The sequence below is a fragment of the Myxine glutinosa genome, chromosome 6, assembly GCF_964187855.1.
Source record: "Myxine glutinosa chromosome 6, kmMyxGlut1.1, whole genome shotgun sequence".
Lineage (NCBI taxonomy): Eukaryota > Metazoa > Chordata > Myxini > Myxiniformes > Myxinidae > Myxine > Myxine glutinosa.
Genome location: NC_136266.1, coordinates 143,072,127 through 143,215,870, shown reverse-complemented (window position 1 = coordinate 143,215,870; position 143,744 = coordinate 143,072,127). Strand labels below are relative to the sequence as shown.

Below are 143,744 nucleotides of genomic sequence, written 5' to 3'. Positions count from 1 at the left end.
ACAATTTGGAATGTTTGCCCCGATTTCGAACGTTTTGGGATACATGGTCAAATTAATATGGGGATCTCAATCATAAGGATACATCTGACCTTGACATTGATTGCATTCTGCATCTGACACTGTTTGAGTGATGGAAGGAGTCCATGACACTGATGTACTTATTTTTGCCACGTATTGGGTTATAGATGATCTAATAGAGCACAAAATGTTATTTCACTGATTCCATGAATGCTCAATCATGATGATCTTGAAAATAATAGAGATGGACATTACCCTTCTTTGCACTGGTAAGGAGATTGAACATCCGTGACCTTTGACCATAAGTTGCATTCTGACTTGTGATGCAACGTTTTTAATAGAAACATTGCCATATTTTGTGCAGAGTCACTGTTTTGCTTATTTCTGGATTATGTGGTAGTCTCGTCTGCATTGCCTGCTGGGTTTTTCACTTCTGTGATTTTTTTTTTTTAAGTTTGTCTGTGCGGCTACGTATTAATTTGGGGAACTGGCTGTCAAGATGCTCCTCGAGAAATCACTGGGGCTTGCTCTCTTAAAACTCTTCAGAAAAGAAAAACGCACTCTGCAGCTAGCTTTTTATTGGTCTAACAGACGATGTGGCATGTCACCTGACGAGGTATGTGATCACAAATATTTGCGTACATTTAAGAAATTTAAATATTTTATTTGTTTGTTTTTTACTCGAGTATTATCCACACATTATGCTGGAGTCAAAAGAGAGGTAAAATACTGCACTAAGAGATCTGTTTGTTTGATTCTGGATGTCGTGATCGATATGTTTTGTCCCGTCTGTTTGTGTAATCTCGAAGACTGGGTGTTTGCGTGTGGCGAAGCTCGTAGTATGGTCTCCGTTTGTATTTGAAAATCGTGTTTTCATTTATTTCATATTTTGGTCATTTTTGTGTGTCCTTTAGATGTCATTCGTATAAATTTTGTTTTGAGGCTATTTTCAAAGTTGTCTTTGATCCATGGGTGGCTTTTAGATCAAGTTTAATTGGTTGTTGTTGCGATGTTTCCAGGTATCTGTTTTAACATTACTCTTTGATCAATTTCATCATTCCTGTTGGAATTTACTTAAAGTTTCATGATATTTTCATATATATATACACATACGTACGACAATAAAGTTCCAGGATTAAAGCAATAGAAAATCTTATTGTAAACTTATCAATTATGTTAAGTGGTCACAGAAGAGATCCAGAGAGCCGTTACCAATGAGCTAAAAAAGTAATCTCCTTGGGAGTCTATACACGCTTGCCGACGTCAATGCCATGCTTCAAAGCACCCTTTGAAGTCGTTAGCGGAAAGGCCATTTAGCTCATTGGTCACGGCTCTCTGGATTTCTTCTATTGATGTAGAATTACCTATTTTCATTGAAGTCTCAGACGTTCAGATCGGACCAACACTCTCACCCTTTTCACATTTTCGTCCGTTTTGGCAATCAATGGGCATCCCGATCACACATCGCCATCCATGTTGATTATCCCTTCTGCAAACCTCTTGGCCCACACATGTGATCTGGACATTGTGTCTTCCCCATACACCAGCTTCAACTTATCAAAAATGTATGTGCCACTTTTGTTTCGTTTTACAAAAACCTGATGATGATTCTCCATTAAATAATTTTTTTTGTTCATCTTCAGAACTCCATTGCAACACTTATAATTTCAACAAAACTGTAGAACGCCTACAAAATACAACCATCAATACAACTGCTAACATAGTACTGACAGGAACATTATGGTGCACATCAGATTATGAAACCCAAGACTGTAGCCACCTGTCGATAAAAACCATCAGTCCTGGAACTTTTGTGTCAGACCTGGTGTGTGTATATACACACACACACACACACACACACACACACACACACACACACACACACGCACGCACACACATATATATATATATATATGTATATATATATATATATATATATACATACATATACATGCATACATACAGCCTACAGGCACTTTGTCATTTATTTTCTCTCTGCTCTGATTATATACCAAAGTTTGCAGTCCATGTTATGTGAAAATTTGTTGTCTTGTTGTATGTTTTACCTCCAAATAATTTGGCTGGATTTTCATCATAAAAGGCATGGTGTTGTCAATGATGCGGTATACCACAACTCACTTGTGTAGACTGCTCATCAAAGTATACTTGTGGGTCATGAGTGCCAGAACATCCACCATTGATGTTCGAATTCCATTTTCATTCAGAATGTCCTGTCTATTTTAAAAAGGCACACAATTCACAAACCTCCAAGCAGGGTTAGGAAGAAGACTATTAGATTTTGAGCACAGCCAAAGGGTGTGTTTATTAAGTCTCTATGTTATACATTGCGTGACAGTCGTTCTTTGGATTCAGGTTTTTTGATTGTTTTGTGATGTGTGTGGAGGCAATGGTTGAACCAAACATTTTACTCTGAAGTTTATTCAGTCTGCTATCAAAGCTTATCTGTTCGTTTTGCTTTGGAAAACAGAAGTAAACATTTTCACATTATGTTCTTATAAAGAAAAATATGGTCAATTATAGAGTCTTTTCAGATCTAGAACAGTCTTTTGTCTGGCTACACTACAGCTAGCCGTGGTTTTTCTGTTGTATCTTCACTGCGGTAGGGCAAAGTCTGTGCAGTGGTGTGTTGCATTGTGCCATTCACAAAAGTACAATTAAGTTTATTTTGTTATGGTTGTTTCAAATAAATATCCTAACTGAATTTGCCTTTTGTTCATTCATTTCATTTCGTATGCCGCTGATGCAGTGCCCTTCTGTAGGTTAGGGAAGGAATTTATCATTTGTTCAAGGTGCCGGCGATAACTCGCCTACTCTTTAGAAAGGACATTATGGGATCTTTAACGTCCACTTGCTAATGCCGACAGACAGGACGGCCAGTTTTACCTGCTTCCAAGGAACTGCCGATGAGACACCAGGATGGAGGTTTATAGCTGGGTCACAATTCAAATCCAGGCTAGATGGTTGAGACAGTGCGAGAGTGCAAAGCTCAAGATTTAGTCCAACCCTTCATCTTTTATCACTTGCATGGAAATATAATTTCAGTATTCCTTTGAACGAACTACCTCCATAAGGCTACATTTACTCATCTTACTATAATTCACCAAATGTCCGTCTGTCCGTTCGAAGGTACCGCAAAAACGGCTGAACCGATCGCAATGGGTGGGTATTCCTGGGACCCCTTGGAGTAAAATAGGCTATATTGTTTTTCCAATTTTCCAGTTTTTCCAAACACAATGGAATAATATTTACCGATATTAACAGTGATGTGGCTTTTGTTGAAATTCTACAAATACTGTTTATTCTACGTACCAGGAGAGAGTAGCTAGACTCCTGAAGAACTCTTCCTCTATAAATGTGTGGCTCCGAAGTAACATGGCAGCGTGTGCAAAGCGACTGAGAAACAGGTGCAGCGGCCGCTTCCGTGTTACAGATTCGGCGTGCAATCTTCACACATAAATGTGCGACTACACCGATCGTAACGATTTTTTGTGAGTATTCCTGAAACCCCTGCAGTAAAATAGGCATAATGCATCATCCGTGTTTTACATTACCTCAGTGTAATTAAAACCGTGAACACAGCGAATGTTGGGGAGTCCATTGATCGTGTACCCGCCCGCCCACTGGCAACGGTACCCGCCCGCCCACTGGCAACGGTACCCGCCCTAAGAGCGGGGCTTCAATTGGGAGGCGTAAATGATTATTGAAACGATTTATATAAACATCCGTTAAATCATATCACACTCAAATCATCAAAATCTAAACAGTATTTTTAGAATTTCAATAAAAAAACCACATCACTGTTCATATCGGTAAATATTATTCCATCGTGTTTCAAATCGTGATATCAACTGTACGCTTTTCTTTAGGAAAATTATTTAGGAAAAAAAATGGAATGATGTACCTCTTCTTCAGCTTAGACTCTTGGGAAACCTGATCTGTTTGTGACGTTTACCTGCAACCAGACTCGGCGTCAGAACAAATCTAATCGGGGGGCATGAGGGTAACCACGGGGGGAGGGCACTAACTGCCGTTCGAGAACTCAATCTATGATGTACAGTCACGTGAAAAAGTAAGTACACCCCATGTAAAGTTTTACCTTTTTCAACATATTTCAACATACAGCTATTTGATGTTCATTTCAACAATATTGATAGATAAAGGTGATATAATATAACAAATATCATGAAACATTTACATTTTGTAGTCCATTGTATAATTTAAATAAACATAAATGCAAATTTCACATGTGGAAAAAGTAAGTACACCCCAACATTTATTACTACTTCAAATACCTAAAATTAGAATCAGGTGCACCAGCTCAGTCTATCTATCAATATTGTTGAAATGACGATCAAATAGCTGTATGTTGAAATATGTTGAAAAAGTCAAAACTTTACATGGGGTGTACTTACTTTTTCACGTGACTGTAAATGCTTGATAATAAGAGTTTGCCGTCAACAACCAACACACCAACCCAGTTCCAATTTAGAAACATACTGCAAAGTCTCTCTCTTACACACACACACACACACACACACACACACACACACACACACACACACACACACACACACAAACACACACACACACACACACACACACACACACACAGCACTGTGCACCCACACTGCACAAAATATGGCCTACATACAAGCCATGTCTTTTTTTTCTCTCTCTCTCTCTCTCTCTCTCTCTCTCTCTCTCTCTCTCTCTCTCTCTCTCTCTCTCTCTCTCTCTCTCTCTCTCTCTCACTCTCACTCTCACTCTCACTCTCACTCTCACTCTCACTCTCACACACACACACACACACACACTGCACTGTGCCCCCACACTGCACAAAATATAGCCTACGTGCAAGCCACGTCTCTGTCTCTCACTCTTTCACTCTTTCACTCTTTCACTCACTGCACTGTGCACGTCATTGGACCATCATTTGAAATCGACTATTTTTCTCCACTCTTACCGAATAAATGCAGACAGACCCAAAAATCCATCAGCATTTTGCGTGATAAGCATGAAAGCCAAGGCTGGCATCATAAAGTGAATTAAACGCATGGCTTACCTTCAGAAGAGTTGCAGGCGGTGAGTGTTGGTGCTGAACCTCCTAAGAATGGTGTCCTTCCACTCAGTTGTGCATTTTCGGGTTAAGTCCCTCTCAAACGCTAGCTGAACCAACTGGGCCTTTCTTTTGTGGAGCATTGCGTGTCTGTGGTCCGAAAATACGTTTCTCAGAGTGGAGAATGAATTCTCGCACATTGCTGTGGAGGCGCCAAATGTTGAGGCATGTTTGAAAGCAGTCAGTACACTGGGCATTCCGATCAGATGTGTGTGATACTCTGAGAGGATGTGCTGTGTAGTCCAATCCCCCTCGATTGGCTGTGATTGTTTTTGTGAGCTGAAAAACTGTTTAGCAACTTCGTAATCTGCCTCAATTATAGGCGACCGTGACAGGTCCATAATATGCTTCACAGCCTTTACATCAAGAAATGTATCACTTTCTGGATTCAGTGCAACAAGTGCACTAGCCAAGTGTGAGTTCCGCTCGCTGAATCTGTGATCCATCTCTCCAAGCACTGAATCAATAGTGTTGTCGTTCAGTCTCTGAAGTTCTATTTTTTCATCATCATCCTTGTGTCCTGCAGTTCCCATAACGACATACTCATCCATATTTGTGTTTGCTTGCGTCTCCGTTTGGGGATCGTGGGTCTCAGTGATGCGCTGACAGCCGTGGCCATGTCCCACACCTGATTAAACTCCTCGTCACAACGGAGTTTCCATACACAAGCTGTTGCACTCGCCACGATATTTAAACCTGTCATCAAGTCAGTGTCCTCTCTCTGTAGACGCTTGTTTTGTGGGTCCAACAGGGCAAGAACTGTATGCACTACCTTGGCAATTAATGAGAAACTGGGCTCGGTCATCTCGCGCAGCAGGCCCAAAGCCTCCATTCGTATTTCTGTGCCATAGGCCAGCACAGAGTCAATCTCAGTCAAAAGAGATGTTGTCATTAAAGGATTTTACAATGACTGACACAGTGGCAAGATGTCCCGTCTATCTCTGTTCCGGAAGGCATTTAATATGCACACCCTTATAGTGCACAGCAATTGTGGGCTTCTTGCAGAATTTGTAGAGGGCATTACACACATGAAAAAAGTCCACTACAGCTGTCTCTGCTGGCATTGCGTGTACTACCACGAAGTGTAGCTGGTGGTTAAGACAGTGTACATAAGGTATCTCACGACCTAGTTTCTCTTGCAGTAGCTTCTGGATGCCACCATGACATGATTTCTTCCCAGACATCAGAGCAGCCCCATCAAATACCTGGCTTAGAATCTTTGATGTGTCCAGTCCAACTTCATTTAGCTCTGCCAAAATAGTGTCTGTTAATGTCTGTGCGTCACCTTTGCCAGCTGTTGATATGGTTAGCAGGTGCTCTGTGACCTCATATGACTCATTTACAAATGGAATGACAATCGATATAGTATTTTCACACCCGGTGGAGTCACGGGTTCCATCTACTATCAAAGTGTAATAGGAGTCGCCTACTTCCTCCAATATAGCCTCTGTCACCACACTGCTGAGTGTACTTATGAGTTCATTTTGCATGTCGTGACGGGTGTACGTGGCGTTGCGAGGGATCGTTTTCACAACATCAGCCAATTCAGGGTCCTTTTTAATTGTATAGTCCAGTAAGGAGAGGAAAAGTCCACTCCCCCCCCTCCGACATGTTGTCAAAAGCCTCTATCTTCCCTCGTAAAGGCAACTGGTTTTCCACCAAAAATCCGACAACATTGATGAGAGAGGAAACATAATACCTGTTCTTTCGTAGTTGGTCTGCGTTGACAAGTGTTGAAATCTCCTTTCCAGTATTGACACGCCTCTCCCGCTCCTTCCACAGTGTATAGCAAGAGATATGCTCCTTTGAAGACTCGTGTTTATGAAATCCCCGATCTCTCTCCACAGCATTTTTCCAGTTACGAAAGCCCACACTCACAAAGGCATCCAGTGTCCGAGACCTCCGAGTGGCGCTAGACAGCCGACAACAAAAACAAAATGCTGCATCAGCCTTGACACTGTATTCAAGCCAGTCTCGGTTGTGATACCAAGCGGAGACAAATGAACGCTTCCTACCACTGAAAATGCTGGCAGGGTACTGTTGTAAGACGATTTGGTTGGGCTGGTCAGTCCCTAGGTCATCTATGACGATGGATTGTCTTCCACAGCTAGCGCTTACATGGTGCATCATGGCTGCTCGCAGAAAGAGGCTCTTGTTCTTCAGAGGTGGCCGTGCTGGGCGCATTTGCTCCCTTTTCCGTTGGTGGAGTTGGAGGAGGCCTTGAAGAAGCAGCACCGTGTAGCCATTTTCTTATATCCATTTCTGTTTGAAGTGCAGTCTGATAGTTGCTTGCTCTCTCTGAAACATATTGGCGCCAAGCGCCGTCTGACTTGCTAATGCTAACTGTACGTTATGTGCGTGCTTATCTTGATGTAATGACAACAAATCAAACCAATAGGGAGGGCATTGGTCAAGCACCAGACCAATGAGCATACTACTTCCCCAAATGAGACCTTATGCAAATATGACCAACAGGGTGTGTTTTTTTCTTTTCTTATTTTTGTTTTGTTTTCATTTCATTTAGCGAAAAGGTTTTCACTTTTAATATGATAAATATAAATTAATTAATTAAACGCAAAGTTTGGCACCAAAGGCTTGGCCTGCGGGTGGGTGGGGGGGGCGGGGGCACAATAACTCATTTGGGGGGAATGACCCACGAATCCCCCCCCCCCCCCCCCCATGACGCCAACCCTGCCTGCAACCCACAATGGCCAGAGATCACAAATTCACTTTTCCCAGAAGAGCAGCCCTGCGACTGACCTGACCTAACTGCACGCGTCTTCAGTATCGAGCTTAAATCTCTCATGGCGGATCTGAAGAGCGGAATGCTTGGAGAAGTGGTGGGCTACTTCGGCATGAAGGAGGATCAGAAACGTGGACTCCCACACTGCCACATCCTGCTGATACTTGCCGATGAAGGCAAGCCACGTGAGCCCAAGGACATTGATCGCATCGTGTCAGCCGAGATTCCTGATCCTCATATCAACCAAAAACTACATGATATAATCACACCCAACAACATCCATGGGCCATGCGGTGCTCTAAACCAAAGTTCACCATGCATGTCTCCACAACGGGAATGCGAGAAAAACTTCCCAAAACGCTTTGTATAGCATACCATGGTGACGGACTCTACGTACCCAATCTATCGGCGCCATTCACCAGCCCAAGGTGGTCAGACACACAAGAAGAAGGTGCGAGGACAGGATGTCGAGATCAACAACCAATGGATTGTGCCCTTCAACCCACTGCTGTCTTTGAAATACAACGCCCACAAAAACGTCGAGGTTGTGAATTCAGTATCCAGTGTCAAATACATATACAGTCCCTCGAAAAAGTAAGTACACCCCATGTAAAGTTTTGATTTATTTCAACATATTTCAACATACAGCTATTTGATCTTCATTTCAACAATATTGATAGATAAAGGTGATATAATATAACAAATATAATGAAACATTTACATTTTGTAGTCCATTGTATAATTTAAATAAACATAAATGCAAATTTCGCATGTGGAAAAAGTAAGTACACCCTACATTTATCACGACTTCAAACACCTAAAATTAGAATCAGGTGCACCAGCTCAGGTGCAAATGATTAGAACATCGTTAGAGAGGATCTTGGAGGAACCTGTCTTATTTAAACCTCAGACATTTAGTTTGGTTTGCTCTTTTTTGTTGAAGTGTGCGGCGTCACCATGCCTAGATCAAAAGAGCTCTCTGAGGCCTTCAGAAAGAAGGTTATAGATGCCTACGAGTCTGGGAAGTGATTTAAAGAGATCTCCAAACAATTTGAAATCAATCATTCGACTGTCCGGAAGATCATCTACAAGTGGAGAAGATTCCAAACAACTGCCAACTTGTTCAGGCCAGGCCGCCCCAGCAAGTTCAGCCCGAGAGCAGACCGCCAGATGCTGAAAGAAGTCTCTAAGAACCCCAGAATGTCATCACGGGGCCTACAGGTAGCCCTTGCCACTGTTGATGTCAAAGTGCACGAGTCTACCAATAGAAAGAGGCTGCACAAATTTGATCTACATGGGAGGTGTGCCAGGAGGAAACCTTTGCTGTCCAGAAAGAACATCAGGGTAAGACTAAAGTTTGCCAATGAACACCTAGGCAAAGACCAGCACTTCTGGAACAATGTGCTCTCGACAGATGAGTCAAAGGTAGAGCTATTTGGCCACAGTACCAGAAGACGTGTTTGGCAAAAACCAAAGACAGCATTTGACCAAAAGAACCTGATACCAACTGTAAAGCATGGTGGTGGAAATATTGTTACGGTTTTCCGCCGCCCTTCCTACCCTTACCAAGGGGAGATTAAACCCCTTGTTCTTCCTGGGCCGGCGTAACCGAGACTTGAAACGCCCCTTCCGGGCAAACGCAAGGTAGGGTTTCAGGACCAAGTCTCGCACGTACCTAAATACCTGCGCCGCCACGGAAGCGGGGAAGCAAGCCTCGCACGAGCCACGTGTAATTTGAGTACACTGAGCGGATTGCGTACCACGTCGTCCGTGCAGTTTTCTAGTATTGGAACCCGATTCGAGTGGTTCTATTCGTACCACGCTTAGTCAATGATGGAAAACACGAGACGGTCGAATAAAAGGAATAACACAATTTAATTATTATTTACACTTATGTACAAGTCGGTAGAAAGCAGACACAGAGCAGAACTTAATCAGTCTTATACTTAAAAGCCCAGACTCGGGCCTGATCACACTCACACAGGGGAATTGCAGGCAGAATGGTGTCCACGCGCTGCCTTGGTCGTCCAGGAACGGCGGCCCGGCGTGCTCTCCACGGTCCCAGCACATCCCGCGAAGATGGCAAGCAGGCGGTGGAAAAGGATCCTCGCAGCGCGTCTCTCAAACAAAAGGCAGCAGATGAGGCAGGAAGGCGGGAAGGAATGTACGCGTCTCTCGGCACGGCTGGGCGGTTCCACACCGCGTTTAGTAAACAGCGCGCTATCACTCGCGTAACCCAATGCAATAGAGGCTCAGCCTCATGCGCAACCGAGCGTCACTTTAATACGAGCGCTTATACCTGGTTCATGCGCGTCTCTCCGATCTCGTAACTCTCATAAATACGCGCCTCTTCAATAGCTCATAACTCACCAAACTCACCGCACTCAACTGCTCGTAACTCAATGCTACCGAACTGCTTCTATGCTTCTCGTGGGGGCTTTGCGCAACGGGTTATATGGACACCCCCTGAGCCCTCTCGAACATGCCAGTCACGCCCTGCCGCAGCCACTCCCCTTGAGCCCTGATTGGCGGCTTGCGCTTACCGTCAGCTTCTTCGCCGCCCTCATTCGGTCCCGACCCGACCTGCCAGGCCTGCCTCGTGTTACTTCGCGCCAAAAAGCCAAAGGCAGCACAAAGAGGCGTAAGAGGCATAAGGCAATGGAGGCAGCATAAGGCAATTAAACCATGAAAAGGACCTAACTCTCATTATTCTACTCAACGCAAAACTAACACAGAAAAAAGACTATTCTCACACATACTATGAAATAACTGAACTATCGCGAGGCTACATGTTGTGTGACTAAACTATGAGTGGGAAATTTAACCTTTATTGTACAAAACTCAAAACCGCAACAATATTATGGTTTGGGGCAGCTTTGCTGCATCAGGGCCTGGGCAGCTCACCATCATAGAATCCACTATGAATTCTTCATTGTACCAGGGGGTGCTTGAGGAAAATGTGAGGCCATCTGTCGGAAAGTTGAAGCTCAACCGAAGGTGGACCTTGCAACCTGACAATGACCCTAAACATACCAGTAAATCCACCAAGGAATAGCTGAAAAGAAAGAAATGGAGGGTTCTGGAATGGCCAAGTCAAAGCCCGGATCTAAATCCCATCGAGATGTTGTGGGGGGATTTGAAACGAGCTGTGCATGCAAGAAACTCCTCAAACATCGCACAGCTGAAAGAATTCTGCATGGAGGAGTGGGCAAAAATTTCTCCCAGTCGATGTCAGAGACTGGTAGACAGTTATAAGAAACGCCTACTTGAGGTTGTTTCTGCCAAAGGGGGCAATACCACCTATTAGAGACAAGGGTGTACTTACTTTTTCCACAGAAGGAAATGGCATCTGTTAATTTTTTGTTGAATAAATTATTGCAAAGTCAATTTTTCATTGTTTTTTGTTCAATTAGATCACCTTTATCTCTAGATACTGTTTAAATGAAGATCAAATATTGATATGTCCACATATGTTAAAAAGATTTTTTTTAAACATTTAATGGGGTGTACTTACCTTTTCACGTGACTGTAGTGATGGATGTATGTGACTAAGGGCAGCGACCGTGTTACCATAAAGCTGGCCATCGGAGAAGAAGGAGATATCACCAATGACGAAATACAGTGCTTTGTGGATGCGAGATAATCAGTGCCTCTGCAGCTTACTGGCGCCTGTACGAGTTCCCTATCCAGCAGATGAAGCCTCCCGTGCAAAAGCTTCAAATCCACTTGGAAGATGAGCTACTCATCCTGTTCCAACCAGAAGATCTGCATGACATCGTCAACTGTGGTCCACCGAAAACAAAGCTCACAGAATTCTTCAAGCTGAACCAGAACACTGAAGTGAAGATCACCTACCCTGATGTATTTAAGCAATTCAGGTGGGTGCAGAATACCTCATTTTGGAACCGAGGATTCCAATCATTCCATCCGAAAACCTGTTCTCCTTCCAGATGCAGCGAAAACAATTCCCTGTCCGAGTCTGCTTTGCAATGACCAGTAACAAGGCTCAAGGTCAGACATTAGAAAAGGTAGGCATCTACCTAAAGACAGATTTCTTCAGCCATGGAGAGCTTTATGTCGCCATGAGTCGCGTTGGCAGCAGCGACAATATAAAAATGTTTGCCAATAACTTCAAAGAGAGAAAAGGAACTTTTATCAGCAATGTCGTCTATCCTGAAGTTCTAAGCTGAAGAAGAGGTACAAAATCATTCCATTTTTTTTCCTTAAAGAAAAGCGCACAGTTGATATCACGATTTGAAACATGATGGAATAATATTTACGGATATGAACAGTGATGTGGTTTTTATTGAAATTCCAAAGATACTGTTTAGATTTTGATGACTTGCGTGTGATATGATTTAACGGATGTTGAAATAAATCGTTTAAAATAAAAAAAAGCCTTCAATTTCTGATATTTTACCTTTTCATTTGGGCCTCCCAATTGAAGCCCCCGCCCGTAGGGCGGGCACCGTTGCTAGTTACTTAAACACAGCAGCCAAGTTTTTTTTATCCTCCTACACAACTTTCTATTTACATATTTTCTCCTTCCTCCCCAAACCAGATACCCTCTCTATTTTCAATTGCCCTTTCTCGTTTTCCCACTTTTGATGCATTGCATAATTTGCATGTAACCCTAAACTATAACTGGCTGCAAACTGCGATTAGAATGTGTTGTACTTACATCGATAACTTCATATTAATAACTCATTTTTCAGTTAACAACTAGGGTTCAAGCCAGCTTTTGACAGCTTTAGACTTGGACATGTGTTTTTTTATGCCTGACTAGTGACTATAAACTGTCAGATTGGTGCTCGACACGCAGTGGGTGGGCATCACCAAGTCCGCTACCCTCAGACATTCAGCTCATGCCCCATCTGTGAGAATTACTTGATACGTAGATGTAAAAGATGCCACGGTGTATTTCATGAAGAGTAGGCAAGTTCTATTGTCGGCACGATGTTCAAATTAAAAATTCTTGCCAAAATCAACTCCAGTTGTGTATGTCATGCCTGGCCAACCAGTTCGTGTAAGACTTTGGCCAAGAGTACATGCCCTGTGAGCGACAAACTCCAAGTTAATGGGAAAATAGCATAAAGAGGAGAGAGTATTGGTTCGACATGTGTTTCTCAATTGAGGTTTTAAAACATCAAGAATCCCATCTGAACTAATGCTGGAAACCCCTGTTCAAATCCCATGTGCTATATATTATTTGTGACATATTTACTTATGTCCTTGCGATTGACGTCTACAAAGAAAAAGCACCGAGATGTATCTTGGTTACAAGGCCAAATTCATGGCCATATAAGCTACGCATACTGTTTCTTCCATATACATTTTCTTTATTTTTTATTTATTTATATAAAAACACCTTTTTATAGCATAGCCCAATGGGAAAGTCCATCTAGAACAGTGTTTGTCTCTCCATATGTATGTATGTATGAATATATGTATGTATGTATGCATGTATGCATGTCCCCTCAAACGTGCACCAATCAGAGCAGAGGATTCAGTCACGTGACAGAGGTGATGTGATTACGGCATACGACGGCTCACTCCACACACCGTCATTCTGATTTCTATGCCGTACAGGCCGAACATATAGGCCACAGGCTTCATGCTTTACTTTCAGGCCGCTTCGGGCAAATTAGACCAGGTTTCTTAATACAGCAACATCTTCTTCGTAAAAATAATAATAATGTTAATAATAATAACATAGTAAATGTAATCGTGACACTGCAATCCCTTTGTTGTGACTGCAAAGTTACTGGATTGAAGCAGTGTATGGTTGGTTCATTGTTGACTTGACTCATATGGAATAAACCAGTGTCTCAATGCAATCTCTTCATTTCCATGGTGACAGACAGTTTGTAGACTTACAGTACTTCAAAAAAAATACTTACATTATTTGCTAACTGGTATCCCCACCCACGTCATACTATCCTCTTCAACAAAAGTATCAAACCCGGCTATGCCGCTGTTAGACTTTCGTTCTTGTTTATATACAAAGTCGAGGCTCGTGTAAGAGCTAACACATAAAACACATAAAAACTAACAGTTACACACATAAAACATATAATAAAGGGAGCGGGAGACGAGAGGGAACCACAAAAACAGTAGAAAACAGGGTCATCGGTAGATCTGTGAAAGGGAGAGCGCTGGGGTGGGGTACACGGGATAAACAAGCTGGACACGCCTCGGACTTTCAAGAAAGAAAATGGAATTTGAAAGAGGTGGATTTGGGGTGTATAAGGGGGTAGAAAATATCAAGGTTTTAGATGGGGGAAGACAAGAGATGGTGGTGAACAGCTGTTTTAAAGACCTGGAGGGAGGAGTGGGATTGAAGAAAGCGTGGGAGTTTGTTCCAGGGGCGGAAGTGAAGAGGATTGAAAGAGTGAAGGTGAGCAGAGAGTCTTGATTTTGGCAGTTTCACCAGAAGATGATTGCTGGCAGATCTTGTGTGACCTGTAGGAATATTTGGTGGACAGAGCACAGACAGAGCAGGGGGAGCAAGGTCGGAGAGGAGTCAGTAGAAGACAGAAAGACCACCTACCTGCCTGCGGTGAGAGAGTAAAAGGCCCTCAGAATCAGTTTCATCGTGGGAGATTCCAATGATTCTGAAAGCTTTGGTTTCTACAGCGTGAAGTCGAGCTAGGTGTGAGGGAGGAGCACCGGCCCAGAAGGGAGAGCAGTATTCCATTGAGCTGTGGATGAAAGCCTTGTATGTGATGAGAAGCTCAGTCGTGTCAAGGAAGGACTTCGCACGACGGAGGATGCCCAGTCGGCGAATGGCTTTGGAGGCCAGATTGGAAATGTGGTTTCCCAGGACAGATCATGGCAGATAGTGAGACCCAAAAGCGTGAGTGACAGAACTTCTTCAAGAGGATTGTTGAGAAAGTAGATGGGAGGGTTGTCCAGACGGTCTTTTCGGAGAGACATAGTAAGAGTGTGAGATTTGTCAGGATTGAAAGACATGTTCCACTTGTTTGACCAGTTTGTGATATTGTCCAGGTCTGTAGAGAGTGACGAGGATGCTGCCTGCCGATCTGAGGGTTGAGATATGCAGTGGCAGAGTGTGGAGTCATCAGCAAAGAGATAGAGAGGATTTTCCAGAGTCAGAGAGATCATTGATGAAGACCAGAAAAAGCACAGGGCCCAGAATACTGCCTTGAGGAACTCCAGCCTGGACAGGAAAGGGAGATGAGAGAATTCCATTTAGAGCCACATGTTGACTTCGACAGTAGAGGAAGTCCGTGAGCCATGCGTGGAGATTTCCATGGATACCATAAGAGGAGAGTTTGGAGAGCAGGGTGCGGTGCCAGTCCGTATCGAAGGCACGTGATATGTCAAGGGAGACAGCTCTGATTTCCCGTTGAGGATTGAGGACCTCCATCCCTTGTTGAGACAGCAGAAGCAGTATGTCCAGAGTGGAGTGGCCTGGTCTGAATCCAAATTGATGATCTGAGATGAAGCCCTTTTTTCTTTTTTCTTTTTTTTGCGTACAGAGTCGAGGCTCGTGAAAGAGCTAACATTTATCAAACAAACAAATCAAACAAACAAGCAAACAAAGTATATAAAAAGGCGAGCGGTCGACAAGATGAGGAGAGAAGGGGAGGAAGCACACAAACACAACATTTGAGAGCAGGGACATCGGGAGATGTTTTTGGAGGGAGAGGGCCTGGGGGGAGGCAGGATAGGTATAAAACGCAAGGACACCAAGGACTTCCAGGAAAGAAGTCAAAAGTCATCTCAAAAAAGTGGATTTGGGGTGAAATTAGCGGGGGTAGAAAAGATCAAGGTTTTGGATTGGGGAATATAAGAGATGGTGGTGAACAGCCGTTTTAAAGACCTGGAGGGAGGAGTGGGATTGAAGAGAGTGAGGGAGTTTGTTCCAGAGGCGGGAGAAAAGAGGAATGAAGGAGAGAAGGTGAGCAGAGAGTCTTGATTTTGGCAGTTTAACCATAAGAGGGTTGCAGGCAGATCTTGTGCGACCTGCAGGAATATTTGGGGGACAGAGCCCAGAGAGAGCTGGGGGAGGAAGGCCCGGAGAGGAGTCGGTAGGAGACGGAAAGACCACCAACCTGCCTGCGGTGATTAAGTGAAAGGCCCTCGGAGATAGCGTCATCGCGGGAGATTCCAATGATTCTGAATGCTTTGGTTTCAACAGCGTGAAGACGAGCTAGGTGTGAGGCAGGAGCACCAGCCCAGAGGGGAGAGCAGTACTCCATTGAGCTGCGGATGAAAGCCTTGTATGTGGTGAGGAGCTCACGTGTGCCAAGGAAGGACTTCGCACGACGGAGGATGCCCAGTCGGCGACTGGCTTTGGAAGCCAGCTTGGAAATGTGGTTTTCCCAGGAAAGATCATGGCAGATAGTGAGACCCAAAAGCTTGAGTGACAGAACTTCTTGGAGAGGATTATTCAGAAAGTAGATGGGAGGGTTGTCCAGTCGGTCTTTTCAGAGAGACATCGTAAGAGTGTGAGATTTGTCAGGATAGAAAGACATATTCCACTTGTTTGCCCAGTCTGTGATTTTGTCCAGGTCTGCAGAAAGTGAGGAGGCTGCAGACTGCCGATCTGAGGGATGAGGAATGGAGCGGCAGAGAGTGGAGTCATCAGCAAAGAGATAGAGAGGATTTTCAAGAGAGTCAGAGAGATCATTGATGAAGACCAGAAAAAGCACAGAGCCCAGAACACTGCCTTGGGGAACTCCAGCCTGAACAGGAAGAGGAGATGAGAGAAACCCATTCAGGGCCACACGTTGACGACGACTAGAGAGGAAGTCCACCAGCCATGCGTGGAGATTTCCATGGATACCAAAGGAGGAGTGTTTGGTGAGCAGAGCGGGGTGCCAGACCGTATCGAAGGCACATGATATGTCGAGGGAGACAGCTGTAATTTCCTCTTTGGCATTGAGGACCTCCATCCATTGTTGAGACAGCAGAAGCAGCATGTCCAGAGTAGAGTGACCTGGTCTGAAACCAAATTGATGATCAGAGATCAAGCCATTGGAGAAGAGGAAAGATTTCATATCCGAAGCAATGATGGATTCCATGACTTTGCTGATAATTGGGAGAAGGCTGATTGGTCTGTAGTTGCTAGGATCTGTTTTTGCACCTTTTTTTGCAAAGCGGTGATGTTGGCTGATTTCCAAGCAGATGGCAGTTGACCTTGAGCAAAAGAGAGGGTGAAGAGAACAGAGAGAGGGAGTGAAAGAGCGGAAGAACAGGATTTTAGGACCCGTGGGCTGATGCCGTCAGGTCCAGTTGCAGAATCAGAGTCGAGAGGTTGACAGAAACTTTTCCACCTTGTCAGGAGGAAAGGACACGGAGTCCAGGAGCAGCTGGGTACGACTGGGTATGGTGGGTACAGAGAGGGATGGGTTTGGGACACAAGATTTAGAGGCAAACACAGAGTTGAGGCATTCAGCTTTTTCACGTGCGGAGTCAGCTGTGTAGCCGTTTGAGGTAAGGGAGGGGATGGAGGGGAAACAAACACCAGAAACAGATTTGACCAGACGCCACCAGGATTTGGAAGAGGGAGACAGATAAGAGAGTTCGGTCTTGAGAACGGAGAGATATTGTTTCCTGGCTCTCCTGAGGGTGGACACACACTTGTTTCGGGCTTTGTGAAAGGAAATGAGATTTCCTTCCGTTGGATTTGCTTTCCAGGAGACGAAGGCAATTTGTTTCTGGGCAACAGCCTCACCACAAGATTCCGTGTACCATGGACGGGAGGAAGGGTATGACAACTGAAGACGAGATGGGATAAATCTGTGCATGAGATAGAGCAATTTACTTTGGAAGAATTCCCAGGATGAGTTGATGTCAGAGGTGGTAGAGATGGGAGACCAGTCCAGATGATTGATGGCTGCTTGAAGACCGTGCCAGTTGGCCTGAAAAATGCCAGACTCGTCGATGCTGAGCAGGCTCCCTGAGAATGGTCAGAGAGATGTCCACTTTAACAAGGACATGATCAGATGATCCGATTGGAGCAGATGAAGAGCAGCAGACATTTTCAGGGAAGTTCGTCATAACCAAGTAAGCCATTGCTGTGCGTTGTGCCATTGTTTTGCGGAAGTAAGCCTTTGGAGAAGAGGAAGGATTTGATATCAGAAGCGATGATGGATTCCATGACTTTGCTGATGATTGGGAGCAGGCTGATTTGTCTGTTGTTGCAGGGATCTGTTTATCTGTAGTTGTTTTTGTTTTGTTTGACCTTTTTATACAAATAGAATGGTAAATAAGAATAATGAACAACCTGAAAACAAAATTGAAATATTGGGACAAAACTCAACACACGTACTTTAACTCAAAGACCAAAGTACATGATCGTTCAAACTTCAAAAGCTTATTCACATACACCGTGGTTGTGCGAACATACAGCAAACATATAGGAACCATACAAAGAACAAACAGTGAACAGATGCAGAACACAACAAACATATAGAAAATACGCAGCAAACATACAGAAAGCATACAGCAAATATACAGCAAACAGAGAACATACAGCCAAACATACAGCAAATATGCAGTGAGCATACAGACAACATATGCAGCAAACATGCAGCAAACATACAGAGAACATCCGCTGAACATGCAGAGAACATCCGCTGAACATGCAGAGAACATCCGCTGAACATGCAGAGAACATACGATGAACAGACAACATGTTGAGAACATACAGAGAACAAACTGAGAACATACAGCAAACATACGCACGCTTGTCCAAAGACAAAAAAATTACAGGTATACAACAAGCACGTTCTATGTCTACGTTCTGTCATTAACGAGGTTTTTTTCAAACCTTTAAAATACAAGACCAGGCCTGTATTCCATGCATGAGGTACCGTACTTTGAGCAAATAATTGATTTGTATTCTGTAACCCAACATGCCACCAGTGACGTTAGATTCGATTGACCAAACAAGGAAAAGAGCCGCCAGATAGGAGAAATCCTCAAGTAACTAGACTCGCTGGATGGTGGTGTCAGGGTTAGAGTCCGCTCTGAGTCTGGGAAGACGGTGAAATATCAAAGACTTTAAAAATGGTACCTGCTGCTTCCTTGTATTGATGCTCACCATTTAAAAAGGATACATTACAAACAACCATAGGTTGGTAACCATTGCACAGTCTTGAGGGGCTTTATGACCATCTCATTGAAATTCCTTGGAAGGGAAAACAAATTATATAATTACTAGTAAAAGTGTCAGGTGTCCTTATATCTTTATTTATTAGACATCCTACGGACATAAATGAACACTCATTTTACTCTGTGTGCGTTGCACATCATGTGCAGCGAATTTCACCTCCCTACGCCTTGTATTTATTGTTATTTAAAATAAAACGCTTCTGTACACCACCCTTGAGGCTCGGTTTGGTTTGAAGGTATCCTTTGGGCCTTAATGATAGGGTACAAGGTACTGGGTCAGTTTCTCGAGGTAATGTTTTCGGTAACGAATATTTCGCTAATCTAATCAGAAGGAGACCCAGAGGTCATGGGTGTCATAGTCGGGGTTGTATAGCTCCAAAAATGGAAATTTCAGAGATAATTGATAGACTTAAAGGTTTTTATGAAGGAAAGGCTTTTCATGGTTTTTAGCTCACCTGGAACGAAGTTCAGGGGAGTTTTATGCGATGGCGCGCCGTCAGTCAGTCTGTCCGTCCGTAAACACTTGCAACTTCTTCTCCGAAACCGCTGATGGGATTGTGACCAAATTAAGCACAAATGATATGTGTTGCGTTGTGACTAAAGTTTGTTCGCGACATTTAAAAAAGTCGGCGTCTAAGGGGGTTTACTGGGGTCAAAGTGGATCCAGGTTTGACCCCCTAAAATAGAAATTTGCTTTTTCCTCTGAAACTACACACACTATTTCGATGAAACTTTACCCCAACCTTCATCACCAGTAATGTACCAAAGTTTGTTCACGGCATTTTAAAAAATCTGCCCCTTTGGGAGTGTGGGGGTATTGCCCCCCAAAATAGTTATTTTTTTGTTTGTTTGCTTAAAGTTTTATGATTATGTGAGTGTTACGTGCTCCTCCCCAACCCCCGGTCACGGTGTACCTCCGAGCCCCGAGAGGAGTCACGGCAGAAAGATGTGTTATTCTGGGTCAAATATCAATGGTGAAACCACACCAATTGTTACCAACAAACAAATATTGTATTAAGGTCACACAAGAATAACAACACCAAAAACAATAGTAATCAATTGTACAACCAATATATATTTCCTATGATGGTACCATCAGGTTCATACACTATAACTCACTGTGCTCCAAGTGAGCGAAAAGAAGAATATTCCCCAATGTCTCTATTCCGGCATCAAGCCCAGGTCGATCCGCTCCAGCGATCGTCAGAACGATGTCCAATCGAGACCAGAATCCCATTCGGATGACAGTCACAGTCACGCGGCCAAAGCTGCGCAAAGGCGCCCTCCAGGCGACTGGGAAATCCAAAGGCGCCCTCCAGGCGACTGGGAAATCACACCCTCGGGTATGGACATTCCACGGCTCACAGTCGGCGAACCGCAAATTAACCTTCAAAAACCACGTTGCACACACACACACACACACACACCAGATTAACGTCTAAATGCGGTGAAAATGGTTGAAGCGAGATGAAACCTTGAGCGAAGCGCAAGTCCTGCGTGAGTCAAAATGGCCGACGGCCCGTTCTCGTGGCGTAACAGCACGATGATAATTCTCCTCGGAATCAACTGCCAAAACCTGACACGCAGGTTGATCTGTCACATCGATAACAACTCTGTCGCAAGAATCCCTTTCCCGGGAAACCCGAAGTTCGCTAGTGACCTCCGTTCGTCAACGTTTGCTCCAGATCTCGAAGCAGCTAGGCTTCTTCCCCGACTCACTCGCTCCGCCTTTTTCTCCTCCTCTTCCTCTTTGTCGTCGTCCGGTTCCGGTTTCATTTAAAACATTGACTTTTTTACCTTTTGAAAATAGTAACCTCTATCTCCCTTAAACGACAACAATAATAGTACATGGAATCAAAAATGTTTACAGTGGATGAAAACCACAACAACGGAAGTGACGAATCCGTAACAGTTAGTATGATTCTCCATGCTGCCCTGTCTTCTAGAAACCAGTGAAATTAGTTTAAAATACTTTTAGTCAGTGCAGTGTACTGTTTATTTTACCAGGTGAGCGCCAAGTGTATTGCCCCTATGTTTATGTTCTGCTGAGGTCATGTTCCAAACAAGTCTTAGCTAATATTCTCTGGAGTTTATCGTGTTCGTATGACATGTGTTCATTTTTGATTGAAGCTTTTTGTAGCAGGGTTCTTACAAAGAAGTCTCATCCTAAAGTTGATCTGATTCACGAGTTCTTAATTTGTGAATATTCTCGCAAACAGGTAGATTAAACCTTCGACTTCACTCTATTTTTAGCTCACCGAGAACGAAATTCAGGGGAGCTTATGCGATGACGCGTCGTCAGTCCGTCAGTCAGTCAGTCAGTCAGTCTGTAAACACTTTAAGCCTTTTCTCCGAAACCGCTTATGGGATTGCGACCAAATTTGGCACAAATGATATATGTTGTGTTCTGACTAAAGTTTGTTCAGGGCATTAAAACAAATCGGGGTATAAGGGGGTCTACCGGGGATCAAATTGGATCCAGGTTTGACCCCCCCCCCCCCCCCCCCCAAATAGGAATTTGCCTTTTTCTTCTGAAACTATGCACACTATTTCGATGAGACTTGACCACAACCTTGATCATCCATGATGTACCAAAGCTTGTTCACGGCATTTAAAAAATCGGGGTCTAAGCTGGTCTTTGGGGGAGGGAGGGGGGGCTTATTAGAGATACTACTGTAGAGAGTTTATGACCAGATAAAGTTAGGGAGCGAACCTCATTGAAAGTTTATTTCACCTTCACTGACCATAAGACAATCTTTATTCAATTATAGTAAAAAAAATTAAAGTTTTTGTTTAGATGTGTATGGTAAAGGACATTTTGAAGACTGACTGTGCATGTTCATCTTCCCCTTTTTGTATGGTCCTTGTGGACACGAAGTTTCTGGGTATTTGAATATCATTAGTAATCGTGAAATTAGGGATCTGATGAAAATGGGAGCAAAATATAGGGATCCAGTAACTCAACCTTGGAGCTGCATTAGGTCTTCAATTGTAGATTCTATCAATTTTCAGCCGATTAACTTAAAATTTGAAGAGGTTTTACATATCAGGTCACTGAATTCACAATGATTTTTGAGGACAAAAGGATGATCTACCGAGTGCCATTCTACTTTGTTCTATTTTGCCAAGTGAACCTCTGCGTGATTTTTCATTTATTTATTTAATTATTTTTTCCTAGCATTTCTCCACGTACCGGCGGTTAAGAATGTCCAATTTATGTGACCTTGACCTTTGAACGTTTGACTTCAAACACAATATGCTACCAGCTTATAACTACCACGACTGTGCTCTCTCAGGTGGTGAGGTTTTCGTGAAGATCAGAGTAAAAATGTGTCCTGTAGGCCAAAAATGTGACGGGACATTATGAGAGGCGAGTGGAACTCCAACAGAACATGCTGGGAAGGGTTGTGATGTTCCCTCGTTCACTACTCGGTCAATCAAAGGGGTTGAGTGTAACTCCAACCTTCGTGTCAGTCGATGATTGAAGAACTAGATGGTATTCATAGAATACTTACCATGCGCAGTCAACTTGGTGCAAGCCCACTCTTCTATTTTATAAGGGTTTTTTTTCTGGGATCCAATATGGCTGCCATACCATGTGAGTGATGACATCATAAATGTATATTAACTAACGTAATTGTTGCATAGATCATGCTCAATAAATTTCAAAATGATCAGACGAAGCATGTTCGCTGTCAAATTATGACGTGATAATGAAGGCACCAATGACGTAATCGTTAACAACACTTATTCGCATGCGGAGTTCTTTACAATAAGTCACATTTCTATTTTTTTCCATGGAGCAGTTTCGCAGATAAAGAGGCGCAACGTATTTCGGTATTTTCCAAAATGGTGCCTGTACCACGTGACCTATGATGTCATAATTATCATTAACCTATTCTACAGGAGGAGGCGCTCATATGGTGAAAATTTTGTGTCCATCAGACCAATAGTTGCAGCGAAAAAAAATTCATACTGATCAGATGAAGCGTTGTAGGCCTACTTGTCGAATTATGACATCATAACAATGGCAACGATGACATCATCATTAACATGTTATACCCCATGGGGAGTACTTGACAACACACCATGCTTCAATTTTTTCCATGGAGTGCTTTCGAAGATATAGAGGTGCGAAGTTTTTCGATTATTCCAAGATGCGCCTGTACCACGTGACCTATGACGTCATAATTATCATTACAAAATTCCACAGGAGGAGGCGCTCCGATGGTCAAAATATCGTGTCCATTGGACTAACAGTTGCAGAGAACATTTTTTTTCATACTATTTTTCATACTATTTTTCATACTATTTTTTCATACTTATCAGATCAAGTCTGATACCTCCAAAGGCAGTCGCCGACTGGGCATCCTCCGTTGTGCGAAGTCCTTCCTCGGCACACGTGAGCTCCTCACCACATACAAGGCTTTCATCCGCAGCTCAATGGAATACTGTTCTCCCCTATGGGCTGGTGCTCCTGCCTCACACCTCGCTCGGCTTCACGCTGTTGAAACCAAAGCTTTCAGAATCATTGGAATCTCCCGTGATGAAGCTAACTCCGAGGGCCTTTCACTCACTCACCGCAGGCAGGTAGGTGGTCTTTCTGTCTTCTACCGACTCCGCTCCGGCCTTGCACCCCCAGCTCTCTCTGTGCTCTGTCCCCCAAATATTCCTACAGGTCGCACAAGATCTGCCAGCAACCCTCTGATGGTCAAACTGCCGAAATCTCGGCTCTCTGCTCACCTTCACTCTTTCATTCCTCTTTTCTCCCGCCTCTGGAACAAACTCCCACACTCCCTTCAATCCCACACCTCCCTCCAGGTCTTTAAAACAGCTGTTCACCACCATCTCTTATCTTTCCCCATCCAAAACCTTGATCTTTTCTACCCCCACTAATTCACCCCAGATCCACCTTGTTTGAAATTCCAACTTCTTTCCTGGAAGTCCCGGCAGTGTCCATATGTTTTATACCTCTCCCACCCCCCCCCCTTCCCATGCCTCCCCCCCCCAAAGCCCTCTCCCTCCCACAGATCTCTCGATGTCCCTGCTCTCAGATGTTGTGTTTGTGTTCCTCCCCCTCTCGCCCCATCTTGTCTACCGCTCCCCATGTTATATGTTTTATGTGTCAGTTTGTCTTTCTGTGTGATTAATGTTAGCTTTCACGAGCCTCGATCTTGTATAAAAAAAAAAGAAAATAAAAAGTGTTGTACTTGTCGAATTATGACGTCATAATGAAGGCATGGATGACATCATCATGAACATATATTCCCCTTGGGGAGTGCTTGACAATGAATCATGTTTCAATTTTTTCACTGAGCATTTGTGAGATATGGAGGTGCAACGTTCTCCAAGATGGCGTCCGTACCATGTGACCTATGACGCCACAATTATGAATAAAAATATTCGGCAGGTGGAGGCGCTCCCGAATCCTCTGGTAAAGTTTAGTGACAGTCGGACCAACGGTTGCTGAGAAAATGAATTTTCAAAATGCAGACTCGTACGCAGGTATGGACCTGATCGCGAACCCTGCTTTTCGCTTCGCGAGCACAAGCAAACAACTCAACGAAAGGACATTACTCTCGTGGACCGTGAATGGGAGTGGTAAAATGGCCGATCTGTGGCTTCAATCGTTCACATCACAACCATTGGCCAATGAGCCGTAAACTACGATCGTGACGTCTTCGCAAAGCAAAGCAAAAAAATCAAAAGCCTTTTCGTCCAATGCAATGAACCATAAGTAGAATGAGTTGAGACACCACAGACAATAAAAGTGTTTTTTGACAATGAGGAAGAAGAAGAAGCATGTGCGCTAAGGCCTAAGAGGAAGGATGTAGAATAATTTCCGGGTGATCTTGTGAACCTCGTCATATTGTAACTGTAACGAAGGCCACGTGATCATGTCGGCTCCGATCTCAAGTAAAGAGGTTTCTTCGGAGATTCTCATTTTATTATCAATAATGAGAAAGATCTGTAAAAACGTTCATTAAAAGATAAAAACATCTTCTGTTCGTTGATGACGGGAATGAAGGTAAGTTAAACGAGTTTTTATTAAATGTTTGTTGAGGTATTTGATTGTTCATTTAATGGTGTTTTTCGCTCCTTTTGTTGTACTAGGGCATGCCCGTACTATATATATATCTAAAATTATATCCCCCCCCCTCTATTTACATGAAATGGTTTGGTCCAAAGCGAACGGCTTGCGAGTACGGTGACAATCCCCCCCCCTCTATTTACATGAAATGGTTTGGTCCAAAGCGAACGGCTTGCGGAGTTTGGTAAAGAAATCGCCATAGCGTGCACGTAATTAGTTTTAAAACATAGTTTAACGGCAACATAGTTTGCCAACGTGAAATAAATGAATACGCTCTCAAATGTGCCGTCCGAGGCAGAGTCTGTTCGCCACGTTCGGCACACGTGATAGCTCGCTGCTCTCTGATTGGTTGAATCGTTTTTTGGACATAGCTCGGTAACTACTTCTCCGATTAATATGTCGCAAATTAGTTTTAATTAGTTTTACAACATAGTTTAACGGCAACATAGTTTGCCAACGTGAAATAAATGAATACGCTCTCAAATGTGCCGTCCGAGGCAGAGTCTGTTCGCCACGTTCGGCACACGTGATAGCTCGCTGCTCTCTGATTGGTTGAATCGTTTTTTGGACATAGCTCGGTAACTACTTCTCCGATTAATATGAAACCTTGAAAAGGCACATCCTCGGGTCCCCAGCAATATACCTGGCAAGTTTAAAGTATATCGGACCCGTGGTTGTCGAGAAACAGCGGTCACAGACATACATACATACATACATACATACATACATACATACATACATACACACAGAGATTACTGGAATTATAGATAGATTCATTAAATTATTTAATATCACGTCATCACTAAACTTCCCAAAATGATCGTTAAACCTCATTCTTCCTTTTAACTGCAAAAATTCCAGATACATTTTATTATAATCAACTTGTATATCCAGTGACCAATGTCACCTTTAAATGAGAGTACGATGTACAATTACCTACTTTACCTGTTCTGGTGGATATTTTGCGTTCACAACCAAAATGTAGGTGGAAAACCTGATTCATAATCCAAAAATCTCAAAAATATGCTGTGGGTTTAAAATGTGACATTCCTGATTGACATTCCATACTTGGTGATATTGAATTCCACAAGAATATTTGATTTTGGAATTCCCTGCTGCGCCGAGGATAAGGTGCTGTCCCTGCCGCGCTGTCCCTGCCGCGCTGTCCCTGCCGCGCTGTCCCTGCCGCTACCTCACACTATCAGAGACTCCTCCTCTCTCACCACATTCAAAACATCACTAAAGACCCACCTGTTCAACACTGCATTCAACATTCAACCCACAGCATTTAACCCCTGACTATCACTTCTCCTTCTCCCTCCTTTTGCTTTAAATATTTCCCTATTGATTCTTGTCTTTTTGCAATTGTTGTTTTCATGTATTGTTATGCATTATGTTTTCCACTCTGTCAAAGCGCCTTTGGGCTTCTGGAAAAGCGCTATACAAAATAAATGAATTATTATTATTATTATTATTAGACCTCACCGTCTCCTCATCCAAGTTTCAGCTTCCGAGCTCAAAGGATGGCAGAGATATCGCCCGGACAAACAAACAAAGAAATGGGGCGAAAACTGAGTACTTTCGGCACGCCGCGCATCATCGCCGGGCCCTCTTCGGCTCGCCGCGATGACGTCATGTAGCACCTGGAGATTGAATAGGAAAGGAGCAGTGTGCAATTCTCAAGGAAATTTGGTGCATGAGGCCATTCGGATTTGGTCCATCATGCCTGTGCTACATGAACACCACTCTCAGATTCATTAAATCTGGCAAGCAGAATCATTAAACAAGTACAGATACATTCAAAGTACACCGTCCCCATGCCAAATAATTAAATATCCTCCAGCGTGGGGGGGGGGGCGGGGGGGGGTTCCCTGGCAATACCGACGTGCAGCTCATAGAGACTGTATTGGGAGGGAGAGGTGTACAGTAATTGATTGATTAATTGCATTATTAAAAGCAATAAATAATGATCATAAAATATTTTCTTAATCAATTGGCTAATACTTAGCATACCGAAACCACCAGTGCTTCATCTGAAGCTGTAACTTTTTGAAAATTAATTAAATAAGTCAATCGAAAAAATCAAATAATTTATTGATTAATAAATAATTAATTAATCGATTAATTGATTAATCAAACAATCAAAAATATCCTTTATAGCCACATCACTTGGTCACTGTCATGTCCAAATATTAGCTTCCTAGCTCAAAAAGTGCCTGAGATATTGCCCAGATGAGAAAGAAAATAAATAAATAATTAATAAAGAAAATAAATAAATAACAAATACAGATACATTCAAAGTACACCACCCACATGCCAAATAATTAAATATCCTCCAGCGCGGGGGGGGGGGGGGGGGGAAGGGGGGGGGTGCCCTGGCAATACCGCCGTGCAGCTCATAGAGACTGTATTGGGAGGGAGAGGTGTACAATAATTGATTGATTAATTGCTTAATTAAAATCAATAAATAATGATCATAAAATATTTTCTTAATCAATTGGCTAATACTTATAGCATACCGAAACCACCAGTGCTATCCGAAGCTGTAACTTTTCGAAAATTAATTAAATAAGTCATTAATCGGAAAAATTAAATAATTAATCTCTTAATCAATAAATAATTAATCGATTAATTGATTAATCAATAAATCCCCAAAAAACCTTTATAGCCACATCACTTGGTCACTGTCGTGTCCAAATATTAGCTTACGAGCTCAAAAGGTGCCTGAGATATTGCCCAGATGAGAAAGAAAATAAATAAATGATTAATAATGAAAATAAATAAAGAATAACCATAAAAAATTAAATAATCAATCAATTCGCTAATGGAATACATAAACCACCACCATTTCATCCGAATCTGTAACTTAAATTTTTTTTATTAATAAGGACATTAATTTTCACTCTACTCTGGACATGCTGCTTCTGCTGTCTCAACAATGGATGGAGGTCCTCAATGTCAAACAGGAAATTAGAGCTGTCTCCCTTGACATATCACGTGCCTTCGATGCAGTCTGGCACCCCGCTCTACTCACCAAACTCTCCTCCTATGGTATCCATGGAAATCTCCACGCATGGCTTGCGGACTTCCTCTCTCGTCGTAGTCAAGTGTGGCCCTGAATGGGTTTCTCTCATCTCCCCCTTCCTGTTCAGGCTGGAGTTCCCCAAGGCAGTGTTCTGGGCCCTGTGCTTTTTCTGGTCTTCATCAATGATCTCTCTGACTCTCTGGAAAATCCTCTCTATCTCTTTGCTGATGACTCCACTCTCTGCCGCTCCATTCCTTATCCCTCAGATCGACAGTCTGCAGCCTCCTCACTCTCTGCAGACCTGGACAAAATCACAGACTGGTCAAACAATTGGAACTATGTCACTATGTCTCTCCGAAAAGACCGACTGGACAACCCTCCCATTTACTTTCTGAACAATCCTCTCCAAGAAGTTCTGTCACTCAAGCTTTTGGGTCTCACTATCTGCCATGATCTTTCCTGAGAAAACCACATTTCCAAGGTGGCCTCCAAAGCCAGTCACCGACTGGGCATCCTCCGTCGTGCGAAGTCCTTCCTTGGCACACCTGAGCTCCTCACCACATACAAGACTTTCATCCGCAGCTCAATGGAATACTGTTCTCCCCTCTGGGCCAGTGCTCCTGCCTCACACCGAGCTCGGCTTCACGCTGTTGAAACCAAAGCTTTCAGAATCATTGGAATCTCCTGCGATGAGTTAACTCCGAGGGCCTTTCACTCACTCACCACAGGCAGGTAGGTGGTCTTTCTGTCTTCTACCGACTCCTATTCGGCCTTGCTCCCCCAGCTCTATCTGTGCTCTGTCCCCCAAATACTCCTACAGGTCGCACAATATCTGCCAGCAACCCTCTTCTGGTGAAATTGCCAAAATCAAGACTTCTGCTCACCTTCACTCTTTCGTTCCTCTTTTCTCCTGCCTCTGGAACAAACTCCCTCACTCTCTTCAATCCCACTCCTCCCTCCAGGTCTTTGAAACAGCTGTTCACCACCATCTCTTATCTCCCCCCATCCAAAACCTTGATCTCTTCTACCCCTGTTAATTCACCCCAGATCCACTTTTTTTTTGAAATACCGACTTCTTTCCTGGAAGTCCTAGCAATGTCAATGTGTTTTATACCTCACCCACCCCGCCCCCTTCCCGTGCCTCTTCCCCCCAAGCCCTCGCTCTCCCACAGATCTCCCGAAGTTCCTGCTCTCAAATGTTGTACTTCTGTGCTTCCCTCTCTCTCCCCATATTGTCTCCCGCTCCCTTTATTATATGTTTTATGTGTCAGTTTGTCTTTTTGTGATTAATGTTAGCTCTTACAAGAGCCTCGATCTTTTATACAAAAAAAAAAAAAAAATGTTGCTTTTCACCCGATCTCTCAATGGTGAAAAATCACTTAAAAATTAAATAATTCTCCTATCTGAATCCATTTTCAGATCTTCACCAAAATCGAATCTATTTGTCTTGGTCACACACACAACCTGTCCACCAAGTTTCATCCAAATCAATCCATAACATCTTGAGATATCCTGTTTGGGTTCGCTACCCCATATCACCGCATGCACCCCCTCCACCCTCACCACTGCCTAAGGGGGTGTTCAAAAGTTAAACAAACGTAGAGGGGGGACGAAGATTAATCTTTCCTGAAGCGTCATTTCATTTCGGGCCGGCCCTGGGTGGTGCAGCAGCGGATTGGTGGCATTAAGCCGGAGTTATGCTTGTGCGTCTGCGAGTCTGCTAACATGCACGGGTGTCGCTCGCAGACGTCCGCACGGTTGTTTGCGAACATACTAGCACGTAACGCTAATGCGTGAACTAGGGGGAGTGTCGCATTTACTAAAACTAAAGAATGTACAGAAAACGAAGAAGAACCCAGAAACGGAAAGCCGTAAACAAAGTGACGTTCTCGTTGCATTGAAGTGGATCAATTAGTGTAGCCTACAGAAATGGATAGCAGAAGGATATTGAATGCCTTGAGGAATAATTTAGTTTATGTTTCTGGTGAAATGCCACGCTGGGGGATATTTAATTATTTGGCATGGGGACGGTGTACTTTGAATGGATCTGTACTTGTTTTCTGCTTGTTTTCTCTTTGTTTTGTTCACCCATGGCGTTGCTGGCGATGCATTGAAATTTTATCCTCTGTCCATTTTTGGCTCTGGACATTGATTATATGCTTATTAATGAAACACAATAATGAGGGAGCAAGTAGGAGGGGTGAAGGGGTAGGGCAGGATGTAGAGGAGGAAGAGGAGTAGGAGGAGTGGTGATGATAGAGGGGGCGGATGACGTGGTGGGTCTGGGTGGCAGAAGTGGTTCTTTCATTATGTTTGCAGTGGCTGCTGTTTGCATCATTGCTCAGAGTGTGGCTGTGCCGCTGATGTAGTGCCCCCTTTAGGTTAGAGAAGAAATTTGGAATTTGGCCAGCGTGCCAGCGATAGCCCACTTACTCTTCGATTAAGATGCCATGGAATCTTTAACGCCCACCAGGTACCATCTAATGCTGACAGATGGATGCCCAGTTTCAAGTCCATCCGAAGGACAGCACACTCACCTTGCCCTATCTGTGAAACACCAGGATGACAGTTTATAGCTGCGCTGGGATTCAAACAAACCCAAACTAGACAGCTCAGAGGTGAATGTGTCTACCTCAAGGCCATACTGCCAGCCCCCACATGAAGAACAAACTAGATGCAAAACCCCACATTGATTGGGTAAAATAATAAGGAAAACAGAGTAAAGAAAATAACATTTATAATCTTTCCTTGATTAACATGAGCATTGTGTCCCTGGCAGGTCATGGGTGAAATGGAGAGCTTCTTGGAATGGCTCCAATCACAAGGCCTGAGAGCAGAAACAGCCCAAGCAGTGATCGATAAGCTTGGAATTGAGCATCAGAAGGTTATTCGAGTTTGTACAGAGTCAGATGCATTGCGAACCGAGCTCCTCTCTCTCGCCAAAGAGAAATTTCAATTTGCAATGTATGCTGACCTCTGTAAATTTATGAATTCTTTCTTGAAGCCACAAGTTGTCCAGTTTGCAGGATCTTCTCTGTTGGGAGGTCTGTTCGTAAACTTGGAGAATGTTATTCGGGAACTTTCCAGTTTTTGTAAAAAATTTGATGGATTCCAAAATGTGCAGCTGGAAAACGTTCCTGGTTTCTGTGGAATCGGGTTCAGTGATGTCTGCAACCTCCAACTTCAGGGTGATGGATTCACACCCAAGTCTGGTACGTCATTATTTTATACACCCGAGCATGTCGAGAAATACCTTGATGCTCCACCATAAATACTTTTTTTCTTGTAACGTATGGAATGTCTTTTAGAGAAATTTTGCGTTGTTAGCATGTTTGGATTTATGATATCCAAACTCCTTTTTTCTTAATCAAAATCCAAAGTGTTCCCTGTTTAACAAACATTGCAATTATTCACAAGCAGGAAGCAGTTTGTTCACCTCACATTTAGGCAAGGACAGCTTTGGGTCTAAAATGAAAGGTTAATTTTTACAGGTAATTTAATTACAGTCCAAGGGTCCAAAATTTTGCCCAATCAATCCACAAATAGACCAATTACAATTGAAAGAAGATTTAAAGGATTTCTGTCGGCAAATTACATTCAAAGTATACTTTGCTATAGTACACCCAGCACCATCAGCCCTACAACAGACAACACCAACAGACACACATACAATCAATTACATACACCGATAGTTTACATACACCTAATACACCACAACTCACCTTACCGAAACCAAAAAGCACCTGGACACCACGTGTTGACAATCCCGATCTGCATGTCTGTATGGAACAAGTGAACAATGAAATTGAAAATGCAGCACAAAAATACAATTATTCAAGACATAAGGACAATTTTACAAAGGCAGAACAAAGAGCACTCTACAATATCCGACATAATAAAGACTTAGTAATAAAGCCAGCAGATGAAGGTTCCACTGTTGTCATTATGTCGACTACCGATGAAATTGCAGAAGGTAATCTCCAACTACATAGTGATACCTACAAAGAGCTCCCATCCGGCCCCACCCTTCCACATCTCAGAGGTTAAAACGATCGTAGATTCTATTCAGGTAGATGAAGCCATCAAATCTCGCTTTGTTCCAAAATACCCTCCTTGTCCTTATCTTTATTTTCTTCCTAAAAGACACAAGGTAAACAATCCAGGTAGGCCAATTGTGTCTGGCTGCGCATGTCCAACTGTTTTGATGTGAAAATTTGTTGACTGTTATGTATTTCGTCTTGTACTGAATCTCCCCTCATATCTCAAGGGCACAACCAGTTTTCTGACACGTCCGAGGATTGAATGAAACATACTCGCCTTTTGACTCCCGATAAATTTTAGTCACGGCAGATGTTACATCCCCATACGCTACTATTCCACATTCAGAAGGCCTGTCTGCATGCCGCAAAGCACTGGATACACTTCAAGTCCCAATACCACCCACCTTATGCGCCCATTGGAACTGACGCTCAAATTGAATAATTTCAAATTTTCCTCGTCGATCTTTTGTTTATTCACATTTGTTCTTTCGCTGTTTGCCTTTTTTTTTTTTTCACCCATACTTCTCCCGAACCTCTTACCTTTGTTTTAATGTCTTAAACAACCCAAAAAACCATGTTAATAATACCGTGTACCCTCCCTCCCACCCCCGCCCTCTCCCTTCCACAGATCTACCGACGTTCCTGTTCTCTACTTGTGTGCTTTCCTCTCTCTCCCCCTCTTATCTCCCGCTCCCTTTATTACATGTTTTATGTGTCCGTTTTTGTTTTTGTGTTTAATGTGTTAAGCTGCTGTCACATCTTGACGTTTTAGCCAGCGTATGCCGACGTATTAAAAATTTGGCGAATACGCTGGCACACGTCGAATACGTTATGGGTAAGTTTTGTATACGTTAAGAGCACGCTGAAGCACGCTGGCATACGTCGTAGTACGCCGAGCTCGTCGACAAATTTCGTGCATGCACAAAATTTGTCGACGTATGCCAGCGTATGACTCACTCACACCAGCACTCAATTTTGATACGTCGGCAAACGCTGGCTAAATCGTCAAGGTGTGACAGGGGCTTTAGCTCTTACACGAGCCTCGATTTTGTATACAAAAAAATAAATAAATGTAAACGGACGACATTACATTCAAACTCAGGGTACCACTATGGGCACCCGTGTTGCACCATCATACGCCAACATCTTCATGGGAATGATAGAGGCTAAAATCTATGCACAACCTCATCACGGCATCTTGGAAAAATCCTGGGTACGTTATATTGATGACATTGAGTTTATCTCGTCAAAATCCCCCCATAGTCTCATACAGTTCCAAAATGAATTAAATTTGATTCATCCGACCATCAAGTTTACATTCAACAGCTCAAAGTCCATACTTCACTTTCTAGACACATCACTCACACTTCAAAACAACAGACTCGAAACAGAACTATACACCAAACCAAGAAACACTCACTCTTACCTTCTCCTATCTTCATCTGACCCTAAACATACAATTTATTGTAAACATACCATACATACAGCCAAGCAATCAGAGGAAGACGCATCTGCTCAACATAAATGGCAGAAGAAACTTCTCTCTCCCAACTAGAAAGACATTTCCTTGCAAGACACTATGTCTCTCACTCTGTGAAAGAAGCGATAAACCGAGCAAAACGCATACCTAGACCAGACCTTCTGACTTACAAACCCAAACCTGCAACTAACCGTGACCCACTGGTAACAACCTACTTCCCCACCCCATACCAATTGCCAAGTATTTTGAATAAGGCCCTTCCTCTCTCTCCCCTCCGCCCCCCAGTCAGAAACACTCAGCACCACATTTCCTCAACCTCCACTAACATCATTTTGACGTGGTCGGACACTCGGGGTCCTTTTAGTAAAAGCAAAGCACCCACAGCCCCACAACAAAGAAACAAGGATCTCTGGCTTATATAAATGCACAACAAACAACTGTATCATTCACAAACAGGTATTATAGACCAGGAGCCAGCGGTCGTTGTTTTGCACGAAATGACCATTTGTTATTAAAGGGTGCCCATTGTGGATTAATGTATCAGGCCCAAATATGTGTTAATTACAGTGGTGCTGGGTTCTGAGAAGTTCAACATCACATTGTATGCTCTCCTGACTATATACATCATTCAAATCTTACAATATTAGGAATTGAGTTACTGTAGTGGTACCACCATCCACTTGTGAAACCAAATTGGATGCGTAGCTCGTAATTTTGAAACTGTATGGATTTCATTTTCCGAAAATGTGAAAAACGACTTTCACCAGGGTCACTTCCTTCATGTTTGAGTGAGTGACACATACAAGATACTAGTCTAAACTTAGTGTAATTGATTCAGAAACCTGGGCTATTTCCTCACAAACAAAATGAGTGGTATATGAGGTCTATATCTGCAAAATGAGTGAGTTACAGGCCCACAAGTAAACACTTACCTTAAAGTGGAAATGTGCATGTAATTCGGTCAAATTTGGCAAAATTACTTATCACAACTAGTACACCCGCTCACTACGGGAGCGGCAAGAAGGGTCAATCCTCTTTGGGGTATATAGATTACAGTCGATTTATGGTCGGGTCTCAAGAACATTGGGTGTGTGTTCATTTGCCAAGTTTCTTGTGAAGAGATCGCCAAGTGGTTTAAGCATTTGAGCAATCACTCCATTCTAAACCGTTAAGGAACGGCTGGCTTGGCAAGCCCAAGCTAGCTGCTTGGTAAATGAGCACACCCCGGTCTTCCTCCCTTTCAGTTTCGTATTAAACAGCAGGAGCAAGTTTCAAATGTTCGCTACCAAAAATGCTATGGTAGTGGTAGAAAGGGCCATGTTATTAACCCAACATTTGTGGGTTATATAGAGTACAGTTGATCTTCGCTCAGATCTGTAAGTAAACCTTACTTCACGGATGTCGGGATTCCTCCAAATTTCTTCATTTAGTGTTATAAAGAGCATTAGCGACTGTTTAAAAAGCTAAGCATACGTGTTTGTGGTTTATAATATTTTTACTTCCTGTAGAATCCGTTGCTCCCATGGAAACACCATTATAACTATAAGCTGTTTATACACGTTATCACTGCAGGAAAAACGCCATGGGGAAGTGGGACATTATTAGTATTAATATTGTTTTGTCATAACATTAACAATATGCGATTATCATTAATTTTGTTATTAAAAGCGTCTTTGGAAAAACGCCGCGATAAATCTTCTTCTTTGGAAAAACGCCACAATAAAGCTAATTTAACATTGATATACACCTCAACACGCAACCTCATTGACGGCAATCGCGGGGAAAACCCGCTCGGGGGAGAAAACCCCTTTGGGGAGGGGGGGGAAATAAATGCGCTACAACCTTCATAACCCTTCGTCCTCCTGTCAAGTTTGGTTGAGATTGGATAAGTAATGACGGAATGTATTGGCGTCAAAAATTCATCAGACAGACAGACAGACACCAAATGGTGTATTTTGGTATGATCGATTATTTTGATATGAAGGTTTCATATGCAGTTAATAATTTGTATCGATGCAATGCAGTCTGTAAACATATGAGTAATGGCAGTCAGGTATGATATTTGCTACAAACACATATTTAGTCAATAATGCACTTGACACCTGACAAAATAAAAATGAAATTATTATATTCACATTGAACGTGTATGTACAGTACATTTTTATATAACCCATATCACTACGACTTAAACATCATAACACTCATCCACATCACTGTTGTCTGTATCCGACCATTCATCATCAATCTCCTCATCTGAGTCATAACTTGAACTGAGGTCACGACCATTTAATACGTAGATTGTCATTGTCATCCATATTCCAGCCATGTTGCGTTGAATTCCATGTGATCGGGGTTGGTAGTTGGGCGTGCCTCCACAGGTATGCCACATTGTTGGAACCTGAGGATGTCCCAGTGGAAGGTGCTTTGCTAGCCAATGTGGAACCTGAGGAAGTCCCAGTGGAAGGTGCTGTGCTAGCCAATATGGAACCTGAGGATGTCCCAGTGGAAGGTGCTGTGCTAGCCAATATGGAACCTGAGGAAGTCCCAGTGGAAGGTGCTGTGCTAGCCAATATGGAAACTGAGGAAGTCTCAACGAAGAGACGACGTCACTCATATTTTACTCCAAAAAGAGATCGCCATATCAACGCAGACCTCTGGCAGGAAAATTCAAATATGCCTAGTACACTGTAGTTGAGGCAGATAATCTTGTACTTTCAAAAAGGAAAGACTCTTTGTGGTATCTCTAATGTTCCATACAATCAAAAACTCTCGTGTTGAGAGGGTGGAATTCCCTCTTCACACAGGATGCGCACTTCCTTTATAAGAAATGGGGTATAGGAAAAATATTGAGTTACCCCCTACCAGGCTAAATGTAGTTCAACAAACTCTACTCAATGTTCAGAAAGTGGCAGATGAGTGTGGTGAGAAGTACATGGCAGTTCATTATGATCTGGCAATAGCTAAAACAGCTATGCGTATTCAAGACCAAAGGTCACCTAAGTTTGACAACCTTTTCATCTGCTTTGGGACATTTAAATGGAATCGTCATATTTTGCTGGACACAACACCTGGTGTTGGGCTAGCGGCTAGGGTGCCGACTTAGGATCCTAGGATCCTGGGTTCGAATCCCGGTCGATTGCTGAATTAACGCCAGGGGGGGTTGACTCAGCCTGTCATCCTTCCGAGGTCGGCTAATTGAGTACCAGTTCACTGGTAATTCCCTGTTTGTCGTTAAAGGCGGCAAAAAGGGTTGGCGTCAGGAAGGGCATCCGGCCGTAAAACATTGCTTCAAAAAGGGGACCGAAAAACAACAACAACCACGGTTCCCGAAAAAGGCCAACCCCCGCTTTGCGGGGAAAAATGGCCTCTAAAAAAAACAAAAAAAAACCACCTTTAGAGGCCATTTTTCCCCGCAAAGCGGGGGTTGGCCTTTTTCGGGAACCGTGGTTGTTGTTGTTTTTTGGTCCCCTTTTTGAAGCAATGTTTTACGGCCGGATGCCCTTCCTGCCGCCAACCCTTTTTGCCGCCTTTAACGACAAACAGGGAATTACCAGTGAACTGGTACTCAATTAGCCGACCTCGGAAGGATGACAGGCTGAGTCAACCCCCCTGGCGTTAATTCAGCGATCGACCGGGATTCGAACCCAGGATCCTAGGATCCTAAGCCGGCACCCTAGCCGCTAGCCCAACACCAGGGTCTAGCCCAACACCAGGGTCTAAAGGTGGTTATTTTTTTTTGTTTTTTAGTCATATTTTGCTGGACTGAGATATATAATAAACTCATCTGGAATGCCTGATCTGCTATGTGATGCAGAATTGCTTAGCTCTGGCTCACTGCAAGACTTCCTGAATGGAAAGCATTACAATCGCTGTGTCCGTCTGCACCCAATTATTATGAGCGCCCTGGAAAGCTTCTCAACCAGTTTATCAAGGAAAATGCGGATCTTCCAGACTGTGAGCTTTCAGCACGAAACGTCTTCAGCGAGAAACCTTCACCCAAGTCTCTCACAGCATTACTCGCTGATCCAGGCCTTAAACTGGTCTTCACGCAGTGGGACAAGTATCGGGATAACATATGAGAGGCGAATCGTGGAAAGACAGCCAAATACTGGATCAGTTTCATGGATATGCTCAGTCACGATATGGTACTTGAATGTGTATCGCATACTAATGGCGTTGACCTCTATGTGTATGCACTGAAGAAGATCTTACCAGTCTTGTGGGCTGCAGACAGACCAAACTACAAGCGATGGATGGTAAAATACTATCTTGATCTTCTAAATATGGAGAAGATACACCCAGGGATAAAAGCCTACTTTGAAGATGGTGCACTATCAGTACAAGGAACATCCAAAACATTTTCTTTGCACTGCCGTAGACATCACAGGCAAGCAAACCATTAACCATGATGCTGCTTCTCGACAGTCAGTCACTGGAATATCCGCATGCACCCAATGTGGTCAGTCACAGAAGAGGTGGTCAGTGACACGATCAGCAAGAAGCGCTGTTGTTACATGCCTTCTTGAGATGGCTGGACTGTCATCGGAGGAAGAAATATTCAAGGAACTTCGACCATATCGTGAAGAACATGACAATGCAGATGGGGAAGCACTTGCAAAGCAGATAGAGGAAACCTGCAACTCGTACAGTGACATACACAGAGATGACAAACTGTACTGCCTGTCGACTGGGTGCACTGATTCCTCTGAAGTTGCTGAAGATCTCAACAATCTGTATAAAACTGAGAACAAGTTGAAAAATAAATTCATCACCGAATGTGAAGCCGGACCTGATTGTTTCAAAGAATCTATCAGAAGACACAAGGTCAAGAATTCTGCAATTAATGGGATCACTGTGACATTAACCACCAGATATCTCAACGTGTTGGAATTACGCTTCACGCGAGATTTATTTGGACGACTTATTTATTTAGCAATGCAGACATTCATAAGTGTCGAGGCCATAGTATCATATCCCCTGTCACCAGCACCTCTGTCAATGGCGCACATTAACGGAGCGATTTGCTCAACCAACAAAACAGTTCTCGGCAAGAAGGTAGAGAAGAATCTGATCCATATACCAGTTGATGTCCGACCTCAAGTGGCTTTTGTAGACTTCGTATTCTTCATCAGGAGCAGGAAACCTGAAAGAAAGCTGATGATACCGATATCTTAGTACTGTTTCTGTACCACGAGCTGATTACTCTTACTGACCAGGTGACTGTCTATCTGGATATGGGGCTCAACGGTAAGAACAATCAGTGGCTGATCAATGTAGCCAGACATCTTAGGCCCAAACGTGTGCACCACCTTGCCCTCATACCGTACCTTCATTGGTGGTGACTTCTCAGCAGCTTTCAGTCACAAGGGTAAAGCACGACCATTTGATTTGATGGACCGGCACAGACCACATGCTTCATCTTTGGCTGTTCTTGGCCAATCAGCAACACTCACACCAGACACCTTTCTTGGCATAGAGAAGTATGTTTGTGCTATACAGTGCATTCAGAAAGTATTCAGACCCCTTCACTTTTTATCTTGCCAAAACGAAGTTTTTGCAAGATGTATCAGTCAGCTTGTATGTTTGTTTGTTTGTTTGTTTGTTTTTTTGTTTGTTTTTTTGTTTGTGGTTAATCATTTTTTTTTCACGTTTAGATCACTCTGTAGACCACAGTTATTATTGGAAACTCCTGTAACTTCGCATATCAGAGTCCTATAGAGATACCCTTCAGCACACAAAATTTTGAAGGTCAAGGTCAAAGGTCAAGGTCACTTTGCGGTCAATCATGGAGGTCAACGAAACCCTTATTTTTTGAGTAACTTTGATCGGATCGTCTCCAAACTTCATGGGAATCTAGTATATGGTCCGGCGCTCAGCTGATTAGTTTTTGGTGGCGATCGGCCTTGACCTTCATGGTTAGCGCTGGAGGTCGAAAATTATTGACCCCAAGGTCAAATTACAAAACCCTTATTTTTTGAGTAACTTTGATCTTATGATCTCCAAACTTGGTGGGTATATAGGGTGTGGTATGGCGCTCAGTTGATTAGTTTTTGGTGTCGATCGGCCTTGACCTTCAAGGTCATTTTGAAGGTCATTCAATTTTGACCAAAAGGTAAAATTTTCAAGTTTCAGTTACCATATCGAGTAGTACCTCAAATTGAAGCCCTTGTTGAGTGCTTTCCAAACATATAACTAGTTTGACAATGTGACGTCATTTGACGGCGTTATGACGAAAAAACTGCACTTTTCATGTATATTGTATTGCTTTAGTTCGCATTGTTTAGGTCACTCTGTAGAGCACAGTTCCCTTTGGAAACTCTTGTAAGTTCGCATATCAGAGTCTTTTAGAGATACCCTTTAGCACACAAAATTATGAAGGTCAAGGTCAAAGGTCAAGGTCACTTTGCGGCCAATCATGGAGGTCGACGAAACACTAATTTTTTGAGTAACTTTGATCGGATCGTCTCCAAACTTCATGGGAACCTAGTATATGGTCCGGCGCTCAGCTGATTAGTTTTTGGTGGCGATCGGCCTTGACCTTCATGGTTAGCGCTGGAGGTCGAAAATTATTGACCCCAAGGTCAAATTTTGAAATCGTAGGTACCATATCGAGTAATACCTCATATGAATGCCCTTGATGAGTGCTTCCCAGATCTGTAAACAGTTTGACGCTATGACGTCATTTGATGACGTCATGACGAAAAAACGGAATTTTCACATTTTGGCAAGATACGGTTCACCCTGTGGGTGACATATGTTTATTTACATTTTGTTATGTTGCAGCCTTATGCTGAAATCGTTTAAATTAATTTTTTCCCTCATCAATCTACACTCAATACCCCATAATGACAAAGAGAAAACAGGAATTTAGAAAGTTTTGCAAATTTATTAAAAAGAAACAACTGAAATATCACATTGACATAAGTATTCATACCCTTTGCTATGACACTTGAAATTTAGCTCAGGTGCCTCCCATTTCTCTTGATCATCTTTGAGATGTTTCTACACCTTGATTGGAGTCCACCTGTGGTAAATTCAATTGATTGGACATGATTTGGAAAGGCACACACCTGTCTACATAAGGTCTCACAGCTGACAATGCATATCAGAGTAAAAACCAAGCCATGAGGTCGAAGGAACTGCCTGCAGAGCACAGAGACAGGATTGTGTCGAGGCACAGATCTGGGGAACCCTACAAAAAAATCTCTGCTGCATTGAAGGTTCCCAAGAGCACAGTGGTCTCCATAATTCTTAAATGGAAGAAGTTTGGAACAACCAGGACTCTTCCTAGAGCTGGCCGCCCGGCTAAACTGAGCAATCGGGGGAGAATGGCCTTGGTAAGAGAGGTGACCAAGAACCCGATGGTCACTCTGGCTTACGTCCAGAGATCCTGTGTGGAGATGGGAGAAACTTCCAGAAGGACAACCATCACTGCAACACTCCACCGATCTGGGCTTTATGGCAGAGTGGCCAGACGGAAACCTCTCCTCAGTGAAAGACACATGAAAGCCCACTTGGAGTTTGCAAATAAGCACCTAAAGGACTCTGAGACTGTGAGAAACAAGATTCTGTGGTCTGATGAAACCAAGATTGAACTGTTTGGCTTCCGTCTGGCCACTCTGTGGCCTATGATGTCATTATCTATATACAGTGAAACCTTGACTTACGAGTTTATTTCGTTCTGTGACCGAGCTCGTAACTCAATTTGCTCGTTTCTCAAATTAAATTTCCCCATTAAAATGCATTGAAATGCTATTAATCCGTTCCAGCCCGCCAAAAACCACACCAATTTTTTTTGTTACGTGTTTTTAAATAAGAAAAATGTACTTTATAAATAACAAATAATGTATAAACAAGCACGACCTCGTATATACTGTACGTAATAACTAATAAGCGGCGTTACGCGCGCTGCTTGTAAACAAGGAGGAAGCGGACAACGCGGTAATTTGTAAGAGTCTTTATTCAAGAGCTCACTGTAACACTGGCGCGCTCCGGGCTGCGCGCCCGGTGTATATCCTGAGGCCACGCCTACCCCTCGGCGTGGCCCCCGCCCACTTGGTGCGCGGAATGATGTCACCACGCCAGTGAGCTTCCGTGTCCGCCACAATGTAAAGAAATAAACTGGTTTTATTAAGGGTATTTACCTTGAAGATCAGACGAAGATGCTGGCGGAGGTGGAGGAGATAACTTTTGCCTTTTTCGCCACACTTTCCTCGCTTTCACTTGCAGGGCGTTTCAATAAAAACCTGTCCAACGAGGTTTGTTTCTTCCTCCCTTTCAAAATGTTTTGATCGTACTGCTACGATCGTACTGCCTCGCCAAGTCGACAACACGCACACCTCGCTCATGTTTTTCGACGATTGCCTGTTTTATATCCAAGCACATCATCCTCTTCTTCTTCTCAGTACTGCCCTTGGCACTCAATTTCTTAGGACCCATGGTTAAAACTAAGAAATTTTCCAAAATAACCAAAATGCGAAAACAAAGCAGCAGCGATATACGGCAGAGATGCTTGCACGGCAAGATAACCACGTGACCGGAACCCACCTGGTGGCGGGTGGCGTAAGCTCCAAAATAACCAACATGCGAAAACAAAGCAGCAGCGATATACGGCAGAAATGCTTGCACGGCAAGATAACCACGTGACCGGAACCCACCTGGTGGCGGGTGGCGTCAGCTCCAAAATAACCAAAATGCGAAAACAAAGCAGCAGCGATATACGGCAGAAATGCTTGCACGGCAAGATAACCACGTGACCGGAACCCACCTGGTGGCGGGTGGCGTAAGCTCGTAACTCAGATCTCGGCTCGCATCTCAAAGCAATAAACCGCCCGAGCGACGGCTCGTATCTCGGAAAACTCGTAAGTTGGTGCACTCGTAAGTCAAGGTTTCACTGTATATATAAAACACAGTTTGTGTGTGTGTAATGTTACCGATAGACTCCTAAACGGAGAGGCTCACGTACTTGATATTTGGCACAGACATGGCCATTGAGCCTGGGAAGGAAATGGCCGACCTAAAAATATTTGACGAGATCCATATTTTTTATTCATATTTACCTCAGCGCATTTCAGCGAGGAATATTATACACGGAATCTGAGCGGTGGCAGAGCAGCGCGCTGATTCGCTCAGAGCGATCACGTGATGTTCCATTCCCGCCGCCAGACCATTGAACATAAAATACAGTTTGTGTGTGTGTAATGTTACCGATAGACTCTGAAACGGAGAGGCTCACGTACTTGATATTTGGCACAGACATGGCCATTGAGCCTGGGAAGGACATGGCCAACCTAAAAATATTTGACGAGATCCATATTTTTTATTCATATTTACCTCAGCGCATTTCAGCGAGGAATATTATACACGGAATCTGACCTGGTGGCAGAGCAGTGCGCTGATTCGCTCAGAGCGATCACGTGATGTTCCATCCCCACCGCCAGACCATTGAACATAAAACACAGTTTGTGTGTGTGTAATGTTGTAATGTGTGTAATGTACGGGTCTCCCTTCCCCCGCCCGGCAACGCCGGTACTGGAGGGCGTCACAGGATCGGTGAGTCTCCAAAATCCGCTTCGTGCTGTTGCGAAGATGCAGGACGATGTCGCGATTGTTGTGCTGCTCTCCGACCATGAGAACTGCAACGTCATTGTTGACTGGCCCTCCCCCTTCCCCCTCCCCCCTCCCTTCCCCCTCACCCTCCCCCTCCCTTTCCCCCTCCCCCTCCCTTTCCCCCTCCCCCTCCCTTTCCCCCTCCCCCTCCCTTTCCCCCTCCCCCTCCCTTTCCCCCTCCCTTTTCCCCCTCCCCCTCCCTTTTCCCCCTCCCCCTCCCTTTTCCCCCTCCCCCTCCCTTTTCCCCCTCCCCCTCCATTTTCCCCCTCCCCCTCCATTTTCCCCCTCCCCCTCCATTTTCCCCCTCCCCTCCCTTTTCACCCTCCCTCTCCCCTTACCCCTTCCCCCCTCCCCCTGCCCCTCCCCCTCCCCCCTCCCCCTCGCCCTCCCCCTCCCCCAGTCCTCCCCCTCCCCCTCCCCCAGTCCTCCCCCTCCCCCTCCCCCAGTCCTCCCCTCCCCCCTCCCCCTCCCCCCTCTTCTCCCCTCCCCCCCCCCTCTTCTCCCCTCCCCCCCCCCCTCTCCTCCCCTCCCCCCCGTTCCCCTCCCCTTCCCCCTCCCCTCCCCCGCCCAGCAATGCTGGGTACTTCTGCTAGTTCATAATAATCAAACAAGATTGACATATGACGTCATAATTATCATTTAAAAATTCTAGAGGTGGAAGCGCTCCGATGGTGAAAATTTCGTGTCTATCACCCTAACAGTTGCACATCAATTTTTTTTCATACTGATCAGATCAAGCATTGTACTTGTCAGATTATGACGTCATAATGAAGGCACCAATGACATCATCATTTACATATATTATTCCCCATGGGGAGTACTTCACAATGAGAATTGTTTAAATTTTTTCCATTGAGCGGCTTCGGAGATATAGAAGTGTAACGTTTTTCCATACCACGTGACCGATAACGACATAGTTATGAATAAAACAAAATCTACAGGTGGAGGCGCTCCTATGGTAAAATTTGGTGCCAATCGGACCAACGGTTGCCGAGAGAATTAATTTTTAAAATGCAGACAAGCATGCATGCGACTCGTACGCACGTATGCCACACGTACGCAAACAAATGCCGAACCCTGCTTTTCGCTTCGTGAGCGCAGGGTAATATCCTTGATACAAGGGTTAGAAAAGCAGCAACCACCTTTCAGGACAGGACACTGTTGGTTAAATTCGGAACTACAAAAGCACTCCGTGGAGAGCATACCTGCGCCAGGCTGAACAGTTTGTTTTGTATCCCACTGATGGGCCAGATCTGGATTCGGACCTGAAACAAAATCTCATCACCTTGTTCTTGTCACCTAACCAACTTGTCCACAACTTGTCCACAAAGCGCAGGCCATTGGATGCTGGTACACATGACAAAATCTGTAACCGTTTGGATAGGTGTGGCATTTCCGACAACTGACAAAGTTTACATTAGGAAAAACTAGAACAGCAATCGGAAGAGCACATTCCTCCGTCAGGCTGAACAGTTTGTTTTGTATCCCACTGATAGGTCTGGCTCCAAATCCGGCCTGAACCAAAATCTAATCGGCTTGTTCTTGTCACCTTACCAACTCATCCACCTAGTTTTGTCATAATTAATCCAAAACTATTTGAAACATCATGCTGCAAATCGTTTTTGACCGTATCTCTCAATGGAGATGAATCACTTCAAATTTAAACATTCTCGGATTCTGATTCCGATCCTCACCAAAATGGAATTGATTAGTCCTCGTCACCCAACCAACCTGCCCACCAAATTTCGTCCAAGTCCATCCATAACTTTTTGAGATATCGTGCCTATCACTCGTGCCTTATATCGTGACATATATCGGTTTTAGCTGATCACTAAATGGTGAAAAATCATGTAAAGAGTTATCTGATCTGGATCCGGATTTGAATCTTCACTAATATTTAATAATTTCGTCCTTGTCACATACTCAAACTCTCCACCAATGTCTTCCAAATTAGTCCACAACTTTTTGAGATATTGTTATGAAAATTAGGGGTAGAGGAATATCTAGATCCAGGTAGATCTGCATCGGTAGGTGTCTGGCTGTCGTGATAGCGAATCTAGATGTAATAAGTTCTGTAGCCCGAATGTCGGATTAAGCTTTTATCTTTGTCCCTGTTACGAGGGGGCGGGGCATGCTAATTAGTACAGGGATTATGGGTAAAATTCCCTTTTGTGTCGTTCCCTCTGTGAGCATCCCAGTGTCCCTTATGGCAATACATCCTATTGACACTTAGATAGGCCTTTAGTGCACACACTAATTAAATTCCCCCCCTTACAATGACTGACCGAAAAAAACCAACAGGCAGTGGCCGCGCAGTACACCACCATGGCAACAAACATCATGCCAGGCAGGCTGGGAGCCACGCCCAGGAGAACGTGTGATTGGTCGGGGAAGGGACAAAAAGCTTCCCCGTGATTGGGGGGGTAAGAAAGGTAAAGGAGTGGCACACTGATTGGCCACCGACCGTTGACACCTTGGCCAATCAGTGCGGAAGGCGCAAAACCACTACTTAGAAGCAGGTTGCTGATTGAAGGACAAGCGCTGGTGATGTCAGAAGGCACGAAAGACCACCAAGAAACGAGGCACTGGTTGGGAGAGAGGAGGGCTGACATCACACAGCGAGTGACAAAACGACTCGCTCGCCGGCATTTTGTTTCTCTCTTCCCTTGGCCTCTTGCTCCTGACTGTCCTGCTTCGGACCTGGTGGAGGATCGAGCAGTTCGAAAGACGGTGGAGAGAAGGAATGCCGTCGATTCTCTTCCTTGTGTTGGTGTGCGAATGATGAGCGAAGCTTGCGTTGGAGCGCTGACGAGCGGGCGCGCCAAGGGCCGCTCCGTGCCAAAGACCAGGCAGTTTGCGCCAACCGGAGCTGCGTCGGACGACGCGCTCGAGCCATACGATCCCTGACACTGCCAGATGGAGATAAGCTCGCATCCACAAACACACGACGCGACATTTATTTTATTCTTTCTCCCTTTGTCTCGTATTTGAAATCTGTGTGGGGATGTCCCAATTTAGAATGAGTTTCTTCCGTCGTGTTTCCTTTGTATCGGGTTCCGTGTAATAAACCTGTTTATTTTCGTACATTTTACCTCCATGTTCGTTTGAGTTATTAATTTGCAGGTTGAAGACGCTGGCGTGCGCGGGCCATGAGGTAAGAGCTCGCCGCTTCTTCCTCTTCCTTCTTCCTCCCATGCTTGCATAGTCAAATCCGCAATTGATCGTCGCCTCGGAGTTAAAGCTCGTTCAGGCTATCCGCGATCCCACGGTCTTAACCGAGGGTATTCGCACGACAATATTCTGTTCACAAACAGATGAAGGCAGGCAAACAGGGAGGAAAACAACCTCCGCCCACCTTTGGTGGCAGAGGTAAAGATATGTCATAAAAAAACATGACAAATCCGGTTTGGAAAACTTGGCAATAATCAGGTAGCAATGGCTACAGCAGATTCGACCGACACTTGGAAAAATCCGGAAGTCAACTGGAAAAGTCACAAAATAACGGTGCAGATTATACACAACAGTTTACGGTAATACAGAGTGTAATACATGGGGAAAAACTTACCATTGATGAAATGGTTGCTACACACACCAGCTCATACATACTTCTCGTTGTAAACACCTCGGTTCTTCTCCAGTAATGGTGGCAGCATTACGGAGCCTTGTTCTTGCACAGGAAGTGACATCATTGCATACGACCTATTAACATGGTTTATATTTGGCAGGTTTTAAACTCCATGTCCTGCAAAAGACTGACACTGAATTGTATACAGGTGATGTTTATCCTGCAAATATGGAATCTAAACGACACAATGATTCATTTGTCTCAGAAGCTTCAACACATGCTTCTAGAAAGGAAGATTCATATGTTCATGTGACAAATGCCAGTCCTAACTGTTCTGCAACTGGTGAGCAGAAACCTATAAAATGAATATTTAATCTTTTGAATTCAGAATATATAAAATTTTCGAAATCTTTAAATATTTAGCATTTTCAGTTTGATAAAAAATGAAAAATGACTTGTTTTTCATTGTTTTGTAGAACAATCAAGAAGTCCAATTGGACAAATAAGGTCCAGGTGCAGTGTGGCAGTGAAGCTGTCTTGTTTGAAGAAACAATCCCAAGTACAAGTCTCACGACCTTTAACATCGAAGTGCATGTCTGGTCCTTGCAACACAAAGATTAATACGGAATTAAACAAACACAGAACAGTTCTCGAAAGCCAAATGCGTTTTAAGTGTAACATTTGCAGTGTAGATTTTACTTCTTCGAGTAACGTCAAAATACACATGACTTCCCACACTGGAGAGCGCCCGCACAAGTGCTCGATATGTGATAAGGATTTCTCTAAAAAAGCCACATTGAACATGCATATGAGGATCCATATAGGACAGTGTCCTTATACATGCTCCAGATGTAATAAGGGTTTCTTTCAAAAGTGTGATTTGAACAGGCATATGAGGATCCATACAGGAGAGCGTCCTTACAAATGCTCCATATGTAATAAGAGTTTCCCTCGAAAGGGCAATTTGAAATTGCATATGAGGATCCATACAGGAGAGCGTCCTCACAAATGCTCCAGATGTAATAAGGGTTTCTTTCAAAAGTGCGATTTGAACAGGCATATGAGGATCCATACAGGAGAGCGTCCTTACAAATGCTCCATATGTAATAAGAGTTTCCCTCGAAAGGGCAATTTGAAATTGCATATGAGGATCCATACAGGAGAGCGTCCTCACAAATGCTCCAGATGTAATAAGGGTTTCTTTCAAAAGTGTGATTTGAACAGGCATATGAGGATCCATACAGGAAAGCGTCCTTACAAATGTTCCAGATGTAATGAGAGTTTCCCTCGAAAGGATACTTTGAAATTGCATATGATGATCCATACAGGAGAGCGTCCTTACAAATGCTCCAGATGTAATAAGGGTGTCTTTCAAAAGTGTGATTTGAACAAGCATATGAGGATCCATAATGGAGAGCGCCTGCACAAGTGCTCTAGATGTAATAAGAGTTTCTCTAAAAAAGGCAATTTGAATCGGCATATGAGAATGCATGCAGGAGAGCATCCTTACAAATGCTCCATATGTGATTAAGGTTTCTCTCAAAAGGACAATTTGAAATTGCATGTGAGGATCCATACAGGAGAGCGTCCTTACAAATGCTCCAGATGTAATAAGAGTTTCTTTCAAAAGGGTGATTTGAACAGGCATATGAGGATCCATACAGGAGAGCGTCCTTACAATTGCTCTGTTTGTGATAAAGGCTTCTTTCAAAAGTGTGATTTGAACCAGCATATGAGGATCCATACAGGAGAGCGCCCACACAAGTGCTCTCGATGTAATAAGAGTTTCTCTAAAAAAGGCAATTTGAACAGGCATATGAGAATCCATACAGGAGAGTGTCCTTAGAAATGCTTCAGATGTAATAAGGGTTTCTCTCAAAAGGACAATTTGAAATTGCTGTGAGGATCCATACAGGAGAGCATTAAAAAATTCAAACACAGTAAATGACAGAAAAGACCAGCTGTTAAAAAATTTACTGGCAAGATTGTATTGTGAACTAAAGAAACAGAAACAGAATGTCACAAAACTCCTCCCTAGAAAAAGATGAACTAGAAAATTTGTGGAAGGATGCTTATTCTGAAAAGAGAAAATGAAAAAAAAAAAACAACAAGGAGGAATGGATCCAAAACTTGGAAAATAAGAAGCAACCTCGTGAGGATATTTCCCCCAGAATGATAATTCTCAAACAGAAAATTAGACAACACCTTCTAGAAATGCCGAGATTCAAAATCCCTGATGTGGATGGCATTCTAAATATCTGTGTGAAGCAACGAGATGCTCCCCACAATCATTACGCTTGAGCATTGGATGAGCTTATCCAAGGTGAAAAGGCAACGGATGAGTGGAACTCCAATCCTAATCTTCCCTCCTGAGTTTTGAGCAGGCATTTCACCATCTCAAGTTATCCCTCACCCATGTTAGTTATCCCTAACCCATCCCTAACCAGTTATCCCTAACCAAGGTTAGTTATCCCTAACCCAAGTCCCATGAGATGAGACATCCCTGCGCAGTCTTTCAATGTTCACTCATTAACCTGAAGCAACCCAATCATTGTACATATTTGTTCTCTTTCTCTTTCTCTTTCTCTTTCTCTTTCTCTTTCTTGTCCAATTGGACAAGGAGGTTGGGTTAATAATGTATTAACCCAACCCAACCAAGGAGGTTGGGTTGGGTTAATAACAATGATTGGGTTAATAATAATAATGCTAAGTTTTATGGGGCATGATAATAATGCATTTATATCGTTTTATGGCACATTTATATCCTCGACACACCTTTCAAATAAAATCCATTAAAATGAACAATATTCACACGAACCAACTTTTATTTCAAATAGGCAAACTAGAATAGTGACATGGAATTTTAATCTCGTGTTTGTGTTTTGAGCAATGCTTCAAAAATTTGTCGACTGGTTGCTTGGCGGATGTTTAGAGGGAGTGAATTCCAGGGAGTTGGAGCAGCTACTTCAAATGCGCAGTCACCTTAACAAGGAGTCAAGACTTTTGGGATAATGAGGAGGGATTGGGCTGTAGATCTCGAGGTGTGTGCTCGTAAATAAGTGGTGACCAGGTCCATGATGTAGGCCGGGTTCATGTTGTTTCGTCCAAAATAATTGAGTGGAAGGATCTTAAAAACGATTCTATTTTCAATGGAAAGCCAGTGGAGATTATTTTTTAGCGTTTTGAGTAAGACATGAGCAGTTATGATATCAAAATGCAATAATATCAAAAAATGAGCATTTTTGATATCAAAATGCAATAATATCAAAAAATGAGCAGTGATGATATCAAAATGCATTATATCAAAAAATGAGCAGCTATGATATCAAAATGCAATACTATCAAAAAAATGAGCATTTATGAAATCAAAATGCAATAATATCAAAAAATGAGCAGTTATGATATCAAAATGCAATAATATCAAAAAATGAGCAGTATATATATTGTAACGAATTTGAGAAGTGTAACGGTTTTGAAAAGTGTAACAATTTTGGAGGAAGTGTAACGAATGTGAAAAGTATGGTTTTGTTGTGTGTAACACCCTCGTAATGTAAATAATGGTCGCAGCCGTCCTAGTTAATTCCATGAAACTTACACACAGGCCACGATATATCTTTTTAAATAGTTTATTTCCTTATTCTATGTAGGGTAAATATGTGTTTCCCACTAGATTGACTGCATTGCATGAAACGAAATAAGCGTAGGCCCCTCCGATGATCCATGGCAGCTCAAGTGCCAGGGATTCCCCCACTTGAGCTTTCACAGCAACCGGTTATTGCAGTACTGAACTGCTGTGCAACGTGACGGCGCAGTACCTGCAGCTGCTGACCGGTTTTCGCCATTTGCGGCCATTACGAACAAGGGGAGTGGCTAGAGAAGACGGGTCGCCCCCCTCGTCATAGGGGGGAGGAGTAAGGCGGCCCCGCTCATCCAACCCAGAACAAGGGGTTTGGCTAAGAGAGGGCGGAGCGGGAACCCCCGAGAAATTGCGCGAAGGTTCGGTGAGAAAACCAATATAAGTCGCCGCGGGACGCACTCCACTCTCTTGCTCCTCTTGCTCCTCTTGCTCTTGCGTCCTCCAAGCTCTTGCTTTGACCCCGTCCTCTTGCTTGCTGTCCCTCGTTGTTGCTGGGGAGAAGGAAGACGCCTGAACGAGCAGGTGTGTGCGAGCCATCGTGCGACCAGCTGCGCTGCAGCTAAGGGGGTAGCTAAGGGGCCGCAGGCCACGAACAGGACGCGCCAGGCAGCAATCGACGCTGGACCCTCCATTGCCTCCCAAAAAAACAACCATCCATCCTCAAGCCATACCTGCCTGCAATATCCCCCGTGTAAGTGTGAACGTCGTCTGTCCTAATCGTTGTCCTGGGGTTAAGTAAATAGACTAGTATAAGCTAACGATGCACTGTGTATCTGCTCCTTCCATTCGCTGAATATAACCGATTGCTCTCGTTGCTCTGGCTTGTGAAAATACATAATAAATCCTGTTATTCCTCCGTACTCTGTCTTCTTCTCTCTTCCTTCTCTTTCGGTCGCTTTAGAGGTTTCCCGATTGACTATCTGTGGTGCGATCTGGTCAACGTTGGGGGAGTCGGGCCAATTGGGGATCCTGTAACGGTCGCGGTGGACCATCCGCTCGGCCCAAAGTAACATCTAAACCGCGTCCGTAACAATATATACCACCTTTAGAGGCCATTTTTCCCCGCAAGCGGGGGTTGGCCTTTTTCGGGAACCGTGGTTGTTGTTGTTTTTGGGTCCCCTTTTTGAAGCAATGTTTTACGGCCGGATGCCCTTCCTTACGCCAACCCTTTTTGCCGCCTTTAACGACAAACAGGGAATTACCAGTGAACTGGTCCTCAATTAGCCGACCTCGGAAGGATGACAGGCTGAGTCAACCCCCCTGGCGTTAATTCAGCGATCGACCGGGATTCGAACCCAGGATCCTCGGATCCTAAGCTGACACCCTAGCCGCTAGCCCAACACCAGCCCAACACCAACAAAAAATGAGCAGTGATGATATCAAAATGCAATGATATCAAAAAATGAGCAGTGATGATATCAAAATGCAATAATATACAAAAATGAGCATTTATGATATCAAAATGCAATAATATCAAAAAATGAGCAGTTGTGATATCAAAATGCAATAATATCAAAAAATGAACAGTTATGATATCAAAATGCATTATATCAAAAAATGAGCAGTGATGATATCAAAATTGCCAAATGCAATTTCAAGGTTGAGCTTGAAAGTGGTTGGATGTCAATGAAAGCTAGTCTGTTGGGAGCCGTTGGTGAGGTATGTGGATGGACAAAAGGACCACCGAGGCACTCGGAAACATGGTGGTGGGATGATGAAGTTGGAAAGAGGATTGACGAGAAGAGGAAGAAGTTCAAGGAGTGGCAGAAGGCAAAGGGTACGGGAGCAGAAACAGCAGAGCATGAAAGTTATAAGGCAGCCAGGAAGGCTGCAAAGAAAGAGGTAGCAAAGGCGCAGGAGGCATGTAGGAAAATGTTCGGAGAACGCTTGGATTCGGAAGAGGGTCAGAAAGCAGTATTCAGGATTGCAAAGCAGATAGCGAAAGAGAGGTGTGATGTGATGGGGGTGAGTTGCTTGAAGGATGAAGTGGGACAAATCGTTGTCGACCCAGATGGAATTAAAGGAAGATGGAAAAGATATATGGAAATGCTGTTGAATACAGAGAATGAATGGGATGGCAACATAGAGAGTAACCCAGTTTTAGGACCGGCAGAGAAGATAACTGAGAAGGAAGTTGAGGAAGCGATAAAAGCAATGAAGGGTAGAAAAGTGGGAGGGCCGACGGGAGTTGTGGGAGATATGTTGAAGGCAGCAGGAAATTGGGGTGTGAAGAGAATGACAGAGATCTGTAATCTGGTGGTGAAAGAAGGCCGCATTCCAGTGGATTGGGAACTGAGTACCCTCGTCCCTCTATACAAGGGGAAAGGTGACCCCCTGGAGTGTGGCTCGTACAGAGCGATAAAGTTATTGGAGCATGGAATGAAGGTATTGGAAAGGGTGTTGGAGAGGAGGATAAGGGAGAAAGTGAAGATCGATGAAATGCAGTTTGGATTCATGCCAGGAAGAGGAACGACAGACGCGCTTTTCATTGTGAGGCAGTTGCAGGAGAAGTACATGGAGAAGAGGAAGAAGTTGTTTCTTGGGTTTGTTGATCTGGAGAAAGCATTCGATCGGGTTCCACGCAAAGTATTGACATGGGCATTGAGGAAGTTAGGAGTGGAGCAATGGTTGATCAGAGTAGTGATGGCAATGTACAAAAGAGCACGCACAGCTGTAAGGACGAAGGACGGAAACAGTGGTGAGTTTGAGGTGAAGGTGGGAGTGCATCAGGGGTCGGTACTAAGTCCACTACTATTTGTAGCTGTGATGGAGGTGCTGGCTCAGAACGCAAAGGAGGGTTTACCGTGGGAGTTGTATGCAGATGATCTGGTGTTGATTGCGGAAAGTATGGATGGACTGAAGGAAAAGATGAACACGTGGAAGGAATGTATGGAGACAAAAGGTCTGAAGGTGAATATCGGAAAGACGAAGGTGATGGCAAGTGGTAAAGCATGTGGTGAGGTGGAAAGAACTGGGAAGTGGCCCTGTGCTGTGTGTCGGAAGGGTGTCGGAGTGAACTCCATTCAGTGTACAATGTGCGCTGAGTGGGTTCATCAAAAATGTAGTGGTCTGAGAGGGTCATTCACCAGTGTGGCAGCTACATTCAAATGTAAGGTGTGCACAGAGGGAGCTGCAGATGGAGGAAATGTTGAGTTGGATCTTGGAGACGGCGTGAAGCTGGAAGGTGTGAAAACATTTTGCTACCTCGGAGACATGCTGAATGGAGAAGGTGGATCAGACTCGGCAACGGTTGCTCGAGTGAGATGTGCATGGAAGAAGTTTCGGGAACTGAGTGGCGTGCTGATGATGAGGGGAGTGTCGTTGAAGCTGAACGGAAAGGTGTATGCTGCATGTGTGAGAAGTGTTATGATTTTTGGGAGCGAGACATGGGTAATGAACGTAGAGCAGCAACGAAGGTTGGAAAGGGTGGAAATGCGAATGGTTCGACGGATGTGCGGAGTATCGTTGAGAGAGAGGAAGACAAATGATGAATTGCGAAAGATGATGGGAATAGAGCCTGTGATTGATGCCGTGAAGAGGAACAGGTTGAGATGGTTTGGTCATGTATTGAGGAAGGATGAAAGTGACTGGTTGAGAAGAGTGATGGAAATGAATGTAGAAAGAAGTAGAAGACGGGGAAGACCGAGAAAGACTTGGCTGAAGATGGTGGAAGAAGAAATGCGGGCAAGGGGATTAACAAGGAGAGATGCAGAAAATAGGGCAAAATGGAGAAGATTGTCATGGGGACCGCAAGGCTAACCCCCGTTCTAGCAGGGAAAATGGCCTTTAAAATGCATGTTGTTGTTGTTTGTTGATGATATCAAAATGCAATAATATAAAAAAATGAGCAGTTATGATATCAAAATGCAATAATATCAAAAAATGAACAGTTATGATATCAAAATGCAATAATGTAAAAAAAATGAACAGTTATGATTTCAAAATGCAATAATATCTTAAAATGAACAGTTATGATATATCAAAATGCAATAATATAAAAAAATGAGCAGTGACAATATCAAAATGCAATAATATCAAAAAATGAAGTTATGATACATCAAAATGCAATAATATCAAAAAATGAGCAGTTATGATATCAAAATGCAATAATATCAAAAAATGAACAGTTATGATATCGAAATGCAATAAAATCAAAAAATGAACAGTTATGATATCAAAATGCAATAATATCAAAAAATGAACACTTATGATATCAAAATGCAATAATATCAAAAAATGAACAGTTATGATATCAAAATGCAATAATATCAAAAAATGAGCACTTATGATATCAAAATGCAATTACATAAAAAAAATGAACAGTTATGATATCAAAATGCAATAATATCCAAAAATGAGCAGTAATGATATCAAAATGCAATAATATTTTTAAAATGAGCAGTTATGACATCAAAATGCAATAATATAAAAAAATATGAACAGTTATGATATCAAAATGCAATAAAATCAAAAAATGAATAGTTATGATATTAAAATACAATTATATCAAAAAATGAACAGTTATGATCTCAAAATGCAATGATATCAAAAAATGTACAGTTATGATGTCAAAATGCAATAATATCAAAAAATGAACAGTTATGATATCAAAATGCAATAATATCAAAAAATGAACAGTTTTGATATCAAAATGCAATAACATCAAAAAATGAGCAGTTATGATATCAAAATGCAATAATATTAAAAAATGAATAGTTATGATATTAAAATGCAATAATATCAAAAAATGAGCAGTGATGATATTGTTGCGGTTTTCTCGCCGGCCTTCTCCCCTTATCAAGGGGGGATTAATCCACTTGTCTTTACTGGCCTGGCGCGAACCGAGACTTGCAACGTCCCTTCCGGACAGCGCAAAATAGGGTTTCGGGACCAAATTATCGCTCGTACCTAAGTAGTTGCGCTGCCCCTGCCCTGGAAGCGAGGAAACAAGCCTCGCACAAACCACGTGAGGTTGGAGTACGCCGGGCGGTTTGCGTACAGGTGATCCGCGCAGTTATAATTAATGGACCCCGATTTAAGCGATCTTATTCGTGCCACGCTTAGTCAATGATGAAACCACAAAGACGATCGAATCAAGAAGAAAGAACAGATTGGTTTAATTAGTACTATGCGTATATACAGCTCAAGGATGAAGAGACACAGAGAAATCCTTATACAGTCTTAATTATCCCAAAGACAACGGGCCCGTCTCACACTCACACGGGGTATTGCAGATGGGCAGGTGTTCCCCAGCGCGTCCAAAGATGGTCCTCGTCCAGCTCTCCACGGTCCCCGGCACGTCCGCGAACTTTTCACACTGTGCCTTTGCACAATTTCGGGGCTGGGTCGTGTGGCTCCACTAGCAGGTCTACCTAGCTGTGCCCCTCTGCCACTGAAGTCGCCACCCGAGCTTACCTTGCTCCTTGCGACTACCTAAATTGGGGAAGGCCCCTCCTGGCTCTCTCACCCCCTGATGCCCTCCTCAGCATTGGGCTACCCGGGTCCTTCTCCTGGATCCTCGGGCCCCGTTGAACACGACTCACGACTCTAACTGGCTCTCAGAGCCTACCTGCGGCCTCACCTGGCCGACAGACTACCAGTGGCAGAGTGCCCCAATAACCATACGCACCAACAAAGCCCACACGCCCAGCCATTCCACATACTCATGCACCCAACCAAGCACTTCTTGCTACTTCCCGCACCACAGGTGTCAATATCCAAACAATTTACCTAGGCCCTCTACCTGACTTTAAACTACCCACCCCGGGTATTCGTGAAGGGGTCCATCTCCCCCCCCCCCCCCCCATTCACTCCTTCGCACCATGCATTCCACACCTTTTACTTCACACCAATTATTCCTCTCACACACCAACTCTCTTGCACACCTCTTGTGCTCACACACCTGTTCCCCACTTGCACACCATGCAGGTCAATTCACACCCCTCAAACACAATTCCATTTGACCTCAATACACCACTTCTGGTTAGTCCCAACCAATTCCTCATTTGCTCAAGCTCAATACACACAGTGATTCTCATCCAATTCCTCATTTGCTCAAGCTCAATACACATAGTGATTCTCATTCACACAGCATCATCTAACTTGCTGCTTTTCCCCTAAAACTCGTGCTTCTCTGTCTTCCCTTACACTAAGTGCTTCCCTCGTCATTAACATCCACCTAAACGAACTACGTCCCCTCTACCTGTACAAATGTCCCTACTTAAATCTCATGTCCTCTACTGTCATTTACTAAATCCCTATCAATTAACCTAGCCCGCCCTTGGCTAGCTTCGGTGCCCCATGGAGGTAACCATTGCTGGCACCGCCATGAGCATGTCACTGCCATCCCCCTAATCTAATGCTCATGAGCCCCAACATGTGAGGAATGGCGAAACCACCACTCCACCACGCCGGGTACCATTTCCCAACACTATCACTATCCGTCCACTGCACTCGAGCCTCTCGGTGCGGAAATACATCTTCACAGCTCGGCTTCGAAAAGCCGAGTGATGCATGCGGGTGGTTGGTTGCCTGTAGGTTGGGTCCGTCCGGCATTTTTGATTCAGGGGAGGAGGCATGCTTGGGCCAAGGTTCAAGGCGCCATCCCTGCGTGGAGCCTTTCGGTCCCATGCACGATGGCCAAAACCGCCCACGGTCGGAGCACCGCAGCCGCCAGGGGGCGTGGCCCCGACCTCTCCTTCCTCCCCTCGAACCGTGCCGATCGCCTTTACCGCCAAGGCACGGCACCGACCATACAGGGCAGGGGCCGGCACGAATCGTGCACGGCGCTCCTTGCGAGACCGCAGCGGCATCGATCCCCGCCGGTCCCCACAGCACACAAAGCACCACCACGCAATGAGGGCTCGCGTCGGCTATACGTCGCGCTAAATGCTACCCCGGTCTGCGTCGATGCTCGGGCCGCGTTCTCACCCCACGCGACCCGTTCCTCACTCGCACAACGCGGCGCTCCAGCGCCTCTCATACACTCCCTTACCACACACTTTTCCTTCACACACTCCCTTACCGCACACTTCCCTGTTACACACTCCGTAACACAATCGGCCATCGCACACCCTCGCATACACCCCTCCGTTACGTACTCCGTAACGTCCACGGGTGTGCACTCTCCTGGTACACACCCAATCACATGCTCTAGTGTGCACTCCTGCACACTCTCTACAACACGCTCCGGTGTGCACTCGCTCTCACTCTTGGCCATCGCATACTCTGTTTCACACTTTTCTCCAACACACTCTTCCCACTCACATTCGCGCTCCGGCGCACACTTCTCTCTCACACGCGCGCCACTCGCTCGCGTACACTGCACAAAGGACCTTCCACGAGCGCCCGGGCTACGCCTCGATCCCAAGCGCGCCAACGATCCTTTCCCGCCATACACACTCCTGCTCACCTTAAGGACCTTCTTCCGTGGCAGCACCACCTGCAAACCTTCATTGGGGTTAGCAAGCCCGACATCACGGTGCAAACACAGACTTTGCACGGATTCCATTTTTTCCCTCGATGCTATTTCCTCTATTTCTGCCGTCTCTTCGGCCCCAATTGTTCCTTCAATTTGAATTATTTCTTTTTCTTCATCTAGCTCGACGACCGCCGGCACCCAAAATTTCATCTTCCAATTCGACCTTCCCCGGCGCTCCCGACATTTCTTTATCCAATTTGACGGCCGTCGGCTTTTCTACACCCCGAGTCGTGATTTCTACACCCTCGGTCCATGTAGCCGCGCCCTGCTCCACCTCGCTCTCCCCGCGTTCCAAGCACCGCGTTACCTCGTCGCGTACCACCGCGACCTTATCGCTCGACCTGCGCCCAATGTCCTCCCCTGCCTTATTCCTATTCCTATCCATTCGATCCAACGTTTGTTAATTTCCTGTCTTGACACTCCCACGATCGCTAAGAGTTGCATTATGAATGATTGCATGTCCAAACTCACTTGCGCAGCGGGCGCGGCCCTCGTCGCCACGTGCGAGGTGCCGCCATTTTCTTTTCCAACTGCCGCACCCTTTTCAGCTTCCACTACTACCAACTGTCCCACTCGTTCCTGGGTCGTTAATTTTTCATTTTCTACCCTCACTGGCATTCGATCGCTTTGGCTAGCCATGGCATGAATTTAATTTTTGGATCTTAAAAACTAAATTTCGGTCGCTCGTAATTTGAGTGCGTTAAGCGCACTTCGGGTCCAATCCCAAACTCCTGACACCAAATGTTGCAGCCAATATGTAAAATTGGTGTTCAAAATTTTGTCGAAATTTTTTGGTCCCAGGTTCCAAATCCCACTCCTGACACCAAATGTTGCGGTTCTCTCGCCGGCCTTCTCCCCTTATCAAGGGGGGATTAATCCCCTTGTCTTTACTGGCCTGGCACGAACTGAGACTTGCAACGTCCCTTCCGGACAGCGACAAAGAGGGTTTTGGGACCAAATTCTCGCTCGTACCTAAGTACTCGCGCTGCCCTGGAAGCGAGGAAACAAGCCTCGCACTAACCACGTGAGGTTGGAGTACGCCGAGCGGTTTGCGTACACGTGATCCGTGCAATTATAATTAATGGACCCCGATTTAAGCGATCTTATTCGTGCCACGCTTAGTCAATGATGAAACCACAAAGACGATTGAATCAAGAAGAAAGAACAGATTGGTTTAATTAGTACTACACGTATATACAGCTCAAGGTTGAAGAGACACAGAGAAATCCTTATACAGTCTTAATTATCCCAAAGACGACGGGCCCGTCTGACACACTCACACGGGGATTGCAGATGTGCAGGATGATGTTCAGGCCAAATGCGTCGGCTTGGTCGTCCAGGAACGGCACCGTCCGGCTCTCCTCGGTCACAGCATGTCCCGCGATGATGGAGGTAGGCGAAGACAAGGCCACGCCGCGCGTCTCTCAAGCAAGGGTGATATATCGGGGCGAACGGCAGGGACGGCGTTTATGGCAAAGGGCGGTTACGCAGCTTTGTTCACTCGCTTGGCTGAACCACGCAAGTTGTTTATAAACGCCCTGGCTGCGCCCACGTATCTCCAGCGATAGTCAAGTTCATACGGTGCGAGTGATGCAGATCCTCTTCAAGTCCTCTTTGCCGCACGTCCCCTCTGCCAGTCCTTCCCTCTGCAAGTCCTGTTGAGGGCTTTGCGCATCGGTTTTATTGCCAACCCTCTTAGCCCGATCGAATGTTCCAACCATGCTCTGTGACGCAGTGCTGCAGCCACACGCTGTGAGCCCTGATTGGTGGCTCATTCTTACCGTCGCGGGGACCTGCACCCCCGCGACGGTAAGACCTTGCTCGCCCAGCTCTCTCTGGGCTCTGTCCCCCAAATATTCCTACAGGTCGCACAAGATCAGCCTGCAACCCTCTTATGGTTAAACTGCCAAAATCAAGACTCTCTGCTCACCTTCACTCCTTCATTCCTCTTTTCTCCCGCCTCTGGAACAAACTCCCTCACTCCCTTCAATCCCACTCCTCCCTCCAGGTCTTTAAAACGGCTGTTCACCACCATCTCTTATCTTCCCCAATCCAAAACCTTGATCTTTTCTACCCCCGCTAATTTCACCCCAAAGCCACTTTTTAGGTGACTTTTGACTTCTTTCCTGGAAGTCCTTGGTGGCCTTACGTTTTGTACCTATCCTGCCTCCCCCCAGGCCCTCTCCCTCCCACACATCTCCCGATGTCCCTGCTCTCAAATGTTGTGTTTGTGTGCTTCCTCCCCTTCTCTCCCCATCTTGTCGACCGCTCCCCATTTTATATAGTTTGTTTGCTTGTTTGTCTGATTTGTTTGTTTGATAAATGTTAGCTCTTTCACGAGCCTCGACTCTGTATACAAAAAAAAAAAAAAACCGTCATCGCCTCTGACACTCTGCCTCGACTCCGCCCCGACCTCAACGCCGGCCCCACCCTTTTAGGCCTACCTCGTGTTAACTCGACTAGTGAGCGAGCAAAGGGCAGCAAAATGGATTGCGCCTACCAAGGTAGGATGGTTTGCCGGAGTAGGACCTATTCTCCTGTCTTTACACAACGCAGGATTAACATTGGAACGGGCCTACTCTCACATATACTAAGACGTAACTACACTACAAATGAGGCTACATGTTGCTTGTGTGACTATCTATGAGGGGCAAACCTTTTTGTTGTATGTTTTACCTCCAAATAATTTGGCTGGATTTTCATCATAAAAGGCATGGTGTTGTCAATGATGCGGTACACCACAACTCACTTGTGTAGACTGCTCATCAAAGTATACTTGTGGGTCATGAGTGCCAGAACATCCACCACTGATGTTCGAATTCCATTTTCATTCAGAATGTCCTGTCTATTTTAAAAAGGCACACAATTCACAAACCTCCAAGCAGGGTTAGGAAGAAGACTATTAGATTTTGAGCACAGCCAAAGGGTGTGTTTATTAAGTCTCTATGTTATACATTGCGTGACGGTCGTTCTTTGGATTCAGGTTTTTTGATTGTTTTGTGATGTGTGTGGAGGCAATGGTTGAACCAAACATTTTACTCTGAAGTTTATTCAGTCTGCTATCAAAGCTTATCTGTTCGTTTTGCTTTTGAAAACAGAAGTAAACATTTTCACATTATGTTCTTATAAAGAAAAATATGGTCAATTATAGAGTCTTTTCAGATCTAGAACAGTCTTTTGTCTGGCTACACTACAGCTAGCCGTGGTTTTCTGTTGTATCTTCACTGCGGTAGGGCAAAGTCTGTGCAGTGGTGTGTTGCATTGTGCCATTCACAAAAGTACAATTAAGTTTCTTTGGTTATGGTTGTTTCAAATAAATATCCTAACTGAGTTTGCCTTTTGTTCATTCATTTCATTTCGTATGCCGCTGATGCAGTGCCCTTCTGTAGGTTAGGGAAGGAATTTATCATTTGTTCAAGGTGCCGGCGATAACTCGCCTACTCTTTAGAAAGGACATTATGGGATCTTTAACGTCCACTTGCTAATGCCGACAGACAGGACGGCCAGTTTTACCTGCTTCCAAGGAACTGCCGATGAGACACCAGGATGGAGGTTTATAGCTGGGTCACAATTCAAATCCAGGCTAGATGGTTGAGACAGGGCGAGAGTGCAAAGCTCAAGATTTAGTCCAACCCTTCATCTTTTATCACTTGCATGGAAATATAATTTCAGTATTCCTTTGAACGAACTACCTCCATAAGGCTACATTTACTCATCTTACTATAATTCACCAAATGTCCGTCTGTCCGTTCAAAGGTACCGCAAAAACGGCTGAACCGATCGCAACGATATTTTGGGTGGGTATTCCTGGGACCCCTTGGAGTAAAATAGGCTCTATTGTTTTTCCAATTTTCCAGTTTTTCCAAACACAATGGAATAATATTGTTATGAATTTTGGTAGAGCAACATCTAGAGCGAGGTAGATCTGATAGGTAGGTATTCGACTGTCGTGACAGGGACTCTACATGTAATAAGTTCTTGATGTTTAGGCGTTTGTCGGGGTAATATGTATGATTGTGGATCTACCTGGAGATTCGGGTGTTAAATAGTGAGGGATTAAAGGTAACGCCCCTGTGAGTTTCACCTAGTAGTCAAACCTTTGTCCATTATGGCACTCCAAACCACATAAACATTAGTTAGGTCCTTAGCACAACATTAAATAATTCCTTTCCCTGACAATGACTTCGGAACAAACGGACAGGAAACCAGGCCAAAACCACCGCCACAATTGGCCGCCACCGTTTACACCTCCAAGGCCTACAAACCTCGCCTGGCACGTGTTATAACACAAGGACCGCGGGGGTCGGGGACGGGAGAGTGGAGTGATGCCGCAGAGGGCATGACCTGGGCGAGCCGGTGAGTTGGGAGGCTTTTTATTGGCTGAGGAGTGCGCCAATGTGACGTCATCGGCCAGAGATATTAGCGACGGTCGGACGCCTTTTGGCACGGAGAGTTGGCACAAAGAGTTGGCACGGAGAGTTGGCACAAAGAGTTGGCACTCAGCAGTCGGCAGTCAGGAGTTGGCACTGAGAGTTGGCACTGAGGAGTTGGCACTGAGGAGTTGGCAGCTGGCACTTGGCAGTTGGCTGCCAGCACTCCCGCGCCAGCACTCCCGCAGAGAGTCGAGTCAAGTGGAGTCGTTTGCTTTGTGCAGCCCTGCGTGGGACCTTTGGAGCAAGGGAGCTCGTGGTGTGGGTGTGCCGTTGAACCGACGAGGCCTGGTGGTGCTCGGGGCCGTGGAACTTGGAGCGAGGCGTGCCGCGGGACGAAAGGAGCCGGGTGTTGGACGGCGGCCATCAAGACGACAAGGACGAGATAAGGCCGTACCCGCGAATACACTTTGCATAAAACTAAAAGACGTGTTATTTTCGTATTCATCTCCCTCGTATTGTGTTTGGAATCTGTTGTGCGTGGGATCCCAATTTAGGCTTATTAGAGTTATTAGTATTACCAGCGCGTGCTTTTTTCACTGTTATTACTTTTCAATAATAAATCCTTATATTATTTTCTGTATATATCTGAACGCAGTTTCCTGGGTGTTTCATTTTAATAGATAAGGCTGTGGAGCTTGCTGTGTCCGCCATTCCGCGCGTTTAACTTTGTGTTGATTTGGAATCCGCCATTGAGTTTTCGCCTCGGGAGTGTAAAGCCTCGTAATCGGCCATCCGCAACTGTGGTGTTAATCGCGGTTGCGTAACAAGTGGTGTCAGGAGTGGGATTCGAACCCACGCCTCCAAAGGAGACTGCGAGACATCGACACGGTCGGTCGTGCATTGCGCCCGACGTTCGAACGCAAAATTTTTATAGTCGAGGCGGAGAAATTTAATAATCAATTGGGCATACGGAGCGCGATATCGCGTCTTCGTCAAATTTAAATTGTGTTACTGGAATTAAAAGAAATACGCGCATGGGAAACAATCTTCCGGAAGGCGGATGTCGGAGATGGATGAAATGGAGGTACGCAGCGAGGCCTCCGTCAGCGTCGGGCGTGAGCCGGAAATAGGGGAATTAGATGTCGAGGTGAGCCTTGGAACCTCCCCCGTCCCGAGCACCAACTTATCCCCCTCCCCCACCGGGGAGTCGGGAGCAGTAGGAACGGCCCCGACAACCGACCAGATGTTGGGTCAATTGCTTCGAAAAATGGAAGGGATGGAAAATAACATTAAAAAAAATATGGGAGACATGAACGCACAGAGTGAGCGAGCCAGTCGGGAATTGAATGACAAAATTGAAGGGATGGAAAAGAACAGTGAGCGATTGGGAAAGCAGATGGGAGACATGAACGCACAGGGTGAGCGAAACCTTGTATAAATTCGGGGAATAAATGATAAAATTGACGGGCTGGAAAATAAAATGGAGTCGCAGGGGAAGGAATGGAGGGAAGGACTGAAGGACATGAGTGACCAAATTAATGGATTGAAAGGGGAAATGAATGCTCAGAACGAGCAATTGGAGAACAAAATTAATGCCCAAACAAAAAACATGGAGGGGCAAATGGGTAGATTAGAGGAGGGTTTGAAAGAACAGATCAAAGGGATGGACAGCAAAATTGAGGGATTGGAGGGAAAAGTGAATGAACAAATGAAAGAGAGGAATGAAAAATTGGAAGGAAATTTGGAATGTGAGAGTTGGAATGGGGAATGTTTCCCACATTCTGGCCTGGTTGTTTATCGGGACCGTGTGGATGTCACAACACCCCAACCGGGGGATGAATTTGGAATTGTGCAGCACCAGGGCGGTGGTGCGGAGCAAGAGGGGGTAGAGTTTTTGGGGGTCTGTGCAATGGAGCCGGACCAGGTATTTATTGGGGATATTGATCAAAGCCTGGTGGGGCCAGGAATGATTTGTGGAAATGATGAGGATGAGGATGATTCGATCCAGCGGCTGGAGACCTGTGACAGTCCCATGGAGGTAGAGCTTGTCCAGGCCCAAAGGAGTCTGGGGGAAGAGGTGAGTTGGTCCAAGGAGGTGGTTGGAATGACCGAGGGGACGCTCACCGTACACTGCTATTTGGAAACAGAGGCTCCAAAATTGGACAACCATTTGGGGGAGTGTGTTGGCTCCGGGCTGGATTTGGATCTTGGAGGATCGGGAGATAGAGCTTCTGGAGATTTGGTCCCTGTAGGGAATTTGGATCAACTGCAGGGAGGGGCAGAACAACCGGTGGTAGAGGTTGTTCCCTGCAGCTGCGGTTTGGCAGTGGGAATGAAAATTTGTAAAATAAAATTTAAAATAAAATTACAATGGGAACTTGATTTGGAGCAGCCATGGTTGGGATTGGTCCCCGGGCTGCGGGATCTGGACATGGAGAGGTCATGGGTGATGGCCTCGGGCAAAAGTTGCCCCTTTCAAAATTTGGGTATGCCAGCCAGCTGGGGGGCTGTGATGGCGAGATTTGGACGTGGGGTCCAGCCTTGGGTGTCGAGGTACGACCTGGGTCCCACGGGGGGTCTGGTGGAGTGTGGCGTCCCTTGTCCGTCGGGGCGCCGTCCGAGCTGGTGGCTCGGGCCGGCAGGGTCACCGGACCCTGGTGGGGGTTAAGACCCCCAGAGGGGTCCGAGGTGGTTTCTCAAGCCTGGGTTGGCATTTATTGAGGACCACTAGGGGGAGGTGTTGTGGGTCGCGCTTTGGTGGTGGCACCGCAGATGGCCAGCTTGGGCCTGATGTAGTGATCACCCGGGCATGCGACCTGACACCCTCTCCCTGAGACTTTGGGACAACTGGCATGTGATGACCTGCCATGCCGTGTTGGTCGATGGACGCGGGTCAAACCGAATGGACAGGGATGGAGATAGCCTGCCGGACAACCATTGGGGCATCTGTGGAACATGATGGTGTGAGTGACCTTCCACAGATGCTCCGTTATGATTTATGGACTCTCGGGTTGGGAAGAGAGCCATGGGGATGTGAATCGGGAGATGTGTAACGAGCCGAGCATATGGGCCATGCTCGGCTGGCATGTGTATGGCAAAGCATCCTTCTTTGGTGAGGTTAGTGAAATGTGACAAATGGTTGGCATGGGTAATCTGTGGGTTAGATGCAAATTTAAGGGTGGATTTTGAAATGTCATGATTGACACTGTACAGTGACGCCATTATTGATCCAGGTGTGCAGACCAAAGTGTTGGAGGCTGTGATGAAATTAATAGGGTAGCAAGACACAGCTTTCAACTGGTTGCGGGGGCAACTGTGCTGATATTTGGGACGCGGGATGATGGGGATGTAGTTGTGTAGCCTGGGGGTCAACGTGGTGCTGTGCGTGTCCGAGGTGTGTGGACCATGTCTTCTGGGTGGGTCTCCTGGTGGAGCATGGCTGTTGACTGGACCTTGGTGTGGTCAAGTGTGGGTGAGCACTGGGGGGCTGCAGTTCTGTAGTCGGACTGGGGGATGATGGGGAGGTGCAGGGGACGTGGCTGTAGGGATGCCACGCACTGCGACCGTGCCCCCCAGGGCCGAGGATGTGTGTGCGGTAGTGTGTGTTGTGGCAGCAAGTGCTCACCACATTGGCCAGCTGGGGCTGCTGCAGCTGTGTTCCTCGCAGGGGGGCCGAAAGATGGATGGTGGGTCGCGCCCTTATGGACACTCATGGGCCATGTTGGCGTTTTGACTGCTCACCTTGTCCCGGTGACCCTTGCACGGTAGAGGTGCAGAGCTGTCGTGGCCACAGGTAGTTGTGTCGCGAGGATCACGTTGGATGCGGATCCACATACCTGCCAGTGTAGTGGGGACAAAAGAGAAATTTGGGAGTATTTGGTAGGCCCAATGTGAAATTTTGGGATTTTGAGGGTGGATGACACTCTTGAACCCGACCAACCTGCAACTACCTGCACTTGAGGTGAGTGTTTTAAGGAGTACTGTCCCAGGCTTCAGGACTTGCTTTGGGAAATTGGGGACATGTAATTTGGAGTTGGGAGGCGGGTGAGAGTGATGACATGGCCGGTGAGGGGATGGAATGGGAGCCACACAGTGTCTTGTGGGTGGCGTATGTTTTTGTGTTGTGGTTCTGTGTTTTGATGTGGTTGTGAGAATGGAACCTGGAGAGTGAGTGATGATTATTGGAGATAATGAAGGGTGATAATTGTGCTTTTTGGAAATGTGCTAATGGAAATGTGTAAGGATTCAATGATTCGAACTGTGAATGGGATTTCACATTGGCAGGTCATGGCAAGCCTTGTAACACCTTTTACACCAAGAATTGTACTGAATTGTGCTGAGTTGTGTGGAGAATTGAATGGCAGCGGGGGAGGAAGTGTGTTTTGGGGTCTTGTGGGTGGGGAAGGTGTGTGTGTCCGCAGGTACAGAGCAAGCTCTGAAGAGCGATGCCTGCGGGCCCCCCTCTGCGGCAATTACCCCTGGCAGCCGGTGGTAACTGGAAATTGGAGCTCGTCGGTGGAGGGTCTGGTTGGGCGCCGCGGGGTGAGGAAGTCCCCCGGCGACCCGTGTTGCTGCGCGGAAGCAGGAGGCAAAGGAGCCTGGTGTGTGTGGAGACCCTCACCGGCGAGGTAACGGCGGAAAGGGGCTGTTGGGCTGTCACGGGGCCAAGAGGTAAAGGGGGGGGGGGCAATGAACTTGTAAGTCGGTTGACTTGTTTTTGGGACTGCGGGCACCACAGCCTGATGCGCCCCCACCATCTTTTTGTGCGGTACCTCCCCGCTGCCTAGTTGAGGAATGCACACACATGCGAATGACATCAATGCCATGGTCCTGCAGGGGGGGTGTATTGAGAAGAACCTTATTGATTTTTGAAATGCCTTGATGACCTATGGAATGAGAATGAGTGGTTAAGGGGTTGTGTTGTACGAAGGTGGGCGAAATCCACCGAGCCATGTCACTCACCTGTAACATCTGGACAGGGCCCGTGGAAATTTAGGGGGATGCATTGGGGATGGCCCCGCAGGTAAGGTTGTGTCTTGTGGCATCCACCGGGGGACGCGGTCTGTAGATTGGGGTCGGTACAAATGTTTATAGAGTTTTTGGAATTTTCTGGTTATGGTTAAGTTTTGTGGTTAAATTAGTGTTGCGTGTTGTTTGTTTCCTCCCTCCACAGGAGCGATGGAATGAAGATCAATGTACATACTTGCATGATGGTTAAGGGGTTTAGCATGTTAAGGAAGTGTAGGTAGGTAGTCCGACTCACTTCCCACAGCCCTTCCTGATTTATTTCATAGGTTAATTAAGTATGTGACAGAAAGTGTTGAGGCTGGAATGGTAGCGCCTGCGGTGAACCTTGCAGGAGCTACGGTTCCAGGGGGGGGGCTGTGTTATGAATTTTGGTAGAGCAACATCTAGAGCGAGGTAGATCTGATAGGTAGGTATTCGACTGTCGTGACAGGGACTCTACATGTAATAAGTTCTTGATGTTTAGGCGTTTGTCGGGGTAATATGTATGATTGTGGATCTACCTGGAGATTCGGGTGTTAAATAGTGAGGGATTAAAGGTAACGCCCCTGTGAGTTTCACCTAGTAGTCAAACCTTTGTCCATTATGGCACTCCAAACCACATAAACATTAGTTAGGTCCTTAGCGCAACATTAAATAATTCCTTTCCCTGACAATGACTTCGGAACAAACGGACAGGAAACCAGGCCAAAACCACCGCCACAATTGGCCGCCACCGTTTACACCTCCAAGGCCTACAAACCTCGCCTGGCACGTGTTATAACACAAGGACCGCGGGGGTCGGGGACGGGAGAGTGGAGTGATGCCGCAGAGGGCGTGACCTGGGCGAGCCGGCGAGTTGGGAGGCTTTTTATTGGCTGAGGAGTGCGCCAATGTGACGTCATCGGCCAGAGATATTAGCGACGGTCGGACGCCTTTTGGCACGGAGAGTTGGCACAAAGAGTTGGCACTCAGCAGTCGGCAGTCAGGAGTTGGCACTGAGAGTTGGCATTGGGAGTTGGCACTGAGAGTTGGCACTGAGAGTTGGCACTGAGAGTTGGCACTGAGAGTTGGCACTGAGAGTTGGCACTGAGGAGTTGGCACTGAGGAGTTGGCAGCTGGCACTTGGCACTTGGCAGTTGGCTGCCAGCACTCCCGCGCCAGCACTCCCGCAGAGAGTCGAGTCAAGTGGAGTCGTTTGCTTTGTGCAGCCCTGCGTGGGACCTTTGGAGCAAGGGAGCTCGTGGTGTGGATGTGCCGTTGAACCGACGAGGCCTGGTGGTGCTCAGGGCCATGGAACTTGGAGCGAGGCGTGCCGCGGGACGGAAGGAGCCGGGTGTTGGACGGCGGCCACCAAGACGACAAGGACGAGATAAGGCCGTACCCGCGAATACACTTTGCATAAAACTAAAAGACGTGTTATTTTCGTATTCATCTCCCTCGTATTGTGTTTGGAATCTGTTGTGCGTGGGATCCCAATTTAGGCTTATTAGAGTTATTAGTATTACCAGCGCGTGCTTTTTTCACTGTTATTACTTTTCAATAATAAATCCTTATATTATTTTCTGTATATATCTGAACGCAGTTTCCTGGGTGTTTCATTTTAATAGATAAGGCTGCGGAGCTTGCTGTGTCCGCCATTCCGTGCGTTTAACTTTGTGTTGATTTGGAATACGCCATTGAGTTTTCGCCTCGGGAGTGTAAAGCCTCGCAATCGGCCATCCGAAATATGGTCAATATGGTCAAATATATGAAACATGGTCAAAAATATGGTCAATTATAGAGTCTTTTCAGATCTAGAACAGTCTTTTGTCTGGCTACACTACAGCTAGCCGTGGTTTTCTGTTGTATCTTCACTGCGGTAGGGCAAAGTCTGTGCAGTGGTGTGTTGCATTGTGCCATTCACAAAAGTACAATTAAGTTTCTTTGGTTATGGTTGTTTCAAATAAATATCCTAACTGAGTTTGCCTTTTGTTCATTCATTTCATTTCGTATGCCGCTGATGCAGTGCCCTTCTGTAGGTTAGGGAAGGAATTTATCATTTGTTCAAGGTGCCGGCGATAACTCGCCTACTCTTTAGAAAGGACATTATGGGATCTTTAACGTCCACTTGCTAATGCCGACAGACAGGACGGCCAGTTTTACCTGCTTCCAAGGAACTGCCGATGAGACACCAGGATGGAGGTTTATAGCTGGGTCACAATTCAAATCCAGGCTAGATGGTTGAGACAGGGCGAGAGTGCAAAGCTCAATATTTAGTCCAACCCTTCATCTTTTATCACTTGCATGGAAATATAATTTCAGTATTCCTTTGAACGAACTACCTCCATAAGGCTACATTTACTCATCTTACTATAATTCACCAAATGTCCATCTGTCCGTTCGAAGGTACCGCAAAAACGGCTGAACCGATCGCAATGGGTGGGTATTCCTGGGACCCCTTGGAGTAAAATAGGCTATATTGTTTTTCCAATTTTCCAGTTTTTCCAAACACAATGGAATAATATTTACCGATATTAACAGTGATGTGGCTTTTGTTGAAATTCTACAAATACTGTTTATTCTACGTACCAGGAGAGAGTAGATAGACTCCTGAAGAACTCTTCCTCTATAAATGTGTGGCTCCGAAGTAACATGGCAGCGTGTGCAAAGCGACTGAGAAACAGGTGCAGCGGCCGCTTCCGTGTTACAGATTCGGCGTGCAATCTTCACACATAAATGTGCGACTACACCGATCGTAACGATTTTTTGTGAGTATTCCTGAAACCCCTGCAGTAAAATAGGCATAATGCATCATCCGTGTTTTACATTACCTCAGTGTAATTAAAACCGTGAACACAGCGAATTTAGGGGAGTCCATTGATCGTGTACCCGCCCGCCCACTGGCAACGGTACCCGCCCGCCCACTGGCAACGGTACCCGCCCTAAGAGCGGGGCTTCAATTGGGAGGCGTAAATGATTATTGAAACGATTTATATAAACATCCGTTAAATCATATCACACTCAAATCATCAAAATCTAAACAGTATTTTTAGAATTTCAATAAAAAAAACCACATCACTGTTCATATCGGTAAATATTATTCCATCGTGTTTCAAATCGTGATATCAACTGTACGCTTTTCTTTAGGAAAATTCTTTAGGAAAAAAAATGGAATGATGTACCTCTTCTTCAGCTTAGACTCTTGGGAAACCTGATCTGTTTGTGACGTTTACCTGCAACCAGACTCGGCGTCAGAACAAATCTAATCGGGGGGCATGAGGGTAACCACGGGGGGAGGGCACTAACTGCCGTTCGAGAACTCAATCTATGATGTACAGTCACGTGAAAAAGTAAGTACACCCCATGTAAAGTTTTACCTTTTTCAACATATTTCAACATACAGCTATTTGATGTTCATTTCAACAATATTGATAGATAAAGGTGATATAATATAACAAATATCATGAAACATTTACATTTTGTAGTCCATTGTATAATTTAAATAAACATAAATGCAAATTTCACATGTGGAAAAAGTAAGTACACCCCAACATTTATTACTACTTCAAATACCTAAAATTAGAATCAGGTGCACCAGCTCAGTCTATCTATCAATATTGTTGAAATGAAGATCAAATAGCTGTATGTTGAAATATGTTGAAAAAGTCAAAACTTTACATGGGGTGTACTTACTTTTTCACGTGACTGTAAATGCTTGATAATAAGAGTTTGCCGTCAACAACCAACACACCAACCCAGTTCCAATTTAGAAACATACTGCAAAGTCTCTCTCTTACACACACACACACACACACACACACACACACACACACACACACACACACACACACAGCACTGTGCACCCACACTGCACAAAATATGGCCTACATACAAGCCATGTCTTTTCTCTCTCTCTCTCTCTCTCTCTCTCTCTCTCTCTCTCTCTCTCTCTCTCTCTCTCTCTCTCTCTCTCACTCTCACTCTCACTCTCACTCTCACTCTCACACACACACACACACACACTGCACTGTGCCCCCACACTGCACAAAATATAGCCTACGTGCAAGCCACGTCTCTGTCTCTCACTCTTTCACTCTTTCACTCACTGCACTGTGCACGTCATTGGACCATCATTTGAAATCGACTATTTTTCTCCACTCTTACCGAATAAATGCAGACAGACCCAAAAATCCATCAGCATTTTGCGTGATAAGCATGAAAGCCAAGGCTGGCATCATAAAGTGAATTAAACGCATGGCTTACCTTCAGAAGAGTTGCAGGCGGTGAGTGTTGGTGCTGAACCTCCTAAGAATGGTGTCCTTCCACTCAGTTGTGCATTTTCGGGTTAAGTCCCTCTCAAACGCTAGCTGAACCAACTGGGCCTTTCTTTTGTGGAGCATTGCGTGTCTGTGGTCCGAAAATACGTTTCTCAGAGTGGAGAATGAATTCTCGCATATTGCTGTGGAGGCACTAAATGTTGAGGCATGTTTGAAAGCAGTCAGTACACTGGGCATTCCGATCAGATGTGTGTGATACTCTGAGAGGATGTGCTGTGTAGTCCAATCCCCCTCGATTGGCTGTGATTGTTTTTGTGAGCTGAAAAACTGTTTAGCAACTTCGTAATCTGCCTCAATTATAGGCGACCGTGACAGGTCCATAATATGCTTCACAGCCTTTACATCAAGAAATGTATCACTTTCTGGATTCAGTGCAACAAGTGCACTAGCCAAGTGTGAGTTCCGCTCGCTGAATCTGTGATCCATCTCTCCAAGCACTGAATCAATAGTGTTGTCGTTCAGTCTCTGAAGTTCTATTTTTTCATCATCATCCTTGTGTCCTGCAGTTCCCATAACGACATACTCATCCATATTTGTGTTTGCTTGCGTCTCCGTTTGGGGATCGTGGGTCTCAGTGATGCGCTGACAGCCGTGGCCATGTCCCACACCTGATTAAACTCCTCGTCACAACGGAGTTTCCATACACAAGCTGTTGCACTCGCCACGATATTTAAACCTGTCATCAAGTCAGTGTCCTCTCTCTGTAGACGCTTGTTTGGTGGGTCCAACAGGGCAAGAACTGTATGCACTACCTTGGCAATTAATGAGAAACTGGGCTCGGTCATCTCGCGCAGCAGGCCCAAAGCCTCCATTCGTATTTCTGTGCCATAGGCCAGCACAGAGTCAATCTCAGTCAAAAGAGATGTTGTCATTAAAGGATTTTACAATGACTGACACAGTGGCAAGATGTCCCGTCTATCTCTGTTCCGGAAGGCATTTAATATGCACACCCTTATAGTGCACAGCAATTGTGGGCTTCTTGCAGAATTTGTAGAGGGCATTACACACATGAAAAAAGTCCACTACAGCTGTCTCTGCTGGCATTGCGTGTACTACCACGAAGTGTAGCTGGTGGTTAAGACAGTGTACATAAGGTATCACGACCTAGTTTCTCTTGCAGTAGCTTCTGGATGCCACCATGACATGATTTCTTCCCAGACATCAGAGCAGCCCCATCAAATACCTGGCTTAGAATCTTTGATGTGTCCAGTCCAACTTCATTTAGCTCTGCCAAAATAGTGTCTGTTAATGTCTGTGCGTCACCTTTGCCAGCTGTTGATATGGTTAGCAGGCGCTCTGTGACCTCATATGACTCATTTACAAATGGAATGACAATCGATATATTTTCACACCCGGTGGAGTCACGGGTTCCATCTACTATCAAAGTGTAATAGGAGTCGCCTACTTCCTCCAATATAGCCTCTGTCACCACACTGCTGAGTGTACTTATGAATTCATTTTGCATGTCGTGACGGGTGTACGTGGCGTTGCGAGGGATTGTTTTCACAACATCAGCCAATTCAGGGTCCTTTTTAATTGTATAGTCCAGTAAGGAGAGGAAAAGTCCACTCCCCCCCTCCGACATGTTGTCAAAAGCCTCTATCTTCCCTCGTAAAGGCAACTGGTTTTCCACCAAAAATCCGACAACATTGATGAGAGAGGAAACATAATACCTGTTCTTTCGTAGTTGGTCTGCGTTGACAAGTGTTGAAATCTCCTTTCCAGTATTGACACGCCTCTCCCGCTCCTTCCACAGTGTATAGCAAGAGATATGCTCCTTTGAAGACTCGTGTTTATGAAATCCCCGATCTCTCTCCACAGCATTTTTCCAGTTACGAAAGCCCACACTCACAAAGGCATCCAGTGTCCGAGACCTCCGAGTGGCGCTAGACAGCCGACAACAAAAACAAAATGCTGCATCAGCCTTGACACTGTATTCAAGCCAGTCTCGGTTGTGATACCAAGTGGAGACAAATGAACGCTTCCTACCACTGAAAATGCTGGCAGGGTACTGTTGTAAGACGATTTGGTTGGGCTGGTCAGTCCCTAGGTCATCTATGACGATGGATTGTCTTCCACAGCTAGCGCTTACATGGTGCATCATGGCTGCTCGCAGAAAGAGGCTCTTGTTCTTCAGAGGTGGCCGTGCTGGGCGCATTTGCTCCCTTTTCCGTTGGTGGAGTTGGAGGAGGCCTTGAAGAAGCAGCACCGTGTAGCCATTTTCTTATATCCATTTCTGTTTGAAGTGCAGTCTGATAGTTGCTTGCTCTCTCTGAAACATATTGGCGCCAAGCGCCGTCTGACTTGCTAATGCTAACTGTACGTTATGTGCGTGCTTATCTTGATGTAATGACAACAAATCAAACCAATAGGGCATTGGTCAAGCACCAGACCAATGAGCATACTACTTCCCCAAATGAGACCTTATGCAAATATGACCAACAGGGTGTGTTTTTTTCTTTTCTTATTTTTGTTTTGTTTTCATTTCATTTAGCGAAAAGGTTTTCACTTTTAATATGATAAATATAAATTAATTAATTAAACGCAAAGTTTGGCACCAAAGGCTTGGCCTGCTTGGGGGGCACAATAACTCATTTGGGGGGAATGACCCACGAATCCCCCCCCCCCCACCCCCCATAAGGCGCCAACCCTGCCTGCAACCCACAATGGCCAGAGATCACAAATTCACTTTTCCCAGAAGAGCAGCCCTGCGACTGACCTGACCTAACTGCACGCGTCTTCAGTATCAAGCTTAAATCTCTCATGGCGGATCTGAAGAGCGGAATGCTTGGAGAAGTGGTGGGCTACTTCGGCATGAAGGAGGATCAGAAACGTGGACTCCCACACTGCCACATCCTGCTGATACTTGCCGATGAAGGCAAGCCACGTGAGCCCAAGGACATTGATCGCATCGTGTCAGCCGAGATTCCTGATCCTCATATCAACCAAAAACTACATGATATAATCACACCCAACAACATCCATGGGCCATGCGGTGCTCTAAACCAAAGTTCACCATGCATGTCTCCACAACGGGAATGCGAGAAAAACTTCCCAAAACGCTTTGTATAGCATACCATGGTGACGGACTCTACGTACCCAATCTATCGGCGCCATTCACCAGCCCAAGGTGGTCAGACACACAAGAAGAAGGTGCGAGGACAGGATGTCGAGATCAACAACCAATGGATTGTGCCCTTCAACCCACTGCTGTCTTTGAAATACAACGCCCACAAAAACGTCGAGGTTGTGAATTCAGTATCCAGTGTCAAATACATATACAGTCCCTCGAAAAAGTAAGTACACCCCATGTAAAGTTTTGATTTATTTCAACATATTTCAACATACAGCTATTTGATCTTCATTTCAACAATATTGATAGATAAAGGTGATATAATATAACAAATATCATGAAACATTTACATTTTGTAGTCCATTGTATAATTTAAATAAACATCAATGCAAATTTCGCATGTGGGAAAAGTAAGTACACCCTACATTTATCACGACTTCAAACACCTAAAATTAGAATCAGGTGCACCAGCTCAGGTGCAAATGATTAGAACATCGTTAGAGAGGATCTTGGAGGAACCTGTCTTATTTAAACCTCAGACATTTAGTTTGGTTTGCTCTTTTTTGTTGAAGTGTGCGGCGTCACCATGCCTAGATCAAAAGAGCTCTCTGAGGCCTTCAGAAAGAAGGTTTCGATGCCTACGAGTCTGGGAAGTGATTTAAAGAGATCTCCAAACAATTTGAAATCAATCATTCGACTGTCCGGAAGATCATCTACAAGTGGAGAAGATTCCAAACAACTGCCAACTTGTTCAGGCCAGGCCGCCCCAGCAAGTTCAGCCCGAGAGCAGACCGCCAGATGCTGAAAGAAGTCTCTAAGAACCCCAGAATGTCATCACTGGACCTACAGGTAGCCCTTGCCACTGTTGATGTCAAAGTGCACGAGTCTACCAATAGAAAGAGGCTGCACAAATTTGATCTACATGGGAGGTGTGCCAGGAGGAAACCTTTGCTGTCCAGAAAGAACATCAGGGTAAGACTAAAGTTTGCCAATGAACACCTAGGCAAAGACCAGCACTCTGGAACAATGTGCTCTCGACAGATGAGTCAAAGGTAGAGCTATTTGGCCACAGTACCAGAAGACGTGTTTGGCAAAAACCAAAGACAGCATTTGACCAAAAGAACCTGATACCAACTGTAAAGCATGGTGGTGGAAATATTGTTACGGTTTTCCGCCGCCCTTCCTACCCTTACCAAGGGGAGATTAAACCCCTTGTTCTTCCTGGGCCGGCGTAACCGAGACTTGAAACGCCCCTTCCGGGCAAACGCAAGGTAGGGTTTCGGGACCAAGTCTCGCACGTACCTAAATACCTGCGCCGCCACGGAAGCGGGGAAGCAAGCCTCGCACGAGCCACGTGTAATTTGAGTACACCGAGCGGATTGCGTACCACATCGTCCGTGCAGTTTTCTAGTATTGGAACCCGATTCGAGCGGTTCTATTCGTACCACGCTTAGTCAATGATGGAAAACATGAGACGGTCGAATAAAAGGAATAACACAATTTAATTATTATTTACACTTATGTACAAGTCGGTAGAAAGCAGACACAGAGCAGAACTTAATCAGTCTTATACTTAAAAGCCCAGACTCGGGCCTGATCACACTCACACAGGGGAATTGCAGGCAGAATGGTGTCCACGCGCTGCCTTGGTCGTCCAGGAATGGCGGCCCGGCGTGCTCTCCACGGTCCCAGCACGTCCCGCGAAGATGGCAAGCAGGCGGTGGAAAAGGATCCTCGCAGCGCGTCTCTCAAACAAAAGGCAGCAGATGAGGCAGGAAGGCGGGAAGGAATGTACGCGTCTCTCGGCACGGCTGGGCGGTTCCACACCGCGTTTAGTAACCAGCGCGCTATCACTCGCGTAACCCAATGCAATAGAGGCTCAGCCTCATGCTCAACCGAGCGTCACTTTAATACGAGCGCTTATACCTGGTTCATGCGCGTCTCTCCGATCTCGTAACTCTCATAAATACGCGCCTCTTCAATAGCTCATAACTCACCAAACTCACCGCACTCAACTGCTCGTAACTCAATGCTACCGAACTGCTTCTATGCTTCTCGTGGGGGCTTTGCGCAACGGGTTATATGGACACCCCCTGAGCCCTCTCGAACATGCCAGTCACGCCCTGCCGCAGCCACTCCCCTTGAGCCCTGATTGGCGGCTTGCGCTTACCGTCAGCTTCTTCGCCGCCCTCATTCGGTCCCGACCCGACCTGCCAGGCCTGCCTCGTGTTACTTCACGCCAAAAAGCCAAAGGCAGCACAAAGAGGCGTAAGAGGCATAAGGCAATGGAGGCAGCATAAGGCAATTAAACCATGAAAAGGACCTAACTCTCATTATTCTACTCAACGCAAAACTAACACATGAAAAAGACTATTCTCGCACATACTATGAAATAACTGAACTATCGCGAGGCTACATGTTGTTGTGTGACTAAACTATGAGTGGGAAATTTAACCTTTATTGTACAAAACTCAAAACCGCAACAATATTATGGTTTGGGGCAGCTTTGCTGCATCAGGGCCTGGGCAGCTCACCATCATAGAATCCACTATGAATTCTTCATTGTACCAGGGGGTGCTTGAGGAAAATGTGAGGCCATCTGTCGGAAAGTTGAAGCTCAACTGAAGGTGGACCTTGCAACCTGACAATGACCCTAAACATACCAATAAATCCACCAAGGAATAGCTGAAAAGAAAGAAATGGAGGGTTCTGGAATGGCCAAGTCAAAGCCCGGATCTAAATCCCATCGAGATGTTGTGGGGGGATTTGAAACGAGCTGTGCATGCAAGAAACTCCTCAAACATCGCACAGCTGAAAGAATTCTGCATGGAGGAGTGGGCAAAAATTTCTCCCAGTCGATGTCAGAGACTGGTAGACAGTTATAAGAAACGCCTACTTGAGGTTGTTTCTGCCAAATGGGGCAATACCACCTATTAGAGACAAGGGTGTACTTACTTTTTCCACAGAAGGAAATGGCATCTGTTAATTTTTTGTTAAATAAATTATTGCAAAGTCAATTTTTCATTGTTTTTTGTTCAATTAGATCACCTTTATCTATAGATACTGTTTAAATGAAGATCAAATATTGATATGTCCACATATGTTAAAAAGATTTTAAAAAACATTTAATGGGGTGTACTTACCTTTTCACGTGACTGTAGTGATGGATGTATGTGACTAAGGGCAGCGACCGTGTTACCATAAAGCTGGCCATCGGAGAAGAAGGAGATATCACCAATGACGAAATACAGTGCTTTGTGGATGCGAGATAATCAGTGCCTCTGCAGCTTACTGGCGCCTGTACGAGTTCCCTATCCAGCAGATGAAGCCTCCCGTGCAAAAGCTTCAAATCCACTTGGAAGATGAGCTACTCATCCTGTTCCAACCAGAAGATCTGCATGACATCGTCAACTGTGGTCCACCGAAAACAAAGCTCACAGAATTCTTCAAGCTGAACCAGAACACTGAAGTGAAGATCACCTACCCTGATGTATTTAAGCAATTCAGGTGGGTGCAGAATACCTCATTTTGGAACCGAGGATTCCAATCATTCCATCCGAAAACCTGTTCTCCTTCCAGATGCAGCGAAAACAATTCCCTGTCCGAGTCTGCTTTGCAATGACCAGTAACAAGGCTCAAGGTCAGACATTAGAAAAGGTAGGCATCTACCTAAAGACAGATTTCTTCAGCCATGGAGAGCTTTATGTCGCCATGAGTCGCGTTGGCAGCAGCGACAATATAAAAATGTTTGCCAATAACTTCAAAGAGAGAAAAGGAACTTTTATCAGCAATGTCGTCTATCCTGAAGTTCTAAGCTGAAGAAGAGGTACAAAATCATTCCATTTTTTTTCCTTAAAGAAAAGCGCACAGTTGATATCACGATTTGAAACATGATGGAATAATATTTACGGATATGAACAGTGATGTGGTTTTTATTGAAATTCCAAAGATACTGTTTAGATTTTGATGACTTGCGTGTGATATGATTTAACGGATGTTGAAATAAATCGTTTAAAATAAAAAAAAGCCTTCAATTTCTGATATTTTACCTTTTCATTTGGGCCTCCCAATTGAAGCCCCCGCCCGTAGGGCGGGCACAGTTGCTAGTTACTTAAACACAGCAGCCAAGTTTTTTTTATCCTCCTACACAACTTCTATTTACATATTTTCTCCTTCCTCCCCAAACCAGATACCCTCTCTATTTTCAATTGCCCTTTCTCGTTTTCCCACTTTTGATGCATTGCATAATTTGCATGTAACCCTAAACTATAACTGGCTGCAAACTGCGATTAGAATGTGTTGTACTTACATCGATAACTTCAAATTAATAACTCATTTTTCAGTTAACAACTAGGGTTCAAGCCAGCTTTTGACAGCTTTAGACTTGGACATGTGTTTTTTTATGCCTGACTAGTGACTATAAACTGTCAGATTGGTGCTCGACACGCAGTGGGTGGGCATCACCAAGTCCGCTACCCTCAGACATTCAGCTCATGCCCCATCTGTGAGAATTACTTGATACGTAGATGTAAAAGATGCCACGGTGTATTTCATGAAGAGTAGGCAAGTTCTATTGTCGGCACGATGTTCAAATTAAAAATTCTTGCCAAAATCAACTCCAGTTGTGTATGTCATGCCTGGCCAACCAGTTCGTGTAAGACTTTGGCCAAGAGTACATGCCCTGTGAGCGACAAACTCCAAGTTAATGGGAAAATAGCATAAAGAGGAGAGAGTATTGGTTCGACATGTGTTTCTCAATTGAGGTTTTAAAACATCAAGAATCCCATCTGAACTAATGCTGGAAACCCCTGTTCAAATCCCATGTGCTATATATTATTTGTGACATATTTACTTATGTCCTTGTGATTGACGTCTACAAAGAAAAAGCACCGAGATGTATCTTGGTTACAAGGCCAAATTCATGGCCATATAAGCTACGCATACTGTTTCTTCCATATACATTTTTTTTTTTTTTTTATTTATATAAAAACACCTTTTTATCGCATAGCCCATAGGGCAAGTCCATCTAGAACAGTGTTTGTCTCTCCATATGTATGTATGTATGAATATATGTATGTATGTATGCATGTATGCATGTCCCCTCAAACGTGCACCAATCAGAGCAGAGGATTCAGTCACGTGACAGAGGTGATGTGATTACGGCATACGACGGCTCACTCCACACACCGTCATTCTGATTTCTATGCCGTACAGGCCGAACATATAGGCCACAGGCTTCATGCTTTACTTTCAGGCCGCTTCGGGCAAATTAGACCAGGTTTCTTAATACAGTAACATCTTCTTCGTAACAATCTATCTATAATTCCAGCAATCTCTGTGTGTGTGTGTGTGTGTCTGTGTGTCTGTGTGTGTGTTTGTTTGTTTGTCTGTGACCGCTGTTTCTCGACAACCACGGGTCCGATATACTTTAAACTTGCCAGGTATATTGCTGGGGACCCGAGGATGTGCCTTTTCAAGGTTTCATATTAATCGGACAAGTAGTTACCGAGCTATGTCCAAAAAACGATTCAACCAATCAGAGAGCAGCGAGCTATCACGTGTGCCGAACGTGCCGAACAGACTCTGCCTCGGACGGCACATTTGAGAGCGTATTCATTTATTTCACGTTGGCAAACTATGTTGGCGTTAAACTATGTTTTAAAACTAATTAAAACTAATTTGCGATTCTTTCGCTTTCCTGCGCGTTTGTGCACGCTATGGCGATTTCTTTACCAAACTCCGCAAGCCGTTCGCTTTGGACCAAACCATTTCATGTAAATAGAGGGGGGGGGGGGGATTGTCACCGTACTCGCAAGCCGTTCGCTTTGGACCAAACCATTTCATGTAAATAGAGGGGGGGGATTGTCACCGTACTCGCAAGCCGTTCGCTTTGGACCAAACCATTTCATGTAAATAGAGGGGGGGGGGGGATATAATTTTAGATATATATATAGTACGGGCATGCCCTAGTAATAATAATGTTAATAATAATAACATAGTAAATGTAATCGTGACACTGCAATCCCTTTGTTGTGACTGCAAAGTTACTGGATTGAAGCAGTGTATGGTTGGTTCATTGTTGACTTGACTCATATGGAATAAACCAGTGTCTCAATGCAATCTCTTCATTTCCATGGTGACAGACAGTTTGTAGACTTACAGTACTTCAAAAAAATACTTACATTATTTGCTAACTGGTATCCCCACCCATGTCATACTATCCTCTTCAACAAAAGTATCAAACCCGGCTATGCCGCTGTTAGACTTTCGTTCTTGTTTATATACAAAGTCGAGGCTCGTGTAAGAGCTAACACATAAAAAAACATAAAAACAAACAGTTACACACATAAAACATATAATAAAGGGAGCGGGAGACGAGAGGGAACCACAAAAACAGTAGAAAACAGGGTCGGTAGATCTGTGAAAGGGAGAGCGCTGGGGTGGGGTACACGGGATAAACAAGCTGGACACGCCTCGGACTTTCAAGAAAGAAAATGGAATTTGAAAGAGGTGGATTTGGGGTGAATTAGTGGGGGTAGAAAAGATCAAGGTTTTGGATGGGGGAAGATAAGAGATGGTGGTGAACAGCTGTTTTGAAGACCTGGAGGGAGGAGTGTGATTGAAGTGAGTGTGGGAGTTTGTTCCAGAGGCGGGAGAAAAGAGGAATGAAAGAGTGAAGTTGAGCAGAGAGCCGAGATTTCGGCAGTTTAACCATCAGAGGGTGGCTGGCAGATCTTGTGCGACCTGTAGGAATATTTGGGGGACAGAGCACAGAGAGAGCTGGGGGAGCAAGGCCGGAGAGGAGTCGGTAGAAGACAGAAAGACCACCTACCTGCCTGCGGTGAGTGAGTGAAAGGCCCTCAGAGATAGCTTCATCGCGGGAGATTCCAATGATTCTGAAAGCTTTGGATTCAACAGCGTGAAGCCGAGCCAGGTGTGAGGCAGGAGCACCAGCCCATAGGGGAGAACAGTATTCCATTGAGCTGCGGATGAAAGCCTTGTATGTGGTGAGGAGCTCAGTCGTGTCAAGGAAGGACTTCGCACGACGGAGGATGCCCAGTCGGCGAATGGCTTTGGAGGCCAGCTTGGAAATGTGGTTTCCCAGGACAGATCATGGCAGATAGTGAGACCCAAAAGCGTGAGTGACAGAACTTCTTCAAGAGGATTGTTGAGAAAGTAGATGGGAGGGTTGTCCAGATGGTCTTTTCGGAGAGACATAGTAAGAGTGTGAGATTTGTCAGGATTGAAAGACATGTTCCACTTGTTTGACCAGTTTGTGATATTGTCCAGGTCTGTAGAGAGTGACGAGGATGCTGCCTGCCGATCTGAGGGTTGAGATATGCAGTGGCAGAGTGTGGAGTCATCAGCAAAGAGATAGAGAGGATTTTCCAGAGTCAGAGAGATCATTGATGAAGACCAGAAAAAGCACAGGGCCCAGAATACTGCCTTGAGGAACTCCAGCCTGGACAGGAAAGGGAGATGAGAGAATTCCATTTAGAGCCACATGTTGACTTCGACAGGAGAGGAAGTCCGTGAGCCATGCGTGGAGATTTCCATGGATACCATAAGAGGAGAGTTTGGAGAGCAGGGTGCGGTGCCAGTCCGTATCGAAGGCACGTGATATGTCAAGGGAGACAGCTCTGATTTCCCGTTGAGGATTGAGGACCTCCATCCCTTGTTGAGACAGGAGAAGCAGTATGTCCAGAGTGGAGTGGCCTGGTCTGAAACCAAATTGATGATCAGAGATCAAGCCATTGGAGAAGAGGAAAGATTTCATATCTGAAGCAATGATGGATTCCATGACTTTGCTGATAATTGGGAGCAGGCTGATTGGTCTGTAGTTGCAAGGATCTGTTTTTGCACCTTTTTTTGTGTAAAGCGGTAATGTTTGCTGATTTCCAGGATGCTGGCAGATGACCTTGAGCAAAGGATAGGGTGAAAAGAACAGAGAGAGGGTGAGATAGAGCGGCAGAGCAGGATTTTAGGACCCGTGGGCTGATGCCATCTGGTCCAGTTGCAGAATCAGAGTCGAGGTTTGACAAAAACTCCTCCACCTTGTCAGGAGAGAAGGTCACAGAGTCCAGGAGCAGTTTGGTTCGACTGGGAAAGGTGGGAACAGAGAGAGATGGGTTTGGGACTAAGGATTTTGAGGCAAACACAGAGTTGAGGCATTCGGCTTTGTCACGTGCGATGTCAACTGTGTGGCCATTTGAGGTAAGGGAGGGGATGGAGGGGGAACAAACACCAGAGACGGATTTGACCAGACGCCACCAGGATTTGGAGGAAGGAGACAGGTTTGAGAGTTCATTCTTGAGTGAGGAGAGATAGTGCTTCCTGGCACTCCTGAGGGTAGACACACACTTGTTCCGAGCTTGGTGGAAGGAACTGAGATTTCCTTCAGTTGGATTAGCCTTCCAAGAGGCAAAGGCAAGTTGTTTCAGGGCAACTGCCTCACCACAAGATTCAGTGTACCATGGACGGGAGGAAGGGTAAGAGAACTGAAGGCGAGATGGGATAAATCTGTGCATGAGAGAGATCAGTTTGCTTTGGAAGAATTCCCAGGAAGAATTGATGTCAGAGGCAGTGGAGATGGGAGACCAATCCAGACGATCGATGGCTGCTTGAAGACCGTCCCAGTCGGCCTGAGTGAAATGCCAGACTCGTCGACGCTGAGGAGGCTCTCTGAGAATGGCCAGAGAGATGTCCACTTTGACAAGCACATGATCAGAAGAACCGATTGGAGCAGAAGAAGAGCAGCAGACATTAGCAGGGAAGTTAGTCATAACCAAGTCTAGAAGAGAAGATACTCCATTGGCTGAAATCCGGGTCGGGAAATTGACAGATTGTGTCAATCCCAGTGAGTCACAGAAGTCCTTTGCTGAGGTGCCATGACTGGTGAGAGAGGAACCCACACCGAACCAGGTGGCATGATGACAATTGAAGTCACCACATATGAGGAAGAGAGAGTTGGGATGAGTGGATAGAAGTTGGTCCATGTTGTCAGACAGTGAAATGTAGATGGAGTCATCACTGTTTGGGGGACGGTACAGAACACATATGAACAAAAGGTGGGAGCGGAGAGGAAGCCGTAGCCAGAGGTACTCCTGGGGGTGAGGAGGAGAGAGGGCAGTGCAAGGAGAGTGAGGAAGAGAGTTTTTGATAAAGATAGCCACCCCACCACCAGGCCGAGGCTCAGGTCTATCATACCGGAGGAGGGAGTAACCAGGAAGAGATATTAAGGAATCAGAGACATCTTGAAGGAGGAAAGTCTCTGTTAAGCAGATCAAGTCTGGATTGTCAGAAGCAACCTGTATGGAGAGATCAGTCAGGTTTGAGCGAAGGCCCCGGATGTTTGAGGTCCATACCGTTAATGAAGAGAGAGGGGGAGCATCGGGTACAGGACAGGGGAGGGGAGGAGGAGGGTAAGATGAAGGATGAGAGGGGGAGGTAGGGAGAGCAGTTGTTAGTGTTTCAGCGATGTTAGTGTGTCAGCTGTGTAGCCGTTTGAGGTAAGGGAGGGGATGGAGGGGAAACAAACACCAGAAACAGATTTGACCAGACGCCACCAGGATTTGGAAGAGGGAGACAGATAAGAGAGTTCGGTCTTGAGAACGGAGAGATATTGTTTCCTGGCTCTCCTGAGGGTGGACACACACTTGTTTCGGGCTTTGTGAAAGGAAATGAGATTTCCTTCCGTTGGATTTGCTTTCCAGGAGACGAAGGCAATTTGTTTCTGGGCAACAGCCTCACCACAAGATTCCGTGTACCATGGACGGGAGGAAGGGTATGACAACTGAAGACGAGATGGGATAAATCTGTGCATGAGATAGAGCAATTTACTTTGGAAGAATTCCCAGGATGAGTTGATGTCAGAGGTGGTAGAGATGGGAGACCAGTCCAGATGATTGATGGCTGCTTGAAGACCGTGCCAGTTGGCCTGAAAAATGCCAGACTCGTCGATGCTGAGCAGGCTCCCTGAGAATGGTCAGAGAGATGTCCACTTTAACAAGGACATGATCAGATGATCCGATTGGAGCAGAAGAAGAGCAGCAGACATTTTCAGGGAAGTTCGTCATAACCAAGTAAGCCATTGCTGTGCGTTGTGCCATTGTTTTGCGGAAGTAAGCCTTCGGAGAAGAGGAAGGATTTGATATCAGAAGCGATGATGGATTCCATGACTTTGCTGATGATTGGGAGCAGGCTGATTTGTCTGTTGTTGCAGGGATCTGTTTATCTGTAGTTGTTTTTGTTTTGTTTGACCTTTTTGTACAAATAGAATGGTAAATAAGAATAATGAACAACCTGAAAACAAAATTGAAATATTGGGACAAAACTCAACACACGTACTTTAACTCAAAGACCAAAGTACATGATCGTTCAAACTTTAAAAGCTTATTCACATACACCGTGGTTGTGCGAACATACAGCAAACATATAGGAACCATACAAAGAACAAACAGTGAACAGATGCAGAACACAACAAACATATAGAAAATACGCAGCAAACATACAGAAAGCATACAGCAAATATACAGCAAACAGAGAACATACAGCCAAACATACAGCAAATATGCAGTGAGCATACAGACAACATATGCAGCAAACATACAGAGAACATCCGCTGAACATGCAGAGAACATCCGCTGAACATGCAGAGAACATACGATGAACAGACAACATGTTGAGAACATACAGAGAACAAACTGAGAACATACAGCAAACATACGCACGCTTGTCCAAAGACAAAAAATAACAGGTATACAACAAGCACGTTCTATGTCTACGTTCTGTCATTAACGAGGTTTTTTTCAAACCTTTAAAATACAAGACCAGGCCTGTATTCCATGCATGAGGTACCGTACTTTGAGCAAATAATTGATTTGTATTCTGTAACCCAACATGTCACCAGTGACGTTAGATTCGATTGACCAAACCAGGAAAAGAGCCGCCAGATAGGAGAAATCCTCAAGTAACTAGACTCGCTGGATGGTGGTGTCAGGGTTAGAGTCCGCTCTGAGTCTGGGAAGACGGTGAAATATCAAAGACTTTAAAAATGGTACCTGCTGCTTCCTTGTATTGATGCTCACCATTTAAAAAGGATACATTACAAACAACCATAGGTTGGTAACCATTGCACAGTCTTGAGGGGCTTTATGACCATCTCATTGAAATTCCTTGGAAGGGAAAACAAATTATATAATTACTAGTAAAAGTGTCAGGTGTCCTTATATCTTTATTTATTAGACATCCTACGGACATAAATGAACACTCATTTTACTCTGTGTGCGTTGCACATCATGTGCAGCGAATTTCACCTCCCTACGCCTTGTATTTATTGGCGCTGAGGAAGCGCCTTTAGCGATTGACTTCCAGCCAGTGTAACGCTAATTCCTGTCACAGGAATTCTGAGATCATATAAGTGGGCGTGGCAGTTCCTGATTGGTTCGTGTTGGGGAACGCCTTCTCGCTGCCGACGTGACGTAAATTCGCGCACGCGCACTGGTGAAGCTTACTCGATCTTACTCGATCCCATATTACATGTACTTTCATTGCATACAAATTATACTTCCTCCTAGAAATTCCATGCCCGAACCTCAGCGCAATCCAAGAGGATTCACTTGTTGTTATTTAAAATAAAACGCTTCTGTACACCACCCTTGAGGCTCGGTTTGGTTTGAAGGTATCCTTTGGGCCTTAATGATAGGGTACAAGGTACTGGGTCAGTTTCTCTAGGTAATGTTTTCGGTAACGAATATTTCGCTAATCTAATCAGAAGGAGACCCAGAGGTCATGGGTGTCATAGTCGGGGTTGTATAGCTCCAAAAATGGAAATTTCAGAGATAATTGATAGACTTAATGGTTTTTATGAAGGAAAGGCTTTTCATGGTTTTTAGCTCACCTGGAACGAAGTTCAGGGGAGTTTTATGCGATGGCGCGCCGTCAGTCAGTCTGTCCGTCCGTAAACACTTGCAACTTCTTCTCCGAAACCGCTGATGGGATTGTGACCAAATTAAGCACAAATGATATGTGTTGCGTTGTGACTAAAGTTTGTTCGCGACATTTAAAAAAGTCGGCGTCTAAGGGGGTTTACTGGGGTCAAAGTGGATCCAGCTTTGACCCCCTAAAATAGAAATTTGCTTTTTCCTCTGAAACTACATACACTATTTCGATGAAACTTTACCCCAACCTTCATCACCAGTAATGTACCAAAGTTTGTTCACGGCATTTAAAAAAATCTGCCCCTTTGGGAGTGTGGGGGTATTGCCCCCCAAAATAGTTATTTTTTTGTTTGTTTGCTTAAAGTTTTATGATTATGTGAGTGTTACATGCTCCTCCCCAACCCCCGGTCACGGTGTACCTCCGAGCCCCGAGAGGAGTCACGGCAGAAAGATGTGTTATTCTGGGTCAAATATCAATGGTGAAACCACACCAATTGTTACCAACAAACAAATATTGTATTAAGGTCACACAAGAATAACAACACCAAAAACAATAGTAATCAATTGTACAACCAATATATATTTCCTATGATGGTACCATCAGGTTCGTACACTATAACTCACTGTGCTCCAAGTGAGCGAAAAGAAGAATATTCCCCAATGTCTCTATTCCGGCATCAAGCCCAAGTCGATCCGCTCCAGCGATCGTCAGAACGATGTCCAATCGAGACCAGAATCCCATTCGGATGACAGTCACAGTCACGCGGCCAAAGCTGCGCAAAGGCGCCCTCCAGGCGACTGGGAAATCCAAAGGCGCCCTCCAGGCGACTGGGAAATCACACCCTCGGGTATGGACATTCCACGGCTCACAGTCGGCGAACCGCAAATTAACCTTCAAAAACCACGTTGCACACACACACCAGATTAACGTCTGAATGCGGTGAAAATGGTTGAAGCGAGATGAAACCTTGAGCGAAGCGCAAGTCCTGCGTGAGTCAAAATGGCCGACGGTCCGTTCTCGTGGCGTAACAGCACGATGATAATTCTCCTCGGAATCATCCGCCAAAATCTGACACGCAGGTTGATCTGTCACATCGATAACAACTCTGTCGCAAGAATCCCTTTCCCGGGAAACCCGAAGTTCGCTAGTGACCTCCGTTCGTCAACGTTTGCTCCAGATCTCGAAGCAGCTAGGCTTCTTCCCCGACTCACTTGCTCCGCCTTTTTCTCCTCCTCTTCCTCTTTGTCGTCGTCCGGTTCCGGTTTCATTTAAAACATTGACTTTTTTACCTTTTGAAAATAGTAACCTCTATCTCCCTTAAACGACAACAATAATAGTACATGGAATCAAAAATGTTTACAGTGGATGAAAACCACAACAACGGAAGTGACGAATCCGTAACAGTTAGTATGATTCTCCATGCTGCCCTGTCTTCGAGCAACCAGTGAAATTAGTTTAAAATACTTTTAGTCAGTGCAGTGTACTGTTTATTTTACCAGGTGAGCGCCAAGTGTATTGCCCCTATGTTTATGTTCTGCTGAGGTCATGTTCCAAACAAGTCTTAGCTAATATTCTCTGGAGTTTATCATGTTCGTATGACATGTGTTCATTTTTGATTGAAGCTTTTTGTAGCAGGGTTCTTACAAAGAAGTCTCATCCTAAAGTTGATCTGATTCACGAGTTCTTAATTTGTGAATTTTCTCGCAAACAGGTAGATTAAACCTTCGACTTCACTCTATTTTTAGCTCACCGAGAACGAAATTCAGGGGAGCTTATGCGATGACGCGTCGTCAGTCCGTCAGTCAGTCAGTCAGTCAGTCTGTAAACACTTTAAGCCTTTTCTCCAAAACCGCTGATGGGATTGCGACCAAATTTGGCACAAATGATATTTGTTGTGTTCTGACTAAAGTTTGTTCAGGGCATTAAAACAAATCGGGGTATAAGGGGGTCTACCGGGGATCAAAGTGGATCCAGGTTTGACCCCCCCCCCCCCTCCCCCCAAATAGGAATTTGCCTTTTTCTTCTGAAACTATGCACACTATTTCGATGAGACTTGACCACAACCTTGATCATCCATGATGTACCAAAGCTTGTTCACGGCATTTAAAAAATCGGGGTCTAAGCTGGTCTTTGGGGGAGGGAGGGGGGGCTTATTAGAGATACTACTGTAGAGAGTTTATGACCAGATAAAGTTAGGGAGCGAACCTCATTGAAAGTTTATTTCACCTTCACTGACCATAAGACAATCTTTATTCAATTATAGTAAAAAAAATTAAAGTTTTTGTTTAGATGTGTATGGTAAAGGACATTTTGAAGACTGACTGTGCATGTTCATCTTCCCCTTTTTGTATGGTCCTTGTGGACACGAAGTTTCTGGGTATTTGAATATCATTAGTAATCGTGAAATTAGGGATCTGATGAAAATGGGAGCAAAATATAGGGATCCAGTAACTCAACCTTGGAGCTGCATTAGGTCTTCAATTGTAGATTCTATCAATTTTCAGCCGATTAACTTAAAATTTGAAGAGGTTTTACATATCAGGTCACTGAATTCACAATGATTTTTGAGGACAAAAGGATGATCTACCGAGTGCCATTCTACTTTGTTCTATTTTGCCAAGTGAACCTCTGAGTGATTTTTCATTTATTTATTTAATTATTTTTTCCTAGCATTTCACCATGTACCGGCGGTTAAGAATGTCCAATTTATGTGACCTTGACCTTTGAACGTTTGACTTCAAACACAATATGCTACCAGCTTATAACTACCACGACTGTGCTCTCTCAGGTGGTGAGGTTTTCGTGAAGATCAGAGTAAAAATGTGTCCTGTAGGCCAAAAATGTGATGGGACATTGTGAGAGGCGAGTGGAACTCCAACAGAACATGCTGGGAAGGGTTGTGATGTTCCCTCGTTCACTACTCGGTCAATCAAAGGGGTTGAGTGTAACTCCAACCTTCGTGTCAGTCGATGAGAACTAGATGGTATTCATAGAATACTTACCATGCGCAGTCAACTTGGTGCAAGCCCACTCTTCTATTTTATAAGGGTTTTTTTTCTGGGATCCAATATGGCTGCCATACCATGTGAGTGATGACATCATAAATTTATATTAACTAACGTAATTGTTGCATAGATCATGCTCAATAAATTTCAAAATGATCAGACGAAGCATGTTCGCTGTCAAATTATGACGTGATAATGAAGGCACCAATGACGTAATCGTTAACAACACTTATTCGCATGCGGAGTTCTTTACAATAAGTCACATTTCTATTTTTTTCCATGGAGCAGTTTCGCAGATAAAGAGGCGCAACGTATTTCGGTATTTTCCAAAATGGTGCCTGTACCACGTGACCTATGATGTCATAATTATCATTAACCTATTCTACAGGAGGAGGCGCTCATATGGTGAAAATTTTGTGTCCATCAGACCAATAGTTGCAGCGAAAAAAAATTCATACTGATCAGATGAAGCGTTGTACTTGTCGAATTATGACATCATAACAATGGCAACGATGACATCATCATTAACATGTTATACCCCATGGGGAGTACTTGACAACACACCATGCTTCAATTTTTTCCATGGAGTGCTTTCGAAGATATAGAGGTGCGAAGTTTTTCGATTATTCCAAGATGCGCCTGTACCACGTGACCTATGACGTCATAATTATCATTACAAAATTCTACAGGAGGAGGCGCTCCGATGGTCAAAATATCGTGTCCATTGGACTAACAGTTGCAGAGAACATTTTTTTTCATACTATTTTTCATACTATTTTTTCATACTTATCAGATCAAGTCTGATACCTCCAAAGGCAGTCGCCGACTGGGCATCCTCCGTTGTGCGAAGTCCTTCCTCAGCACACGTGAGCTCCTCACCACATACAAGGCTTTCATCCGCAGCTCAATGGAATACTGTTCTCCCCTATGGGCTGGTGCTCCTGCCTCACACCGAGCTCGGCTTCACGCTATTGAAACCAAAGCTTTCAGAATCATTGGAATCTCCCGTGATGAAGCTAACTCCGAGGGCCTTTCACTCACTCACCGCAGGCAGGTAGGTGGTCTTTCTGTCTTCTACCGACTCCGCTCCGGCCTTGCACCCCCAGCTCTCTCTGTGCTCTGTCCCCCAAATATTCCTACAGGTCGCACAAGATCTGCCAGCAACCCTCTGATGGTTAAACTGCCGAAATCTCGGCTCTCTGCTCACCTTCACTCTTTCATTCCTCTTTTCTCCCGCCTCTGGAACAAACTCCCACACTCCCTTCAATCCCACACCTCCCTCCAGGTCTTTAAAACAGCTGTTCACCACCATCTCTTATCTTTCCCCATCCAAAACCTTGATCTTTTCTACCCCCACTAATTCACCCCAGATCCACCTTGTTTGAAATTCCAACTTCTTTCCTGGAAGTCCCGGCAGTGTCCATATGTTTTATACCTCTCCCACCCCCCCCCCCCCTTCCCATGCCTCCCCCCCCCAAAGCTCTCTCCCTCCCACAGATCTCTCGATGTCCCTGCTCTCAGATGTTGTGTTTGTGTTCCTCCCCCTCTCGCCCCATCTTGTCTACCGCTCCCCATGTTATATGTTTTATGTGTCAGTTTGTCTTTCTGTGTGATTAATGTTAGCTTTCACGAGCCTCGATCTTGTATAAAAAAAAAAGAAAATAAAAAGTTGTACTTGTCGAATTATGACGTCATAATGAAGGCATGGATGACATCATCATGAACATATATTCCCCTTGGGGAGTGCTTGACAATGAATCATGTTTCAATTTTTTCACTGAGCATTTGTGAGATATGGAGGTGCAACGTTCTCCAAGATGGCGTCCGTACCATGTGACCTATGACGCCACAATTATGAATAAAAAATATTCGGCAGGTGGAGGCGCTCCCGAATCCTCTGGTAAAGTTTAGTGACAGTCGGACCAACGGTTGCTGAGAAAATGAATTTTCAAAATGCAGACTCGTACGCAGGTATGGACCTGATCGCGAACCCTGCTTTTCGCTTCGCGAGCACAAGCAAACAACTCAACGAAAGGACATTGCTCTCGTGGACCGTGAATGGGAGTGGTAAAATGGCCGATCTGTGGCTTCAATCGTTCACATCACACCCATTGGCCAATGAGCCGTAAACTACGATCGTGACGTCTTCGCAAAGCAAAGCAAAAAAATCAAAATCCTTTTTGTCCAATGCAATGAATCATAAGTAGAATGAGTTGAGACACCACAGACAATAAAAGTGTTTTTGACAATGAGGAAGAAGAAGAAGCATGTGCGCTAAGAGGAAGGATGTAGAATAATTTCCGGGTGATCTTGTGAACCTCGTCATATTGTAACTGTAACGAAGGCCACGTGATCATGTCGGCTCCGATCTCAAGTAAAGAGGTTTCTTCGGAGATTCTCATTTTATTATCAATAATGAGAAAGATCTGTAAAAACGTTCATTAAAAGATAAAAACATCTTCTGTTCGTTGATGACGGGAATGAAGGTAAGTTAAACGAGTTTTTATTAAATGTTTGTTGAGGTATTTGATTGTTCATTTAATGGTGTTTTTCGCTCCTTTTGTTGTATTCATTAAATTATTTAATATCACGTCATCACTAAACTTCCCAAAATGATCGTTAAACCTCATTCTTCCTTTTAACTGCAAAAATTCCAGATACATTTTATTATAATCAACTTGTATATCCAGTGACCAATGTCACCTTTAAATGAGAGTACGATGTACAATTACCTACTTTACCTGTTCTGGTGGATATTTTGCGTTCACAACCAAAATGTAGGTGGAAAACCTGATTCATAATCCAAAAATCTCAAAAATATGCTGTGGGTTTAAAATGTGACATTCCTGATTGACATTCCATACTTGGTGATATTGAATTCCACAAGGATATTTGATTCTGGAATTCCCTGCTGCGCCGAGGATAAGGTGCTGTCCCTGCCGCGCTGTCCCTGCCGCACTGTCCCTGACGCACTGTCCCTGACGCACTGTCCCTGACGCACTGTCCCTGCCGCTACCTCACACTATCAGAGACTCCTCCTCTCTCACCACATTCAAAACATCACTAAAGACCATAGGTGGGCGCGATTCGGAAAATTTTAAGTCCGCTTACCGCTTATCCGCTCCGCCAGCCCGTGTAGTCCGATTCGCTTATCCGCTTCAGCGGCCGAAAATCTTAGTCCGCTTACCGGTTATCCGCTTATCCGCTTCGATTCGATTTTTTTAAAGCGCTTCGACGTTTTTAAAGCGATTTTTGACGTTTCTAAAGGGAATTTAATGCTTTTTAATCCTAAATAGCCATTTCTAACTACTACAAAGACAAACAAAGCTTTTAAGATCAAAAATATACATTTTTATTTAAATAAAATTTATTCAAAATTTATTGAAATAAAGTTTTCCACTCGACTCTACTCTACTCTACAGTTAATTTAAATATAATTTTAATATATGCAAGTAACATTAAAGAAAAATCAATTTGCCCATCCTTTCTTTGACAAGAGAGTCTACTAGTCAACAGACTAGCAGTCTGTTGACTAGTCCTCGTCTTCCTCCTCCACCTCCACCTCGTGGGCCTTCTTGAGGATTTGGAGGTTGCCCTTCATGAAGACGAGGGCCTCGAAGTTCGGTGCAGCCAGGGCCGACCTCTTAGGCCTGAGGATGTCCGACCCGTAGCTGAACACGCGCTCGACCGAGGCAGAGCTCGGGAGCGGCGTGTTATGCCTGAGAAATAGAGTTACCCAAGCATCACGGAACTCGAGCGGGAAGAGATTGGGCGAGAGCCCCGGGTTCCCCCTCAGCGGCTTCCTCGACCAGTTGTTGACCTCTTCCCTGATCTTCTCCTCGAGGTTCTCCTCCTGCTGCCCCTCCTCCATGGCGAACAGGTAGTCCGTACTGCTCGAGCCGGGCTGGGGTCCCTGCTGGGGGGCAGGGTCCAGGTGCTCGTCAGGCAGGACGAGGGCGAGCAGGTCCCTGATGAGCTTGTCCCTCACCAGGTCGCAGATGGCGTCGTTGTTCTGCCTCCTGCAGATGGCCCTGACCGTGGCGAGCTTGTGCTGGGGGTGCAGCGCCGTGGCCATCAAAAGGTCCATGTCCACGAAGAGGTGGCTGAACCTGAAGTAAAAGAAAAGTTATAAAACAAATGTCAAATAATTTCAGATTTGTAAATTGAAAAATTAAATGTCATTCAACTGATTTTAATTCTCGAGATCTTGATCTCGAGAGATCTTGGAGACGGCGGCAGGGATTTTCGAAGCTCCACACGGTCTCCACGTTTTTCGAAGTTAAGTCTGTTCACAATTGTATTTTGTCGAAACTGTATTTATCTTTCGGTGTGTGAAGTTATTGTGTGCAACTTTGGTTGTTTCTCGGTGTTTATCTTTCATAAATTGATCGTCTGTTTGCCGTGTCGTGTCTTGAGGCCTTGTACAGTGTGCACTGTACAACCTTGAGGCTTTGTTTTTCTCTCAGTGGTCCGTCGTTTGTGATCCAATAACTTTCGTTCTCTGTATTCCCAGTCTTTTCACCCATAGCCTACTTCCTTGTGTAAATCTCAACTCAAAAAAAAAAACAAAAAAAAAAAACATTTCTTTCTCTGTTCTCATTCGTTTATTCATTCTTATTCGTTCGTTCGTTCTTCGACCACGTGTTTCTCCCCCATTTCCCCAGATAGTTTTCACTCATTAACCTTCAATGTTTACACTTTCCCCTCAAGTTATGTATTCCGTCATATTTTATAACACCTTTTTCTTCTTCTTCTTTAAAAGGCTGCTTTCGACTTGCTCACCAAATCAATTCATCCCAAAAAAAAAATCCATCTCCTATAGTGCCTTTTTTCTACATTCCCTAAACTCTCCTGCACTCCATCCTCCATCCAGCGTCCTTAAACGTATTTTTAACTCGAAGGTCACAAGAAACTCATTTTGCAATAAATGTTCGTTTCCCATAAATCGTACACTTTCAAAAATCCAATCTCACCCCTCCCCTCCAAATCTTCCCCATAACCCCTCCCCTCCAAATCTTCCCCATCACCCCTCCCCTCCAAATCTTCCCCATCACCCATCCCTTTCAAATCTCCCCCCTTGCCCCCTCCCTCCTAAACTACCCCCTCACCCCTCCCCGCCAAGACGCCCCCTCGCCCCTCCCCTCCTAGACTCCTGCCTCACCCCTCCCCTCCAAATCTCCCCCATATCCCATCCCTTTCAAATCCCTCGCCTTGTCCCTTCCCTCCCAAACTCCCCCCTCACCCCTCCCCTTCAAATCTCCCCACCCTCATTGCTTCTCAATTTCCCCCCTCTCACTCCCCCTCCTCAAAGCGTCCTCCCCGCTTCTTCCCCCTTCAAACTCTCACCTCCATCTCCCCCAACCTTCTGCCTCGCTCTTACCCCCCCTCAAATAACACCTCATTGTGGCTCACCCAATCACCATCAAACCTTTTGTCCGCCCCATCCTTCCCTTTCTCCGAGCTATTCTGAAATCTCTGACACACCTTCAACAGCTCTCCCTACCTCTTCCACCTCTTCCACATCTTACCCTACCCCTCCTCCCCCCTGTTCTGTATCTGATGCTCCCCCTTCCTCTTCATTAACGGTATGGACCTCAAACATCCGGGGCCTTCGTTCAAACTTAACTGATCTCTCCATACAGGTTGCTTCTGTCAAACCAGACGTGATCTGCTTAACAGAAACTTTCCTCCTTTATGATGTCTCTGATTCCATAGTATCTCTCCCGGGCTACTCCCTCCTCCGGTATGATAGACCTGAGCCTCGTCCTGGAGGCGGGGTTGCTATCTTTATCAAAAACTCTCTTCCTCACTCGCCCTGCACTGCACTCTCTCCACCTCACCCCCAGGAATACCTCTGGCTACGGCTTCCCCTTCGCTCCCACCTCTTGTTCATATGTGTGTTGTACCGTCCACCAAACAGTGATGACTCCATCTACATCTCGCTGTCTGATGATATGGACCAACTTCTATCTACTCATCCCAACTCTCTCTTCCTCATATGTGGTGATTTCAACTGTCATCATGCCAGTTGGCTGGGTGTGGGTACCTCTCTCACCAGCCATGGCTCCTCAGCAAAGGACTTCTGCGACTCACTGGGACTGACACAATCTGTCAATTTCCCGACCCGGATCTCAGTCAACGGAACATCTTCTCTTCTGGACTTGGTTATGACTAACTTCCCTGAAAATGTCTGCTGCTCTTCTTCTGCTCCGATCGGATCATCTGATCATGTCCTTGTTAAAGTGGACATCTCTCTGACCATCCTCAGGGAGCCTGCTCAGCGTCGACGAGTCTGGCATTTCACTCAGGCCAACTGGCACGGTCTTCAAGCAGCCATCAATCATCTGGACTGGTCTCCCATCTCTACCACCTCTGACATCAACTCATCCTGGGAATTCTTCCAAAGTAAATTGCTCTCTCTCATGCACAGATTTATCCCATCTCGTCTTCAGTTGTCATACCCTTCCTCCCGTCCATGGTACACGGAATCTTGTGGTGAGGCTGTTGCCCAGAAACAACTTGCCTTCGTCTCCTGGAAAGCAAATCCAACGGAAGGAAATCTCATTTCCTTTCACAAAGCCCGAAACAAGTGTGTGTCCACCCTCAGGAGAGCCAGGAAAGAATATCTCTCCGTTCTCAAGACCGAACTCTCTTATCTGTCTCCCTCTTCCAAATCCTGGTGGCGTCTGGTCAAATCCGTTTCTGGTGTTTGTTCCCCCTCCATCCCCTCCCTTACCTCAAACGGCTACACAGCTGACTCCGCACGTGAAAAAGCTGAATGCCTCAACTCTGTGTTTGCCTCTAAATCTTGTGTCCCAAACCCATCCCTCTCTGTACCCACCATACCCAGTCGTACCCTGCTGCTCCTGGACTCCGTGTCCTTTCCTCCTGACAAGGTGGAAAAGTTTCTGTCAACCCTCGACTCTGATTCTGCAACTGGACCCGACGGCATCAGCCCACGGGTCCTAAAATCCTGCTCTGCTGCTCTATCTCACCCTCTCTCTGTTCTCTTCACCCTCTCTTTTGCTCAAGGTCAACTGCCATCTGCTTGGAAATCAGCCAACATCACCGCTTTGCACAAAAAAGGTGCAAAAACAGATCCTAGCAACTACAGACCAATCAGCCTTCTCCCAATTATCAGCAAAGTCATGGAATCCATCATTGCTTCTGATATGAAATCTTTCCTCTTCTCCAATGGCTTGATCTCTGATCATCAATTTGGTTTCAGACCAGGTCACTCTACTCTGGACATGCTGCTTCTGCTGTCTCAACAATGGATGGAGGTCCTCAATGCCAAACAGGAAATTAGAGCTGTCTCCCTCGACATATCACGTGCCTTCGACACGGTCTGGCACCCCGCTCTGCTCACCAAACTCTCCTCCTTTGGTATCCATGGAAATCTCCACGCATGGCTGGCGGACTTCCTCTCTAGTCGTCGTCAACGTGTGGCCCTGAATGGGTTTCTCTCATCTCCTCTTCCTGTTCAGGCTGGAGTTCCCCAAGGCAGTGTTCTGGGCCCCGTGCTTTTTCTGGTCTTCATCAATGATCTCTCTGACTCTCTCGAAAATCCTCTCTATCTCTTTGCTGATGACTCCACTCTCTGCCGCTCCATTCCTCTTCCCTCAGATCGGCAGTCTGCTGCCTCCTCACTCTCTGAAGACCTGGACAAAATCACAGACTGGTCAAACAAGTGGAACATGTCTTTCAATCCTGACAAATCTCACACTCTTACTATGTCTCTCCGAAAAGATCGACTGGACAACCCTCCCATCTACTTTCTCAACAATCCTCTCCAAGAAGTTCTGTCGCTCAAGATTTTGGGTCTCACTATCTGCCATGATCTTTCTTGGGAAAACCACATTTCCAAGCTGGCCTCCAAAGCCAGTCGCCGACTGGGCATCCTCCGTCGTGCGAAGTCCTTCCTCGGCACACCTGAGCTCCTCACCACATACAAGGCTTTCATCCGCAGCTCAATGGAATACTGTTCTCCCCTATGGGCCGGTGCTCCTGCCTCACACCTAGCTCGGCTTCACGCTGTTGAAACCAAAGCTTTCAGAATTATTGGAATCTCCCGCGATGAAGCTATCTCTGAGGGCCTTTCACTCACTCACCGCAGGCAGGTAGGTGGTCTTTCTGTCTTCTACCGACTCCTCTCCGGCCTTGCACCCCCAGCTCTCTCTGTGCTCTGTCCCCCAAATATTCCTACAGGTCGCACAAGATCTGCCAGCAACCCTCTGATGGTTAAACTGCCGAAATCTCGGCTCTCCGCTCACCTTCACTCTTTCATTCCTCTTTTCTCCCGCCTCTGGAACAAACTACCTCACTCCCTTCAATCCCACTCCTCCCTCCAGGTCTTTAAAACAGCTGTTCACCACCATCTCTTATCTTCCCCCATCCAAAACCTTGATCTTTTCTACCCCCGCTAATTCACCCCAGATCCACCTTGTTTGAAATTCCAACTTCTTTCCTGGAAGTCCTGGCAGTGTCCATATGTTTTATACCTCTCCCACCGCCCCCTTCCCATGCCCCCCCCCCCCAAAGCCCTCGCCCTCTCTCAGATCTCTCGATGTCTCCATGTCTCTCGGTCCCTGCTCTCAAATGTTGTGTTTGTGTCCTTCCCCCTCTCCCCCCATCTTGTCTACCGCTCCCTATGTTATATGTTTTATGTGTCGGTTTGTCTTTCTGTGTGATTAATGTTCGCTCTTTCACGAGCCTCGATCTTGTATACAAAAAAAAAAAAAAAAAAAAAAAAAAAAAAAAAAAAAAAAAAAATTCATTTCAAATGAATCATTAGACCGGCAAGGATTTTTTAATCATTTAATAATAATATAATATAAGAAGAAAGAAGCACTTATTAATTTTCAACTCGTTGCGATAAAATATAATAATAATATAAGAACTAACCTGCCATCAAAGCCCTTTGTTCCCTTCCTGGCGCAGGACGGCTGCTGGAGGAGGCTGGCCACCAGGTTCTGGGCGTGGACGATGCTGCCGTCGATGGACAGCGCCTCCAGGGAGTCCTTGAGCACCTGGAGGTGGGGGAGAAGGCACCCCATGTAGGCCTTCTCCTCGTCCTGGAGTACGTCTAGGCAGGCGGCGAGGGGGGCGGTCACCTTGACGTACTCCGACCAGATCTGCACGTCGTACTCCGTGATGTGCGGCAGGGGGTGGGGGTGCTGCCGCTGACAGATCTGGTTCAGGTTGTTCCTCTTGTCCATGTCAAGCACCTCGGTCAGCAGGCACTTGTAGGCGTCGTGGCTAGAGTTCCACCTGGTGACGCCGGGGGTCACAAGCTTCTTGCCCAGGGCCGTCTTAATGTCATTGGCGGTCACTGTCTTCCTGTTCTGGGCGTTCCACAGGCCCTGGGCCTTGGCGGCCGGCTTGCTGAAGGCCGGCCTGGGCTGGCCGCTCCAGCCGGGCACCTTCTCGACGTCCCTGGAGGCCAGCAGGTTCACTGTGTGTGCCGCACAGCGGCGATGTTTGGGGACGTGCACCACCTCTTCCTGCTGGTCCACCTCCTCCAGGGCGTCCACCACGAGGATGGTGTTGGTCTGCACCACCTCTGGGTCCACCTCCACCACGTCTAGCTGCTCGTCATCGTGCCCGAGGGCCCCGTAGTGATTCAAGGCGCTGATGTAGTTGGCGCCGTTGTCAGTGGTGGTGCTGACAACCTGAAAAGCAAAATACTGTTTTAAAACAAAGTTTTTTTTCCATTTTTCACTTACAGTTAATATTAAAAGTTTTCAAACTTAAAATGAATTGTTTTAGCAAAATATAATGTGTATTAGGTGACGTATTACTGTAATACGTCACTTAATACACATTATATTTTGCTAAAACAATTCATTTTAAGTTGCCTGAATAATCTAATTAATCTTGACTATTATATTTAAACACTGTCATAAAAAACGCATACTTTTATTGTTAATTGTAATCTATTGAAAATAAATTTTGTAAACAATTTTAAATTCTAAAACTACAGAGTTTACACACCTTTCTTTTGATGCCGAAGTCATCGTGCAGCTCGGAGATCGCCTCTACCAGGTACTGGCCCGTCTGGCTGACGGTGATCTCCTTGATCCCGAGGACGGCGGACTGCCTCTCGAAGGTGACCCTCTCCAGCCAGGTCACCGTCATCCCCAGGAAGGCCCTGTTGCTTGCCGACCAGCTGTCGGCCGTGGTGGCGACGAACTCCTGTTTGGCGAGGAGGTCCGTCAGGTCGGCTTTGGCCTGGTCCCCCATCGCCCTGATGTCCCGAGTGAGCTTCCGCCGGGAGGGGACCTGGAACTGTGGGCAGGCGTACGCCCACAGGGCCCTGTTGTGCTCGTTGTCTGTCTCCGAGGCGGGCTTCATGCAGCCAATGAAGGACCTGAATTATACATTATATCAATTTATTATAAATTGATATAATGAATGAAAACTCTTAACAATTTATATGTCTCATATAAATTATTTATATGAGACATATAAATTGTTGAAAGATATTTTTGAACAGTCAAAAAAACTTTAACATTGAATTTATAATTATTAACGTGCCTCCGATTGAATCCGATAAATTCCGATTAAATCGGAATAGAACGGACCGATTTATTCCGAAGTTATTAATATATTCTTACTTTAAGTTGACAAATGAAAATGAGTTTAATTAAAATATAAAATTACCTACCTATAGTAAAGGTCGAGACACTTCTTCTGGCTGAACTTCTCCTTGAAGGTCTCCTCGATGCTGGCCTGCCTCCTGGCGCCGGCCATGTCCTGGAAGGACTTGTGGCGGCCGCGTCTGCTGCCGCCGTCGAGGGCCGCCTTGAGGTCGTTGTGCTGGGCAGCGTGGTACCTCTGGTAGTGCACCTTCAAGTTTGAACTTGATCCGGGCTGGGCTTTCAGTGTCTTTGAGCACTTGGTGCACGTGGCCTTGCTGTCCACGACCTTGAAGAAGGGGGCGATGTGCCTCCACTTCTGGCTGAGGCTGGAATTGTCTGTGTCCATTGTCACGTTGATCTCAGCCGACTCGATTGAGTCCAGCGACATCCTGCTCTCGCTGCGCGCGAGCTGAGGGGTCAGGGCGCAGATCTCGTGACTGTCCTCCACGTCCCCCATCATGTTGACCGCCGGGTTGTGGATGTCGCTGTGCTGGGACTGCTGGTTTGCGTCGCTCGTGTGCCTGTCCCTGGCACTGCCGCTGGGCTGGAGAGTCAGAAATCTCTCAATCTTGACGTATTGCCGCTCTAGCGTCCAATAAAATATTCAGTTTTCACTTACTAGGGCGTGCCCGCACGTACGTGCTTGCCCGTACGTGCTTGCCCGTACGTGCGTGCAAAAAAACATGCGTGCAAACAACAACAACAACAAAAAACTTTGAAACCACGTGGCAGTAACGACCACAGAACCCCCCCCCCCCCCTCTATTTACATGAAATGGTTTGGTCCATTCGCAAAGCCAAAGCGAACGGCTTGCGAGTACGGTAGAACCCCCCCCTCTATTTACATGAAATGGTTTGGTCCATTCGCAACGCCAAAGCGAACGGCGAACGGCTTGCGAGTACAGTGACAATCCCCCCCCCCCCCCCCTCTATTTACATGAAACATGACATGAAATTTGTCCGTTTAATTAGTTTTAAAACATAGTTTAACGCCAACATATGGCATGCACGTACCCGTACTATCCGTAATGGCGCACGCTCTCACAGGAGCTCCGGAAGGTCGTATATCGCAGTTACGATGAATCGCAAATTAGTTTTTATTAGTTTTATTATTAGTTTTAAAACATAGTTTAACGCCAACATAGCGCCAACATAGTTTGCAAACGTGAAATAAATGAATACGCTCTCAAATGTGCCATCCGAGGCAGAGTGTGTTCGCCACGTTCGGCACACGCGATAGCTCGCTGCTCTCTGATTGGTTGAATCGTTTTTTGGACATAGCTCGGTAAGTAATTGTCCGATTAATATGAAACCTTGAAAAGGCACATCCTCGGGTCCCCAGCAATATACCTGGCAAGTTTAAAGTATATCGGACCCGTGGTTGTCGAGAAACAGCGGTCACAGACAAACAAACAAACACACAGAGATTACTGGAATTATAGATAGATTATTCACTTAAATAAATATTCACAATTCTAGAGTAACGGCTCAGGCTAACAGCTGATTTGGCGAATCGCGATGCGCTTTAATTTTTCGGTAGTCCGCTTACGCTTATCCGCTTCGGTTTCCGGGGGTTGTTCCGATTCGCTTATCCGCTTCGAAAACGTTAGTCCGCTGCAGCGGATAAGCGGATAAGCGGACTTTCGAAGCGGACCGCCCACCTTTGCTAAAGACCCACCTGTTCAACACTGCATTCAACATTCAACCCACAGCATTTAACCCCTGACTATCTCTTCTCCTTCTCCCTCCTTTTGCTTTAAATATTTCCCGATTGATTCTTGTCTTTTTGCAATTGTTGTTTTCATGTATTGTTATGCATTATGTTTTCCACTCTGTCAAAGCGCCTTTGGGCTTCTGGAAAAGCGCTATACAAAATAAATGAATTATTATTATTATTATTATTAGACCTCACCGTCTCCTCATCCAAGTTTCAGCTTCCGAGCTCAAAGGATGGCAGAGATATCGCCCGGACAAACAAACAAAGAAATGGGGCGAAAACTGAGTACTTTCGGCACGCCGCGCATCATCGCCGGGCCCTCTTCGGCTCGCCGCGATGACGTCATGTAGCACCTGGAGATTGAATAGGAAAGGAGCAGTGTGCAATTCTCAAGGAAATTTGGTGCATGAGGCCATTCGGATTTGGTCCATCATGCCTGTGCTACATGAACACCACTCTCAGATTCATTAAATCCGGCAAGCAGAATCATTAAACAAGTACAGATACATTCAAAGTACACCGTCCCCATGCCAAATAATTAAATATCCTCCAGCGTGGGGGGGGGGGGGGGGGGGGGTCCCTGGCAATACCGCCGTGCAGCTCATAGAGACTGTATTGGGAGGGAGAGGTGTACAGTAATTGATTGATTAATTGCATTATTAAAAGCAATAAATAATGATCATAAAATATTTTCTTAATCAATTGGCTAATACTTAGCATACCGAAACCACCAGTGCTTCATCTGAAGCTGTAACTTTTTGAAAATTAATGAAATAAGTCATTAATCGAAAAAATCAAATAATTTATTGATTAATAAATAATTAATTAATCGATTAATTGATTAATCAAACAATCAAAAATATCCTTTATAGCCACATCACTTGGTCACTGTCATGTCCAAATATTAGCTTCCTAGCTCAAAAAGTGCCTGAGATATTGCCCAGATGAGAAAGAAAATAAATAAATAATTAATAATGAAAATAAATAAATAACAAATACAGATACATTCAAAGTACACCACCCACATGCCAAATAATTAAATATCCTCCAGCGCGGGGGGGGGGGGGGGGAGAGGGGGGGTGCCCTGGCAATACCGCCGTGCAGCTCATAGAGACTGTATTGGGAGGGAGAGCTGTACAATAATTGATTGATTAATTGCTTAATTAAAATCAATAAATAATGATCATAAAATATTTTCTTAATCAATTGGCTAATACTTATAGCATACCGAAACCACCAGTGCTATCCGAAGCTGTAACTTTTCGAAAATTAATTAAATAAGTCATTAATCGGAAAAATTAAATAATTAATCTCTTAATCAATAAATAATTAATCGATTAATTGATTAATCAATAAATCCCCAAAAAACCTTTATAGCCACATCACTTGGTCACTGTCGTGTCCAAATATTAGCTTACGAGCTCAAAAGGTGCCTGAGATATTGCCCAGATGAGAAAGAAAATAAATAAATGATTAATAATGAAAATAAATAAAGAATAACCATAAAAAATTAAATAATCAATCAATTCGCTAATGGAATACATAAACCACCACCATTTCATCCTAATCTGTAACTTAAATTTTTTTATTAATAAGGACATTAATTTTCACTCTACTCTGTCTGGACATGCTGCTTCTGCTGTCTCAACAATGGATGGAGGTCCTCAATGTCAAACAGGAAATTAGAGCTGTCTCCCTTGACATATCACGTGCCTTCGATGCAGTCTGGCACCCCGCTCTGCTCACCAAACTCTCCTCCTATGGTATCCATGGAAATCTCCACGCATGGCTTGCGGACTTCCTCTCTCGTCGTAGTCAAGTGTGGCCCTGAATGGGTTTCTCTCATCTCCCCCTTCCTGTTCAGGCTGGAGTTCCCCCAAGGCAGTGTTCTGGGCCCTGTGCTTTTTCTGGTCTTCATCAATGATCTCTCTGACTCTCTGGAAAATCCTCTCTATCTCTTTGCTGATGACTCCACTCTCTGCCGCTCCATTCCTTATCCCTCAGATCGACAGTCTGCAGCCTCCTCACTCTCTGCAGACCTGGACAAAATCACAGACTGGTCAAACAATTGGAACTATGTCACTATGTCTCTCCGAAAAGACCGACTGGACAACCCTCCCATTTACTTTCTGAACAATCCTCTCCAAGAAGTTCTGTCACTCAAGCTTTTGGGTCTCACTATCTGCCATGATCTTTCCTGAGAAAACCACATTTCCAAGGTGGCCTCCAAAGCCAGTCACCGACTGGGCATCCTCCGTCGTGCGAAGTCCTTCCTTGGCACACCTGAGCTCACCACATACAAGACTTTCATCCGCAGCTCAATGGAATACTGTTCTCCCCTCTGGGCCAGTGCTCCTGCCTCACACCGAGCTCGGCTTCACGCTGTTGAAACCAAAGCTTTCAGAATCATTGGAATCTCCTGCGATGAGTTAACTCCGAGGGCCTTTCACTCACTCACCACAGGCAGGTAGGTGGTCTTTCTGTCTTCTACCGACTCCTATTCGGCCTTGCTCCCCCAGCTCTATCTGTGCTCTGTCCCCCAAATACTCCTACAGGTCGCACAATATCTGCCAGCAACCCTCTTCTGGTGAAATTGCCAAAATCAAGACTCTCTGCTCACCTTCACTCTTTCGTTCCTCTTTTCTCCTGCCTCTGGAACAAACTCCCTCACTCTCTTCAATCCCACTCCTCCCTCCAGGTCTTTGAAACAGCTGTTCACCACCATCTCTTATCTTCCCCCATCCAAAACCTTGATCTCTTCTACCCCTGTTAATTCACCCCAGATCCACTTTTTTTTTGAAATACCGACTTCTTTCCTGGAAGTCCTAGCAATGTCAATGTGTTTTATACCTCACCCACCCCGCCCCCTTCCCGTGCCTCTTCCCCCCAAGCCCTCGCTCTCCCACAGATCTCCCGAAGTTCCTGCTCTCAAATGTTGTACTTCTGTGCTTCCCTCTCTCTCCCCATAGTCTCCCGCTCCCTTTATTATATGTTTTATGTGTCAGTTTGTCTTTTTGTGATTAATGTTAGCTCTTACAAGAGCCTCGATCTTTTATACAAAAAAAAAAAAAAATGTTGCTTTTCACCCTATCTCTCAATGGTGAAAAATCACTTAAAAATTAAATAATTCTCCTATCTGAATCCATTTTCAGATCTTCACCAAAATCGAATCTATTTGTCTTGGTCACACACACAACCTGTCCACCAAGTTTCATCCAAATCAATCCATAACATCTTGAGATATCCTGTTTGGGTTCGCTACCCCTCATCACCGCATGCACCCCCTCCACCCTCACCACTGCCTAAGGGGGTGTTCAAAAGTTAAACAAACGTAGAGGGGGGACGAAGATGAATCTTTCCTGAAGCGTCATTTCATTTCGGGCCGGCCCTGGGTGGTGCAGCAGCGGATTGGTGGCATTAAGCCGGAGTTATGCTTGTGCGTCTGCGAGTCTGCTAACATGCACGGGTGTCGCTCGCAGACGTCCGCACGGTTGTTTGCGAACATACTAGCACGTAACGCTAATGCGTGAACTAGGGGGAGTGTCGCATTTACTAAAACTAAAGAATGTACAGAAAACGAAGAAGAACCCAGAAACGGAAAGCCGTAAACAAAGTGACGTACTCGTTGCATTGAAGTGGATCAATTAGTGTAGCCTACAGAAATGGATAGCAGAAGGATATTGAATGCCTTGAGGAATAATTTAGTTTATGTTTCTGGTGAAATGCCGCGCTGGGGGATATTTAATTATTTGGCATGGGGACGGTGTACTTTGAATGGATCTGTACTTGTTTTCTGCTTGTTTTCTCTTTGTTTTGTTCACCCATGGCTTTGCTGCTTGTTTTGTTCACCCATGGCGTTGCTGGCGATGCATTGAAATTTTATCCTCTGTCCATTTTTGGCTCTGGACATTGATTATATGCTTATTAATGAAACACAATAATGAGGGAGCAAGTAGGAGAGGTGAAGGGGTAGGGCAGGATGTAGAGGAGGAAGAGGAGTAGGAGGAGTGGTGATGGTAGAGGGGGCGGATGACGTGGTGGGTCTGGGTGGCAGAAGTGGTTCTTTCATTATGTTTGCAGTGGCTGCTGTTTGCATCATTGCTCAGAGTGTGGCTGTGCCGCTGATGTAGTGCCTCCTTTAGGTTAGAGAAGAAATTTGTAATTTGGCCAGCGTGCCAGCGATAGCCCACTTACTCTTCGATTAAGATGCCATGGGATCTTTAACGCCCACCAGGTACCATCTAATGCTGACAGATGGATGCCCAGTTTCAAGTCCATCCGAAGGACAGCACACTCACCTTGCCCTATCTGTGAAACACCAGGATGACAGTTTATAGCTGCGCTGGGATTCAAACAAACCCAAACTAGACAGCTCAGAGGTGAATGTGTCTACCTCAAGGCCATACTGCCAGCCCCCACATGAAGAACAAACTAGATGCAAAACCCCACATTGATTGGGTAAAATAATAAGGAAAACAGAGTAAAGAAAATAACATTTATAATCTTTCCTTGATTAACATGAGCATTGTGTCCCTGGCAGGTCATGGGTGAAATGGAGAGCTTCTTGGAATGGCTCCAATCACAAGGCCTGAGAGCAGAAACAGCCCAAGCAGTGATCGATAAGCTTGGAATTGAGCATCAGAAGGTTATTCGAGTTTGTACAGAGTCAGATGCATTGCGAACCGAGCTCCTCTCTCTCGCCAAAGAGAAATTTCAATTTGCAATGTATGCTGACCTCTGTAAATTTATGAATTCTTTCTTGAAGCCACAAATTGTCCAGTTTGCAGGATCTTCTCTGTTGGGAGGTCTGTTCGTAAACTTGGAGAATGTTATTCGGGAACTTTCCAGTTTTTGTAAAAAATTTGATGGATTCCAAAATGTGCAGCTGGAAAACGTTCCTGGTTTCTGTGGAATCGGGTTCAGTGATGTCTGCAACCTCCAACTTCAGGGTGATGGATTCACACCCAAGTCTGGTACGTCATTATTTTATACACCCGAGCATGTCTTTGTCGAGAAATACCTCGATGCTCCACCATAAATACTTTTTTTCTTGTAACGTATGGAATGTCTTTTAGAGAAATTTTGCGTTGTTAGCATGTTTGGATTTATGATATCCAAACTCCTTTTTTCTTAATCAAAATCCAAAGTGTTCCCTGTTTAACAACACATTGCAATTATTCACAAGCAGGAAGCAGTTTGTTCACCTCACATTTAGGCAAGGACAGCTTTGGGTCTAAAATGAAAGGTTAATTTTTACAGGTAATTTAATTACAGTCCAAGGGTCCAAAATTTTGCCCAATCAATCCACAAATAGACCAATTACAATTGAAAGAAGATTTAAAGGATTTCTGTCGGCAAATTACATTCAAAGTATACTTTGCTATAGTACACCCAGCACCATCAGCCCTACAACAGACAACACCAACAGACACACATACAATCAATTACATACACCGATAGTTTACATACACCTAATACACCACAACTCACCTTACCGAAACCAAAAAGCACCTGGACACCACGTGTTGACAATCCCGATCTGCACGTCTGTATGGAACAAGTGAACAATGAAATTGAAAATGCAGCACAAAAATACATTTATTCAAGACATAAGGACAATTTTACAAAGGCAGAACAAAGAGCACTCTACAATATCCGACATAATAAAGACTTAGTAATAAAGCCAGCAGATGAAGGTTCCACTGTTGTCATTATGTCGACTACCGATTAAATTGCAGAAGGTAATCTCCAACTACATAGTGATACCTACAAAGAGCTCCCATCCGGCCCCACCCTTCCACATCTCAGAGGTTAAAACGATCGTAGATTCTATTCAGGTAGATGAAGCCATCAAATCTCGCTTTGTTCCAAAATACCCTCCTTGTCCTTATCTTTATTTTCTTCCTAAAAGACACAAGGTAAACAATCCAGGTAGGCCAATTGTGTCTGGCTGCGCATGTCCAACTGTTTTGATGTGAAAATTTGTTGACTGTTATGTATTTCGTCTCGTACTGAATCTCCCCTCATATCTCAAGGGCACAACCAGTTTTCTGACACGTCCGAGGATTGAATGAAACATACTCGCCTTTTGACTCCCGATAAATTTTAGTCACGGCAGATGTTACATCCCCATACGCTACTATTCCACATTCAGAAGGCCTGTCTGCATGCCGCAAAGCACTGGATACACTTCAAGTCCCAATACCACCTACCTTATGCGCCCATTGGAACTGACGCTCAAATTGAATAATTTCAAATTTTCCTCGTCGATCTTTTGTTTATTCACATTTGTTCTTTCGCTGTTTGCCTTTTTTTTTTTTTCACCCATACTTCTCCCGAACCTCTTACCTTTGTTTTAATGTCTTAAACAACCCAAAAAACCATGTTAATAATACCGTGTACCCTCCCTCCCACCCCCACCCTCTCCCTTCCACAGATCTACCGACGTTCCTGTTCTCTACTTGTGTGCTTTCCTCTCTCTCCCCCTCTTATCTCCCGCTCCCTTTATTACATGTTTTATGTGTCCGTTTTTGTTTTTGTGTTTAATGTGTTAAGCTGCTGTCACATCTTGACGTTTTAGCCAACGTATGCCGACGTATGAAAAATTTGGCGAATACGCTGGCACACATCGAATACGTTATGGGTAAGTTTTGTATACGTTAAGAGCACGCTGAAGCACGCTGGCATACGTCGTAGTACGCCGAGCTCGTCGACAAATTTTGTGCATGCACAAAATTTGTCGACGTATGCCAGCGTATGACTCACTCACACCAGCACTCAATTTTGATACGTCGGCAAACGCTGGCTAAATCGTCAAGGTGTGACAGGGGCTTTAGCTCTTACACGAGCCTCGATTTTGTATACAAAAAAATAAATAAATGTAAACGGACGACATTACATTCAAACTCAGGGTACCACTATGGGCACCCGTGTTGCACCATCATACGCCAACATCTTCATGGGAATGATAGAGGCTAAAATCTATGCACAACCTCATCACGGCATCTTGGAAAAATCCTGGGTACGTTATATTGATGACATTGAGTTTATCTCGTCAAAATCCCCCCATAGTCTCATACAGTTCCAAAATGAATTAAATTTGATTCATCCGACCATCAAGTTTACATTCAACAGCTCAAAGTCCATACTTCACTTTCTAGACACATCACTCACACTTCAAAACAACAGACTCGAAACAGAACTATACACCAAACCAAGAAACACTCACTCTTACCTTCTCTTATCTTCATCTGACCCTAAACATACAATTTATTGTAAACATACCATACATACAGCCAAGCAATCAGAGGAAGACGCATCTGCTCAACAAAAATGGCAGAAGAAACTTCTCTCTCCCAACTAGAAAGACATTTCCTTGCAAGACACTATGTCTCTCACTCTGTGAAAGAAGCGATAAACCGAGCAAAACGCATACCTAGACCAGACCTTCTGACTTACAAACCCAAACCTGCAACTAACCGTGACCCACTGGTAACAACCTACTTCCCCACCCCATACCAATTGCCAAGTATTTTGAATAAGGCCCTTCCTCTCTCTCCCCTCCGCCCCCCAGTCAGAAACACTCAGCACCACATTTCCTCAACCTCCACTAACATCATTTTGACGTGGTCGGACACTCGGGGTCCTTTTAGTAAAAGCAAAGCACCCACAGCCCCACAACAAAGAAACAAGGATCTCTGGCTTATATAAATGCACAACAAACAACTGTATCATTCACAAACAGGTATTATAGACCAGGAGCCAGCGGTCGTTGTTTTGCACGAAATGACCATTTGTTATTAAAGGGTGCCCATTGTGGATTAATGTATCAGGCCCAAATATGTGTTAATTACAGTGGTGCTGGGTTCTGAGAAGTTCAACATCACATTGTATGCTCTCCTGACTATATACATCATTCAAATCTTACAATATTAGGAATTGAGTTACTGTAGTGGTACCACCATCCACTTGTGAAACCAAATTGGATGCGTAGCTCGTAATTTTGAAACTGTATGGATTTCATTTTCCGAAAATGTGAAAAACGACTTTCACCAGGGTCACTTCCTTCATGTTTGAGTGAGTGACACATACAAGATACTAGTCTAAACTTAGTGTAATTGATTCAGAAACCTGGGCTATTTCCTCACAAACAAAATGAGTGGTATATGAGGTCTATATCTGCAAAATGAGTGAGTTACAGGCCCACAAGTAAACACTTACCTTAAAGTGGAAATGTGCATGTAATTCGGTCAAATTTGGCAAAATTACTTATCACAACTGTACACCCGCTCACTACGGGAGCGGCAAGAAGGGTCATTCCTCTTTGGGGTATATAGATTACAGTCGATTTATGGTCCGGTCTCAAGAACATTGTGTGTGTGTGTTCATTTACCAAGTTTCTTGTGAAGAAATCGCCAAGTGGTTTAAGCATTTGAGCAATCACTCCATTCTAAACCGTTAAGGAACGGCTGGCTTGGCAAGCCCAAGCTAGCTGCTTGGTAAATGAGCACACCCCGGTCTTCCTCCCTTTCAGTTTCGTATTAAACAGCAGGAGCAAGTTTCAAATGTTCGCTACCAAAAATGCTATGGTAGTGGTAGAAAGGGCCATGTTATTAACCCAACATTTGTGGGTTATATAGAGTACAGTTGATCTTCGCTCAGATCTGTAAGTAAACCTTACTTCACGGATGTCGGGATTCCTCCAAATTTCTTCATTTAGTGTTATAAAGAGCATTAGCGACTGTTTAAAAAGCTAAGCATACGTGTTTGTGGTTTATAATATTTTTACTTCCTGTAGAATCCGTTGCTCCCATGGAAACACCATTATAACTATAAGCTGTTTATACACGTTATCACTGCAGGAAAAACGCCGTGGGGAAGTGGGACATTATTAGTATTAATATTGTTTTGTCATAACATTAACAATATGCGATTATCATTAATTTTGTTATTAAAAGCGTCTTTGGAAAAACGCCGCGATAAATCTTCTTCTTTGGAAAAACGCCACAATAAAGCTAATTTAACATTGATATACACCTCAACACGCAACCTCATTGACGGCAATCGCGGGGAAAACCCGCTCGGGGGAGAAAACCCCTTTGGGGAGGGGGGGAAATAAATGCGCTACAACCTTCATAACCCTTCGTCCTCCTGTCAAGTTTGGTTGAGATTGGATAAGTAATGACGGAATGTATTGGCGTCAAAAATTCATCAGACAGACAGACAGACACCAAATGGTGTATTTTGGTATGATCGATTATTTTGATATGAAGGTTTCATATGCAGTTAATAATTTGTATCGATGCAATGCAGTCTGTAAACATATGAGTAATGGCAGTCAGGTATGATATTTGCTACAAACACATATTTAGTCAATAATGCACTTGACACCTGACAAAATAAAAATGAAATTATTATATTCACATTGAACGTGTATGTACAGTACATTTTTATATAACCCATATCACTACGACTTAAACATCATAACACTCATCCACATCACTGTTGTCTGTATCCGACCATTCATCATCAATCTCCTCATCTGAGTCATAACTTGAACTGAGGTCACGACCATTTAATACGTAGATTGTCATTGTCATCCATATTCCAGCCATGTTGCGTTGAATTCCATGTGATCGGGGTTGGTAGTTGGGCGTGCCTCCACAGGTATGCCACATTGTTGGAACCTGAGGATGTCCCAGTGGAAGGTGCTTTGCTAGCCAATGTGGAACCTGAGGAAGTCCCAGTGGAAGGTGCTGTGCTAGCCAATATGGAACCTGAGGATGTCCCAGTGGAAGGTGCTGTGCTAGCCAATATGGAACCTGAGGAAGTCCCAGTGGAAGGTGCTGTGCTAGCCAATATGGAACCTGAGGAAGTCCCAGTGGAAGGTGCTGTGCTAGCCAATATGGAAACTGAGGAAGTCTCAACGAAGAGACGACGTCACTCATATTTTACTCCAAAAAGAGATCGCCATATCAACGCAGACCTCTGGCAGGAAAATTCAAATATACCTAGTACACTGTAGTTGAGGCAGATAATCTTGTACTTTCAAAAAGGAAAGACTCTTTGTGGTATCTCTAATGTTCCATACAATCAAAAACTCTCGTGTTGAGAGGGTGGAATTCCCTCTTCACACAGGATGCGCACTTCCTTTATAAGAAATGGGGTATAGGAAAAATATTGAGTTACCCCCTACCAGGCTAAATGTAGTTCAACAAACTCTACTCAATGTTCAGAAAGTGGCAGATGAGTGTGGTGAGAAGTACATGGCAGTTCATTATGATCTGGCAATAGCTAAAACAGCTATGCGTATTCAAGACCAAGGGTCACCTAAGTTTGACAACCTTTTCATCTGCTTTGGGACATTTAAATGGAATCGTCATATTTTGCTGGACACAACACCTGGTGTTGGGCTAGCGGCTAGGGTGCCGACTTAGGATCCTAGGATCCTGGGTTCGAATCCCGGTCGATTGCTGAATTAACGCCAGGGGGGGTTGACTCAGCCTGTCATCCTTCCGAGGTCGGCTAATTGAGTACCAGTTCACTGGTAATTCCCTGTTTGTCGTTAAAGGCGGCAAAAAGGGTTGGCGTCAGGAAGGGCATCCGGCCGTAAAACATTGCTTCAAAAAGGGGACCAAAAAACAACAACAACCACGGTTCCCGAAAAAGGCCAACCCCCGCTTTGCGGGGAAAAATGGCCTCTAAAGGTGGTTTTTTTTTTTTTTTTTTTAGAGGCCATTTTTCCCCGCAAAGCGGGGGTTGGCCTTTTTCGGGAACCGTGGTTGTTGTTGTTTTTCGGTCCCCTTTTTGAAGCAATGTTTTACGGCCGGATGCCCTTCCTGACGCCAACCCTTTTTGCCGCCTTTAACGACAAACAGGGAATTACCAGTGAACTGGTACTCAATTAGCCGACCTCGGAAGGATGACAGGCTGAGTCAACCCCCCCTGGCGTTAATTCAGCAATCGACCGGGATTCGAACCCAGGATCCTAGGATCCTAAGCCGGCACCCTAGCCGCTAGCCCAACACCAGGGTCTAGCCCAACACCAGGGTCTAAAGGTGGTTATTTTTTTTTGTTTTTTAGTCATATTTTGCTGGACTGAGATATATAATAAACTCATCTGGAATGCCTGATCTGCTATGTGATGCAGAATTGCTTAGCTCTGGCTCACTGCAAGACTTCCTGAATGGAAAGCATTACAATCGCTGTGTCCGTCTGCACCCAATTATTATGAGCGCCCTGGAAAAGCTGCTTCTCAACCAGTTTATCAAGGAAAATGCGGATCTTCCAGACTGTGAGCTTTCAGCACGAAACGTCTTCAGCGAGAAACCTTCACCCAAGTCTCTCACAGCATTACTCGCTGATCCAGGCCTTAAACTGGTCTTCACGCAGTGGGACAAGTATCGGGATAACATATGAGAGGCGAATCGTGGAAAGACAGCCAAATACTGGATCAGTTTCATGGATATGCTCAGTCACGATATGGTACTTGAATGTGTATCGCATACTAATGGCGTTGACCACTATGTGTATGCACTGAAGAAGATCTTACCAGTCTTGTGGGCTGCAGACAGACCAAACTACAAGCGATGGATCGTAAAATACTATCTTGATCTTCTAAATATGGAGAAGATACACCCAGGGATAAAAGCCTACTTTGAAGATGGTGCACTATCAGTACAAGGAACATCCAAAACATTTCTTTGCACTGCCGTAGACATCACAGGCAAGCAAACCATTAACCATGATGCTGCTTCTCGACAGTCAGTCACTGGAATATCCGCATGCACCCAATGTGGTCAGTCACAGAAGAGGTGGTCAGTGACACGGTCAGCAAGAAGCGCTGTTGTTACATGCCTTCTTGAGATGGCTGGACTGTCATCGGAGGAAGAAATATTCAAGGAACTTCGACCATATCGTGAAGAACATGACAATGCAGATGGGGAAGCACTTGCAAAGCAGATAGAGGAAACCTGCAACCCATACAGTGACATACACAGAGATGACAAACTGTACTGCCTGTCGACTGGGTGCACTGATTCCTCTGAAGTTGCTGAAGATCTCAACAATCTGTATAAAACTGAGAACAAGTTGAAAAATAAATTCATCACCGAATGTGAAGCCGGACCTGATTGTTTCAAAGAATCTATCAGAAGACACAAGGTCAAGAATTCTGCAATTAATGGGATCACTGTGACATTAACCACCAGATATCTCAACGTGTTGGAATTACGCTTCACGCGAGATTTATTTGGACGACTTATTTATTTAGCAATGCAGACATTCATAAGTGTCGAGGCCATAGTATCATATCCCCTGTCACCAGCACCTCTGTCAATGGCGCACATTAACGGAGCGATTTGCTCAACCAACAAAACAGTTCTCGGCAAGAAGGTAGAGAAGAATCTGATCCATATACCAGTTGATGTCCGACCTCAAGTGGCTTTTGTAGACTTCGTATTCTTCATCAGGAGCAGGAAACCTGAAAGAAAGCTGATGATACCGATATCTTAGTACTGTTTCTGTACCACGAGCTGATTACTCTTACTGACCAGGTGACTGTCTATCTGGATATGGGGCTCAACGGTAAGAACAATCAGTGGCTGATCAATGTAGCCAGACATCTTAGGCCCAAACGTGTGCACCGCCTTGCCCTCATACCGTACCTTCATTGGTGGTGACTTCTCAGCAGCTTTCAGTCACAAGGGTAAAGCACGACCATTTGATTTGATGGACCGGCACAGACCACATGCTTCATCTTTGGCTGTTCTTGGCCAATCAGCAACACTCACACCAGCCACCTTTCTTGGCATAGAGAAGTATGTTTGTGCTATACAGTGCATTCAGAAAGTATTCAGACCCCTTCACTTTTTTACATTTTGTTATGTTGCAGCCTTATGCTGAAATCGTTTAAATAAATTTTTTCCCTCATCAATCTACACTCAATACCCCATAATGACAAAGAGAAAACAGGAATTTAGAAAGTTTTGCAAATTTATTAAAAAGAAACAACTGAAATATCACATTCACATAAGTATTCATACCCTTTGCTATGACACTTGAAATTTAGCTCAGGTGCCTCCCATTTCTCTTGATCATCTTTGAGATGTTTCTACACCTTGATTGGAGTCCACCTGTGGTAAATTCAATTGATTGGACATGATTTGGAAAGGCACACACCTGTCTACATAAGGTCTCACAGCTGACAATGCATATCAGAGTAAAAACCAAGCCATGAGGTCGAAGGAACTGCCTGCAGAGCACAGAGACAGGATTGTGTCGAGGCACAGATCTGGGGAAGCCTACAAAAAAATCTCTGCTGCATTGAAGGTTCCCAAGAGCACAGTGGTCTCCATAATTCTTAAATGGAAGAAGTTTGGAACAACCAGGACTCTTCCTAGAGCTGGCCGCCCGGCTAAACTGAGCAATCGGGGGAGAATGGCCTTGGTAAGAGAGGTGACCAAGAACCCGATGGTCACTCTGGCTTACGTCCAGAGATCCTGTGTGGAGATGGGAGAAACTTCCAGAAGGACAACCATCACTGCAACACTCCACCGATCTGGGCTTTATGGCAGAGTGGCCAGACGGAAACCTCTCCTCAGTGAAAGACACATGAAAGCCTGCTTGGAGTTTGCAAATAAGCACCTAAAGGACTCTGAGACTGTGAGAAACAAGATTCTGTGGTCTGATGAAACCAAGATTGAACTGTTTGGCTTCCGTCTGGCCACTCTGTGGCCTATGATGTCATAATCTATATATATATAAAACACAGTTTGTGTGTGTGTAATGTTACCGATAGACTCCTAAACGGAGAGGCTCACGTACTTGATATTTGGCACAGACATGGCCATTGAGCCTGGGAAGGAAATGGCCGACCTAAAAATATTTGACGAGATCCATATTTTTTATTCATATTTACCTCAGCGCATTTCAGCGAGGAATATTATACACGGAATCTGAGCGGTGGCAGAGCAGCGCGCTGATTCGCTCAGAGCGATCACGTGATGTTCCATTCCCGCCGCCAGACCATTGAACATAAAACACAGTTTGTGTGTGTGTAATGTTGTAATGTGTGTAATGTACGGGTCTCCCTTCCCCCGCCCGGTAACGCCGGTACTGGAGGGCGTCACAGGATCGGTGAGTCTCCAAAATCCGCTTCGTGCTGTTGCGAAGATGCAGGACGATGTCGCGATTGTTGTGCTGCTCTCCGACCATGAGAACTGCAACGTCATTGTTGACTGGCCCTCCCCCTTCCCCCTCCCCCCTCCCTTCCCCCTCACCCTCCCCCTCCCTTTCCCCCTCCCCCTCCCTTTCCCCCTCCCTTTCCCCCCTCCCCCTCCCTTTTCCCCCTCCCCCTCCATTTCCCCCCTCCCCCTCCCTTTTCACCCTCCCTCTCCCCCTACCCCTTCCCCCCTCCCCCTGCCCCTCCCCCTCGCCCTCCCCCTCCCCCAGTCCTCCCCCTCCCCCTCCCCCAGTCCTCCCCCTCCCCCTCCCCCAGTCCTCCCCTCCCCCCTCCCCCTCCCCCCTCTTCTCCCCTCCCCCCTCTCTTCTCCCCTCCCCCCCCCCCTCTCCTCCCCTCCCCCCCGTTCCCCTCCCCTCCCCTTACCCCTCCCCTCCCCTCCCCCACCCGGCAATGCTGGGTACTTCTGCTAGTTCATAATAATCAAACAAGATTGACATATGACGTCATAATTATCATTTAAAAATTCTAGAGGTGGAAGCGCTCCGATGGTGAAAATTTCGTGTCCATCACCCTAACAGTTGCACATCAATTTTTTTTCATACTGATCAGATCAAGCATTGTACTTGTCAGATTATGACGTCATAATGAAGGCACCAATGACATCATCATTTACATATATTATTCCCCATGGGGAGTACTTCACAATGAGAATTGTTTAAATTTTTTCCATTGAGCGGCTTCGGAGATATAGAAGTGTAACGTTTTTCCATACCACGTGACCGATAACGACATAGTTATGAATAAAACAAAATCTACAGGTGGAGGCGCTCCTATGGTAAAATTTGGTGCCAATCGGACCAACGGTTGCCGAGAGAATTAATTTTTAAAATGCAGACAAGCATGCATGCGACTCGTACGCACGTATGCCACACGTACGCAAACAAATGCCGAACCCTGCTTTTCGCTTCGTGAGCGCAGGGTAATATCCTTGATACAAGGGTTAGAAAAGCAGCAACCACCTTTCAGGACAGGACACTGTTGGTTAAATTCGGAACTACAAAAGCACTCCGTGGAGAGCATACCTGCGCCAGGCTGAACAGTTTGTTTTGTATCCCACTGATGGGCCAGATCTGGATTCGGACCTGAAACAAAATCTCATCACCTTGTTCTTGTCACCTAACCAACTTGTCCACAACTTGTCCACAAAGCGCAGGCCATTGGATGCTGGTACACATGACAAAATCTGTAACCGTTTGGATAGGTGTGGCATTTCCGACAACTGACAAAGTTTACATTAGGAAAAACTAGAACAGCAATCGGAAGAGCACATTCCTCCGTCAGGCTGAACAGTTTGTTTTGTATCCCACTGATAGGTCTGGCTCCAAATCCGGCCTGAACCAAAATCTAATCGGCTTGTTCTTGTCACCTTACCAACTCATCCACCTAGTTTTGTCATAATTAATCCAAAACTATTTGAAACATCATGCTGCAAATCGTTTTTGACCGTATCTCTCAATGGAGATGAATCACTTCAAATTTAAACATTCTCGGATTCTGATTCCGATCCTCACCAAAATGGAATTGATTAGTCCTCGTCACCCAACCAACCTGCCCACCAAATTTCGTCCAAGTCCATCCATAACTTTTTGAGATATCGTGCCTATCACTCGTGCCTTATATCGTGACATATATCGGTTTTAGCTGATCACTAAATGGTGAAAAATCATGTAAAGAGTTATCTGATCTGGATCCGGATTTGAATCTTCACTAATATTTAATAATTTCGTCCTTGTCACATACTCAAACTCTCCACCAATGTCTTCCAAATTAGTCCACAACTTTTTGAGATATTGTTATGAAAATTAGGGGTAGAGGAATATCTAGATCCAGGTAGATCTGCATCGGTAGGTGTCTGGCTGTCGTGATAGCGAATCTAGATGTAATAAGTTCTGTAGCCCGAATGTCGGATTAAGCTTTTATCTTTGTCCCTGTTACGAGGGGGCGGGGCATGCTAATTAGTACAGGGATTATGGGTAAAATTCCCTTTTGTGTCGTTCCCTCTGTGAGCATCCCAGTGTCCCTTATGGCAATACATCCTATTGACACTTAGATAGGCCTTTAGTGCACACACTAATTAAATTCCCCCCCTTACAATGACTGACCGAAAAAAACCAACAGGCAGTGGCCGCGCAGTACACCACCATGGCAACAAACATCATGCCAGGCAGGCTGGGAGCCACGCCCAGGAGAACGTGTGATTGGTCGGGGAAGGGACAAAAAGCTTCCCCGTGATTGGGGGGGTAAGAAAGGTAAAGGAGTGGCACACTGATTGGCCACCGACCGTTGACACCTTGGCCAATCAGTGCGGAAGGCGCAAAACCACTACTTAGAAGCAGGTTGCTGATTGAAGGACAAGCGCTGGTGATGTCAGAAGGCACGAAAGACCACCAAGAAACGAGGCACTGGTTGGGAGAGAGGAGGGCTGACATCACACAGCGAGTGACAAAACGACTCGCTCGCCGGCATTTTGTTTCTCTCTTCCCTTGGCCTCTTGCTCCTGACTGTCCCTTCGCGCTGGGCCTTCTCTTGCTTCGGACCTGGTGGAGGATCGAGCAGTTCGAAAGATGGTGGAGAGAAGGAACGCCGTCGATTCTCTTCCTTGTGTTGGTGTGCGAATGATGAGCGAAGCTTGCGTTGGAGCGCTGACGAGCGGGCGCGCCAAGGGCCGCTCCGTGCCAAAGACCAGGCAGTTTGCGCCAACCGGAGCTGCGTCGGACGACGCGCTCGAGCCAGACGATCCCTGACACTGCCAGATGGAGATAAGCTCGCATTCACAAACACATGACGCGACATTTATTTTATTCTTTCTCCCTTTGTCTCGTATTTGAAATCTGTGTGGGGACGTCCCAATTTAGAATGAGTTTCTTCCGTCGTGTTTCCTTTGTATCGGGTTCCGTGTAATAAACCTGTTTATTTTCGGACATTTTACCTCCATGTTCGTTTGAGTTATTAATTTGCAGGTTGAAGACGCTGGCGTGCGCAGGCCATGAGGTAAGAGCTCGCCGCTTCTTCCTCTTCCTTCTTCCCCCCATGCTTGCATAGTCAAATCTGCAATTGATCGTCGCCTCGGAGTTAAAGCTCGTTCAGGCTATCCGCGATCCCACGGTCTTAACCGAGGGTATTTGCACGACAATATTCTGTTCACAAACAGATGAAGGCAGGCAAACAGGGGGGAAAACAACCTCCGCCCACCTTTGGTGGCAGAGGTAAAGATATGTCATAAAAAAACATGACAAATCCGGTTTGGAAAACTTGGCAATAATCAGGTAGCAATGGCTACAGCAGATTCGACCGACACTTGGAAAAATCCGGAAGTCAACTGGAAAAGTCACAAAATAACGGTGCAGATTATACACAACAGTTTACGGTAATACAGAGTGTAATACATGGGGAAAAACTTACCATTGATGAAATGGTTGCTACACACACCAGCTCATACATACTTCTCGTTGTAAACACCTCGGTTCTTCTCCAGTAATGGTGGCAGCATTACGGAGCCTTGTTCTTGCACAGGAAGTGACATCATTGCATACGACCTATTAACATGGTTTATATTTGGCAGGTTTTAAACTCCATGTCCTGCAAAAGACTGACACTGAATTGTATACAGGTGATGTTTATCCTGCAAATATGGAATCTAAACGACACAATGATTCATTTGTCTCAGAAGCTTCAACACATGCTTCTAGAAAGGAAGATTCATATGTTCATGTGACAAATGCCAGTCCTAACTGTTCTGCAACTGGTGAGCAGAAACCTATAAAATGAATATTTAATCTTTTGAATTCAGAATATATAAAATTTTCGAAATCTTTAAATATTTTGCATTTTCAGTTTGATAAAAAATGAAAAATGACTTGTTTTTCATTGTTTTGTAGAACAATCAAGAAGTCCAATTGGACAAATAAGGTCCAGGTGCAGTGTGGCAGTGAAGCTGTCTTGTTTGAAGAAACAATCCCAAGTACAAGTCTCACGACCTTTAACATCGAAGTGCATGTCTGGTCCTTGCAACACAAAGATTAATACGGAACTAAACAAACACAGAACAGTTCTCGAAAGCCAAATGCGTTTTAAGTGTAACATTTGCAGTGTAGATTTTACTTCTTCGAGTAACGTCAAAATACACATGACTTCCCACACTGGAGAGCGCCCGCACAAGTGCTCGATATGTGATAAGGATTTCTCTAAAAAAGCCACATTGAACATGCATATGAGGATCCATACAGGACAGTGTCCTTATACATGCTCCAGATGTAATAAGGGCTTCTTTCAAAAGTGTGATTTGAACAGGCATATGAGGATCCATACAGGAGAGCGTCCTTACAAATGCTCCATATGTAATAAGAGTTTCCCTCGAAAGGGCAATTTGAAATTGCATATGAGGATCCATACAGGAGAGCGTCCTCACAAATGCTCCAGATGTAATAAGGGTTTCTTTCAAAAGTGCGATTTGAACAGGCATATGAGGATCCATACAGGAGAGCGTCCTTACAAATGCTCCATATGTAATAAGAGTTTCCCTCGAAAGGGCAATTTGAAATTGCATATGAGGATCCATACAGGAGAGCGTCCTCACAAATGCTCCAGATGTAATAAGGGTTTCTTTCAAAAGTGTGATTTGAACAGGCATATGAGGATCCATACAGGAAAGCGTCCTTACAAATGTTCCAGATGTAATGAGAGTTTCCCTCGAAAGGATACTTTGAAATTGCATATGATGATCCATACAGGAGAGCGTCCTTACAAATGCTCCAGATGTAATAAGGGTGTCTTTCTAAAGTTTGATTTGAACAAGCATATGAGGATCCATAATGGAGAGCGCCTGCACAAGTGCTCTAGATGTAATAAGAGTTTCTCTAAAAAAGGCAATTTGAATCGGCATATGAGAATGCATACAGGAGAGCATCCTTACAAATGCTCCATATGTGATAAAGGTTTCTCTCAAAAGGACAATTTGAAATTGCATGTGAGGATCCATACAGGAGAGCGTCCTTACAAATGCTCCAGATGTAATAAGAGTTTCTTTCAAAAGGGTGATTTGAACAGGCATATGAGAATCCATACAGGAGAGCGTCCTTACAAATGCTCTGTTTGTGATAAAGGCTTCTTTCAAAAGTGTGATTTGAACCAGCATATGAGGATCCATACAGGAGAGCGCCCACACAAGTGCTCTCGATGTAATAAGAGTTTCTCTAAAAAAGGCAATTTGAACAGGCATATGAGAATCCATACAGGAGAGTGTCCTTAGAAATGCTCCAGATGTAATAAGGGTTTCTCTCAAAAGGACAATTTGAAATTGCTGTGAGGATCCATACAGGAGAGCATTAAAAAATTCAAACACAGTAAATGACAGAAAAGACCAGCTGTTAAAAAATTTACTGGCAAGATTGTATTGTGAACTAAAGAAACAGAAACAGAATGTCACAAAACTCCTCCCTAGAAAAAGATGAACGAGAAAATTTGTGGAAGGATACTTATTCTGAAAAGAGAAAATGAAAAAAAAACAACAACAAGGAGGAATGGATCCAAAACTTGGAAAATAAGAAGCAACCTCGTGAGGATATTTCCCCCAGAATGATAATTCTCAAACAGAAAATTAGACAACACCTTCTAGAAATGCCGAGATTCAAAATCCCTGATGTGGATGGCATTCTAAATATCTGTGTGAAGCAACGAGATGCTCCCCACAATCATTACGCTTGAGCATTGGATGAGCTTATCCAAGGTGAAAAGGCAACGGATGAGTGGAACTCCAATCCTAATCTTCCCTCCTGAGTTTTGAGCAGGCATTTCACCATCTCAAGTTATCCCTAACCCATGTTAGTTATCCCTAACCCATCCCTAACCAGTTATCCCTAACCCAGGTTAGTTATCCCTAACCCAAGTCCCATGAGATGAGACATCCCTGCGCAGTCTTTCAATGTTCACTCATTAACCTGAAGCAACCCAATCATTGTACATATTTGTTCTCTTTCTCTTTCTCTTTCTCTTTCTCTTTCTTGTCCAATTGGACAAGGAGGTTGGGTTAATAATGTATTAACCCAACCCAACCAAGGAGGTTGGGTTGGGTTAATAACAATGATTGGGTTAATAATAATAATGCTAAGTTTTATGGGGCATGATAATAATGCATTTATATCGTTTTATGGCACATTTATATCCTCGACACACCTTTCAAATAAAATCCATTAAAATGAACAATATTCACACGAACCAACTTTTATTTCAAATAGGCAAACTAGAATAGTGACATGGAATTTTAATCTCGTGTTTGTGTTTTGAGCAATGCTTCAAAAATTTGTCGACTGGTTGCTTGGCGGATGTTTAGAGGGAGTGAATTCCATGGAGTTGGAGCAGCTACTTCAAATGCGCAGTCACCTTAACAAGGAGTCAAGACTTTTGGGATAATGAGGAGGGATTGGGCTGTAGATCTCGAGGTGTGTGCTCGTAAATAAGTGGTGACCAGGTCCATGATGTAGGCCGGGTTCATGTTGTTTCGTCCTGTTTCGTCCAAAATAATTGAGTGGAAGGATCTTAAAAACGATTTTATTTTCAATGGAAAGCCAGTGGAGATTATTTTTTAGCGTTTTGAGTAAGACATGAGCAGTTATGATATCAAAATGCAATAATATCAAAAAATGAGCATTTTTGATATCAAAATGCAATAATATCAAAAAATGAGCAGTGATGATATCAAAATGCATTATATCAAAAAATGAGCAGCTATGATATCAAAATGCAATACTATCAAAAAAATGAGCATTTATGAAATCAAAATGCAATAATATCAAAAAATGAGCAGTTATGATGTCAAAATGCAATAATATTGTTGCGGAAATGGCCCTTAGTGGTTTATTAAATGTAGAATTAGTTCAGGTCCCCTCTTAGATGTATGTTTACCATAGAGAGTCTGTACTGGGATGGTAGTTTTGTGTCGGAAGGTGTAGCAGGCTGTTTTGTGTGGTGCATTGGTGGTGTACAAGAGACGGTTCCCTTTTAATTACATCTTGACAATCAAACAAGGTGCAAGTTCCATTAAGACCGGCCTCGGTTGCAATGCCATGATCGAGGCAATGGATTGACGTGAGAAAGCGCGATTGAGCGGGCAAAAACGACAAGCGCCGTCAAAAACCGGAAGCGGGGCTTCCAGGTAGTCGCTGAGCGCGGGCGAGGGAGGAGGCGGAAAATACGCATGGGCGGATGGCGTGTGGACAGGCCTTCGCGGCGGGTTCCTGCCGGAGAGCTCTCTCCGCGCGTGGTTGAGCGGGAGAAACGGAAAAGCGCCGGGCATCGATGGCGCTACTGTACACGGTGTTGAACATCGAGGGGAGAGAGGGAACAAGACGCGCCATTAGCGCGTGTTGAACGAACGGACCGCGCAGCAGCTGCTTCTCGCGCAGTTGCAGCCCGAGTGAACGGGAGCGAGCGCGCATCGATAGCGTGGTCGAACGAGGCGTTGAACATCGACGGACGACGGTGGATGTTAACACGTCGATAAAAGAGCATTGAGCTGCCGCGTGGAGGAGTCGGCGGGTTATCGCGGGCGCCATTTGGTGACGCTTGATGCGTGGCCGATAAGAGGGCGGGCCGCCATTTGGCAGACTGCAGGCCCAAGCGGGGCCTTCGAATCCGGCGACATCGGCTTGTTACGAGCTGCATTCGCCCTTTTCACATCTTCACCTCTCGTCCATCAACACCACCAAGTACCCCCCTGTCTTGTATGAATGTTGTCCAGGCCTAAGGTTTATCTCGTTAGGGTCACCCCGCGAAACCCTTAATTGTAGCTCCCTAGATAAGAGCGGGTTATTACTCATAGTTGAATTATAATGTTATCGTGAACGCCTTGCTTGTTTTGTGTACCCTAATGTTCCCCCATTAAATCTGGTTGATTCGTATGGAAGTTGCCGCACTGCATTCATCTGTGTCGCATTGAAGAGCAATCCGCTCGATTTGTAATTAAAACCAAGCTGGCTACAGGTTGCGGCAGACTTCGCTCGGTCTCTGACAAACCCATCCTGTAGCGACGGGTGTCTCCCCAACTGGCAAGGCACAGGTGTAATTTGGTATCGCGATAGAGGCGCGTAACCCGAGATCTGTGTCGAACCAGCCGGCGTTGCACCCGTGGGACGGCCGTGCCGGGAGGCGCGACCCGTCACCTACAACACTGGTGTCGAGGAAGTGGGATTTGGACCTGGGGTGCATTTCGCACCCCGAACATCGATTGTGAGAGGCGCGTAAAGAAAAAAAAAAAAAAAAAACACGTCGCTCGCAAATTCCAAATTTGGTTTCATTTTTATTTTGAGTGGATGGGGTGTCAAACTTCGTAATTTATAAAGGAAGATGGAGTCGCAAAATGGCTGCGCGGCTCAGCAGCGTGACACGAGGTGGGAGAGAATCGGTATTAAGAGTGCAACGAGCCGCACATCACGAAGAAAACGCTCCCACCCACCGATCCAAACCACGTGGTCACAGCATGCGTCATGGCAAAATAAGCAGGACGACAATGCGTACATTAACGAGCTTCATGCACGATTGGATGATGCCTGGGAGCAGGTGGAGTGTAAGGAGGATTATATTGGGGAGTTACACACGAAATTGCATGAGGCACTACAGCAGGCAAGTGAGGTTCAGGAAAATGAGGAGCAAAGGGAGTCACAACAATTGGTCGATGCACAGGAACGAATTCACTGGACGGAAATGGCCTTGGCCGGCGCATTGCGAGACAACACAGATTCCAGATGGGAACGAGCACGGATTCTCGAATTGGAAGGCATAGGGAATCAATTGGTGGAAAAAGTCCAGGTACTACAGGGAGAAAAGAGGAAAGTAGAGGGGAGTACCCATGAGTTGGAACAACTGAAGGAAAAGGTAAGATCCGGTGATCAGACAAGAGAAAGCCTAGAACAGAAGATAAAAAGAGGGGAGGAATACATGGAACAAGAGAAGAGCAAACTGAACAAGAGAATAGAGAAAGAACAAAGCAGAAACTCCCGGGATCGGGAGAACTTGAAAAAGGAAAGAGAGGAACACGATTTGGAATTGGAACAACTGAAGGGAGAATTGTCTGAGAAATCAAGCCAGTTTCGGGAATCAGAGTACAGAGGAAATGAACTGGCACGTCAAATGGAAAGTAGCAAGGAATACGGGAAGAGGATGGACAAAAGGAGAGAGGAAGCATGCGAAAGAGTAGAGGAGATAAGTGAGGAAAAAGAGAGGATGGAGAGTGAAATGTTAAGGAACCACACTGTGCAGATTGAACAGATGGAAGCCAAAGCCAGGTTAAAGAATGACATGGATGAAAGGGTAATGAAAGAACAACGAATGAAGCAGGAGAAGGAAATCAATCAATTGAGAGAAACGACGAGATTGGAGAATGAAGAACAAAAGAGACGATGGGATACGAAACAAAAAGAATATGAATTTGAAATTGATCAACTAAAAAGGAACTACACTGTGCAGATCGAACAGGCAGAAGCCAAAGCAAGGTCAAAGAATGAGATGGATGAACGTGTAATGAAAGAACAACGAATGAAGCAGGAAAAGGAAATCAATCAATTGAGAGAAACGACGAGATTGGAGAATGAAGCACAAGAGGGACGGTGGCATAAGAAACAAGAGGAATATGAATCGGAAATTGACCAAGTAAAGGAGAAAGCAAGGGTGGAGTCCGCAGAGATGGAAAGACTCCGGAAAGGTAACGAACAACTAAAAAGGCTCAGAGAGGAAGAACGACTCAACTGGGAAAGAAAATGGAGCCAGGAAGTAGGGCAGCACAATAATGTGGGATGTGTGACGTCATCACAGGGAGGAATGTTAGTGGTGCAGGACTTGATTGGCATCACTCGTCGAATGAAACAACAATTGGAGCAAACCCTGGTGATGGAGACATGGAGGGAGTATACGGGGTTGTTGACTCATGAAACACATTTTGAGCAGGTCCAGCAAGTGAAGCTGACAGGCCCAGAGGAGTGTGGCGAACCAATGATGAGCGACCGGACCGATGTGACTTTGGAACGAAGCAGGTACGTGGGCATCTGCATACATGGTGCGGACGATGAGCTTAAGTTCGCAATTGGATTTGATGTTAATCAAGAGACTCCGTCCGATGGGGTGCACGTATGCGTGACACCTGAATGTGTGGATGGAATGCCTGTGGATGAATGCTGTGAGCCCATAGTCCAGTTTACAGCACCGGGGTGTGCTGTCAAGGCCGAAACGTGTGTGAGTGCGGAGCATGGAATGAGTGGTGACGTAGGAAATAGGTTCGAGGTGCAAGGGGAAATAGAAATTCCACCAGGAGCAGGCTTTAGAAAGGGGATTGTAATTTCTCCCTCAGCTTCACAGGAACTTCGAGGTAGAGCGCAGATGCGTAGCAGGCGGCGTTGGCATGCGTCACATACTCCCTGGACCCATTTTCGAACAAGAGGGGCCCAGCAACGACACCGCCAGGTGTCCCTTGGTCATCGGACCTCTCTGAGGACACGAGGGGTTCGGCTAGCTAAATGGGATTTACCTGTCGTCAGGGAATTAAAGAGAAGAGGGGGAGGCCGCTCCCCCAAGTGGGGTCTACCTGACTTCCGCGAGCCCTGGAGAAAAGGAGGGGGTGGACCACGACCCCAATTGAGACGTGACCCTTATGAGCCGTGGCGGAAAGGCGGCGGGGCCATGTAAAGGGGTAATGAGGGATTCCTTCCCTCACTCCCTTCCCAATGAGCCACAGAAGCAGGCCAGATTGGAAAGAAAAAAAAAAAAAAAAAAAAGGGAATTCTTGACTGAAAATAATATCGAGAGAGATTACAAATTGAGAGACTGACAGAAGAGACAAGAGTGGCACAAGTGGATGTGCGTGACTATTTAATTAAAAAAAAAAAAAAAAAAGTGAGAGAAATAGTGGGGACATGACAGACAGGGCGTTAAACACCCCTGCAAAAAGTGGAAGGTGTTGGATGGTGTTGTGGACTGGGTGTGTGGCACTGTAGAATGAATGACGAAGGTGTTTGGGATGAATGGCGTGATTGTGTGAATGAGGGGAGTGAGTGCGAACAATGTACCCTGTTGGTAGGAGTCTCCTAACCAAGTGAGTGTAGGTTAGGGGGACTTAGTGGATTTGACGTGGATTCTGGCTGCTGTTCCATTGTGCAGGCGGACTGCTAGGGGTAGGTGCAGCCAAGGTATGGTGGTACTGGCTGGGAGTGTGACATGGTATTGGAAGTTGGTGAGTCGGGAGGGGACACCAGACAGTAGGGTTTAGAGTGCTAAGAGAGCACAGTGCGGGGGCTAGAGAGCCACCCGGTTAGAGTGCTTGGAGAGCACAGTGTGGGGGCTAGAGAGCCACCCCTTATTTAGGAGCGCCAGAGGCGCGCTCAGGTGAACCCCGAGGTCGCTAGGTGTCCCCCACCACCTATTGGAAGCAGGCAAAGAGGCCTAGTTGTAGTCACACTCCCCAGCCAATGAGTTATGCCTGGCACCACCAAGTGAAGAAAAAGAGACAAATAAGGGCCTTGCCCAGGTTTAAAAGAATGGAACAGTGTGCCAGGTTGGGAAAAATGGGTCATTAGGATCATTGTGGCAATGGCAGGGTTTGTGCCATTGGTTAGAGCTTTAAGTAAAAGGTTAGGTTCGATGAACTCTCCTCCGCACCATTCATGTGTGACACCTGGTACGAGTCGTGTTGATGGGAAAGTTGTGAACAAGGGCCAGGTTCGGTCGCCCTCTCCAAGTGCCAGAGAAGCCACCAGTGTGTCATGAGCACACAGATAACAATTGATTAAGAAGCACACCATCCTGTCAGCTAAAAAGTGAAAGGACTTTTTAAGAAGACCATACTAAAACAAGTCGTACCAAGATAAGTCAGGCAAGGAAGGTTAAGGGTACTCTTCATTTTGCCTGGGCTGAGGTCATCACCCCCACTTGCACCCTCAAGAATGCCTCCAGACTGCATTTGCTTACCATCGGTAGAACTGTGCCACCTGCTGTCCAAGGCAGGGCTTGTTGCCTGCTGCTGCTCGGTTGTGTGCCATGTGGGCCGAGGCATTTTTGTGGGCCATGGAGGCCAAAGTGCTTTTGCGGGCTGTTGCAGCCGAAGATTCATGCCGTCTTGTGGGCTCAGTGGGCCGAAGGACTCTTTGTGAGATTAGGCCACTGGGCCGACTGAACTCACCTGGTGAGAGGCCAATAAGGCCACGAAGTAAGGAAACCCCTCTGGGGTGAAGACACAACACTGCCGGGAGGAGGCGTGAAGGAGCGAACACGTCAAGAAGCTTTGAAACTCTGAATGTCTTGCTCCGATGTGAATATTGGTGTTGAAAGTAACATTGAATGCCCTCCTGCGCAAATGCATAATTAGAATGTTAAGTATTGTGCATAGAGTGTGGATGTGTTTGTTAGATTAGTGATCCGACACACTAGGATAGGGACATGCCAATCTTACTGATACTTTGCTTCTTGGAGTTAAGTGCTTGCAATGTTGTGGGTTAGAGTAAATGGGAGATTTGTGCTGTACGTTAGACAGGGCCATTCCCGCGGGCTGCCCCTAGTGGAGGCTCGGGAGAGCCTCGGGAGAAAGGTGGGGGTAGTGTTGCGGAAATGGCCCTTAGTGGTTTATTAAATGTAGAATTAGTTCAGGTCCCCTCTTAGATGTATGTTTACCATAGATCGTCTGTACTGGGATGGTAGTTTTGTGTCGGAAGGTGTAGCAGGCTGTTTTGTGTGGTGCATTGGTGGTGTACAAGAGACGGTTCCCTTTTAATTACATCTTGACAATCAAACAAGGTGCAAGTTCCATTAAGACCGGCCTCGGTTGCAATGCCATGATCGAGGCAATGGATTGACGTGAGAAAGCGCGATTGAGCGGGCAAAAACGACAAGCGCCGTCAAAAACCGGAAGCGGGGCTTCCAGGTAGTCGCTGAGCGCGGGCGAGGGAGGAGGCGGAAAATACGCATGGGCGGATGGCGTGTGGACAGGCCTTCGCGGCGGGTTCCTGCCGGAGAGCTCTCTCCGCGCGTGGTTGAGCGGGAGAAACGGAAAAGCGCCGGGCATCGATGGCGCTACTGTACACGGTGTTGAACATCTAGGGGAGAGAGGGAACAAGACGCGCCATTAGCGCGTGTTGAACGAACGGACCGCGCAGCAGCTGCTTCTCGCGCAGTTGCAGCCCGAGTGAACGGGAGCGAGCGCGCATCGATAGCGTGGTCGAACGAGGCGTTGAACATCGACGGACGACGGTGGATGTTAACACGTCGATAAAAGAGCATTGAGCTGCCGCGTGGAGGAGTCGGCGGGTTATCGCGGGCGCCATTTGGTGACGCTTGATGCGTGGCCGATAAGAGGGCGGGCCGCCATTTGGCAGACTGCAGGCCCAAGCGGGGCCTTCGAATCCGGCGACATCGGCTTGTTACGAGCTGCATTCGCCCTTTTCACATCTTCACCTCTCGTCCATCAACACCACCAAGTACCCCCCTGTCTTGTATGAATGTTGTCCAGGCCTAAGGTTTATCTCGTTAGGGTCACCCCGCGAAACCCTTAATTGTAGCTCCCTAGATAAGAGCGGGTTATTACTCATAGTTGAATTATAATGTTATCGTGAACGCCTTGCTTGTTTTGTGTACCCTAATGTTCCCCCATTAAATCTGGTTGATTCGTATGGAAGTTGCCGCACTGCATTCATCTGTGTCGCATTGAAGAGCAATCCGCTCGATTTGTAATTAAAACCAAGCTGGCTACAGGTTGCGGCAGACTTCGCTCGGTCTCTGACAAACCCAACCTGTAGCGACGGGTGTCTCCCCAACTGGCAAGGCACAGGTGTAATTTGGTATCGCGATAGAGGCGCGTAACCCGAGATCTGTGTCGAACCAGCCGGCGTTGCACCCGTGGGACGGCCGTGCCGGGAGGCGCGACCCGTCACCTACAACAATATCAAAAAATGAGCAGTATATATTGTTACAGATCGCGGTTTAAGATGTTAGTTACCGAGCGGTTTGGTATTTAACCGCGACCTAACAGGATCCCCGACTCACCCGATTCCACCCAAACGTTGGCCGGGTCGCACCACAGCTAGTCAATAGGGAAAAGACAAAGGCGACGAATGCAAAGAGGAAAAAGGAATAAAACGAGAAGATGTACAGACGAGTAATGGGGTTTATTATTTACACACACAAGCAAAAAGGAGCAATCAAGTTTATTTACAAGCACATAAGACGCAGGTGACACAGTGAAATCTTTAGCTTACCTACACAAGCTTAATTAACCCAGGACAGAACAAACTCACGTACACAAGAAGGGTGGAAAGGCAGGAGGTGGATGGCTGGAGGTGAACGCTGGGTGGAGCCAACGCGGAGCTTGGCGGAGCTTTGGTGGGGGGTGAACGCTTGGTGGAGCCAACGCGGAGCTTGGTGGAGCTTTGGTGGAGGTGAACGCTTGGTGGAGCTCTGGTGTGACGGGTTCTCTCTCCTTCCTTAGTCCCACCCAGTCCAACAACTTCCTCTCTTGCTTAGTCCCACCCAGTTCAACAACTTCCTCTCTTGCTTCAGGACTCTTTCTCTCTCTTTCTTGGTCCCTCACTCTTTACCACCGACTCCTCACCGCAACCAACGCAACCACTTGACCACCACCTCTACTGACTGACTCTTCACCACTCTGCACTTGACGACCGACTCCCAACCAACTCAGACCAACTCACTGTGACCAACTCCAGGGCTTTCTGTCTTCTGCTCTCCTCTGTAAAAACGCATCTCCTCCTGGACACGCCCTGCCTTGGGTTATATAGGCCCCCGCCCCTCAACCTTTGCGAACCTCCCCGATCGCTCTTCCTCCGCCCTCTCTAGCCGAACCCCTGGCTCATGGTTGGTCGAGTGGGGCTGGCTCACTCCTCCCCTCTATGACGAGGTGGAGACACGCCTTTCTTCCCCGACTCGAGCCTCGTGGTCAATGGCGGTTATTGGAGGGGAGGTAATATGGGCAATCGAGGCTCGGCAATGACGAGAGGGGATGTAATATGAAATGGAGATTTTGGGGATGGGAAGGAAAGGGGATCTATTCTCTTTCACTGGTGCAATGGAGTATTTCAATTAATGGAAGACACAGCCTTACGCTAATACACATAATAAGGATATAACTGTCAAAAAAGATATATCGTGTCCTGCATGTATGTTTTATGGACTAACTACGGGAACGCCCTTTGACCTTTATACAACCACAAACGGAGGGAGGAGGGGTGATATTTTACGACAACCTTTTACAACAACATTTTACCACAACAATAAAATAAAAAAACATTCTCATATCCACAACACTGCACCCTCCTCCCCTTAGGCACGTCCCGGGCCTATAACTTTTACCTTAGTGTGGCACGTAGGTGTAGTTCCCTCTACTTTTAACCTGACCCTGAGTGCGACAGTTTTAAAACATAAATAAATGTGTCCCGCTGCTCCATTGCACCCTGCCTAACAGACTTACGCCCACAGTTAACCGAATTGCGGAATGGTCTTCAAACTATACACTGACGGTGGGAAGCATTATTTACAATGACGCTATTTTTATTTACAAAACTAACCCAGGACCTGTGATTGTTCTTTCTGGGGGGGAGACAGTCTGCTCTGCATCAATGCACCATTAAAGCACCCAAAAACGCACCAAAGCACCCTCAAGCACCAATCGGTGCAGTCATCACTGTTCATCAGTGTTCAATGAATAAAAATAAATTCAACAACCCCTAACCCTGCAGGTGTCTCTTGCTCTTCGGCTCCCTCTGCTGGTGATTATTATTTGTTCTTCCAGATGTTGTCATTCTTTTGCTTTGCTTACTGGCGGCCTATTTGTAATAAAGTGTGCCCAATGTGTCCTTTTTATTTTCTTTTTATTTATAGCCCACAGGGCCGACTAGTGTGGTTCACCTGTGGGGCATCGGTGCCCTGTGGCCAAGGTCCGCCAGCAAGATTTCGGGCCCTCATGGCCGGTTCCAGCAGAGGGGCCATGCCCCAACCCATGGGGTCCATAAGTGGTGCTCGGCCACAGACATGTGGTCCATAATGTGGTGCATCGATGCAGACAGCTGGTTCTGGGAATTTCGGGCGCACAATGGCCGACCCACGCACGCTCCCCCCGGCACCCAATGGCGCACAGGTCATGTGGGAGACAAAAGGGGAAAGACAATTGAGCGAGGGGTAAGGTCACAAGGGTACACATCAATAAGGCAATGCAAGGTGAAATGCGTACGGAGGGCGAAGTGAGAAAGCTCGTCCCTACCGTACGTCACCCCCCGGTCACCTACCCTACCCTTGCCCTTGCCCTTACCCCATATGTACAAAATCTACACATTACCAATTCGTCACTACTGTCACGTCTTCCCCATATTTCCCCTATACCAAATTCGTCACCACAATCCCTCTACTTCAAAATTTGCCATCACCAATTCATCATCAATCCTCATAAGGAGGGAGAGATGGAATTACGCACAATGTCACATCCACGTCATGATGCGTCTCACAATCCAAAACATTTGCATCAAAAATAATTAAACATGGCATGGTGCGGAGTACCTGTCACCTCAGGTGAGTGGATGCAGATGGTGCGAGGAGATCCTTCATCCTAACTATCCTCTAAATGACTTTAACACACTTTACACTACCCGGGGTCTCTCCCTGCCAATCCATTGGCCAACTTACACTATGGGTTCTAAAAACCAATTCCCATTGACCAAACTGTGGTGCCTTTCAATTTGGGGTCTCACTCCCCCGATTCATCTCCCGGTGCCCTCGCACAATTTCTGGGCTGTGGCGTGTACCTCTCCCAGCGGGTCTACCCACCTGCACACCTCCACCACTGCAGTTGCCACCCGAGCTTACCTAGCTCCTCACCCTAACCTAACTAACTGGGGACAGCCCCTCCTGGCTCTGTCACCCCATGGTGCCCTCTGGCACTGGGCTACCCGGGTCCGTCCTCCGGATCCTCGGGCCCCATCCACAACAACTACTACCGGCTCCCAGAGCCCACCTGCGGCCTCACCTGGCCGACATCCTCACAGTGGTGGAGTGCCCAAACCAACTACACACACTAACAGGCTACACGCCCAGCCATTTCCACAACACTAATGCACCCATCCACATACCATTCTGCATCCGCACCACAGATGCCAATATCCAACCACAATTTACCTGTACCCTCTACCTAACACTTACACTACCCGCCCCGGGTATCCGTGATGGGGGTCCACTCTTCCCCCATTCACACCTTCGCACCATCCACTCCACTCCACAATTTCCACCATACTCACTCCACGACCATCCATTCCTATACTCCATACCATGTATTCCATACATCTGTCCTTCATTCGCCTGTCGTTGCACACCTGTGCAATCCTACCTGGTGCCACCTGCACCCTCCTCCTCTTCCTGGACCATTTGGTCAACACAACACGCAATCACCACTACTCCCTCATACACTGCTCCATACACCTGTTCAGTTGCACACCTGTGCAATCACACCTGTTCAATTCTCACACATACGGCATCATCTCATCTAACTACTCCCCTCTGAAACTTGCGCTTCCCAGTCGTCCCTTTAAACTATTGCGCTCCCACGTCATTATCATCCACACTAAACTACCTGCGTCCCCACTACAGGTATCAGTCACTAACTAACCTTAACGTCACCTAATGTCATCTTCGCTAGATCCCTACAATATAACCTAACCCACCCGGGCTAGTTTTCACTGCCATACACCCCATAATCTATAGCGCATTTGCCCCACCATGGGAAGGGTGGCAGGGATGCCACCCTTACCCACCGGGCCCATCACTCACTACCAATTTTGCACATCAAATTTCAACAAATCAAAAATTTGCTAATCACTACTCATCATCTGCCAATCATTACTGCCAATCCTTTGCCAATCATCAAATTTTGTTTTTCTCTAATTTTGGGGCCAAAACACTATCCTCATCACCCGTCTACTTATTAGATCCTCTCGGTGCGCCGTGACATCATTAAACTCGGTTCGTAAAGCCGAGCAATGAATTCGGGTGGTTTGGTCGCCTGCAGGTTGAGTCCGTCCGGCTTTCGGTTCAAGGGAGGTGGTTTGGTTGGACCGAGGCTCCACGCACCATCTCGGCGCGGCACCTTGCGGTCCCGGGCCCGATGGCTCAATCTCCCCCGGTCGGAACCCCGTCCCCACGAGGGGGCACCGTTCCGCCTCCTCCCACTCGCCCTTGAACCGGACCGGTCGCCTCGCCCGACAAAGCCCGGACTCGACCGTGCGGGGCGGGGCCAAGCCCGAATCGGCAACGACGCTTCGAAGAGAAGCGACGCAGCATCGACCCGCGCCGGGCCTCGCACCCAACAAAGCACCCCCCCTCGCACCGAGCGCTCGCATCGGCTATCCGTCGCCCTAACCGCTAACCTGGTTACCGTCGATGCTTTACTTGCATGCTCACAAGCATACGCTACCCCTTTCACCCTCACAAAACCTGGCGTTCCAACGCCGTCCGTACATTCCACCAACGCTCTCCCTGTTACACACCACACCTCTCGCGCACACTTTGGTCCACACCTCTCCTCCGTTACGTCCTCCGTAACACTCACCATGGGCGTGCACTCTTGCATCCACCCACTAACGCGCTCACATGGGCTCTCCCACACCCGCGCCATGACCAACTCAGGTGTGCTTCCTCGCACACGTTCCACCACCACCTTACTCTCCGTGTCACACTTCGTACACCCCGACGTGCATTCTCGCTCGCACTCGGTTTCACACTCGCGCTCCGATGTGCCCTCTCGCACCTGCGCCATCACCAACTCACTATTTGTGTCACACTCCGTACACCCCGACGTGCATTCTCGCTCGCACTCGGTTTCACACTCGCGCTCCGATGTGCCCTCTCGCACCTGCGCCATCACCAACTCACTATTCGTGTAGTCACTCTCTGTACACCCCGACGTGCATTCTCGCTCGCACTCGGTTTCACACTCGCGCTCCGATGTGCCCTCTCGCACCTGCGCCATCACCAACTCACTATTCGTGTCACTCTCCGTACACCCCGACGTGCATTCTCGCTCGCACTCGGTTTCACACTCGCGCTCCGATGTGCCCTCTCGCACCTGCGCCATCACCAACTCACTATTCGTGTCACTCTCCGTACACCCCGACGTGCATTCTCGCTCGCACTCGGTTTCACACTCGCGCTCCGATGTGCCCTCTCGCACCTGCGCCATCACCAACTCACTATTCGTGTCACACTCCGTACACCCCGACGTGCATTCTCGCTCGCACTCGGTTTCACACTCGCGCTCCGATGTGCCCTCTCGCACCTGCGCCATCACCAACTCACTATTCGTGTCACACTCCGTACACCCCAACGTGCATTCTCGCTCGCACTCGGTTTCACTCCCACACTTTATAACACACCCACTCGCCGACGCACACTTTTTTCTCCCACGCGTGCCATTTCCACTCACACGGGACCCTTCACCAACGCCCGGGTGCCATATCGATCCCAATCGCGCGACAATTCTTTTGTCGCCAAACATCCTCTTACAAAATCTCCCCGCACAATACACAACAGCACGACTCACCTGGGGGATCCTTTTCTCCACGCGAACCTGCAAACTTCCATTCGGGTTAAGCACAGCATCGTGATGTGAGCAGGGACTTTGTACATAATCCATTTCTCCCTGCAATTCCCGGGCTACCTCCGTCATCTCTTCAATTTTAATTCCCAGCACTGCTTTTTCTTTATTAACCTCGGCAACCGCTGGCTTTAATAAAACACCCTCCTCTACCTCAGCGGTCGCCGGCTTTTCCAAACCCCGTGTCGCGATTTCTACCCCCGTCATTGTACCCGTGCTTTCCTCCGCTTCGCTCAACCAGCGCTTTTCGACCCGCGTTACCTCGTCGTGCACCCTTGGGACCCTTTCGCCCAACTTGCGGTCTCTGTCCCTCTGCTCCCGTGCCTCTCTATCGGCCCTCATTCCGTTTATTGTTGCTTCAATTTGCTCACTCCGAGCATCCATTTTTGCCATCAATTGGTCCATAAAAAATCGCATGTACCCTGGTATCTCCGGCTCGGCTGCCGCGACCATGGGCGTAGCTAAATTTGGTGCCGCTGTAACCACGTGCGCGAGAGCGCCATTTTGTGCACCTGATACCCCCTCAACCGCCTCCTCATTGCTCCCCTCCATTTGATCCTGGGTTACTCCTAACCCCTCTATCTCTCCCACCGGCATCCCGTCGCCTTGACCAGCCATGGCGCGATTTCAAAATTCGGGTTTTGTAAAACAAAACAAATTTCGTACGCTCCAAATTTTGACCAAATTTTTTTTTAGATGTTTTAAAAATTTGGTTCGGGCCCCGAATCTCACTCCCAGACACCAATTGTTACAGATCGCGGTTTAAGATGTTAGTTACCGAGCGGTTTGGTATTTAACCGCGACCTAACAGGATCCCCGACTCACCCGATTCCACCCAAACGTTGGCCGGGTCGCACCACAGCTAGTCAATAGGGAAAAGACAAAGGCGACGAATGCAAAGAGGAAAAAGGAATAAAACGAGAAGATGTACAGACGAGTAATGGGGTTTATTATTTACACACACAAGCAAAAAGGAGCAATCAAGTTTATTTACAAGCACATAAGACGCAGGTGACACAGTGAAATCTTTAGCTTACCTACACAAGCTTAATTAACCCAGGACAGAACAAACTCACGTACACAAGAAGGGTGGAAAGGCAGGAGGTGGATGGCTGGAGGTGAACGCTGGGTGGAGCCAACGCGGAGCTTGGCGGAGCTTTGGTGGGGGGTGAACGCTTGGTGGAGCCAACGCGGAGCTTGGTGGAGCTTTGGTGGAGGTGAACGCTTGGTGGAGCTCTGGTGTGACGGGTTCTCTCTCCTTCCTTAGTCCCACCTAGTCCAACAACTTCCTCTCTTGCTTAGTCCCACCCAGTTCAACAACTTCCTCTCTTGCTTCAGGACTCTTTCTCTCTCTTTCTGTAAGAGAGGGGATGTAATATGAAATGGAGATTTTGGGGATGGGAAGGAAAGGGGATCTATTCTCTTTCACTGGTGCAATGGAGTATTTCAATTAATGGAAGACACAGCCTTACGCTAATACACATAATAAGGATATAACTGTCAAAAAAGATATATCGTGTCCTGCATGTATGTTTTATGGACTAACTACGGGAACGCCCTTTGACCTTTATACAACCACAAACGGAGGGAGGAGGGGTGATATTTTACGACAACCTTTTACAACAACATTTTACCACAACAATAAAATAAAAAAACATTCTCATATCCACAACAATATATATACCACCTTTAGAGGCCATTTTTCCCCGCAAGCGGGGGTTGGCCTTTTTCGGGAACCGTGGTTGTTGTTGTTTTTCGGTCCCCTTTTTGAAGCAATGTTTTACGGCCGGATGCCCTTCCTGACGCCAACCCTTTTTGCCGCCTTTAACGACAAACAGGGAATTACCAGTGAACTGGTCCTCAATTAGCCGACCTCGGAAGGATGACAGGCTGAGTCAACCCCCCTGGCGTTAATTCAGCGATCGACCGGGATTCGAACCCAGGATCCTCGGATCCTAAGCTGACACCCTAGCCGCTAGCCCAACACCAGCCCAACACCAACAAAAAATGAGCAGTGATGATATCAAAATGCAATGATATCAAAAAATGAGCAGTGATGATATCAAAATGCAATAATATAAAAAAATGAGCATTTATGATATCAAAATGCAATAATATCAAAAAATGAGCAGTTGTGATATCAAAATGCAATAATATCAAAAAATGAACAGTTATGATATCAAAATGCAATAATATCAAAAAATGAGCAGTGATGATATCAAAATGCATTATATCAAAAAATGAGCAGTGATGATATCAAAATTGCCAAATGCAATTTCAAGGTTGAGCTTGAAAGTGGTTGGATGTCAATGAAAGCTAGTCTGTTGGGAGCCGTTGGTGAGGTATGTGGATGGACAAAAGGACCACCGAGGCACTCGGAAACATGGTGGTGGGATGATGAAGTTGGAAAGAGGATTGACGAGAAGAGGAAGAAGTTCAAGGAGTGGCAGAAGGCAAAGGGTACGGGAGCAGAAACAGCAGAGCATGAAAGTTATAAGGCAGCCAGGAAGGCTGCAAAGAAAGAGGTAGCAAAGGCGCAGGAGGCATGTAGGAAAATGTTCGGAGAACGCTTGGATTCGGAAGAGGGTCAGAAAGCAGTATTCAGGATTGCAAAGCAGATAGCGAAAGAGAGGTGTGATGTGATGGGGGTGAGTTGCTTGAAGGATGAAGTGGGACAAATCGTTGTCGACCCAGATGGAATTAAAGGAAGATGGAAAAGATATATGGAAATGCTGTTGAATACAGAGAATGAATGGGATGGCAACATAGAGAGTAACCCAGTTTTAGGACCGACAGAGAAGATAACTGAGAAGGAAGTTGAGGAAGCGATAAAAGCAATGAAGGGTAGAAAAGCGGGAGGGCCGACGGGAGTTGTGGGAGATATGTTGAAGGCAGCAGGAAGTTGGGGTGTGAAGAGAATGACAGAGATCTGTAATCTGGTGGTGAAAGAAGGCCGCATTCCAGTGGATTGGGAACTGAGTACCCTCGTCCCTCTATACAAGGGGAAAGGTGACCCCCTGGAGTGTGGCTCGTACCGAGCGATAAAGTTATTGGAGCATGGAATGAAGGTATTGGAAAGGGTGTTGGAGAGGAGGATAAGGAAGAAAGTGAAGATCGATGAAATGCAGTTTGGATTCATGCCAGGAAGAGGAACGACAGATGCGCTTTTCATTGTGAGGCAGTTGCAGGAGAAGTACATGGAGAAGAGGAAGAAGTTGTTTCTTGGGTTTGTTGATCTGGAGAAAGCATTCGATCGGGTTCCACGCAAAGTATTGACATGGGCATTGAGGAAGTTAGGAGTGGAGGAATGGTTGATCAGAGTAGTGATGGCAATGTACAAAAGAGCACGCACAGCTGTAAGGACGAAGGACGGAAACAGTGGTGAGTTTGAGGTGAAGGTGGGAGTGCATCAGGGGTCGGTACTAAGTCCACTACTATTTGTAGCTGTGATGGAGGTGCTGGCTCAGAACGCAAAGGAGGGTTTACCGTGGGAGTTGTATGCAGATGATCTGGTGTTGATTGCGGAAAGTATGGATGGACTGAAGGAAAAGATGAACACGTGGAAGGAATGTATGGAGACAAAAGGTCTGAAGGTGAATATCGGAAAGACGAAGGTGATGGCAAGTGGTAAAGCATGTGGTGAGGTGGAAAGAACTGGGAAGTGGCCCTGTGCTGTGTGTCGGAAGGGTGTCGGAGTGAACTCCATTCAGTGTACAATGTGCGCTGAGTGGGTTCATCAAAAATGTAGTGGTCTGAGAGGGTCATTCACCAGTGTGGCATCTACATTCAAATGTAAGGTGTGCACAGAGGGAGCTGCAGATGGAGGAAATGTTGAGTTGGATCTTGGAGACGGCGTGAAGCTGGAAGGTGTGAAAACATTTTGCTACCTCGGAGACATGCTGAATGGAGAAGGTGGATCAGACTCGGCAACGGTTGCTCGAGTGAGATGTGCATGGAAGAAGTTTCGGGAACTGAGTGGCATGCTGATGAGGAGGAGAGTGTCGCTGAAGCTGAAGCGAAAGGTGTATGCTGCATGTGTGAGAAGTGTTATGATTTATGGGAGCGAGACATGGGTAATGAACGTAGAGCAGCAACGAAGGCTGGAAAGGGTGGAAATGCGAATGGTTCGATGGATGTGCGGAGTATCGTTGAGAGAGAGGAAGACAAATGATGAATTGCGAAAGATGATGGGAATAGAGCCTGTGATTGATGCCGTGAAGAGGAACAGGTTGAGATGGTTTGGTCATGTGTTGAGGAAGGATGAAAGTGACTGGTTGAGAAGAGTGATGGAAATGAATGTAGAAGGAAGTAGAAGACGGGGAAGACCGAGAAAGACTTGGCTGAAGATGGTGGAAGAAGAAATGCGGGCAAGGGGATTAACAAGGAGAGATGCAGAAAATAGGGCAAAATGGAGAAGATTGTCATGGGGACCACAAGGCTAACCCCCGTTCTAGCAGGGAAAATGGCCTTTAAAATGCATGTTGTTGTTGTTTGTTGATGATATCAAAATGCAATAATATAAAAAAATGAGCAGTTATGATATCAAAATGCAATAATATCAAAAAACGAACAGTTATGATATCAAAATGCAATAATGTAAAAAAAATGAACAGTTATGATATCAAAATGCAATAATATCTTAAAATGAACAGTTATGATATATCAAAATGCAATAATATCAAAAAATGAGCAGTGACAATATCAAAATGCAATAATATCAAAAAATGAAGTTATGATACATCAAAATGCAATAATATCAAAAAATGAGCAGTTATGATATCAAAATGCAATAATATCAAAAAATGAACAGTTATGATATCGAAATGCAATAATATCAAAAAATGAGCACTTATGATATCAAAATGCAATTACATTAAAAAAATGAACAGTTATGATATCAAAATGCAATAATATCCAAAAATGAGCAGTAATCTATCTATAATTCCAGTAATCTCTGTGTGTATGTTTGTCTGTGTCCGCTGTTTCTCGACAACCACGGGTCCGATATACTTGAAACTTGCCAGGTATATTGCTGGGGACCCGAGGATGTGCCTTTTCAAGGTTTCATATTAATCGGACAAGTAGTTACCGAGCTATGTCCAAAAAACGATTCAACCAATCAGAGAGCAGCGAGTTATCACGTGTGCCGAACGTGGCGAACAGACTCTGCCTCGGACGGCACATTTGAGAGCGTATTCATTTATTTCACGTTGGCAAACTATGTTGCCGCTATGTTGGCGTTAAACTATGTTTTAAAACTAATTAAAACTAATTTGCGATTCTTTCGCTTTCCTGCACGTTTGTGCACGCTATGGCGATTTCTTTACCAAACTCCGCAAGCCGTTCGCTTTGGACCAAACCATTTCATGTAAATAGAGGGGGGGGGATTGTCACCGTACTCGCAAGCCGTTCGCTTTGGACCAAACCATTTCATGTAAATAGAGGGGGGGGGGTTGTCACCGTACTCGCAAGCCGTTCGCTTTGGCTTTGCGAATGGACCAAACCATTTCATGTAAATAGAGGGGGGGGGGATATAATTTTAGATATATATATAGTACGGGCATGCCCTAGTCTATCTATAATTCCAGTAATCTCTGTGTGTATGTGTGTGTGTATGTGTGTGTGTGTGTATGTGTGTGTGTCTGTGTGTCTGTGACCGCTGTTTCTCGACAACCACGGGTCCGATATACTTGAAACTTGCCAGGTATATTGCTGGGGACCTGAGGATGTGCCTTTTCAAGGTTTCATATTAATCGGAGAAGTAGTTACCGAGCTATGGCGATTTAGCCGTTCGCCGTTCGCTTTGGCTTTGCGAATGGACCAAACCATTTCATGTAAATAGAGGGGGGGGTTCTGTGGTCGTTGCGAATGGACCAAACCATTTCATGTAAATAGAGGGGGGGGTTCTGTGGTCGTTACTGCCACGTGGTTTCAAAGTTTTTTCAAACTCGCCGGCCTTCTCCCCTTATCAAGGGGGGGATTAATACCCTTGTCTTTACTGGCCTGGCACGAACCGAGACTTGCAACGTCCCTTCCGGACAGCGCCAAAGAGGGTTTCGGGACCAAATTCTCGCTCGTACCTAAGTACTCGCGCTGCCCTGGAAGCGAGGAAACAAGCCTCGCACTAACCACGTGAGGTTGGAGTACGCCGAGCGGTTTGCGTACACGTGATCCGTGCAATTATAATTAATGGACCCCGATTTAAGCGATCTTATTCGTGCCACGCTTAGTCAATGATGAAACCACAAAGACGATTGAATCAAGAAGAAAGAACAGATTGGTTTAATTAGTACTACACGTATATACAGCTCAAGGTTGAAGAGACACAGAGAAATCCTTATACAGTCTTAATTATCTCAAAGACAACGGGCCCGTCTGACACACTCACACGGGGATTGCAGATGTGCAGGATGATGTTCAGGCCAAACGCGTCGGCTTGGTCGTCCAGGAACGGCACCGTCCGGCTCTCCTCGGTCACAGCATGTCCCGCGATGATGGAGGTAGGCGAAGACAAGGCCACGCCGCGCGTCTCTCAAGCAAGGGTGATATATCGGGGCGAACGGCAGGGACGGCGTTTATGGCAAAGGGCGGTTACGCAGCTTCGTTCACTCGCTTGGCTGAACCGCGCAAGTTGTTTATAAACGCCCTGGCTGCGCCCACGTATCTCCAGCGATAGTCAAGTTCATACGGTGCGAGTGATGCAGATCCTCTTCAAGTCCTCTTTGCCGCACGTCCCCTCTGCCAGTCCTTCCCTCTGCAAGTCCTGTTGAGGGCTTTGCGCATCGGTTTTATTGCCAACCCTCTTAGCCCGATCGAATGTTCCAACCATGCTCTGTGACGTAGTGCTGCAGCCACACGCTGTGAGCCCTGATTGGTGGCTCATTCTTACCGTCGCGGGGACCTGCACCCCCGCGACGGTAAGACCTTGCTCGCCCAGCTCTCTCTGGGCTCTGTCCCCCAAATATTCCTACAGGTCGCACAAGATCAGCCTGCAACCCTCTTATGGTTAAACTGCCAAAATCAAGACTCTCTGCTCACCTTCACTCCTTCATTCCTCTTTTCTCCCGCCTCTGGAACAAACTCCCTCACTCTCTTCAATCCCACTCCTCCCTCCAGTTCTTTAAAACGGCTGTTCACCACCATCTCTTATCTTCCCCAATCCAAAACCTTGATCTTTTCTACCCCCGCTAATTTCACCCCAAATCCACTTTTTAGGTGACTTTTGACTTCTTTCCTGGAAGTCCTTGGTGGCCTTACGTTTTGTACCTATCCTGCCTCCCCCCAGGCCCTCTCCCTCCCACACATCTCCCGATGTCCCTGCTCTCAAATGTTGTGTTTGTGTGCTTCCTCCCCTTCTCTCCCCATCTTGTCGACCGCTCCCCATTTTATATAGTTTGTTTTCTTGTTTGTCTGATTTGTTTGTTTGATAAATGTTAGCTCTTTCACGAGCCTCGACTCTGTATACAAAAAAAAAAAAAAAACCGTCATCGCCTCTGACACTCTGCCTCGACTCCGCCCCGACCTCAACGCCGGCCCCACCCTTTTAGGCCTACCTCGTGTTAACTCGACTAGTGAGCGAGCAAAGGGCAGCAAAATGGATTGCGCCTACCAAGGTAGGATGGTTTGCCGGAGTAGGACCTATTCTCCTGTCTTTACACAACGCAGGATTAACATTGGAACGGGCCTACTCTCACATATACTAAGACGTAACTACACTACAAATGAGGCTACATGTTGCTTGTGTGACTATCTATGAGGGGCAAACCTTTTTGTTGTATGTTTTACCTCCAAATAATTTGGCTGGATTTTCATCATAAAAGGCATGGTGTTGTCAATGATGC

The 143,744-nt window shown here is 45.5% G+C and overlaps 1 protein-coding gene across 1 annotated transcript; it reads left to right on the top strand.

Annotated features, from left to right (window-relative positions):
* The first annotated feature begins 24,912 nt into the window (after positions 1–24,912).
* On the top strand, positions 24,913–121,855 carry LOC137430386 (uncharacterized). The gene is given in 13 exon segments (XM_078781080.1): positions 24,913–25,071; positions 30,939–31,371; positions 47,062–47,196; positions 47,330–48,691; positions 74,545–74,661; positions 78,027–78,229; positions 78,319–78,379; positions 98,625–98,719; positions 98,849–99,233; positions 99,667–99,902; positions 106,581–107,013; positions 119,893–120,027; positions 120,161–121,855. Coding segments are annotated over 13 exon segments (4,980 nt in total). The 5' UTR covers positions 24,913–25,056; the 3' UTR covers positions 121,531–121,855.
* The last annotated feature ends 21,889 nt before the right edge of the window (positions 121,856–143,744 follow it).